This window comes from Zingiber officinale, chromosome 6B (genome assembly GCF_018446385.1).
Source record: "Zingiber officinale cultivar Zhangliang chromosome 6B, Zo_v1.1, whole genome shotgun sequence".
Lineage (NCBI taxonomy): Eukaryota > Viridiplantae > Streptophyta > Magnoliopsida > Zingiberales > Zingiberaceae > Zingiber > Zingiber officinale.
This window is the reverse complement of record NC_055996.1, coordinates 104,311,456-104,454,050: the sequence shown is the minus strand read 5'-3', so window position 1 is coordinate 104,454,050 and position 142,595 is coordinate 104,311,456. Positions and strand designations below refer to the sequence as shown.

At 38.8% G+C, this 142,595-nt stretch overlaps 13 protein-coding genes, 1 long non-coding RNA gene and 1 pseudogene across 17 annotated transcripts; 9 read left to right on the top strand and 6 right to left on the bottom strand.

The window, feature by feature from the left end:
* Positions 1–7,137: 7,137 nt before the first annotated feature.
* Positions 7,138–8,378, bottom strand: LOC121991325 (annotated as a pseudogene).
* A 26,043-nt stretch (positions 8,379–34,421) lies between these two features.
* LOC121991324 (ARM REPEAT PROTEIN INTERACTING WITH ABF2-like) lies at positions 34,422–38,566 on the bottom strand. Its single transcript, XM_042545337.1, has 7 exons — positions 38,482–38,566; positions 38,371–38,387; positions 37,353–37,630; positions 37,053–37,233; positions 35,874–36,203; positions 35,689–35,763; positions 34,422–34,541 (listed from the first exon to the last, which is right to left on the bottom strand). The coding sequence occupies exons 1-7, from the start codon at positions 38,564–38,566 to the stop codon at positions 34,422–34,424; spliced, it is 1,086 nt and encodes a 361-aa protein (XP_042401271.1).
* Positions 38,567–42,235: 3,669 nt separating this feature from the next.
* On the top strand, positions 42,236–42,952 carry LOC121991323. Its single transcript, XM_042545336.1, has one exon. The coding sequence runs from the start codon at positions 42,236–42,238 to the stop codon at positions 42,950–42,952; it is 717 nt and encodes a 238-aa protein (XP_042401270.1).
* A 9,017-nt stretch (positions 42,953–51,969) lies between these two features.
* On the top strand, positions 51,970–59,301 carry LOC121988635 (nucleolin 2-like). 2 transcript variants are annotated; one of them, XM_042542166.1, is made up of 20 exons: positions 51,970–52,091; positions 52,550–52,606; positions 52,680–52,725; positions 52,822–53,006; positions 53,290–53,376; positions 53,494–53,622; positions 54,563–54,616; positions 54,774–54,911; positions 55,155–55,292; positions 55,536–55,673; positions 55,913–56,050; positions 56,205–56,303; positions 57,377–57,454; positions 57,575–57,642; positions 57,738–57,855; positions 58,023–58,111; positions 58,286–58,370; positions 58,448–58,539; positions 58,653–58,960; positions 59,037–59,301. In XM_042542166.1, exons 2-20 carry the CDS (start codon positions 52,574–52,576, stop codon positions 59,063–59,065), a joined length of 2,052 nt encoding a protein of 683 aa, XP_042398100.1. In that variant the 5' UTR covers positions 51,970–52,091; positions 52,550–52,573; the 3' UTR covers positions 59,066–59,301. The 2 variants fall into 2 exon arrangements, with proteins under 2 accessions (XP_042398100.1, XP_042398101.1); XM_042542167.1 differs by lacking the exons at positions 55,155–55,292; positions 55,536–55,673.
* Positions 59,302–60,063: 762 nt separating this feature from the next.
* LOC121988634 lies at positions 60,064–69,061 on the bottom strand. 2 transcript variants are annotated; one of them, XM_042542163.1, is made up of 12 exons: positions 68,742–69,061; positions 67,939–68,119; positions 67,805–67,867; positions 67,601–67,706; positions 62,482–62,586; positions 62,324–62,400; positions 62,118–62,247; positions 61,446–61,518; positions 61,015–61,209; positions 60,772–60,892; positions 60,481–60,702; positions 60,064–60,381 (listed from the first exon to the last, which is right to left on the bottom strand). In XM_042542163.1, exons 1-12 carry the CDS (start codon positions 68,807–68,809, stop codon positions 60,328–60,330), a joined length of 1,395 nt encoding a protein of 464 aa, XP_042398097.1. In that variant the 5' UTR covers positions 68,810–69,061; the 3' UTR covers positions 60,064–60,327. The 2 variants fall into 2 exon arrangements, with proteins under 2 accessions (XP_042398097.1, XP_042398099.1); XM_042542165.1 differs by having other exon boundaries at positions 61,446–61,515.
* Positions 69,062–73,118: 4,057 nt separating this feature from the next.
* LOC121991322 (protein TIFY 5A-like) lies at positions 73,119–73,667 on the top strand. Its single transcript, XM_042545335.1, has 2 exons — positions 73,119–73,333; positions 73,413–73,667. Exons 1-2 carry the CDS (start codon positions 73,160–73,162, stop codon positions 73,665–73,667), a joined length of 429 nt encoding a protein of 142 aa, XP_042401269.1. The 5' UTR covers positions 73,119–73,159.
* On the bottom strand, positions 73,414–76,663 carry LOC121990497 (nucleolin 2-like). 2 transcript variants are annotated; one of them, XM_042544617.1, is made up of 9 exons: positions 76,581–76,663; positions 76,324–76,461; positions 75,943–76,081; positions 75,689–75,787; positions 74,597–74,674; positions 74,409–74,476; positions 74,196–74,313; positions 73,990–74,056; positions 73,414–73,913 (listed from the first exon to the last, which is right to left on the bottom strand). In XM_042544617.1, exons 2-9 carry the CDS (start codon positions 76,380–76,382, stop codon positions 73,885–73,887), a joined length of 657 nt encoding a protein of 218 aa, XP_042400551.1. In that variant the 5' UTR covers positions 76,383–76,461; positions 76,581–76,663; the 3' UTR covers positions 73,414–73,884. The 2 variants fall into 2 exon arrangements, with proteins under 2 accessions (XP_042400551.1, XP_042400550.1); XM_042544616.1 differs by lacking the exon at positions 76,581–76,663 and having other exon boundaries at positions 76,324–76,578.
* Positions 76,664–79,755: 3,092 nt separating this feature from the next.
* Positions 79,756–84,373, top strand: LOC121991321 (1-acyl-sn-glycerol-3-phosphate acyltransferase-like). The gene is made up of 7 exons (XM_042545334.1): positions 79,756–80,094; positions 80,196–80,272; positions 80,355–80,475; positions 83,500–83,649; positions 83,765–83,863; positions 83,945–84,037; positions 84,125–84,373. Exons 1-7 carry the CDS (start codon positions 79,756–79,758, stop codon positions 84,371–84,373), a joined length of 1,128 nt encoding a protein of 375 aa, XP_042401268.1.
* A 1,599-nt stretch (positions 84,374–85,972) lies between these two features.
* Positions 85,973–91,964, top strand: LOC121991320. The gene is made up of 11 exons (XM_042545333.1): positions 85,973–86,151; positions 86,220–86,296; positions 86,504–86,625; positions 86,699–86,844; positions 87,958–88,012; positions 88,120–88,150; positions 88,241–88,461; positions 89,679–89,933; positions 90,212–90,313; positions 90,471–90,521; positions 91,950–91,964. The coding sequence occupies exons 1-11, from the start codon at positions 85,973–85,975 to the stop codon at positions 91,962–91,964; spliced, it is 1,254 nt and encodes a 417-aa protein (XP_042401267.1).
* Positions 91,965–92,528: 564 nt separating this feature from the next.
* LOC121988633 lies at positions 92,529–94,978 on the bottom strand. The gene is made up of 4 exons (XM_042542162.1): positions 94,734–94,978; positions 93,847–93,973; positions 92,930–93,771; positions 92,529–92,855 (listed from the first exon to the last, which is right to left on the bottom strand). Exons 2-4 carry the CDS (start codon positions 93,921–93,923, stop codon positions 92,767–92,769), a joined length of 1,008 nt encoding a protein of 335 aa, XP_042398096.1. The 5' UTR covers positions 93,924–93,973; positions 94,734–94,978; the 3' UTR covers positions 92,529–92,766.
* Positions 94,979–102,796: 7,818 nt separating this feature from the next.
* On the top strand, positions 102,797–104,734 carry LOC121990496. The gene is made up of 3 exons (XR_006114612.1): positions 102,797–102,972; positions 103,034–103,301; positions 104,663–104,734. It is a non-coding gene; the product is annotated as an uncharacterized LOC121990496 (long non-coding RNA).
* Positions 104,735–110,912: 6,178 nt separating this feature from the next.
* On the top strand, positions 110,913–112,074 carry LOC121988632 (probable histone H2A.2). Its single transcript, XM_042542161.1, has 2 exons — positions 110,913–111,197; positions 111,626–112,074. The coding sequence occupies exons 1-2, from the start codon at positions 111,009–111,011 to the stop codon at positions 111,839–111,841; spliced, it is 405 nt and encodes a 134-aa protein (XP_042398095.1). The 5' UTR covers positions 110,913–111,008; the 3' UTR covers positions 111,842–112,074.
* Positions 112,075–112,154: 80 nt separating this feature from the next.
* LOC121988629 (NAD(P)H dehydrogenase (quinone) FQR1-like) lies at positions 112,155–115,900 on the bottom strand. The gene is made up of 4 exons (XM_042542160.1): positions 115,750–115,900; positions 113,486–113,579; positions 112,636–112,898; positions 112,155–112,548 (listed from the first exon to the last, which is right to left on the bottom strand). The coding sequence occupies exons 1-4, from the start codon at positions 115,881–115,883 to the stop codon at positions 112,317–112,319; spliced, it is 723 nt and encodes a 240-aa protein (XP_042398094.1). The 5' UTR covers positions 115,884–115,900; the 3' UTR covers positions 112,155–112,316.
* Positions 115,901–117,745: 1,845 nt separating this feature from the next.
* Positions 117,746–118,402, top strand: LOC121991319 (cation/H(+) antiporter 15-like). Its single transcript, XM_042545331.1, has 2 exons — positions 117,746–117,813; positions 117,928–118,402. Exons 1-2 carry the CDS (start codon positions 117,746–117,748, stop codon positions 118,400–118,402), a joined length of 543 nt encoding a protein of 180 aa, XP_042401265.1.
* Positions 118,403–122,610: 4,208 nt separating this feature from the next.
* LOC121991318 (UDP-glucose 6-dehydrogenase 3) lies at positions 122,611–123,111 on the top strand. The gene has a single exon (XM_042545330.1). The coding sequence runs from the start codon at positions 122,611–122,613 to the stop codon at positions 123,109–123,111; it is 501 nt and encodes a 166-aa protein (XP_042401264.1).
* The last annotated feature ends 19,484 nt before the right edge of the window (positions 123,112–142,595 follow it).

The following is a 142,595-nucleotide window of genomic DNA, read 5'->3' as shown; positions in this document are numbered from 1 at the left end:
AATAAGAAAAAAGAAGGAAAGTGTTGAAGGCGACTTTAAGCCGCTCTGGATTTGTTTGAGCTGTGAGAGCATGCTCGCTTATAATCTAACCGAACGGTTCGGGAGTCTGGAAATAATTCGGTCATTAAGCCGCTCTGGATTTATCTGATCCGCGAGAGCATACTCACTTATAACCCGACCAAACAGTTTAGGGAGTTTAGAATTCACCCGGTCTTTAAGCTGGGGCTATAATTTACAATTTATATGAATCTCCAGATAAATTGCCTGCATTCTCATTAAGTGTAAGAAATTTTGTATAATATACGAGTAAATTATAGGCATACTTATTAAGCCCGGTAGGGCTGTAAATGATTTGCACTCCAAGGCATATCCAGTCTTTTGCCTTCTGCATCTTCAAGATAATATGAGCTAGAAGCGAGCTTTTGTACCACTTTGAATGGTTCTCCCCATTGTGGCACTAGCTTGTTCACATCCCCGACTGGTTTGATCCGCTTCTAGACCAGATCGTCGACCTAAAAAAATCGATGGATAACTTTTCTATTGTAATTTTGTCTTATCCTTTGCTGGTACGTAGTTAACCGAGCCCTCACTTTGTCTCTGACTTCCTCTATTAGATCGAGCTCCATTAAGCACTGATCGTTATTGTCCTCATCATACAGTCACCTCTAATTGGATTCCACGCCAATCTCGACCGAGACAACAGCTTCACCACCATAAACTAGATAAAATGGAGTTATACCCGTCGCTTCCCAAGGACTTATATGATATGTCCATAGTATACTAGGGAGCTCATCGACCCAACTTCCTCTAACATGATCTAATTTGGTTTTAAGACCTCGGATGATCTCCCTATTGGTTACTTCTGCTTGGTCGTTACTTTGAGGGTATGCCATAGATGTAAAGACCTGTGTAATGTCATGGCCTGAACACTATTCTCTAATTTTTCTGCCCTAGAATTATCTTCCATTATCTGAGACTAATTTTTGTGAAATCCCAAACCAACAAATAATATACCAATAGTTCGGCCTCCACCCATTTAGAAAAATAATCTACAGCTACTAGCAAAAAAAAAAATTTGAGCAAGTGCTAAAGGAAAAGACCCTACTATATCCAAACCATATTGATCAAATGGGCAAGAGACAATAGAAGTTTTCAACAACTCCATGGGGTGATGAGGAATATTTTGATACTTCTAACAAGATAAACAAGTTCTTATTAGCTGGGCAGCGTCAGTCTGCAGGGTGGACCAAAAATACCCGGCCAGCAATACCTTCCGAGCGAGAGATCGACCATCCATATGATTTTGTAGGAACCTTGATGCATCTCTTGTAAAAATGTATTGTGTAAGTATCCCGTGGTAGTTTTGATGTGATCAACCAAGTCAAGTTAGATCCTGTTGTCTTTTGATGCCTTGTGTCTAAATGTGCAGGAACTTAGGAGCACAAGAAGTTGAGCGAAAGACACAACTGGTGAGAAAGACGGCATGAGAGAGAGAGTCGATGGGCTCGGTGTGTCCGAGGGACGAGGAGCTGCGGAAGAGTACGCTGGCGGATGAGAAGGAAGCGCATGGCGGTTCTGAAGGACAAGAAGCCGGAGCGGAAGGTTGCTCGAGAAGGTCGAAAAATGGGTTCGGATGATCTCTATTCTGAATGGCTGAAATCACCCAAGTGAGAAGAACCAAAGTGGAAGACCCGGACAAAAAGTAAACCAAGAGTTGCCTTTGGTTCTGGTGTCCGGATCACTCGGAGCAACCAGGGCGCCTCGGGTGCGAGTCTTGGTCGCGGGCTGGATCAGCTCAGTCTAGGCGCTCGGACTTGGTCTAGGCGCCCAGACCAAAAAGTTTATCGTTTTTCCAGTTGTCGTGATTTGTTGCGTTGTGGATAAAATTTTATCTATCTCTAGGCGTCTGGAACCCTTCCAAGCACTCTGATCAGGGCTATAAATACATCCCTGATCCAATAGTAAATACGACACTTGCAGACGATTCTTTTCTTATTTAGCTTTATAACAGAGTGCTTCAACTGCTGTAAGAGTCTTCTCCACCTGAAGGAGATTGAATAGTGAGCTTTCAACGTCTTGGATTATCAATCCCCTGATTGCAAACCAAATAATCCACGGTGCCTCTTTTTCTTTTTAATTAGTTTGTTAATTCCTTTTATGCAAGTGTGAGTTTTAATCAAGCTGTAAAGATCGAGAAAGGTGTTCATTTTTTGTGCAAGACAACCCCCTCTTACCATCCTCCGAGGGACCTACAAGTGGTATCAGAGCAAGGACACTTCATAAGGACTAACCGCTAATCGAAGCACAAGAGATGGCCAGATTAAGCATCTACCCGCCTAAGTTCGAGGGGGAGTTTGCAATTTGGAAAATAAAGATGGAGATATTTTTCAAAACGGACATTGAGTTATTACTAATATTGAAATATGATTTTGTAGCACCAAGGGGCAAAGAAGAATGTCAATGGACCAAGAAGGAGCAAGCAGACTTCGTAGCAAATGGACGAGCCAAATTCCATCTACTGAGTTGTTACCTCCGCAAGAAGTCAACAAAATCGGCTCCTATAAATCAACAAAGGAACTTTGGGAGAAGTTCCTGAAGCTACACGAATGTACGTCTGAAGCCAAACTCACGAAACGGGACATGCTCCGAAACCAGATCTGCAACCTCCGATTAGAAGAAGGAGAAACCGTCACACACCTCCACTCAAGAATCAAGGAGCTCATCACTGGACTCACGAATCTCATAGAAAAGGTAACCAACGGAGATTCACTAAGATATGTGCTTAACGCATTTCCTAGAACTTCATAATTGTCAACTGTAGTAGATGCGTATTTCATCTCTAGGGACATAGAGGTAAGTGATTTAGAAAAGTTATTTTCAACATTTGAGATTCATGAATCTAGAAATGCATGTCTAAGAACGAAGACAATGTAGAACATTACCCTTAAGGCAAAAATTGACTAACAAGAGTCTGAAACATCCCTTTACGATGACAAAACGGCATTCATGGTAAGGAAATTTAAAAAGTTATTTAAAATTAATAAGTTTAATCAAGTGCGGGGTAAAAGAAGAAAAAGAAGAGTAAGATGCTACTACTGTAATGAAGAATGGCACGTGAAAGACAACTGCCCAAAACTAAAGAACAAGGATAAGGACACAAGCAAAGACAAGAGACCAACCCAGAAAAGGCACAAGAACCTAAAGGAGACGTGGGACGAAATTTCATTAGAAACAGAGATCGAAGCCTACGACAGACTTGCGCTGATGGCAAGTCACTAAGAAGAAGAAGACGAAGTAAGCTCTTCCGCAATGAGCATTGAGAGTATCGATGAAGGGGGAACAACGTCAGAAGAGAGAAGCTCTACAGGAGGAGTCTCAGAGGATGAAATTGACAAGGTAAGTCAGGTACGATCTCTACCGCATAAGTTATTTAAATTTATAAAAATCCTATCTAAAACTTCTTGTAAATTAGAAATTGAGAATAAAAAATTATTAAAAGAAAATAATGATTTAAAAGGAACCCTAGCAATATCTTATCGATTGGAAGATTTCGACAAACTAAAATAGAAAATAATAATTTAAAAGAACAAATTCAAAACTTGAAAATTTTTGCATGTACAAATGTTACTCTTTCAGATTTTAGATTCAATTGGTACCTTAGATATCAGAAGGGTAAATTAGAAAATTATCATGTAAATATGTTCCCAAAAAATTTTTGATCAATCTAGTAGATAGGAACATATATTGGGTTCTAAAATCATACTTAAATTAAATACACGTCTTACTTTTAAATTGAATTAAAGTTTTTTATTGTCAAATATTGTCAAGTAAATGGCTTTGCATGTTTTCTGTTAGAAATTAATTAGAAGTTAATTTTTTGGAGAAAGAGAATTTCATTACTTATCTGTAAATTTTAAAATTTTCTGATCGTTAAATTATTTTTTAACAAAATTTATATTTTTCTATTTAAAAATAATTCTCAAAGTACTTTTGCAAACTTTATTTTTCTGCGAACTCTTATCATGTTTTCGATCAAAGAATTTTTTTTAAAAAAATTTTGACTGTTGTATTATTTTTCTATAATTTTTTTCTTCAAAAATCATATTTTAAAAATTAAAAAAAATCTATTTTTATTCAATTTTTAAAAAATAATTTTTAGTAAAAATACTTGCTCTATTACATCTTTAGAAATTTTTTCATGATTTCTTGAGGCTTGAAAGTATTTAAAAATATTTTTTAAAAAAAAAAATAACCTTTTTAAGAAAATAATTTATTACTGATTAAATCAGTTTCATAATTTTGTGAAAAAAATTTCACAGCTTTGGATATTTCTGCTTCACTGTTCTACAAATTTTCAAAATTTTAAATTAAACATAATTCTAATATTATTTTTTTACAAAAATTGTTTATAAAATACAAAAATCTAGATTTTCAAAATTTTAACTTGATTATTTTTTCTGGATGATAGTCACTATATTCTTATCCCTTAGACTTTATTTTAAATTTATTTCCAAGTCATTTTAAGCTTACTCCTATTTTTAATGTGATCAAAGGGGAGAATTAGATGTTAAGTCTAGGGAGAGGGCACAACTTGTTTTTTGCATATTTTTGTTCTGAAATACAAAATATATACTTGCTAGTTTTCTATTATTTATTTTTGGTTTACCCTAACTTAATTTGTATTGCTCACATCAAAAATGGGAAGATTGTAAGTATCCCGTGATAATTTTGATGTGATAAACAAAGTCAAGTTAGGTCATGTTATCTTTTGATACCTTATGTCTAAGTGTGTAGGAACATAGGAGCATAAGAAGTCAAGCAAAAAACACAGCTAGTGAGAAGGACGACATGGAAGAAAGCCGGTGGGTTTGGTGCATCCGAAGGACGAGGCGCTACGGAAGAGTACACTGACGGACGAGAAGGAAGTGTGACGGTTCCGAGGGATGAGAAGTAAGAGTGGAAGATTGCTCGAGAAGGCTGGAAAATGAGTTCGAGTGAGCCCTATTCCAGATGGTTGAAATCACCCAAGCAAGCGGAACCGGAGCAGAATACCCGGATAAAAAGTCAATCAGGAGTTGACTTTGGTCTGGGCGCCCGAATCACCCTGGGCAGGCCCAGGGTGCGAGTCTTGGTCGCGGGCTAGATCAGCTCGATCCGGGCCAGAAAGTTTATCGCTTTATCAGTTGTCGTGATCCGTTGTGTCGTGGATAAAATTTTATTCTCCTGCAGGTGCCTGGAACCCTTCCAGGCGGCCCGATCAGGGCTATAAATACATCCCTGATTCAGTAGCTAAATACAACACTTGTAAACGCTTCTTTTCTTATTTAGCTTTGTAACTGAGTGCTTCAATTATTGTAAGAGACTTCTCCGCCTGAAGGAAATTGAATAGTGAGCTTTCAACGTCTTGGATTAGTAATCCCCTGATTGTAAATCAAGTAATCCTCGATGTCTCTTTCTCTTTTTAATTAGTTTGCTAATTCCTTTTATGCAAGTATTAGTTTTAAACAAGCTGTAAAGATAAAAAAAAAAAAAAAAGGTGTTCATTTTCTGTGCAAGGTAATTCACCCCCTTTTGTCGGCCTCCAAGAGACCTACATATTATATGTCCTCCGACCCTATGCACTTGAGCAAATGACATGAAAAAGCCCGCTTATAAAGCTGATCACCAATCAAAGTGAACTGACATGCTTTTAGGTGGTAAACTGCCCTGTTGTAGAAATAATATAATTGGGGTTCTCTGATCACTCTGTAACTCTAAGTTGGTTTGTCTTTTAATGCAGGCTACTAACAGTGTCTGTTCTACTGGTATATTTATATTCCAGGGAATGATGGTGAAAGCTAGCTTGGCTAGGTCTTTATTAGGCTGATGTAATCTGTACTGAATATATCTCGGTCAGTCCTTAAACCGACATCTTTATTAGGTTGATGTAATATGCGCTGAATATGTCTTGGCTAGTCCTTAAGCTAGCCTCTTTTATTGATCCGTTCAGTGGCATTCTAAATATTCCACTGCCCCGTGTCAAATTAAATTGTTCAATCACATTTTGGAAACATTAATATACTCGATGGAGAATGGTAGAGTGTATCAGGATCCCGGAAAACCCCTTTTATAATAACATATGTTGTGTTGGAATTCTATTCAGGCGATTAGTAATAACATAAGTATAAGTATCATATGCCCGATCAATCTTTTGCCTTATCAGGCGCATGTGGACTTTAGTCGGATGTACTTGGAAAGATTTATGAAGCTAAGGGTATTAAGCTCGGACAGCTGGTTGCGTATATAAGGGTTGACAAGGATGAGTACCTTTAACCTGGTCAGTCTTTATCTGGCCAATCGCACATATGGGAATTTATGAGGCAAAGTGCCTTTAACCCGGCTGGTATTTATCTAGCTGGTCACACATATGAGAATTGATGAGGCTAAGTGCCTTTAACCAGCCGACTTTTATCTGGTCGATCATACATATAGGAATTGATGAGGCTAAGTGCCTTTAACTCGGCCGACCTTTATTTGACCCATCACATATATGAGAATTGATGAGGTTAAGTGCCTTTAACCCGGTCGAATATTCCTATGATTAGAGTATACATGCTCAGCCGATTTTAAGAACGAACAAATGCACATGCACGCTATTATTTATGATTGTCATATTATAGAATGAATCAATCATTCCAGCCGCAATGTAAGACCGACCAACCTTAAACTTGACCTCCCTAAGATCTAACTGCCCTTGAGACAGTATACTCCCTGGTTTGTCAGCTTAATGACTGACCACCTTCCTCTGACCAGATTAAAACCTGATCTGGTTAACCTAAGGATTTTAACATTGGGGAACTGATCCAGACCAGATGAAGGGATATTACTATTTTTGAATAAGACTACCACATCATCTTAATTTTGACCGTCTTGTCATCTTAGCTCCTACTACCATATCACTTTTCCGGATCTATTCGTCATAATCCGTATTAGACTCCATTTACAATACCTCACTACATGCATCCAATCGTTAAATGGGTATTTATGGTCATTCAACGATAGTCTTAGCTTATGCGACTCAATCTTCACCAATAATAAAGTCTTTCATTTTAGAGACAACAAGAATCTAAAGGAGAGAAGAAAAAAAAACATCACCGCCTTCAAAGAATAATTCCTTACTTCACTCTTACTCAAAGAATTTGCATCTACATTAAAGTTTATCTATCTATCTACATAGTTTCAACTTTGTGCTGATTGAACTTCTAAACTTACTGAATTTCTCGTGGTACAATGTCGTAGAGAATAAGAGGCATCAGCGCGTTTAAAAGGCTGCGGGAAACCAAGAGGCTAGTCGACAAGATGAAGATAGCTTTGAATGTGAAGAAAACAAAGGTGATTTTTTTTTCTTCTTCTTGAATGTGTTCGCAACATCGGTCATCCACATTTTTAGCTTCACCGTGTTGTTTGATGATGTGGTATGCATATGATGGATACCCAGTTTCTGCGGTGCGCGAATTTGTGAACTCCATTCAACAATCTAAAGAACATATCCTTAATTCCAAGTCTCTTCTTCTCGAAAGGAACAAAACCATCTTTCCACCCACATGGTATTGAATCATCCTCTAAAAGGAGGTCGGCCTCTGCAAGGTAAACCACCATAGGCTGATGTACTACATATCTGGTTGATGCTCAATCTTTGCTCTACTTTCTTGCAATGAATCATCCAATCTTGCAAGCTGTCTGAACTTTCTTTCTTCTGTGAAGCATTAGAATTCTGTCTCACCTCCCCACCTAGCTACATCTCTAATCTTCGATGTGATCTTAGCAATTTCCTTCTCTATCTCATCCACTACCACAAGATATTCAGATATCTTTGCATAATCAATAACTGGCCAATGGTCGAGCCAAAGGATCCAAATAACTTCAGTACCATCAACCAACTCTTTCCTGCATTGCGTCAACTGATCAAGATCCCTTTCCTTTGTCCACTTCCAACCACTACCATTAAAGACCTCAAACGGCTCCCACCCGGACAAATCCATCACATAGAACATTGAACTTTTCAAAATTGAATAGCTTATCAAATGGCATTGGTTCTAGCAAATCAAAGTCTTTGTAGAATAGAGATGAGCAAGGCTAGGCATCAGAAGAGTTATGCTCAAGAATGTAGTAGTCAAGCATGCCCTGGCCAGTGCGGTTTTCTGATTGTTCAAACCCCAAATAATCAGAGGAACCTCCAGGAATTTGTCTCTCCTGATGGAATTCTGCAAGTTAGAAGTAGCAGTGATGGCTATCCAATTTGAGATCCTCAATGTAAGCAAACTGGATCCAGGGAACGAAGAAATGACAGTTCCGACTACAAGAATAGATAATACCAAGATGAATGAAAACCAAATATTTCATGCTACAGCTGCTTGGCTTAAGCTACTCAATGTTTACAAATTCACTGTCGGCCTTGTTCATTCTGTTCATAGTATGGATTTTGTTGTATCACTATGACTGTCAAAATTTATCATCAGAAGCTTTGCCCTCTATTAGCATTGTAGCAGAAACAAATCACAGCGAAGACTAAGGTTGCAGAATAATCAACTGCTCATGATCAGATATCTGACTATTCATTCAGGATTCTCTCATAACCATATATCTGCCAAATGCATAATATTGATACAGTAGGCAACCATCAAAGTAGCTAAGATGTAATAAGTATCAACCATCTGATGTAGGTGAACTTCTGAAGGATTTTTTTTAAAAAAAAAAAATCCAGTAGTTCTGTAAGTTGAATATACAAAATGATGTTAAGTAAAAAGCATCTTTTACATTCTTATCTCATAATCAATTAAAAGTACTACCAGCACCGAAGTGAAAAAATGGAAATGTTAAATAATGTTTTTTTATAAGAATAAACATTCTAAGCCCGAATACTTTCTATTTAGTACCCAACCGACACTCAAGCTGCTTTGTTTAACCTCTTCAACCTCAAGTTCCAGTCAGTTGTTTAGCTTAATTTTAAAAGAACACTCAAGTTCCCTGTATGAAATGAATTACCTATGATTCTCCAAAAGGGAAAGACCTCATTTACAATACTATTTAGAATCTGAATGAGTAAAAAATAGATAGAATTCATAAAACACCATCACTGCCATCTCACAGTATACTCTATTCTAAAATCAAACAGCGCTATTTCTAAGTTCTAAACAAACCATAAAATTTCACAAGGTACCATAAAACCTGATCTAAAACCCATTACTATAAGTTTCGGAAAGGGTCGTCATCCCACTCGGAGGTCCTATGCTCCAAAACTTGCTGATGGAAGATTTAACCCATCTTAGCAGAAGAGACAATATAAGTGAGCTTGTGAATTACTCAACATAGTTACTCTCCTCGTATACAAAAAAATAATCAAAACGACAATGCTATTACCATGGTGCTCAATATACTTCATCTGTCAAGGAGGCATTTACGATTAACTATCTAAATCAAGCTCCTTTGATTAGATCATTTCCAATCAATTAGAACCAAGCCAGCGCCTAATAGATCATAAAGAAGAAGTTTCTGACTAAAGGATGAAGAACAAGATATCACCGCATAATTGCAGAAAGGCGTTTCATCCATAATGCTGATGCTTCCAGCTAAAAGAGAATTTCCTCACTTTGTTTCGCTTTCCTCCTTCTGACTATAAACTTGAAAGGAGGAAAAACACAAGAGGGGTCAAATTTTTCACAAAGATAGAAAAAGGAGACAAAGGAAAGGAGAAAAGGATCCTTTCATGCCAAAGAAAAAAACACTTTTTGAATCAATCACTACAACAACAAAAAAATTCTCAAAGATGGAAAGAGATAAAAGAAGGGGAAAAAAAAGATTCTTTCATGTCAGCAAAACAACTTTTGGATCAATCACTACAACAATCAAATATTCTTCATTACCCATCTGAATCCCCAACGAAAGAGAGATTTCTTCGTCAATTGAATAAACTTTTGGATCAACCAAACACACCCAGAGATCCAGAGAAATAATTCACAAAAGCTTCTTACCGTGACAAGAATCGCCACAGTACGTCATGAACTAGGGGATGAATGAACCAATCGAACATAAATTTGAGGAATTGCTAGAAGAACATATCCTGTCAGAAACATTGCTTCTTAATGCAGAAAGGAAGACCAACTCATCACGCAGAGAGGAGGCGGCGGCGGCACAAGGCAGGAACCCAGCAGCTTTAGATAGGATCACTCTGTTATAGGCATATTCGGGCGCCTGGACCACCTCCGGACACCTGGACTACCTCCGGGCGCCTAGATCGAGTTCTATCCGATTCTGCTTCGTCGCTAACTTATCCATGTTCGAGCTCCTGGACCTGGCCAGGGCACTTGGACCGCTGACATGTCCATGCCTTATTGAAACTCTATTTCTAAAACTTCATCCATCTCCGAGTGCTTGGATTGTGACGTATGCTAGCCAATCAGCTTGCGCCATCTCAACTCAACTAGTCGCCCATTCGGCCCCTTTCTGGGCGGCTGATCAACTCCGGATGCTTGGACCTCCAGACACCTGAACTGAGTCCGGACGCCTGGAGCTCCTTTTTCAACCATATGATTTCCTACATCACAGAGTTAACACAAAAAAAATATAATGTACAAAACAAAGTTAACAAAAAAAAATATAACGTACAAAACAAAGTTAATACAATATAGAGATAGCATTATTAATTAAATTCTGTCTTCCTAAGACCAGAATCTAGTTATGGTCTCAATTTAAGTTTCCAAAATTGATCTAAACTGGACCAGCACCTATAGCTCTACCGGGACTCGTTCTCACTGGATCACTCTCCTCCAGTGACTTACCTCACTTATCATTTGCAATCACATGACTTACCTTTTGACTCGCCAAGTCTTCTTGCCGGAATCGCACATCAAGACTCCAGCCAATTGTCTGGAATCGAACATCCTGGACTTCAACTAACTGTCAGGTCTCGTAGACCCAGCTGGACTTCCCGCCAGAAACGCACATCTAGACTTCAGCTTGGTATCAGGTCCTCTATACTCGTCAATTCATGTACACTCTGTAAAGAGATTAGATAATACAACATCTAACTTTAATTCATTTGTCATTCATAAAAACTTAAGTTTGATCATTGATGCTAATTATTCCAACAACTTACATGTCATCGGAGATGATGAAGTGCAAGAAAATTGAAGTAGAGAAATTGGCAACCGAAGGTGATGTTGGGGTTTCGAGGGGTTACTCGCGTATCAATCGTGGGGTTTAATGGGAGGAGGACCGTTTGATTAACCTAGAATGGTGTGTGATGATTGTGGATAGTCTAATTAGAATAAAGGTGTGATGATGGAAATGTTGGTGCGATTAGCACTGACGGTCTAACTCAGATTTTGATGAATGACAAAATAGGTTAAGTTAGTTTTGTTGTGATCTAACACTTTGACTAAGTGTGCAGGAGAAGTCCAGCTAGGTCGACGGGCCGACCGAATAGTTGGCACGAAGACCAGCTAGGTCGACGGACCGATTGGATAGCTGGCAGGAAGCCCAACTAGGTCGACGGGTTGACCTGATAGTTGGCACGAAATCTAGACTGGTCGATGAGCTGACCGGATGTTTGGCACGAAGTCCAGTTGACCAGTCAGCTGGCACGAAGTCCAGCTGACCAGTCAGCTGGCACGAAGTCTAGACGAGTTGACAGACAGACCAGACGTCTAGCAGGTAAGTTAAGGTAAGTCACTGGAGGGGAGTGATTTGGTGAGGATGCATTCCCAGTTAGAGAACTTAGGCGTCGATCCAACTTAGAACCATTTCGGAAATCTAAGTTGAGATCGTGACTAGATTCTGGTCTCAAGGAGACGGAATCTAATTACTACTCTGTTTGACTATAAATTGTGCTAACTTTTGTTTTGCAGAGTAGTTTAACTTTTATTTTGCCTCGGACTAACATTTTCTTGCAGGAAAAGGAATTTCAGGAAAATGGTGGTCTGGGCGCCCGGAAGGGATCCGAGCGCCCAAAGTTAGTTCGGGCACCTGGAAGGGATCTGGGCGCCCGGAAGGCAAAACTATCTCATCGCAGATATAGAGCGCGCTGATTGGTCGAACCTTCGTCACGGTCCAAGCGCCCGGAAGGGATCTGGGCGTCCAAAGCATGCCTATAAAAGAAGGCCTCCACGGAGCATCAAACACAACTTCTGCTACAACTGCTCTGTTGCGCTCTGCCCCTGTTACGCTGCGAAGATACTCCGACAACTTGCGGTTCAAGTTTTATTTATTATTGTTGTCAGTATTTCGTTTTAATAGTTCTTATACTTACTGTTGTAATCTTGTTTGTGACCTATTAGTGATTGCCCAATGAAAACACTCAACGAGTGCGGGCCTTGGAGTAGGAGTCGACGAAGGCTCCGAATCAAGTAAAACTGGTTCGTGTTAGCATTGTCTTTTGTGCTTTTTCCAGTGCATACTCGCTTCGAATTTTAGATCGCTATTCACCCCCCCCCCCCCCACTTTAGCGACTTCCACGATCCAACAAGTGGTATCAGAGCCAGGTTCTGCTCTGATTTAGTGCAACCACCGATCAGACAAAGGGGGTGAAATTCTTTTTCTTCTTTTCGATTTTAAGTTTTACGATATAATACAAACTGGTATCATTACTTTTTTGAAAATTATTTTTTTCGTAGCAATTAAGTTGAACTGGTGCAACACCAATTCAATTTTATTTTATTTTTTAATTTAATCCCGCACTACTAATCCAAGACCGGATACTTTTTTTTCTTTTCTCTCCTTGTGTGCAGGATCAATATCTCAAATCGAAGGTTTTAGCACAGTTCGTCCACCTCTGTTCAACGGTGACGACTTCACCTACTGGAAGAAGCGTATGGAAGTCTACTTAAAAACCGACTTTGACCAGTGGTTCAGGGTCACCCGTGGCTCAAGGCGTCTGTCGACAACTCCGAAAATCCATTGGACCCGGAACAATGGAATCCGGACATGAAGAAGAAAGTCTAAACGGATTTCAAAGCACTCAACACATTGCAATGTGGGTTGACGAAGGAAGAACTGAACCGAGTGGGACCACACCAGAACGCAAAAGAACTATGGGACAAACTCGTCGAACTTCACGAGAGAATCAGCGACGCCAAGATAACCAAACGAGACCTTCTTTTAAATAAATTTAATACTAAGATGCAGGAAGGAGAATCCGCGAGTCAACTCCACGCGAGGATCAAGGATATCCTCGATAGACTTCACACTATCGGTCACCAAATGGAGAACCACGATTTGATCAGGTACACTTTAAACGTGTTTCCTCGAAATGCATTGTGGGCATCCATCGTGGATGCCTATAAGATTTTGAGGAATCTTTCTAAATTAAAGTTAGATGAGTTGTTTTGTAAACTTGAGCTACACAAGCAAACTAACGCCCAAACCGAGAAAGGTATCGCTCTTTTTGCAGGTTCCTCCAAGGAAAAGACAATGACCAAGCCTGAACCTGAAGATGAGTCTGACTAAGATTCAGAAGACAAAGAGTACCTGATGAACTTGATAAGAAAAATATTCACCAGGAGAAAGAAGAACTTCAGCAGGAAGGACCTGCAAAAGATCAACTCCACAACTGAACCAAGACACGTGACTTGCTTCGGATGCAACAAGAAGGGTCACTACAAGAACGAGTGCCCAAAACTGAAGAACGACAAATCAAAGACAACCAAGAAGAAGGCACTTAAAGCAACATGGGACGATTCGTCTTCAGAAGAATCAGAAGCCGAAAAGAAGAAGTACCAAAGTCACCTCGCGTTGATGGCTCGTGAGTTAGGATCGGAAAACGAGTCCAAACTCGAATCAAGCCACGAGTTCGTACTCGTTTCCGAAGGTCCCCGTGAGGTAAATTTCTATTTAAATAAAAAGTTTTTTAAAATTATTGCATGTTTAGATAGAAAGTTAACTGCAATTGAAAATCAAAATAAAATGCTCCTTGAGGAAAACCAACAACTCAAGGAACAAATTGAAAAATCAAATCCAAATCAGGTTTTAAGACTTGAGGAGGAAAATTCAACACTAAAAAGTGAAATCATAAAACTAAAAGGGTTGTTAGAAAAATTTACAGTTAGATCTAAAAATTTAGATATTATCTTAAACAGTCAAAAGGCTGTTTACAATAAATCTGGACTTGGATACAAGTTAAATTCAAATAAATCATTAATATCACTAATAACGCAAAATAAAAAATAAACCAAAGCTTGGGTTCCAGAAGCATGTTTAACCACGCAAGTAGGAATTAATAAATCTTATATACCTAAAAATGAAATATATTATGTAAAATACAAAAACCCAATTCAGAATTCTAACTATAAAATTAAATCAACTAAACCAAAATCAAATAACTGTAGAACCAAAATAAAACTAAACTATCATCAAGTTGATTACAATTATAAAAGTAATCGACATAAACCAAAAACTAAAATTTAACCCAGATCCATAATTCAGGGGTGTTAGGACCAAAAGTAGCTAGAGGGGGGGTGAATAGCTCGTCGCGTGCTCGTTGCTCGGCGTTGCTTGTTTCTTCAAGAATGCGCAGCGGAAAATACAGAAACAATCACACAACGCTAACACGGTTGGTTTACTTGGTATCCACCTCACAAGAGGTGACTAATCCAAGGATCCACACCAACACACACACCCTCCACTAATAAAACTCTCCTTTATGGTAACTACCAAGGGCGGAGAAGCCCTACAAGACTCAATACAAGAAGAAAGGGAAAGGTAATGAAATACAAGCTTACAAGCTTACAATGAGTGCAAAAACCCTAACCCTAGTTTCTTCTTCTTGCTTTGATCCGCCTCTTGACTTGGAAGAGCCTCCAAGAACCTTCAAGAACTGGCGATCTCGAGCTTGAGAAAAGCTGTGGAGGAGCTGGTGAAGATCTGAGTTGAATCGGTGAAGAGATGCTGAAGGAAATGAGCGCCTGCGGCTTAAATCGACGCTAACGGTCGAATCCCGATCGATTGGAATGCTCCCAATCGATCGGGGAGGCTTTGGATCGATCCACGGATCGATCCAGAGCGCCTCTGTGCTTTCTGGAATAGCCTGGATCGATCGGTGGATCGATCCAGGGCTTATCGCGCATAAACAGCAGCTCCCAATCGATCCACTGATCGATTGGGACCTCTGGATCGATCCACGGATCGATCCAGAGGGGTTCTGTTCACGGGGACTCACCGAATCGATCGACGGATTGATCCAGATCTTCTGGATCGATCCACTGATCGATCCAGATCTGCTGGATCGATCCACGGATCGATCCAGACCTGCTGGATCGATCCACGGATCAATCCAAACCTGCTGGATCAATCGGCCGATCAATCCAGATCTTGGTTTTTGCCCAAAACCAAGTCCAAAGCCCCCTAAACCAACATCTAGTCAACCATGACTTGTTGGTACATAAGACCTAGCATCCGGTCACCCTTGACTAGCTAGGACTCTCTCACCAAGTGTCTGGTCAATCCCTTTGACCCACTTGGACTTTTCTCTTCTTGCCAAGTATCCGGTCAATCCCTCTGACCTACTTGGACTTTTCTTCCACGTGCCAAGTATCCGGTCAATCCCTTTGACCTACTTGGACTCTCACCAGATGTCTGGTCAACCTTGACCCATCTGGATTTCTCATGCCTGGCTTCACTCACCAGGACTTTCCCAATTGCCTAGCTTCACTCACTAGGTCTTTCACCTGGCTTCACTCACCAGGATTTTCCTCCTGCCTAGCTTCACTCACTAGGACTTCCTTCTGCCAGGCTTCACTCACCAGGACTTCCTTCTGCCTGGCTTCACTCACCAGGACTTTCAGTCAAGTATCCAGTCAATCTTGACCTACTTGACTTTCTTCAATCAACCTTGCATTGTCAAGCATCGAAACTCAAACCAAGACTCAAGCTTGGTCAACCAGGTCAACCTTGACCTGAGGGATGTTGCACCAACAATCTCCCCCTTTTTGATGTTTGACAATACCAACACTATCACTTACAATACCACATGTAAGTTAGGCTAATCCCATAGCCTAAACCTTCTTCATGCCACTATGTAATGAATACATAAGTTAAGCCCTTCATTCTCCCCCTAAGAGGGCAAACTCCCTCTAGGTAATAAAAGCCTAACTTACTCCCTTTCATTCTCCCCCTATTGGCACACATCAAACCATGCCCCATTTTTGGGCACACATCAACAAATTCACTTGTTGAAAACTCTCCCCCTGAAGAGTTGCTCATCGTTGTTCACAACTTCACTCGTTGTGATCAACACGATAAGGAAGGTCTCATACCCTTCATTTATCCTTAACCCTACATTCTTCCTCAATGTAGGCAAATGCCCATCCTTGAGCATTATTCACTTAACGGAAGGTTAACCACCTTCCAAGGTTTATGAAAAATAATTTTCATGCCTTTAAAGAGTCCCTCCCCCTAAAGACATGGTGGTAACTTCTGTCATTGCACCAACAATGACTTGGAATCCCTAAAACTTTAGGAAACCCTATTGTAGAAGTTTTGAGGTTCCAATATTCAAAATCTGAAACAAACCTCAACCTAAACTTCAACTTAGCCTTCCTTAACCGGTCCATCCTTGTTTTCACATGAAAACACCCCTTTTTATGTAAACATATGTATTTTGAGGGGTTAGGAATAATTACCTTGACTAAAATAGGTTCAAAATGCTGAAAATGGGCTTTCCCAGCCAAAATCAGCAAATTGGATCGATTGGAGTTGGGTTCCAATCGATTGAACCTTTCTGAATCGATCCACTGATCGATTCAGACTTCCTAGATCGATCGGCTGATCGATCCAGCGAGCTTCTGCTCGCGGGAGACTTGCCTTCTGAATCGATCCATGGATCGATTCAGGCACTCCAATCGATCCATGGATCGATCGGAGCTCTGATAGTTGCTGAATTTCAAAATCAGCTAACTTCAGAAATCCCTAGAAAATTCTACAAAAATCCAAAAATCATGAAATTTCGTGTAGGCATTATTTAGGGCATTTACTATCAAGGAAAAATAGTTTTCTATGAAAATACTTCATATTTTCAAAGATTGGCACAAACTTGAAAACTTGCAAAAACTTTAGTGTTTTCTTCAAGTTTGTGTCTAACTATTCAATGGTGATTACTATCAAAAGATAGCCTTCACCAAGGTTTTCCAAAATCATTTTGAAAACATTTTCAAACCAATATCCCACCATGTTCCTTGGGCTTAATGCACATGACTTGTACATTAGCTTTCCCAATGATGGGAAAACACATAACTATGTGTTTTGATGAACTTAAAACTCAAAGAAATGCACTAAATCAATATGTTGAGTTTTGTTCATCATCCTAACATCTCACTTGTATCTATTGTGGACAAAACACATACAAGTCATCTTATAGGTCTTTGTGAGATGTATATTTTGATTTTTCCCTAATCTAGGGTTCATGCAAATTTATCTAGGCATTTTGAGTGGTAAACATCCACCAAGGATGTTACTCGTTGATTCACTTGTTAAACAAATGCCACTTGTTGTAAACAAATGCCACTTGTTGAACTAATGCCATTTGTCCTTAAATTTAAGGAAACCAAATTAATGCATAATAATGTTATGGCATTCATCAAAATAAAATAGCTTTCAAAAGAAAGATTCCTATAGCTACATGATATATGTATGGCATGACATGGTATTTTTGTATTTTTCATAATAAAACATGAATGTAAAGATACAAGACTTAATATGATGTCATGACATATAATGGGCAATCAATCATGGCAAGATTTAACATAAATAAAATATACCTAGATTACCTACCTAAGTATCCTTAACCACTTAGCTAAAGTCTAAATATACTACTTGTTTTAATTAAAAAAATTTAACCTAGATTGCCCTAAATGCTTCAAAGAAATGCCAAAACCTATATTGATATTTCTATTTCTCTTGATTTGTTTATGCCACTTAACAATTAAGAATATCCTCAAATGTTGGCATATTCCATTTTTCCTCAAGAGTAACCAATTAATTCAAGGCCCGGATTGCCTTAAATTTCCAAGAGAATACCAAAATCCCAACTTGGTATTTCTCAAGGTTTCTCAATTTGTGCCATTTTAAGATAAAATCAATTTTTCCACCATTAGGCACATTTTACTCTTTCAAGGAGTAAATAATAATTCCATTTCATTTTCAAAGGTTAACAAAAACCTTAAAAATGCTCCTTGAGTGTCAATTTCCTCAAAGTTGGGTTAACTACCCTTTTAATCGGAGTTGACACTCTCTAACCCATCTATGGGGTAGAGAAGATGCTCCTAGGAACCCAACACCTATTGGTGCTCCTTGGATGCTCTAGGTATTCACTAGGGATAACTTCCCTAAATACCTTCCTAGTGACCTTGTTTGGCTTCTTATAAGCCTTGGTCACTTTTTCTAGGTCAACTCTAGGGATAGCCTCCCTTGTGACCTTGTTAGTGAATTTCTTAGACTTCTTAGAAGTCTTAGTCACTTTGGTTGCAAAAATACTCTTAGGGATGACTTCCCTAGTATTTTTGGCTTGACCACTAGACCTAGGGTTTGTTCCATAACTATATGGAACTCTATGGTAACAGGGCACATCCTTCTTAGCCTTTGGTTTGTATCCCAAACCTCTATGGCCGTTGGATGACCTTTGTGCTCCTAGACCTAGGCTATGCTCATTTTGCCCTAATAGGATATTTTCCATCCTTTTTAGGGTCTTTTCCATTTTATCAAGTCTTGACCTTAAGACTTGATTTTCTCTCACTAAGTCCTTAGTATTTGATTTTTCATTTGATCCATGAGCATTTTTGTTCTTAGGCATGTATCTATTATCCTTAGTGTTCCCGCCCAAGTGTCTATCTACCTTCCTAACCTTAGGTTGGGTAGTTTTGGCATGTAGGGCCACATACTTTTCCTTAAAGCCCTCATGCTTTCTATTCTTATGGTAAATTGCATTAAAATGATAAAAATTAGAACTATCATGCTTTTTACCATAATGTAAAGGGGTAGGCTCAATAAATGTTACCTTCTTCTTTACCTTGGAGGCTCCCCCTTGACTAGTGCCTCCTTGAGCCTTGACCATCTTCTTCCCCTTGGGGCATTGACTACGGTAATGCCCCTTTTGATTGCAAGAGAAGTATATAATATGCTCCTTGCTCTTCTTTGTGTTGGGGATGGTCTCCTTGGGCTTGGTCTCCTTGGGCTTCACCTTGCCCTTTTGTGTCACTTGGCACTTCTTCTTGGCCAATTTAGGGCACTTGCTCTTGTAGTGCCCATGTTCCCTACATTCAAAGCATATAATATGATTTTTATTATTAATTGAAATATTTATACCTTTGCTTGTAGGGGTGGCATCTTTTCCTTTGGATCCAGAGGTAGAAGCTTCCTCTTGATCGGACCTTGATTCTCCTCCATTTGATTTTTCTTGACTTGTGGAGGTAGAATCTTCTTCCTCCTCTTCGTCTCTTGACCCGGATGTAGAAGCTTCTCCTTCTTCTTGATCCGGCGTCACCAAGGATTGCTCCCCCTCAATCCTAGAGGTGGAGGCTTCATCATCTTGAATATGAAACAAGGAGTATGCTCTCTCCTTGTTCCCTTCGTTACATTCCCTTGAGGATGAAGCTTCTTGGATTTCCTCTTCTTCGGAGGTTGAGCATCTCTCAACCTCGGAGTCCTCCTCTTGGTCTTGCCCCAAAGAGTCACCCTCTCTCGATTCTTCATGATCTTGTACAGTGGAGGGGATCTCTTCATGAAGCTTGGCCAATTTGCTCCATAACTCCTTTGCATCTTCAAATTTTCCAATTTTGCAAAGGATGGTGCTTGGCAATAAATTGACCAAAAGCTTGGTCACTTTGTCATTTGCCTCCAACCTTTGAATTTGCTCCGAGCTCCATTTGCTTTTCTTGAGAAATTTGCCCTTGGAGTTTGTTGGAGCTTTGAAACCTTCCATTAGAGCAAACCATTGCTCTATCTCCATCATAAGAAAATTTTCAATTCTTGATTTCCAAGAATCGAAGCTTGTGGATGTGTACGGTGGAGCCACCCTTGTGTCAAATCCAAGTCCATCTTGGAATTGCATCTTGAAGTTGAGCTTCTTGAAATCTTTGACTTTTGATGAATTTGCTTCAACTTCTTCACCCTCTAGCTTTGCTTGTTTTGTTTTCCCCTTCCGGCGATGATTCCGGTGAAGAGCGACCTTGCTCTGATACCACTTGGTAGGACCAAAAGTAGCTAGAGGGGGGGTGAATAGCTCGTCGCGTGCTCGTTGCTCGGCGTTGCTTGTTTCTTCAAAAATGCGCAGCGGAAAATACAGAAACAATCACACAACGCTAACACGGTTGGTTTACTTGGTATCCACCTCACAATAGGTGACTAATCCAAGGATCCACACCAACACACACACCCTCCACTAATAAAACTCTCCTTTATGGTAACTACCAAGGGCGGAGAAGCCCTACAAGACTCAATACAAGAAGAAAGGGAAAGGTAATGAAATACAAGCTTACAAGCTTACAATGAGTGCAAAAACCCTAACCCTAGTTTCTTCTTCTTGCTTTGATCCGCCTCTTGACTTGGAAGAGCCTCCAAGAACCTTCAAGAACTGACGATCTCGAGCTTGAGAAAAGCTGTGGAGGAGCTGGTGAAGATCTGAGTTGAATCGGTGAAGAGATTCTGAAGGAAATGAACGCCTGCGGCTTAAATCGACGCTAATCCCATGATCGATTGGAATGCTCTAATCGATCGGGAGGCTGGATCGATCCACGGATCGATCCGGCGCTTCTACGGAATAGCACGGATCGATCGGTGGATCGATCCGGGGCTTATCGCGCATAAGCAGCTCCCAATCGATCCGATCGATTGGGACCTCTGAATCGATCCACGGATCGATCCGGAGGCGTTCACGAGGACTCACCGGATCGATCCGGATCTGCTGGATCGATCATCGATCGAAGCTCTGGATCGATCCGCGATCGATCCAAACCTGCTGGATCAATCCAAACCTGCTGGATCAATCGGCTGATCAATCCAGATCTTGGTTTTTGCCCAAAACCAAGTCCAAAGCCCCCTAAACCAACATCTAGTCAACCATGACTTGTTGGTACATAAGACCTAGCATCCGGTCACCCTTGACTAGCTAGGACTCTCTCACCAAGTGTCTGGTCAATCCCTTTGACCCACTTGGACTTTTCTCTTCTTGCCAAGTATCCGGTCAATCCCTCTGACCTACTTGGACTTTTCTTCCACGTGCCAAGTATCCGGTCAATCCCTTTGACCTACTTGGACTCTCACCAGATGTCTGGTCAACCTTGACCCATCTGGATTTCTCATGCCTGGCTTCACTCACCAGGACTTTCCCAATTGCCTAGCTTCACTCACTAGGTCTTTCACCTGGCTTCACTCACCAGGATTTTCCTCCTGCCTAGCTTCACTCACTAGGACTTCCTTCTGCCTGGCTTCACTCACCAGGACTTCCTTCTGCCTGGCTTCACTCACCAGGACTTTCAGTCAAGTATCCAGTCAATCTTGACCTACTTGACTTTCTTCAATCAACCTTGCATTGTCAAACATCGAAACCCAAACCAAGACTCAAGCTTGGTCAACCAGGTCAACCTTGACCTGAGGGATGTTGCACCAACAAGGGGGAGGCTCCAAACTAGTTGACACCTCCAAAAATAACCTACTCGGTAGGGTAATTAGGATTAGTTTAAAAAGGGACTAAGTTTAACTTGACCTACTGTACTGGTAAAGTTTTGGATGATAGTAGCTTAGGGAAGCTCAGTCTATGCATGTCTAGAAAGATATGGCTTCAACCTGGTGCATTTGACTGAGCGAAACTAACTGAAGCTATCCCTTATGGATCCTAACTAGTTAGACCAAGGTTTCGTACTAAGTTTAGTGAATAGGACTATTTAAAAAATCTCGAAGGCATGATTACTCTAATGATGTTCAGGTGACTCACCATAGCCCAGAAATTTATCCAAAATATGTCTGTTTGCTGAGCCCAAAGCTAAACCTAAATCTAACACAAAGTTAAGCCAAACCCTAAAAATTGAACTCAACTTCATCTCACAAAAATTATAGATTTCCCTGATTGAAAACGTAGATCGGGTGAGATGACTAAGGACTTCAAATCAAATCGAACTGAACTAAATTAAATCAAAATTTAAATTAAATTAAATTAATTTAAAATTAAAATTAATTCATTTAAAAAAAATCTTTTTAACTTTAAAAAACTATTTTAACTTTAAAAAACTATTTTCAAAAAAGTATTTTAATTTTAAAAATTTATTTTAACTTTAAAAAATTATTTTAACTTTAATTTAAAACTAAATTGAAAATTCAATTTCAAAATTATTTTAAAAATTAATTTAACTTTAAAATTATTTTACTTTAAAAATTATTTTATCTTAAAAATTATTTTAAAAATTATGTTTACTTTAAAAATTTGTTTTAACCAAAGAAAAATTAAAAAAACTTTAACTAAACAGTTAAACTTAAAATCATTTCAAGTAAAATTAAATTCAAACTTAAACTAATCTTAACTCCTACCTATGGTAGGAAATCAAGTGGATCTTGGATAATGGTTGCTCCAAACATATGACTGAGGATCACACCAAATTCACTGAACTAACCTACAAAAGCTTAGGAACAATTGCCTTTGGGAATAACGGTAAACTCAAGGTAATTGATATAGGTAATATTGAACTTAGAACTGACTTTATTATTACAAAAGTATTACTTGTTGAAAATTTCAAGTATAATATTCTTAGTATTAGTCAATTATGTGACACTAGATATAAGGTTAAGTTTTTATCTTCGGAATACTTAATCAAGCACTTAGATAACCCTACTATAAGTCTAAAAGGGTTAAGACAAGATAACATCTATGCAATTAACCTAACCACTTCTTCAAAGTGTTACTTAACACAAAAGGAAGAAACTTGGTTATAGCATAGAAGAATGTCACACACTAACTTCAGAAATATAAGCAAATTAAATGGATTAGTTAGATGATTACCAAAATTACCTAACTTAGACTCAACAATTTGTAATGCTTGTCAACAAGGAAAACAAACAAAATCTACTCACAAGTCAACTAATCAACTTCAAACAAACTCAATACTAGAACTTTTACACTTAGACTTATTTGACTCTCATGGGGTCAAATCAATAAATAGTAGCTTATATATTATCTAATAATAATAGACGACTATTCTAGATTTACCTGGGTAAAATTCTTAAAAAATAAAGATGAAACATTTGAAATCTTTACGAATTTTTGTAAACAAGTTGAAAATGAAAAAGATCTAAAAATTAAAAGAATTAAAAGTGACAACGGAAGTGAATTTAAAAATCATAACTTCAACTAATTTTATCTTGAAAACGGATATCATCACGAATTTTCGTGTCCCAAAACACCTCAACAAAATGAAATTGTAGAAAAAAAATAGAACTTTACTTGAAGCCTCTAGGACAATGTTAAATGAATACAACTTATCTAAATACTTTTGGGCAGAAGATGTTAGTACAGCATGTTATGTGCAAAATAGAACCACACTAAATAAAACTCATAATAAAACCTTCTTTGAAATATATTACAATAAACAACCCAATATCAAATATTTTAAAGTATTTGGGTGTCCAACCTACATACTAAACACAAGAGAACATTTAGGAAAGTTTACTTCTAAAATAGAAGATGAAACTTTTGTAGGATATTCACTTAACAGTAGAGGTTATACAATTTATAATAAAGTTCCACTAAGAATTAAAGAAACCTCAAATGTGAAATTTGAAGAGCCTAACCAAAACCTAGAACAAACTCAGATTCAGTCAATTGATTTTGTTCGAGATAACAATAATCAAGAGGAAACCAGTGAATCTTTAAATCACGAAGAAGAAGATCACCTTCAAGTGAATCAACCTTCTAAAACCATAAGAGTCAACCTAAATCACCCAATTGACCAAATAATTGATGGTCCAGACCTAAGGGTTCAGACTAGGTCATCCTTTAGAAACCTAAGTCAAATATCTCTAATTTCAAAAATTGAACCCAAAACTATAGTTGAATCCTTACTTGATCCAGACTGGATCATAGCTATGCAAGAGGAACTAGCTCAATTTGAGAGAAACCAAATCTGGGACTTAGTACCACCACCTAAAAATAAAAAGATAATAGAAACAAAATAGGTGTTCAGAAATAAACTAAGCAAAACTGGGGAAATCACTAGAAACAAAGTTAGGCTAGTTGCTAAAGGGTTTACTCAAGTAGAGGGACTTGACTACGATGAAACTTATACCCCAGTAGCTAAACTAGAGTCCATTAGAATGTTACTTAGCTATGCAGCCCATAAAGGGTTCAAACTCTATCAGATGGATGTTAAATCCGTCTTTCTAAATGAACTAATAAAAGAAGAAGTCTATGTAGGTCAGCCGGTTTGAAAGTTTCGACCATCTTGACTATATCTTTAAACTAAAAAAAGTCTTATACCGACTTAAGCAAGCACCTAAGGCATGATATGAAAGGTTGACTTCTTACCTAATATCCAAAGGATCTGGTGTCAAGTTGACCCAACCCTATTTGTCAAATCAATCCAAGAGGATATCTTTATAGCCCAAGTTTATGTAGATGACATAATCTTTGGATCAACTAACTCAGAATTTTTACAAGAATTTATAATTCTAATGGAACAAGAATTTGAAATGAGTTTGGTAGGTAAATTAATTTACTTTTTAGGATTACAAATCAAACAAACAAATGAAGGTAATTATATTTATCAACAAAAATATATTAAAGAATTGCTTAAAAAATTCAGAATGGAAAATACTAAAGATATAAAGACACCTATGACAGTTAACACAACCCTAGATGATGACCCTAATGGCAAACCAATTGATTTGAAATACTATAGGAGTGTCATAGGTAGCCTACTGTACTTAATTGCAAGTCGACCTGATATTTTATTTGCAGTTAGTATGTGTGCTAGATACCAAATCTATGCTAAAGAATCTCATTTGACTCAAGTCAAAAGAATCTTTAGATATCTTAAAGGAACATCAAATGTAGGAATTTGGTATCCTAGAATAAATAATTTTGAACTAATAGGCTATTCTGACTCAGATTACGCTGGCTGTAAATTAGACCGTAAGAGGACAAGTGGTGGGTGTCAACTACTGGGTCCATCGCTTATCAGCTGGTTTAGTATAAAGCAACACTATGTTGCCCTATCTACTACTGAGTCAATATATAGCTATAGGAGAATGTGTCGCACAATTATTATGGATGATGCACACCTTAAAAGATTTTAATTTAAAATTTACAAAAGTAATAGTATTAATTCATAATGTTAGCTCAATTAATTTAACAAAAAATCTTGTGCATCATTCATGAACCAAACACATTTAAATTAGGCATAACTTTATCAGGAATCATGTCACTAAAGGAGATATTGAACTCAAATACATTGAGTCCAAGTCTAATTTAGCTGACATATTCACTAAACCCCTCCTGAAAGTGAGTTTAGTAATTTACGTCGTAAATTAGGAATGTGCTTAATAGACTAGGATTTTTAAATTGCAAAATAATTTTCAAAAATTATCTTTAAAATTCTAGGATAAAACTTTTTATACATTTCTCAAAATTTTCTATTTTTAGAATTTTTAAAAATCAGTTTTATCATTAGAATAGATAAATCCCTTAAAAAGCAATGCTCCTATAGATCTAAGGCTTGAGCATCTCACCAACACACTAGGACTACCTTGTTTGTGAATTGCTAAATTTAGAAAGGGTTAACAAATTTAAACAACAGTATTTATATGTTATATAACACGCTTACCATTTAACCAAAAAAAAAAGCTAAATAAATATAAGTTCTTATGTAACTAATACAAGTTATATGGCCAAATATAAATTATTAAAAATAAGTGATATAATTAAATGCCATTTTAACTTTACCCCAAATACCCAAACCAACATAACCCTAGCTCATGTCCATAGAAGACTTCACACGCAAGTTCTCCCTACGCTCCTAATGCGAGCAATTCCCTTTCCTCTATACAAACTGCTCCCACCTTGAAAGGTACCAGCTATGCTTAAATGTCATCTGCAGTCTCCCTTTCACCCAACACTCCCTTTCATTTAATGGAGGCATTTAATAACTGCTCCGTTTCCTCCAACACGAATAACAGTGGTATTATCTTCACTTCTCACACACGACATTTCCAAACTTCATTTCCTCCCAGCATAGCACAAGTTGCACATAGGTTTTCTTCCATCTTTTTTTCCTCTTACTCTCACAAGTGTGTTCATCTGGTTTAACTAAAATTTCATATTTGCACCCATGTTGTGTTATGGCAACACAAGTTTAACAATGGGGTAAAAGGGCAGGTGCGAGTACCACAGATTATGAAAACCCAATTACATACTGAATACACATTGACTAAGTCATGCAACATGCAAACTGCAACTCATAAGAAGCACTAGTGCTCAAATTCAAATTTCATATTTGCATCCATGTTGTGTTGAAAGGTCAAGTGTAAGTACCACAGATTATGAGATCTCATTTACATATTGAATACACATTAGACCAAGAAGCACCAGTGGTTAACTCAAACAAGCTTTGCTGATTATAAAATTAGAGTTCAGCATAAACTGAGAACACCTTGAATAGATTGGTATCCATTTTAAACATGTAGATGGATCAGTTAGCTATCACACACATACAGACACATATAAAATATGAATCAAATTTTTGCTCTGATAAGTAATATGATATGATCTCCATGTCACATCATCAGCCCATGGTGCCACATAAGAAGAATATCATTTATACATATTCTAGAAGAACCAAGAAAGCATAACACTTGTATTGCAATGCATAAAATAAGGAAGTTGGTTGTAACTTCCATCGATAACTACCACCTATTTATATCTATATATAGTACTTAGGACTAATAAGGAGGTTATCTTTAAGAAATTGTTATTTGTTTCCGTATTAAGAGGATTGTCCACTCCATAAGGATAAATGTCTGAATTCTACGTGATAGAAGTGAGATACATATTTATTTTCCTTAAAATAAATTGTATCTAACATTTTGGTATCAGAGCCATCAAAATCCTTACCCACATCTGCTACCACAATGGTGAATACTCGATCAACTCCGATTCCTGACGATCCTGTACATTCTTCTCCTCCGCCAATACCGGAGGCCATCATACAACAACTTTCGTCTATCAATTCTAAACTTAATAGTTTGGATGTGTTAACTACTGATGTGGTTGTTCTCAAATCACAAGCCCACATTCCAATGATGGGTGGTACGAGCTGCAAGAATGATGATCAACAATATTCAATCCATATGACAATTACTAGGAGCATAATTTTTCATGTAAATATCACACCAGAATGGATTTCCCAAAGTTTAAGGGAGGTGGTCCTAGAGGTTGGATTCTCAAAGCAAAAAAATATTTTCATTATTACCAAACACCTGAGAACTTGACAGTAGATGTGGCTGTCATGTACTTAGAGGGTGATGCCTTAGATCTATTCGCCTAGATCAATATTGAGCGGTCGTTGGTATACTGGGAAGTTCAAGCCATACAACCGACAATGTTGTACATTCCTCTCCTTCGCTAATACCGGAGGCCATCATACAACAACTTTCGGCTATCAATTATAAACTTAATAGTTTAGATGCGTTAGCTACTGATGTGGTTGTTCTCAAATCACAAACCCACATTCCTACGATGAGTGGTACAAGCCGCAAGAATGATGATCAACAACATTCAATCCATATGACAATTCCTGGGAGCGTAATTTTTCATGTAATATCACACCAGAATGGATTTCCCAAAGTTTAAGGGAGGTGATCCTAGAGGTTGGATTCTAAAAGCAGAAAAATATTTTCATTATTACCAAACACCTAAGAACTTGAAAGTAGATGTGACTGTCATGTACTTATAGGGTGATGCATTAGATCTATTCGCCTAGATCAATATTGAGCGGTCATTGGTATACTGGGAAGTTCAAGCCATACAAGAGATTTATGGTCCGACCAAATTTCAAAATCCTGATGAACATATTTATAGTATTTTACAAACTCACAATGTTCAAGAATATCGCCAGGAATTTGTTAAAAGGGTTGCGCATGTACAACATTGGCCAAAACATTGCCTCATAGGCGTTTTCTTGAATGGATTACAAGAGGAAATAAAAACTGATGTTCGAATCCACAAACCTCGGAGTGTTTATAAAGCAATGAGTCTAGCCTTGGAATATGAAACAAAGTTAAAGATGAATAGAAATTTCAAGGGTGTTATAGTGGTTGTGCATGGTCGAAACAACATCAATTACATTCCCCGCCAGAATACCAACTTCAACATTAATCGGTCTTCCCCATCGACTCATCTTTCTAACACCACTACACCAATAAAATTCTGGGATGCAGAAAAACAAGCACAATGAGACAAGGGCCTCTATTTTCATTGTAATGAAAAATTCAGTCCAGACATCGCTACGAACCAACTTCATTTTCATTATTAGAAATTCCTAATAATGAAGATGGGGTTATCCGGTTAGAGGAACCAGATGAAACTAAAATAAAGGGAGGAGAGGACGACATGGCAGAAATATCTTTTCATGCTATTCTAGGTAGTTCTTACGGCACTACAATGAAAGTACAAGGAACTCTCTATGGTCGTCCAGTGTTGATCCTCATTGGCAGTGGTTCCACGCACAATTTCATATATGACAAGTTAGTCGACGACCTTTGATTGACGATACAATCAACGCCTACATTTGGTCTGCAGATTGGTAATGGAGAAATCATATGTTGCAACAAAATTTGTAAGACAGTTGAAGTGCAATTATCGGGCTTGAGTATTCTCCCGGATTACTATCCTTTCTCGATTGGAGGCGCAGATCTCGTATTGGGAATAAAATGGTTAGCATCTTTAAATACTGTACAAGCAAATTGGAATGAGATGTTTTTGATTTTCTATGTAGATGGCAAACAGTACAAACTTTAGGGGGTAACAGCACCATCTTATTCAGAGGCTACATTCCAATATTTAGCTAAGGAGCAACCTACAAAATTTGTCAAGCCACTGATTACAACAACTAAAGCACAACCTGCCAACACTCCTACCAAACCACGGGTTACCGCATGTCCAGTCGACTACTTATTAGACCGATTTGAGGCTGTGTTTCATGAACCTAAGGTGCTTCCGCCCTTTAGACACCACTCACATTCTATCCCATTAATACCATTGGTTACACCACCAAACCTCATACCATACCGCTATCCTCATTCTCAAAAACGGAAATTGAATCACTAGTGGCCAAATTATTGAAATTAGGATTTATACGGCCAAGTACTAGTCCGTTTGCAAGTCCCATACTTTTAGTGCAAAAAAAAGATCATTCTTGGCGCATGTGTATGGACTATAGGCATCTTAATCAAATTACTATCCCTGATAAATATCCAATCCCCAATATAGATGAATTATTGGATGAATTACATGGTGCTACCATTTTTTCCAAGATCGACTTGCGCTCTGGCTATCATCAGATCTGAATGCACTATATATTCAAAGCTGCATTCCAGACTCATTCGAGGCACTATGAGTTTATTGTCATGCCCTTTGGTCTTACGAATGCTCCGTCTACATTTCAAGTAGCAATGAATGAGCTATTTAGGCCTTATTTACGTAAGTTTATCTTGGTTTTTTTTTACATCTTAGTGTATAGTGTTGATACTGAACAACACCAACAACATATGTCCATCGCTTTCCAGCTCTTGCAGGACAATTCCTTTTATGCTAAAATGTCCAAATGCCTATTTCATCAATCCCAACTATTCTTCTTAGGTCATACTATCTCATGCAAGGGTGTATAGATGGATTCGAATAAATTGTAGGCTATCCATCATTGGCCTTTACCAAACTCTGTGAAGGAGCTACGCGGCTTTCTTGGCCTCACAGGTTATTACCGGGGATTCATCAAGAACTATGGTCTAATTGCCAAACCTTTAACTGATCTCACGAAGAAGAATAACTTCAACTGGCATTTAGCAGCTACTGCAACATTTCAAACACTGAAACATACCCTTACATCTACTTCAGTTCTTCATCTTCCTGATTTTAATGCTATTGAATGTGATGCATCATCAAAAGGTATAGGGGTCATTCTTTCCCAACATGAACATCCTATTTCTTATTTCAGCAAAAGTTTATCTTTTTCAAGCAGACCCAAATCTACTTACGACCGTGAGTTAGATATTGGCATTGGTATTGGCATTACAAAAATGGTGCATTACCTGTTGGGTCGGCATTTCTTTGCCGCTTCTGATCATTGTAGTCTCAAGGTTTTGCTCGAACGTCTTACGACAAACGAACAACAACAGTTTCTCTTGAAATTGTTGTCGTTTGATTTCTCCATCATTTACAAAAAAAAATTGCAGAAAATACAGGTGTCACGCCCCAGAGGAGTCCCTGTCCGAGAAAATTTCGGCAGCATCTCCCTTGTACGGTGGACAATCTGAAACTTTTCCACATCTCACAAATACCTCAGCCACAGGCGGCTGGAATAATAACAACAAAATAAAACATCACCACGCAGTTATATATAATCTATTCAGCCTCTGGCTGTCACAACCACGCAGTTAAGATAATTAAACAGTAAAATAATACTCTGACTCGAAATCCACCCTACACCACTACACTCGTAAAGCTCAAATCCGACGAACTCACCTCTTCTGCCGTCCATGTAGTAGAATAAAAACCAAATCCAAATCCATCGATATAATAAAATCTATACCATGTCCATAAGTAAATAAATCCAGAACATAACAAGTTCAAATAGTCTAGAACAGAAAAGGAAACCAAACAAAAACCCAATCACATCCTCGAGGTCTGCAGGGACCAGCAACTGGAACTCTCTCCTGACAGCATCAACCTGAAAATATCAACAATGGAGGCGGGGTGAGTCCAACACTCAGCAGGTACAATTGATATGCAAAGTAAAGAAATAACACCTAGCACTAATCATGCGTACAGTCTCCTGATAAAGATAAAGGTAAATGCAATCCGAAGAAGACAGGAGAGAATCTGTACTAACCAGGACCCGGTATAAGGACAAACAGTCCGAAAGGTATAGAAGACCTGTATGCATGTCAATCAAGGTATCCAAGCAATGTGCAGCATATAAGTGCAACAAACACAAACACAAACAATAAATGCATCATGCATATGATGCCAATGTCATGGTCACCCCTGACGCCAGTCAGCCGACTCACAACAACAGTGGGACCGAGTGGGTAGGGCTGTGACAACCGTGTACTCAGCAACACTACTCCTGATGAGTGATCGAGTGGACAGGATGCTGTCGGAGTACATACGTACTCCTACCCCAAATCATAAATGGGGGAGCGCAATGTTCTCATCTCCCGGTACGCTATGACGGGGAGGAATCTCTAACGTGCTACACGCTGCGTCACACTACCCCTGAGCGGATCAACGGAGCACCGGAAGAGTCAAACTGACGTGCTACCACGCTGTGTCCCGCTACCCATGAGCGTCACAACGGAGCACCGAACAGTGATGAAACTGGCAAAGTGCTCGACAATAAAGGAGCAATCAATCACTCAGCATGCAATCATGCGAATGGTGCATGTCACTAAACATGGTAATATACTAAACCAATCTCTGGACATATCATAATGTGCACCAAAGCGAATGAATCATATCAAGGTATCTGATCATATAAGGTATCAAACCTAGGTCCTGACATGGTAAAATATGGTTATATCACTACCCATGAGCATGTGGAATCAGGTACATATCCATACAAGATGTAAACAAACAATCAATCAACGGGTAGCATGTATTGGGCAGTGATTAACCGAAACAAGTATGAAACACAATTAATGCAACATATTATTTTCATTACTAAGCATATCAAAGACAAATAGTCAAAAGTACCCGTCTCCGAAAATAGAAAGGTCCAATCTAGCAAATCCAAGTCGAGATGCCCGTCTCGAATCAGAGTCCTGCGTCAAAACAGTATATATATATTTTATTTAACTAAATCCAAATGAAATAGCTAAATAAAATTCCCAAAACTGAATTAGGACAAAACCCTAATCACCACAATCCAACTTATCTAATTAAACCTTCAATCAAACCTGCACATGATCATCCATCTAAAATAATCAAATCCAATCATGATCTACATAAAGGATTAATTATCTAATTCAATTTAGACATAACCCTAATTCAATGCTACACATGATCATGTAATCAAAAACCTACATATGATCATGAATTCAAAATGATACTATGATCCACAACCAAGATCAAATACCTACACATAAGCCTAATTCAACTTAACCAATTGGTATCAAACTTACTACACATCAGGTATCAATCACCCTACACATACCTCAATCTCCAATCCTCTGTTCTTGATCCAAAGCCACTGATGATGCTGATTTGAAGGCTGCCGGTAATTAGAAACACCCCTCAAAGCACAAAAACCCCACCAAATCCGTGACCTAGAGTGGCAACAAGGAGAGGGTCGGCTGTAGGCAGTGGCTACTGATCACCGTGATAAGGCCGAGAGCAAGAGTGTCCGGCGGTGGCTTGTCGGACCAAAGGAGAAGAGATGGAATCTCGGTGGCTGGCAGCGCTGCAAATCTAGGGCACAGTGAACTTCTGCGTCGGCAGTGCTCGGGCCCGAGGGCAGAGGAAAGGAGAAGAGAAGAAGGTGGTCGGGCAGCGCCGGGTGGCTAGGGCACCGAGTGGTCCACGGTGGCGCCGGCACTGGGGCACAGACGCGCTGTGGTGGCGTCGGGTGGCTAGGGCAAGCAGAGGAGAGGAGTTTGGCTCGGGCAGGCGGTCGGGCGGCGGTGCTAGGGCTCCGACAATGAACCGGCCTCCGGCTTTCGGGAAGAAGAAACCGCCGGCCGGCGGTTAGGGCAAAGAGAAGCACGGCGGCGTCGGGGAGAAAAGGAAGAAGAGGTGCGGGAACGGCTCGGTTTCGGCGACAAATGCAAAGGAAATAAAGAAAAATAAAAGGAAAAAGATATATAAATATAAACTTTTCCTCGCTTAATTCGGGTAGCTTAAACAAGCTTTTCCGGACCCCGTTTTTATCCCCGTCAACTCGTCCGTACGAGCTCCGAAAAATTCCCAAAATCTCCAAAAATTCTGGAAAATTCCCTTATTAATATTCGCCTACTTCCAGTATTTTACAACAGGAGTTGATGCTTTATCATGCCTTCCTCAACATGCTGACTTCTTGTCAATGGTCATTCCTTTCCCTTTGGATTTTCTGGAGCTGCAGCAGGCATTATTACAAGATCCTTATACAGATTCCCTAATAACAGATATTTCCTCTAATACAAAGACACATCCAGATTTTTCTGACTACAAAAACAAGCTTGTCATCCCTGAGCAGTCTTCACTTCAACAAAAATTATTGGTTGAATCTCATGACACTTTCACTGTTGGTCATGGAGGTTATCTCAAGCCTCTGCATTGCTTATCACAAAGTTTTTACTGGCCACGCATGAAGCATGATGTTAAAGCCTGGATTCAAAGTTGTTTAGTTTGCCAACGGTCGAAATATCAAGCTTTAGCTCCCACGGGTTTGCTACAACCACTACTCATACCTAACCACATTTGGGAGGATATTTCTTTGGACTTCATTACTAATCTGCCGAAGTCAAGGGGTTATGATACTATTCTGGTTGTAGTTGATAGATTGAGCAAATATGCCCATTTTGTTTCACCATCTCGCCCCTTTACTACCAAATCTGTTGCTCACCTATTCAGCAAGGAAATTGTTCGTCTCCATGGGATTCCTAAGTCTATTGTGTCTAATAGAGATGTGATCTTCCTCAGTGTTTTTTGGCAACAACTATTCAAGCTCAATCACACAACTCCGTATAAGTTCTGCTTACCATCCGCAAACTGACGGACAAACTGAAGTTGTGAATCGCTGCCTTGAAACTTATCTACGTTGTTTAACCACTAAACAGCCTCATTCTTGGTCCAAGTTTTTATCTTGGGCAGAATATTCATATAATATTGGATTCCATAGTTCATCTGACACTTCTCCTTTTCGCATTGTTTACGGTCGAGATCCTCCACACTTGCAATCTTACATTCAGGGTGAAACTAATATTGCTGATCTTGAAGACCAATTAATGGCACGGGATGCTATGCTTCTCACATTGAAGGACCACCTTCTTAAAGCTTAGTCTCATGAGGTCACACGCAAATTCCAAATGACGTGATCTCCAATTTCAAGTTGGTGATTTGGTTTTCTTACGTCTCCAACCTTATAGACAACGTTCCTTAGCCAAGAGCAGGTATGAAAAGTTGTCACCACGATTCTTTGGGCCATATAGTATCACAATAAAAGTTAGACCAATTGTATATGAGCTTGCTCTTCCACCTTCCTCCAAAGTGCATCGAGTTTTCCATGTTTCTCTCCTACACCGCGCTTATGGACAACATAACACTTCGCACACACCGTCGCTTCCTATCAATTCCGAATGGGAGATGTTACTAACACCTGCCACTATACTGAATCATCACTGGATCAATGAAGGTGGGTGCCCCTCTTTGGAACTCTTAATCCAATGGCTTGATAGACCTCTTGAAGAAGCTAGTTGGGAGAATTATGATTTGCTAGCTGCACAATTTCCCTCATTCCGCCTTGAGGACAAGGTTTCTTTCGACGGAGGGGGTATTGATACGATCTCCATGCCACATCATCAGCCCATGGTACCACATAAGAAGAAAAGCATTTATACATATTCTAGAAGAACCAAGAAAGCATAACACTTGTATTGCAATGCATAAAATAAGGAAGTTGGTTGTAACTTCCATTGATAACTACCACCTATTTATATCTATATATAGTACTTAGGACTAATAAGGAGGTTATCTCTAAGAAATTGCTATTTGTTTCCATATTAGGAGGATTGTCCACTCTATAAGGACAAATGTATTGTCAAAATTCTACGTGATATTAGTGAGATACATATTTGTTTTCCTTAAAATAAATTGTATCTAACTAATAGAACACCAAAATCAAGCTCTCAGCAATTAAATTTTATTATGAAGAATATGATTATATGGAAGAATGAGGATCTAAGACTCCAACTCAAACAAAATTGAAATAAACTAAAAATGTCTTAGTAAAGATATAGTTCATACCCTAAAGAACTCGATCGAACTTGGATAAATATTTTATACTTTAAATTAGATAATTACCAGATCAGAAAACAAACTTATTTGTTTATTTTAAAAAATAAGCAAATCTACCCAAATAATTATTATAAATCTAAACTTCTAAAAAAAAAGAAAATTATAATTTGCATTATCCACATCCCTCTATAGACTACCATGAGCCAAGAGAGGGGGAAAACCTATAATTTGCTCCCTTGCAATTCCTACTCTTTGTTAACAAACACCATCTTCTACTCCGCTGCAGATTGACACAGTAGCCAAAAGAGGCAACATAAAAAAGCATCTACGTCCATCTAGACACATGTAAGATATTAGAATGGCCCATAAATGAACACTAATCAGTTTTTCCAAACATACACTCCATGAAATCAATTCAAATCTTTGTAAACATGTTTGAGCTATTAAGTCATATATGTTTCTCTGCATTAACTTACCGCTTCATAATGAACGGAAGGATCAACTGACTGAAGCATGAGAATCAATGTGGGAAGAGCTTTACATTCAACAATCTGCAACAACAATTTAGGCAAAACAGAGGTCTAAATAAATAGAGGAAATGTTTCAACTTCTACCTGATTTTTGTTACTTTCATTCTTAGATGCCAAAATACTCAAGGCACCTGCAGCAGCCCTCTGCACCTCCATGTCAATAGATTCCAACAGTTGCACAAGGGGAGGAATCCCACCTTCAATCCTGAAAGAGATGAAAGACAAATATAAGCAGAAAATTCTATAGGATAAACATCCAAAATGACAGCCAGTTTTGTGTGCAATAACCTGACATATGTTTTGATATTGCTATTTCCACGAGCAAGATTAGTAATTGCATCAGCTGCTCGCCTAATAACACCATTAACTGCCCAGTAATTGTAACCTTTCTTATGCCTTTTTAAGAGATTGACAAGCAAAGGCAAAGCACCAGCATCATTTATGAGTTGCTGATGTTCAGGCTGTTAAATAAGGAAAAGTACCTTAAGGAAGATCATGTAAAGTGAAAATGAAAAAAAAAAAAAAATCATGCATTTATAGTAAAAGGTTTAAAGCAGTAATAGACAAAGTGATTTAGTTTATTAATTAATACACATCATTATTCAAATAAAATAAAATAAAATACACATCATCACATTAATCATAACAAGGAATATATATCAAATTCTCCCTCTTATAGGAAGACTGAGAAACATCTACCAAACAGCATACCTGTAAGGATGTCTTCTGATGGACTAGGAAAGAGAAGTTGAACTAAAAGTTTGTTACTTCTTGCAACAAAGAAGAGGGCCCGCATCTATTGTTTCTTTAGTCTTAAAGTCCCTAATTTTATTTATCAATTGAGTGATTAAGCTAGGCTTGTTTATTTCTCTCTCTCTTTCCTTTCAAACTCATTCTCCTTTCTCAATTAAACGCTCTTTGCTTAATAAAATTGATGTTGAATTCCAAATCTCTTTCTTTTTTTTTTTGTTGGCAACTTTGTCTGCTATTCATAGAAATATATGGTTAAGCTTACTACTTCTCTAGTTCAGTACTTTCTCACTCTTATTTCTCTTGTAATGGAAATGGAGCAAATGTCAGAACATTATTCTATATCAGCAAACAACCTTAAGGTCCTTAATTCGCGAGCTCCAAGAAAATGCATAAAGTAAGGATACTATACGAAACCTACGTGTAAATCAGAAAATAGAATACTTAGATTCTAATATTCACAAACAGTATGGCATTAATCACTCGGTATCTGAGTAACTATGACAACTAAAACCACAAGCATTCTGGGCATCAGATAAAAAGCAGTTTCTATTTTATACCTTCATTGCAAGTAGACCGAGAGCAAACGCGCTCCCATTCTCAACCTCGTGCTCCAAAGGCCGATCTTCTCCGCTAGCACTGCCATCCCTTACCAGCAGAGGCGGAGGCTCTTGTAGATGCTTCACGAGCGCCGGCACGGCCCCTCCTTCAACGATCACGCTCACAGCCTCCTCTGTGCAGCTGAGCAGTACCCAGATCCATCAGAACTCACTCAAAAATAACTCATTCACAACCAATTTAAATTCATATAAGAAAACAAAAAAATCAAAGCTCTAAGGGAATAAAAGCTTCGAGCAAACCGCTCTTGGCGAGTTCGGCTAGGGCGTGAGCCTTGCGGCGGCTCGAACAGCGAGGCGCCAGGAGAAAGCTCGCTCCAGGACATCGACTTGGGCCCGGACCTCGCGGGCGAGCGCTTCCTGGGAGCGATGGCAGCACATTTCTTCGACTCCCATCTCCTCTTCCTCCACCGCAGAGGACGGAGACGCGTGGGAGCTGGTTGCGGCGGCGGTGCTGCTCTCCTCCTCCAACTTCCTCCGCTTCTGCCCGCTCCGCCGCTGCCGTTCCACCTCCATCGGACCTTTATTCACGTAAACGGATGTCTTAAATCCTGGTATGCGCCAAAAATTACTTTGACTCAGTCATCTATCCTGCCCAGTATTAATCGTGATTTATTTTCTCTGAAGTTTTATGAGACCAGAGTCAGGGACCGTTAGAATGACAGTTCCACCTACGTAAACGGATGTCCTAATTTTAAAACTAAAAAAATAATAATAATAACAAATAATATTATTTCTTTTTAACTCTCAGTTTTCTAATGCATCTCCTCTTTCTTATATTATGTCATTAGACCGGATATGATCTTATATCATATCCACATATTCATATTAGATTTTGATATTTTTTCATATCGGACTTAGATATTTTTTTATATCGGACTTACTTTCATATCAAATCTACTTTGAGTCTAATATGATCCAATATCATATCTAATGTTTCCATATCAAATTCATACTGAACCTAATATTTTTTTATATCATGCATATTAAAAAATATTAAATTCACGCTGAGTCTTATATGATACAATATTAGGATGAGCATAGGTTTGATATTTTCTTATATCAAACATATGCATTGAAAACATGGGTCTGAGATTTAAAAAGCTTGACCGGAGGGATAAAAAGAAAATAATATTATTTTTAATATTTTTTTATTTTAAAACTAAGATATTTGTTTTCATAAATAAGGAGGTCATTCTTGGTAAAAAAAAAACCAATTATTTTTCATTTGTAAAAATAATTGATACAGGTTCAAACATACGCAGAGGCACTGCCAATCTATGTAAACCAAAAGAAAAGTCAGTTCTGTGGTGCGACTTTTGCAACAAGCCACGTCACACCCGAGAAACCTGCTGGAAAATTCATGGCAAACCTGCCAACTTTAAAAGCAAATCAGGTGAGAAAAATGGACGTATCTTTCCCACTGCGAATGAGACAATGACTACTGCCAGCACCATCACAAAAGAGCATCTGGAGCAACTTCTAGCACTGTTAACTTCAAACCCATCATCCAGTACTCCTAATGTTTCTGTGACGCATACAGGTAACGAAATAATTATCTTTCCATATAGTTTCGAAATTTCTGCTCCATGGATAATTGATTCTGGAGCATTTGATCATATGACCAATTCCTTGAAATTGTTAAAATTATACTCACCCTGTCCTGAAAATAAAAAGGTTAAGATTGCAGATGGAAGTTTTTCACCTATTGCCGGAAAAGGTTCAGTCCAAATTTTTGAGAATATAGATCTTAAGTCTGTTCTCTATGTACCTAAACTTACATGCAATCTTCTTTCAGTCAGTAAATTATCCAAAGACTCTAACTATCGTGTAGTTTTTTGTGACTCTCATTGTACCTTTCAGGACCGGAGCTCGGGGAAGACGATTGGCAGTGCTAAAATGGTGAATGGTCAGGGGAAGACTTGGTCAATAACTCAAGTCTTGGCTCATAGCTCTCACAAAGAATAGAATACCGTCGAGAATATAGATTATTTAGGAAAGCTCTGAGGTGTAAATTATGCTAGCTAGCTGTCTTGATTATTCTTAGTAAGCTTTAATTAGCTTTAATTAGCATTAATTATTCTTAATTGCTGTAAATCATTGAGCTATAATTATGTTGTAAATTATTATAAATACAATCTCAAATATAAGAGATCATTACGCCCTCAAGTCATCTCTTTCAAGTTGGTATCAGAGCCATCATTCCCTGTCCAGAAATTTCTTAAGCCAAAGTCATGTCTGAACACTCCAGTGAATCCACCACCATTCCTCAGTCCTCCTCACATCCCGCCCAGATAACCACCTGTTGGTTGCTACTCGGAAAGCCTAGAGGTTCCACTGTACAAAAATTTTGTACAAAGGTCTGAACCTTTTCCTAGCTACCATGTGTTCTTTTAAATTAAATTTTGGATCGCCTGCGGAACTTAACACGTTTGATCCAAAACTTAATCTATTTGCTCTTTTAGGTTTTGACTTGGATCTCCTGCGGAACTTAACACGTTCGACCCAAATCACCTTAAGTTATTAATTCCATTAAATATTAATTTCCATAATTGGTTCCCAGTACTGACGTGGCGAGGCACATGGCCTTCTTGAATATGGGAGCAACCACCACCGACTAGACAAAACCTTTTATAGAAATCTAATATTTAATTTCCTAAAATAACTTTAGGTTAACCGAAAAGAACAATCAAATCACAAGGAAAAATAAAACAAAAGAACACAACTTCGAAAAACATATTCGAAATACTAGAATCGTAAGCCTCTTGTATTTGGTATTATTTCCAAAAATAACTAGTATGATGCGGAAAGAAAAAATACTAGTTATACCTTTTAGAAAGACCTCTTGATCTTCTACCGTATTCCTCTTCTAACCTCGGACGTTGTGTGGACAACGATCTTCCGAGATGAGAATCCACCAAAGCACCTTCTTCTCCTTTCTTCAAGTTTCGGCCAAGCACAAAGCTTCCAAAAGATGAAGATCTTTTTCCACCAACCAAGCTCCAAGGGATACAAGCTTTCTCTCCTTCTTCTTCTTCTTCTCCAAGTAGTATCCGGCCACCACAAGAGCTCCAAGCAAATAGAGAAGGTTCAGCCACCACCAAGAGGAAGAGAGGAAGAGAGGTTGGCCGGCCACAACACCAAGGAAAAGAGAGAAAGAAATAATAAAGGTTGTTCACCAAAAAGCCTTCTCTACCCCTCTTTTATAATCCTTGGTCTTGGCAAATAAGGAAATTTAATTAAAACTTCCTTAATTCTTTTGCCATGAAAAGGAAAAATTTATTTAATTAAAACAATTTTCCTTTTCTCAATTTACATGGTCGACCACAAAGCTACAAACAAGGAGAGTTTTAATTAATTAAAACTTCCTAATTTGTCTCCGAAATTTATAAAATTTCTCCAATAATTTAATCCTTCATGATTGGTTTATAAAAGGAAATTTAAAATCTTTCTTTTAAACATGTGGATAAAAGAAAGTTATCTCTAAAATTAAAATCTCTTTAATCTACAAATAAGGAAAGATATTAAATCTTTTCTCAATCTTTTAGAAACTAATAAAAGAGAATTATTAATTTTAAACTCTCTTTAAATCATGAACATGGTTAAAAAGAAAGTTTTCTTAAAATTTAAAATCCTCCTTTAATCAACAAATAAGGAAAGATTTCAAATTTTAAACTCTCTTTAAACATGTAGATGATTTACAAATAGGAAAGTTTTACCAAAAATTAAAACCATCCTTTTAATCTACAAATAAGGAAAGAGATTAATCTCTTCTCTTAATCTTTTGTAGAAAGCTATAAAAGGAAATTTTTAATTTTTAAACTCTCTTTTAAAATCATGATATCCACATAAGAAATAATTTTAATAAAAATCCGTTTTAATATTCTAGTGGCCGGCCACCTAAGCTTGGGACCCATGCTGGGTGGCCTTTACAGCTCATCCACTTGGACTTGGCGGCCCTAGCTTGGGTTCCAAGCTAGCTTGGCCGGCCCCATTGGATGGGTAAGAAGGTGGGTATGCAGTGGGTATAAATCTCAATATACTAGAGGCTACGATAGGGACCGAGAGGAGGAATTGGTTTTGGTCTCCCGATGAAATCAAGCATCCCGTGTTCGGCCGGAACGCACAACTTAATTTCATCAATAATAATTCATTCCACTAAAGAACTATTATTGAACTACGCACCAATCCCAAATTACATTTTGGGCTCCTTCTTATTATGAGTGTGTTAATCTCCCCTGTGTTTAAGATAACAATGTCCATTGATTAAGTAAGTTCCGACAACTCACTTAATTAATATCTAGCTCCAAGAGTAGTACCACTCAACTTCATCGTCATGTCGGACTAACCTGCAGGGTTTAACATGACAATCCTTATGAGCTCCTCTTGGGGACATTCTCAACCTAGATCACTAGGACACAGTTTCCTTCTATAATCAACAACACACACTATAAGTGATATCATTTCCCAACTTATCGGGCTTATTGATTCATCGAACTAAATCTCACCCATTGATAAATTAAAGAAATAAATATCAAATATATGTGCTTGTTATTATATTAGGATTAAGAGCACACACTTCCATAATAACTGAGGTCTTTGTTTCTTTATAAAGTCAGTATAAAAGAAACGACCTCTAATGGTCCTACTCAATACACTCTAAGTGTACTAGTGTAATTATATAGTTAAGATAAACTAATACCTAATTACACTACGACCTTCCAATGGTTTGTTCCTTTCCATTATGGTCGTGAGCTACTGTTTATAATTTATAAGGTACTGATAACATGATCCTTTGTGTGTGACACCACACACCATGTTATCTACAATATAAATTAATTGAACAACTACATTTATCATAAATGTAGATATTTGACCAATGTGATTCTTATTTCTAGATAAATGTTTATACCAAAAGCTAGGCTTTTAGTATACACTCTAACACCACCATCAAGCTGAACGGCGACAACTTCTTATGATGGTCGCAATTAGTGAAGATGTATATTCGGGGACGAGGAATGATGGGCTATTTAACGGGTGAAAAGAAAACTCCATCGGAAAAAGACCCAATGTATGCTACATGGGATGCCGAAAATTCCATGGTAATGACATGACTCGTAAATTCCATGGAAGAGGAGATTGACACAAATTATATGTGTTTCCCTACGGCATATGAATTATGGGAAAACATAAATCAGATGTACTCTGATTTGGAGAATCAGTCCCAAATCTTTGAGTTGACTCTCAAACTTGGTGAATTGCGGCAAGGAGAAGAACCAGTCACCAAGTATTTCAACTCCTTGAAGAGGATCTGGCAGGACCTTGATCTTTTTTATGCATATGAGTGGAAGAATGTTGAAGATGGACAATACCACAAGAAAACAATGGAAGACAGTCGTATCTTCAAATTTTTGGCTGGCCTCAATGTTGAGTTCGATGGGGTAAGAAGAAGAATCATTGGTAGGAGACCACTACCATCCCTCGGTGAAGTCTTCTCCAAAGTTAGAAGGGAGGAGAGCCGGAGGAATGTTATGCTTGGCAAAAAAGAACCTACGACTATCATTGAAGGTTCAACCCTTACCTCTACAGGCTCAAACATACGCAGAGACACTGCCAATCTACGTAAACCAGAAGAAAAGTCAGTTCTGTGGTGCGACTTTTGCAGCAAGCCACGTCACACCCGAGAAACCTGCTGTAAAATTCATGGCAAACCTGCCAACTTTAAAAGCAAATCAGGTGAGAAAAATGAACGTATCTTTCCCACTGCGAATGAGGCAATGACTACTGCCAGCGCAGCAACTTCTAGCACTGTTAACTTCAAACCCATCATCCAGTACTCTTAATGTTTTTGTGGCGCATATAGGTAACGAAATAATTGTTTTTCCATGTGGTTTCGGAATTTCTGCTCCATGGATAATTGAAATTGTTAAAATTATACTCACCATGTCCTGAAAATATGATCAGATGCTCCAGAATCAATTATCCATTGAGCAGAAATTCCGAAACCACATGGAAAGGCAATTATTTCGTTACCTGTATGCGCCACAGAAACATTAGGAGTATTGGATGATGAGTTTGAAGTTAACAGTGCTAGAAGTTGCTCCAGATGCTCTTTTGTGATGGCGCTGGTAGTAGTCATTGCCTCATTCGTAGTGGGAAAGATACGTTCATTTTTCTCACCTGATTTACTTTTAAAGTTGGCAGGTTTGCCATGAATTTTCCAGCAGGTTTCTCGGGTGTGACGTGGCTTGTTGCAAAAGTCGCACCACAGAACTGACTTTTCTTCTGGTTTACGTAGATTGGCAGTGCCTCTGCGTATGTTTGAGCCTGTAGAGGTAAGGGCTGAACCTTCAATGATAGTCGTAGGTTCTTTTTTGCCAAGCATAACATTCCTCCGGCTCTCCTCCCTTCTAACTTTGGAGAAGACTTCACTGAGGGATGGTAGTGGTCTCCTACCAATGATTTTTCCTCTTACCTCATCGAACTCAACATTGAGGCCAGTCAAAAATTTGAAGATACGACTGTCTTCCACTGTTTTCTTGTGGTACTGTCCATCTTCAACATTCTTCCACTCATATGCATAAAAAAGATCAAGGTCCTGTCAGATCCTCTTCAAGGAGTTGAAATACTTGGTGACTGGTTCTTCTCCTTGCCGCAATTCACCAAGTTTGAGAGTCAACTCAAAGATTTGGGACTGATTCCCCAAATCAGAGTACATCTGATTTATGTTTTCCCATAATTAATATGTCGTAGGGAAACACATATAATTTGCGTCAATCTCCTCTTCCATGGAATTTACAAGTCATGTCATTACCATGGAATTTTCGGCATCCCATGTAGCATACATTGGGTCTTTTTCCGATGGAGTTTTCTTTTCACCCGTTAAATAGTCCATCATTCCTCGCCCCCGAATATACATCTTCACTGATTGCGATCATCGTAAGAAGTTGTCGTCGTTCAGCTTGATGGTGGTTATCTGGGCGGGATGTGAGGAGGACTGAGGAATTGTGGTGGATTCGCTGGAGTGTTCAGACATGAATTTGGCTTAATAAATTTTTGGACAGGGAATGATGGTTCTGATACCAACTTGAAAGAGATGACTTGAGGGCACTTGAAAGAGATGACTTGAGGGCGTAATGATCTCTCCTATTGAGATTGTATTTATAATAATTTACAATATAATTACAGCTCAATGATTTACCGCAATTAAAAATAATTAAAGCTAATTAAAACTAATTAATGCTAATTAAAGCTAATTAAAGCTTGCTAAGAATAATTAAGATAGCTAGTTAGCATAATTTATGCCTTAGAGCTTTTCTAAATAATCTATATTCTCGAGAGAATATTTAAGAGGATTATAATAATTTTTCGGCAATTTCGGAGTTAAAAACAATGGACCGAATGTTTCATAATCAATCTCATGCATATTTTTCGGCCCACTATAATCATCCGACATTTACTTTTTTTCTATATTGATCCAGGGAGTATTGAAAAATCACCTTTCTACCTCATAATCAATCTCGAGCATAAAAAATAAAATAAAATATAAAAATATAAATCTCACATTAGGAGATTAAATAATTGTTAGTAAAATAAAACAGATCGTTGAATCGTGATGGATATGTTTATTTTATCATGAACAAAATAATTCTTGATTTTCTTTTTTAACCGTCCGCATTGCCTTCCCTGCCCTCAGTCGCAACGTCGACGGATCCACTTCGAGAAGTCTAACGGCATCATCACAGACAACTGCCTCATCTTCGAAGAAGAGGACTGCGTCTCCATCGGCGTCGGCACCGCCAACGTCGACATGACGACATCCACACTCTCACCTGGGGCCTCGGTATCTGCATTAGCACCACCACCATCTCTATTTCCGCAACCGCCAACATCATCAACATCTCCATCCGCCACTACCTCATCCGCAAGCTCCGACAGCGGTGTTGTATCAAGACGTGGCAGGGCGGCATCGCTGCTGTGGCAGCGGTCGCCTTCGTCGGCATCCTCAACCGAAGGAATGACGTCCGCATCCTATCATCATTGAACAATACTACTGCCTCGCCGTCGCCTGCGTGACGTACGCCGACATCTCCAAGGGGTGCGTCCCCATGATTACCAGCTGTCAACGTTGTCACGTGGACGTACCTCCTCAAGTGACCAAAACGAATACGTTCGCCCAACGTCCCCGACATATCTTCCGAAAGTGGAGTCCACCATGGACGTGCCTCCTCAAACTCCCACAGATGTGCACCAGCAGATAAATAAAATTATATTTCATTTTTATAAAAAATATTATTTAAGTAAAATTATGTAGGCTCGGGTCTACGTAGAAGTAATTAATTATGTGAACTGATCGGACCGGTTAGTTTGGCTGGACCCAAACCTAGTAAAAATAACTGAGCATTTTTATTAGTTTCTGCATTTCATATTTGTTTCTTATACAGATTGATAAATTATTGTTTAACATGTTTAAATGCAAATTAATGGACCGTCGTGATGAGCGCGGTTCAGCTATTTCCGGCTAAGTTATTCAGCTATAAACATTTCATTTCTCTAGGAGGTTGTCCTCTTATTCTTGTAAATTAATTTATCTAACATATTAAATTTATATTATATTAATTTTTTAATTAAAAACATGTAACTAAGCTTAGTTTAGGAATGTCCAGCCCTATTATTATCTGCCTATTTATTGTTCAATTCAAGAATATACAAGTAAATGAAGAAAATACTCGTGACATCTGAAGCAAATGAATTAGAAATTTATTATTATAAATTAATTCCTTAAAAATAAATTATTTTTAAATTGAAAACAAATAATTTTGACTCCCTTTAATTCGAAAATGGAATCATTTAATTTCTTGTCCAAAAAGAATCAATTCGTTTATGAAACAGGCGTCATTTATGCATTGTTTTGAGTCTTTTGACTATAATCATTGGACCTGCAATTGCATGCATAATGCAAAAAAATACATCAATTGACCTTTTTTTATGGCATCTCATTATTCTTCCTTTTGCCTGGTTACTGAACCGATTGGGTGTATAAATTTGCATTAAAGCAAGCGGAGTCCAACAGCAGAGAAGTAGCGCAGCGAGGGGTGAGTTGAGTCCATTGGAAGGAGCTCTCCAACCATAGACTAAGGCCGGCCCTAGATTTAAAGGACCGGTGCAAAAAATAAGAATCCTTTATATTTATAAAAAAAAATAATAAAAGCAATGCATAGGTTTAAATAGAGAAAAAGTGAAAGGAATATGATATACACTCATTTTAATCAAAGGATAGCTCTCCGTGTATGAATAAGTTTGAATTATATTGAATCTATTGTCAACCGTCTTATCTTACATTACAATAGATGCTTCAGCATCTCAAATCACATGTGATAGCAAAGTCACACGGTGATCAGAAACAAGAACAAAAATCATCCTCACAATTTTCTTACTTGATAGAGCTCCAATCTAGACTTGACGTCCTGCAGTAGCTCATCCACTCTCTCATCTTGAACCAAGTGTGATTGTTTGTATGCCCAAGAGAGCGTGTTGAAAACGTCAACCTTCGCCAGCTCCAAGCTGTCGAACACATGTTTAGCGATGTAACAAAAAAGAATCAGAGCTTCAAGATGCATCTGCTCGTCGTGGTAGACTAGCCGGACAAGGTGCCTCAACTACTTCGTTGGAATCAATTATGGCCTGGGAATGGCTGACATGCTGATAGACTGATAGTTCTCAGTGCACGCGAACTTGGTTAGTGCCACCACCACTTCTCTCAACACCACCACTGCCTTGTCGTCCAGCAGGCGAACCAACGGACCTATGATCCTCTTCTCCGTTGCTCAGAATGTCCGTGACAAGTAGCCCAGAGTTGTGACACTAGCAATGAGTAGGTCAACGAACTCCCCCTTGACCACAATTTGGAGGAACTGCTCGATGATGGCTGATGTTGGCGAATTCAACTTGAACGCGGACCGTCGGAGATCGTCATTGTGCTTGGTCGTGCAGACTATTTCCATTAGCACCATAGCGGAATTATATTGAACGTCTCTTGTGCCTTTCTTGAGGAGCACGACGAAGCAGATGACGAAGCAGAGGAGGGCTCGGGATTCAATGATGCTCTTGCAGATGTCGATGTTGCCCTTGGTTAGTTGCACAGGGCCTTGGTTGCCATGGTCTTCAGGTAAGCCTTGGGACTTGGATCCTCCATTTCCCTGGCTGATTGTCGAATGTTGACAAAGAATGTTGTTGTGGTTTCCAGGGGAACGATGTGTTGCTGCTGCTTTGGTTATGGGCATCTTTGTCGATCTTGGCTAAGGCGACGGTAGACGATTGTGTGGAATTGATTGGTCTTCGATTGGCCTCTTTGGGGATGCCAGAGGGGGGCCATCTCCGGGCCATCAACGAGGGTGGAAGGGGAGGTAGCAGCGAACTTGTTGATGAGCACGATGGAGTGGACAGATAGGGTCTTGGAAGGCACAAAGTACTTTCTGTGCTCTTCGACGGTCTTGAAGGCGAGATGGCTACGAGGAGGTGAACGATGTTGCCAAGGTGAAAACATCCTGGCACTTGGGATTGTTGGCAGCGACTTTGGCGACGACGGAGGTGGGGCCCTGTGCTAGGGTCGGCTCTGCCATAAACATTTATTCCACTTCGTTCCGCATGCAATTCAATAGCTATGTAAGTTTCACACGTACTCGAGATCAAAGGTAAAATCTTAATTGCACTCCACTGGATTGTGCATTCTGATTACTATTTCTTTCGATGAATTCAGCGACAAGAAGATGAAGAAGGACTCTGAGCTTTGCATAGGATGATATTTTAAGGGAGCCCGATAAGGTGCACGACGAGGGGAAATGACCCCTCATCAACAAGAACTCGGCCCTGTCTCGATTGGGGAAGAGTTTCCGGTTGCACTGGCTGAATCAGCTCAGGTCAGATTGAAGAAAAGCTCCATTACGATCGAAGAAGAAAAATTGCTCATCAATTTGCAAGAGGTGAAATTCATCACCAACCGACCGCTCCACACTATTGGGAGATAATAAATCAGAAAATCAAAATACGTCATCATATGGGAGGGTAATTCCTCAATTTTATTAAGATTCGACTCTTGTTCAATTCTACAAACATGTCATGTTATAATCAACTCGACTATGCCCTGGGGTGAAACATTGCTTATCAAGTAGTAAAAGGCATTCGTCCGCCCCAATATCCCTGTCAATCCGTCCTTAAGTCAACACGGAGGAGGTAAATTACGAGTGACTATTAGTCATTAGTGTAGGTGGTCAAAGCATGGGGGAAGGCATACTCAGACATATCGAGTTTTGACCCCAAAACCTCATTTGACAACATCTCATGTCTCAACCATCGCACTGCCCTAAGGGGGCAAAAAATTGATAAATTATTTTTCATGTTTTATGAGTCTAATAAGCTATTAATGGATGTCTTTTTTTGTAGCCGCACTGATGATGAGTTGAAGAAATTTTGGAACAAGTGAATAAGGAGATTCGTATGACATGGATTGCCCGTTTATCTAGTGAATGGTGGTTCTTCTCAAACTTCAGATCAAATATAAATTGATAAATTGCTACTGTTGGATGTCTCTATGCGCAAACTTAACTTCTATCACTGCGTAACAGTTTCCTTATACTTCATTTTCCATTGATGGTAAATTGGTAATGTCTGTTTTTTATTGACAAGTAATTTAACTTTCTTAATGGACAAGTAATTTAAGTTTCTTCACTGAAATAGTTTGGAGAAATACCAAGGAGAATGAGAGTAGACCTGACTACAGTTCAGAACCGACGGTTTGGAATCGTCGATTCAACGGTTCCAAGCAGGTCGACCCTTAACCTTAACCACCCAAGAAGGTTACGGTTCACGATTAGGAACCATTGGTTCACGGTTCGTCACGATTCAAGATTATTATGTTAAAAAATTATAAATTAAAAATTAAAAATTAAACATTAAAAATTACAAATTACAAATTACAAATTAAAATTTATTAGAAAAAGGGTTTGCACTTATTTAAGTTGTCTACGTATCCCCTTAGGGGAATCAAAGCCTATATAATTCGTTTACATTATCACTCACTTCCATTTCCCATTTCTGTCGTATTCGTTCTTTCAGTATCAAAATCTTCAATTTCATCATCTGAAAGTTGCATTCCTTGCATTCTTTTCTCCGCTCTGGTCCAATCGTTTAGTAATGCTTAGGCTTCCAATGAGTCGGGAGACAAAGTTGATCGTCGTTCATCTAATATGTTGTCGCCACCACTGAACGTCTGCTCCACAGCAACAGTTGACACTGGACAAGCTAAAATTTCTTTGGTGATCACGGAGAGGACGGGAAAGCTTTGAGCCTTCTGTGACCACCGCTTTGAGTTATCAAAATTTTCAGTATCTGCTTCATTAAAATCAAAATAAGTCATAAAATAATTCTTAAGTTTCTGCGTGGAACTTGAGGATCCTCGTGGACATTCTATCTGTTCTTTTAATAAAAGTTATACTTTTCTAAGTTTTAAATTACTACTGGTAGTTTGTTGTAATTTAGAAATATTAATTTGTATTCCATATTTTACATAATATTGATTATAAATATCATATAAATAAATTCTAATATTATATATAATATTAACTAGATCAGGAGAAGAAAAATCTGTAATTAGAATTAAAGCATCGTAATATAAGTTAACATTTCTTATAAAATTCTAATTTAAATCTAGGATCTAAGCAAATGTAATTAAATAAATTTTAGGAATAAAATAAAAATATTTTCCCCATTTAGTTTTCATAGATAAGATGCAAAGAGATAAAGATTCATTATTAATATGTTCATTTAAAGCTAATACTATATTAAAAAAATCTAAAACTAATTGAGCAGTGGAATAATATAATAAACACCGAAAAGTTATTCGGTTGCATCATTAAATACTTTAAAAATTTCACAAAAATTCTATTGTTATGAAAATAAATATATATTAGTATTAGTATTTTGTGTACAAAAAATGAACATAATGATTTTTCATATTGAAATGAATCTTGTAATAATTGGTATGTTAAATTCCAACGTGGTGATACATCACGTGGAAATTTTGTATGTCTCATTTTATTAGTTTTACAAAATCTACGTCATTGTTTCATTATAGATGGATGAGACTATAAATAAAAAATTGCAATTCTAATTGGTTTAATATAACTTTCTAAAATTTTTAAACCATCTTGAACACATAAATTTAAAACATGACATACATAACGAATATGAAAAAATAAACCTCTAATAATAGGTTGACAAACAAATTTTAGATCATCTATACAAGTGGTATTGGAACTAGCATTATCTAATGATATTGAAAATATTTTATGAGTTAAGTCATATTTTTCTAAAATTAAACATAATAATTGTGCAATGTTATGATCATTATGTAATTAATCAAAAACTCTATAAGCTAACAATATTTTTTGGAGCTTCCAAGAGTTATCGATTCAATGACAAGTCACACCCATATACGAATGTGTTTGCCAATGATCACTCTAAATATCGAAACATAAAGAAACTTTATTATCTAATTTACTAAATTCATCAATTAAATTCTTTTTTACTTGTTTTATTAATTTTTTAATTGTATGAGTAAGTGTAGTTATAGAAACACATTTAGCATGTGGATTAAGAAATTCTTTACAAAAATATTCAAATATGCATTTAGATCTAAAACTAAAAAAAATGTTATACGAAAACAAATTTAGCTAACGATTATCTTAATTTATTATTCGAATATAAAAATAAATCGAAATCGGTACTACCGCTAGTTGAAGAAAAATCTTGATAATTGTGTTTGAGAACAGTCGAGTTCAAATTCTGTCAGGTGCTTCGCCAGTTTGGAATTTGTAGGAATTATTGTAGTGTTTACATTTTGCACGTATTTCTCTCGACGGAAGAGTGACATTCTTAAAATGTTTAATGAAAATAGAAGACTTTAAAGGAGGAAGTTTCCGAACCTTAGAAGTAATTACATTAGTACTTTTTTGTGTTTCGAGTATTGGATTCGAAAGATGCTCGATCTCATCATCGATGGATTGAATGTTGGGGTCCTCCTCCCGCGAATTCATTATTTTCTTTCCTTTCCGAGGTCGAGATGACACACCTCCGCGCTCTTCTTCCATTGTAATTGAAAATTGAAAAGTCCTAGTACAACAAGATCGTAAATTGACATGTTTGATGACTACTTCTTGCTGTTTTGGCTTACAGTTTCTCTTTTTCTATGCTCCATGCTTACAATTCTCTTTTTCTATGCTCCATCTCTACCGTGGATGACCATTTTTTTCACTTTAAACTAACAATTATATCTTATACCGATCAACTCAGGGTAGAATTAATTAATTTTAACATCTCTATTAATTTGTTCCTAGGTAAATAGGTGAATACGGGGGAGATAAATCACAGATGACTATTAACCATTAATATAATAACCAATGCATAAAACATACTTGAATATACTAAATTTCAATCTCATAACTCAATATGATAATACCATATTAATTTTATTAAAAAATAAATTCATTATCTCAACGACCCTTTTAATATCGATCTTATGGATATAGAAAAAGATCTCACAACCCAAAATGATAATATCATATTAATTTTATTAAAAAAATAAATTAATTATCTTAATGATCCTTTTAATACCGATCTCGATATAAAAAGTTAAATATGAGTGGTATTTTACAACACTTTACTCATTTGAGTTCGAGTCCGTTATTTTGTTCTTCTATTTAGTTTTATAGACTCTTATTATTATTATTATTAAAACCTAAATCTAAATTTTTTTCATTAGCTCCTAATTATTTTATATATTATTATTACGTGTCTAGAAAATGTCTATGTGGAAGCAATTCGCACTCCGCCTCTATAAAACCCTTGTTGACGCTTCAAAACCCTAGCAATCGAGGGCTCGCTTGCGCCACCGGGTTCCTCTTACTCGTCTTCTTCCCTTACGAGGTGAGCGATCTGACTAGAATTTAGGGCTTGTGTTGTTCAAACTTCTCTGATTCACTTCGCTTTGGCCGATGCTGTGTTTGTGTAGTTTTAAATATTAACTCTTTTTTTTTTAAAAAAAAAATCTTTTCCTGTCCAGTTTTGGCTGGAGGTTTATTTTATGCGAAGAACGTTGTTATGATACACTAGATTGTGCCGGCGGTTTTAGTTGTTCTACCTGCAAATTTCTATCTTTGATAATGACGGCCATGGGTCTGCTAGCGATCAGATCGATTCCGTAGAAATTTAGTATGCATAGCTATGCTTTTCTGATATATGCATTCCCTTCTTTTGAAGTGGTTGATATTTTATCCCTTTTTTTAATTTTAAAGATACCCATTTGCCACTTCTAGCGAGTTCTAGTACAACAAGATCGTAAATTGACATGTCTGATGGCTGCTTCCTGCTGTTTTGGCTTACAGTTTCTCTTTTTCTAAGCATCTGAGATGGGCAAGTCAAGCAAGAAAACCAATGTTGAGGTAATGTGAAAGTTTGAACTCAGTTATTGAAGAAAATGTGTCAACATACTAATTGAGCACTGATGTACTCCAGGTTGCACCAGCCGTTCCAGCGGTATCTGCAAAGCCTGGTAAAAAAGGTTCGACCTTTATTTCAATTGTATGGGTATAAATTGCTCCCGCATTTTATTACATTATATTATTCAGAAATCTCGATTGATTGTTTCATTATCCAGGCAAGAGGGATGCTGAAGTGACCTTAGAGAAAGAAGGAAGTGCAAAGAAGCAGAAGAAAGAAATTGAGAATGCTGTTCCAAAGGGGGACATCAGGAACCTTAAGAAGGCTCTTAAGAATGCCCCATTGAAAAAGAAACCAGAAACAAGCAGTTCAGAAGATGATTCCTCATCTGACTCTGAAGAAGTGCGTAACCTTGCTTATTGTTTTTTTTTTCTCTCATAAAAAATCTAGCTGGTTTAACTTAATACAATGATAGCTTGCTGGTGATTATTTTCTTTATTTCTTATTGCTGCTTTAACTAATATTGATTAACATTACTGTAATGCCCAATGAGTTAACCAATATGAATGCTTTAACTACTCATTCTATTTTTTTCCCCTTGTAGTCTTTATTAAAATTCATTCCAACTCACTGGCAGAAACAATCAAGTACCTACCTTCTGAAAATAAGAAACTTGATGTTGCAGGTTAAAGTTCCTCCAAAGAAGCAGAGTAAATTGGCAAAATCTCTGAAAAAAAAGTCAAGTAGTAGTGAAGAATCTTCTTCGGATGATGTAAAGTTTGACAAACATAACACTGGCCGTTTCATAGCTTAATCTCTTCCTCACAATTGTTTCTCTCACTGTCATGCTGGCAATGAGAATGTAATTTTTTAAAAAAAATTTGTGTAGGAACCTGTGAAGACAGTTCCCGCTTCAGATAAAAAAGCTGCAGTTGCCACTAAGAATGGTTCGTTTGCTGCTGTAACCAAAAAAGGAAAAGAAAGCAGCAGCTCTGAAAGTGATTCTGATGAGGATGAAGTGAGTTTCTACTGTGACATAGTTCTTAAGTTGTTTGAATTCAACCATTGATGCATTTATGCTAGTAATCCTACACTTTAATTTAGCTTAGTCATGGTAGGTTCAAGAATTCTCGTCAATTGTCATCAAAGTGCAATTCAAATTTTTACAGATGGCTCTTGAGTTAATTTTGACAGCTATAATCTAGTGTGATTGTTGTCCTTTTTATTAGTTAGAATAAAAAAGATTTCAATATATTGGTTGAAAAGCTAATATAGTGATATTGAAGTTGGTTTATTTTCCTATATTAAAGTTTTATTTCCATCTGTCTTTGGTTGATTTTGTCATGACATTGTTATTTGAAGCAGATTGTCTTTTTTAAAGCTATAATTCAGTTTGATAGTCAAGTATGTTTTATTTACAAAAATTTATTGATGCCCTTCCATCATAAATTCAATTATTGTGTGTGTGTGTGTGTGTTAGACCTGAATAAGTAGACTTAGTTCAATTTTCTTGGTACACTAGTTTTTTTAATGGTAATCCAGGTATCCAGCTCTTTGTACGCTAGTTTATTATTGATACCTATAGATGTATCTTTTAACAGTTAAATTTAAAGGTTGATACAGACAATAAAAGATCCTCTACAGGGTATCTGTATGAGAGCATAGTAGAGTATGTATAAGAAGCATAGTAGATCCATAACTTGCAAGTAACTTGTCGTTCATGGTTTTGCAATTTTAAAGCATCTGACAAGGAAAAATTACCTATTTGTGATATTTCTTTGCAGTATTGTGTAATGCAAATATTTAACAAAAGATCATTTAGTCGTAATTTGATATTTTGTTGCTTCTTCTCATCTAGTGGTAAAAACATTTTATTGGCCTTTGATTTTAGAAACCTATATATATTATAGTCTCGGATAGTATTTGTCAGCCGTCTAATGCAATTTTTAATTTTGAAGGATGACTCTGATGAGAGTGATGTTGCGCCACAACTGAAGAAGTCGAAAATTATGGTAATTGTCATCTTTTGTTTGGCTGCTAGATCCTGTGTGCAACCTTGCTGAGTTGAATGTGAATGTCGTGCCTCTATTTTTTTTGGTTTTGTTTGATGTTTGAAGTTTGTGTATTTCATTTACATTCTTGTGGATCTTGATACCCTTTCTCATTTAGGATTCTGTCCCATCTGCAAAAACCAAACCTGTTGCTAAGATTGTCAAAAAAGAGAGCAGCAGTAGTGAGGAAGATGAGGATGATAGCTCTGAAGAAAGTTCAGATGATGAACCTTCAAAACAGCAACAAGCTAAGAAGGTAAATCTAGACTTCCTGTCTTTTTAGCCAAGTATGTTGTCAACAAGCTAAGAAAATCATGTATGCTCTCAAAAGTTATGGTAAGTGTTATCTTTTGTTTAACTGCTAGATTCTGTGTACAACTTTGCTGAGTTGAGTATGCACATTGTGTTCCTTTGCTTTTTTGTTTTGGTTTTGTATGATGATTGAAGTTTGCGTATTCCATTTACATTCTTGTGGATCTTGATACCTTTTCTCCTTTAGGATTCTGTCCCATCTTCAAAAACTAAACCTGTTACTAAGATTGTCAAAAAAGAGAGCAGCAGTAGTGAGGAAGATGAGGATGATAGCTCTGAAGAAAGTTCAGATGATGAACCTTCAAAACAGCAACAAGCTAAGAAGGTAACTCTAGATTTCCTATCTTTTCAGCCAAGTACGTTGTCAACAAGCTAAGAAAATTATGTATGCTGTCAAAAGTTATGGTAAGTGGTATCTTTTGTTTAACTGCTAGATTCTGTGTACAACTTTGCTGAGTTGAGTATGCACATTGTGTTCCTTTCCGTTTTTGTTTTGGTTTTGTTTGATGATTGAAGTTTGTGTATTTCATTTACATTCTTGTGGATCTTGATACCCTTTCTCATTTAGGATTCTGTCCCATCTGCAAAAACCAAACCTGTTGCTAAGATTGTCAAAAAAGAGAGCAGCAGTAGTGAGGAAGATGAGGATGATAGCTCTGAAGAAAGTTCAGATGATGAACCTTCAAAACAACAACAAGCTAAGAAGGTAAATCTAGACTTCCTGTCTTTTCAGCCAAGTATGTTGTCAACAAGCTAAGAAAATCATGTATGCTGTCAAAAGTTATGGTAAGTGTTATCTTTTGTTTAACTGCTAGATTCTGTGTACAACTTTGCTGAGTTGAGTATGCACATTGTGTTCCTTTGTTTTTTTTTTGGTTTTTTTATGATTGAAGGTTGTGTATATCATTTACATTCTTGTGGATCTTGATTCTTTTTCTCCTTTAGGACTCTGTCTCATCTTCAAAAACTAAGCCTGTCGCTAAGACTGTCAAAAAAGAGAGCAGCAGTAGTGAGGAAGATGAGGATGATAGCGCTGAAGAAAGTTCAGATGATGAACCTTCAAAACAGCAACAAATTAAGAAGGTAACTCCTATCTTTTCAGTCATGTGTTGTTAACAAGCTAAGAAAATAATTCTAGGTTTCCTATTTCTTTAATTATATATTTTCAGTTATCTAAGTTTTGACATCTTATCAAGTTGTGTATCATATGGTTAATACTTTCTTCTTTTGTTGCTAGGTGATTCAAGCATCTAAAAAGAGCAATAGCTCTGACTCATCTGAGGAATCTTCTGATGAGGAAAGTGAAGATGAGGAGCCACTTAAGACTCCGAAGAAGGTATTTTTAAGTAGTAGATACATGCATAAGCATATATGCACCCTTTGCTTAAATGGCAAATATGTGACTGTCTTCACTTATAGGATATTACAAGTTTACAACTACCTATTAAATGGTTCACATATGGCAATCTTAGAGCACATGTGCGAAAGATGGCCAGATGATCAATAGTGTGGAACTACTTTGCGCATCCCAATGGTGATTGGTGCTTAGATATGTTAGTAGTGCATTAGAATTGGGATTGCAGGCATGATCTAGTACTTATGAACTTAGTTTGTGTTTTTGAGAAATCATTTCATAAAGCAAAGTTTTCTTTGCCTCAAGGAAAATCAAACTAGGTAACCTCTCTTATAACATTTTTTTCCTGTGCCTTTTTCTTATATGTTAGTTCCCTTCCCTCACAGGAAGCACTGCCTAGATGACTCATCTTTTTTTTTATCGCATCATTTGTTTTTTTTTGCATAGCTGACCTCACCTAATGGGATAAGGTTTGATTGTTGTTTTATTTGAAATTTATTTTGCACCATATAAATATACTATTTTGGAGCAAATTCACAATCCGTCCTAGAGTTGGATTTTTCTCCTTCAATTCCGGTTCAATTCAGGCCATCTAGTTTGAATTGTTTGTGATCTATTTGATCTTTGCACAGTGATAAGTTACCTTGGTAAGTTCATATTGCTTTCCTTTATTTGAAATCAAGGAATTTCTGATATGTCCAAAGTTGTGGGTCCTGAAAATTTAACTAAAGGAGAATCAAGAAGGCAAGTGTTTTAACCCTGTTTACATTCAACTCTACTAATTTTATGAGCACTCATCTTGATTTGATACCCTAGGATGAATTTCAAGTTCTGCCATGATCCTAAAACACCCTGGATTCCAACTTTAGGGTTTGAAAATCTCTGATTGACTGGTATCATCAATATAAACGCTTAAATTTTGGTCATCCATATTGCTGTGATTAATAGCAAGGTTATGCTTGACACAACAGTTATCACTAACTGTGATCTGCATGTTTTGGTGTTTTGGGGATCTGCTTAGTTGTTTTTATGAGATGGTGTTGTTGCTAATGCAGGATAATGATGTTGAGATGAAGGATGCTAGTGTGGTTAGTGCTGAAAAACAAACTGCCACGAAGTCTGAAAAGAAAACGGTATCATCCTCTTTTTTGTTTTATGCATGCTTGTGGACAATTTTAGTTCGTTTTCTGTTCATATAGTCCGGGCAAACTGATTTTTCTTTTCTTTATTATCTTATAATTGTTACAACTCAGAATCAAGCACCTGGATCTCGAACACTATTCATTGGAAACTTGTCCTATGATGTTGGACAGGATGATGTGTACGTATAACTTAATATGAAATTTACTATGATGCTTGTATATTATATTATATATAAAGCTTTGTGATGTAATATTTTGATTTTCTTTCTTTCAGGGCTGAATTCTTCAAGACAGCAGGGGAAGTTGTTGATGTGCGTCTGGCTACAGCAGAAGATGGAAGCTTCAAGGGATTTGGCCATGTTGAATTTGCTACTGAGGAAGATGCTAAGAAGGTTTATCATCTTTTAATTGCTTAATCCAATTCAGTCATCAGCTTCTTTTTGGACCTTTTGTCTCTATTAGAATTTAACCATTGCAAGTGTTCCTTCAAATTGTGCAGCCACATAACAGTGATTCAATTGTTTTATAGGGTTCATTTGTCTTTTCTTTCCTTCTGTAGGCACTTGAATTGAATGGCAATGAATTATTTGGTCGTGGTGTTAGACTTGATGTGGCCCGTGAAAGAGGTTCCTATACCCCTCAGAGTGGGTAAGTTCTCAACTAAAGCTGGTTAAGGCTGCAAGGGGAAAGACATTCTAATTTGAATGTTTTTTTTTTCGGTGTCATCATATTTGCTCATAAAAAAAAACAATTTCAAATTGGTTTATCTAGAACTTTTTTTGTTTATAATATTTCAAAGGATGCACATCTATTCTTTTGCAGCAAGGATAACTACCAAAAGGGAAGCAAAGGTCAGAGTCAAACCATATTCGTGAAAGGCTTCGATAGATCACTTGAAGAGGATCAGGTATATTATTGTATTTCAATGCATCTTGTATTCTCCCCTCAACCGCTGTTAAACACTCACGCTCAGCATTTGTACAGGTTAGGAGCTCTCTCGAGGAGCATTTTGGTTCATGTGGAGATATTACTCGAATCTCTGTTCCCAAGGATTATGAAACTGGAGCTCCCAAAGGGTCTGTTCCTTTTAATCCATCTTGTTTCGATTTGCATAGCAATATGAAGCTTGAACATATATTTGAGTTATGAAACTCTTTTATTTTCTTGATACTTGCATGTTTTGTGTCAGGATTGCATACATAGACTTTAAGGATCAAGAAAGCTTCAACAAGGCGTATGAGCTCAATGGTTCTGATCTTGGAGGATACTCATTAACTGTGGATGAGGCGAAGCCAAGAACTGATAATCGTGATGGTGGCTGGAGCGGTGGCAGGGATGGTGGAGGTAGAAGTGGTGGGAGATTTGGTGGAAGAGATGGTGGCAGACGTGGTGGAAGGGGTGACCGTGGCAGGGGACGTGACTTTGGCGGCAGGGGCCGAGGCCGTGGCCGTGGCGGTGCACCATTCAGGCCGCAAAGTGCTGGGACAGCTAGTACAGGTTCGATTACAAGTATAATCACTTTGGATCATCTCATGCAGTTGTGTCCATTTTTGATAAATTCAACATTTTGCAGGGAAGAAGACCACTTTCGGGGATGATTAGTTCGATTTGAATCTTCTCTTAAGGTCTCCATTTTATCTTGTGTGCTGTGTTGGAGCAGCTCTTTTTCCTATCGTCGATCCATCTTAGATAAATTTTACGCCCGTATTAAAGCAACATTTGTGCGTTCCATATTTATTTTCTTTGTAGTGTATGAGAGGTATTGAAACTAGTTCCTGACTCAAGAGTTTATGACTGATAAATTTTATCATATGTTATTTATGATCTTATTTTTTTTATTTTTCTTTGGGTGTAATCGAGTCGACTCTTGAATGTTTGAGCTTGACTCGTTTATAATCAAGTCGAGCTCGAGTTTTATTTAATGAATATATTCATGGCTCATGAGCTTATCCTAATTTTTATTGAGCTTAAATGAGTTTAATAAATATAAATTATAAATTAAATATTTTTAAAAAATTAAATTATATTTAAAAAAATTTATAATATTTTTATTAAAATTTATAATTTTATTTTAATAAATAAATTTAATATATTTGTCTATATTTTTCATAAGTAGAGTGTATTGCGAAGCTTGAGCTTGGTTTGTTTATCTTAATGAGTTTTATTAAACGAGTTAAAATGAGTTTTTATCGAATCGAGCTTTGAATAATTCACGAGCGGTTTAGTTCATTTACATCCCTATGTCTGAGTTGTTCGTATAATAATATCTCGTCGTCCATTCTCTTTAAAAAACGATGTGTTTTTTACCAAAATTTTCATGCCATATTTTAATTTGAATACTTTTTCTTTGATATTTTGAAAAATTTCCCTCGCTCCCAAAATTTAGCAATGAGATTCATTCTAAAGTCTCTTGCTAACTAGTTGTGTAAAATTACTTACAACTTGCTTAAGAAAATTGATGGATCATCTGATCAAGCTCATAACAAAAGTAACAATCTGATGCATTGAGCTCTCATTAAAGTGGGATTATGGAGAAAGATTGAAATTGCAAGAATACTACTGTTGTACCAAAACTCCTGTTCCAACTATTAGTTCATATATCGTCCAAAATCATCCTCAATTGCCATTTGCTTTCATGGATAAAACCCCAAGGTTATCCATTAAACATCAAAATTTTCAACCAACTACTCTAACTGATCACAACCATGCTATTTGTTTGTCTTGCAAAATAAGAAGTGACATGATTTTGATATGAAATAAGGCAACAAAAATGGCCAAAACCAAAAAGCAAAAAAACAAACAAAACACATCTGTATAAAGATCATAGCTTTCGCCTTCATGTCCAACAAATTCTGCATACATGATCAGCAATTTCTTTGTGTGGTGCTTTGCAATATGTATGAGGCTTTACTTCGAACCTACACACAAACAAAAGCTTTTCATTGATCAATTCTTTGAACCCAAGTGATACATATCAAAACAGGCATTGTAAATAGAAGCCTGTCTTTCATATATACCTTTGATGCATATGATCTCCAATCTGTGCTTGTGATTTGGGTCGAGCAGTTTTGCAAATATTTGCACCACAGGTCGGTAAGTACAAGATCTTCACGCGGAGGATGACACAAGAGCGAATTCTCTACTAAAACCAAATAGATGTATATCTTGAGGAAATCACAGCCTTTTTCCTTCATATTGACAGACAAAAGGAACTCCAGAACTTCTCTATGGCTATTCACCTACATGGAAAGTAATTGGTTCAATATGAAACACAAATAGTGAGAGCTACTTGTCATTTGCGAACTTACCTTTTCGCCAAAGTGTAGTATAAGGAATTGAAGGGCGATTTGACTTCTGAGATGCTTGCTACGGTTGTTAGTAACAGATATGCATTCTAAGATCCTTAAAGAGTTTATATCATTTGGGATTCTGCAGTTGCAATAAATCACACTGATATCATTTGGAAAATATACTAACACATCTGCCAAATTCAATCAGGCCAATTGTAATGCTAAAAAAAGTTAGTTTAACTGAATGCATGCAACACTTGCCTGGAAACAACAGACCGAGCTACTTTTTCACAACTAGCATCCCACTCATCCTCTCGAAAATATCCAATCATGGATTGCATGCACTCATTTAAAGTCAGTAACAAGCCCTGAAGTTGGCGATCCAACACAAGGTGAATAATTATACTAAGGAGTTCCTCTGCTTCTGACTTAGAGAAGATAGATTGGTGATAACTCCTGTAACAGAAGAAAATGAAATACAATTACCATATATAAAGCACTTTTCATTTTGATTGATCTGTCAATGAAAATATAATAATAGAATTATATGAATGCATTTGTGTAAGACAACTCTCATGTTTATAAATGGAAGTGTGAAAGCATTTGGATGTGCTCTCTACACACGCATACTTTGCTAATATTAGTTGTTTCAGGAACAAAGTGAAATAAAATACCAGGTTGATCACATTTACCTTATCTGACAACACAAACACAAAAATTTAATCCAGGAACTAATATTTCGAGGTGGTCCTTCAAGACAATCTGCTACAGAAAATAAGAGAAGTTAAAACAAACCATTGCCTGGAGATTACAAGTCATGGCTTTTGATAAAATAAGCAAGTGTAATTGATATAACATTGGAAAATATTTGATCAGCAATGTCACATGGTAAACTGTTAGGAAAACTATTACAGTCACATAATAACAACCATAGTAACTTTATAACATTCCCAATTAAAGCCATAAAGTGAAAAATTAAAAATTATATTCGTTCATGAAATGGATTCTTGTATCAGTCCAAGAACGATGATTAGACTAGAAATTGCGTTCAAGACAACTAAATAACATAGTTGCAAATCTGAATTGCAGCATTTGAATATTCCTGCAATTGCTAATTGCAGACATTATTAATTGCAGGCAACCAAGCATCCATAAGAAAGAAGACAAAAAGTTAGATCAATGTGAAAAAATGACCATGTATACGTGGGCAAACACATGATAACTGCCAGTGTCAGTACACTTACTCGTGGGATGTTGGTGGCTTGCTTCAGTTTTATCCACAAGCATTCCCAAAATGCAGTCATAAAAACCTTTCATATTATTTTGTTTCATCAGTGAAGATAAGTTTAGGTACAAGTATTAACCTGGTTGGGCTTCTTTCGAAGATGTCAAATGACTATCAAACATATCGGCCATATATCCATAGCTTTCCAGAGCTTCCATTAGTTTGTGATAGTTAGGAAACCATCCCAGTGATACAAGTGGTTTATCAGCCTGCAAAGCTTAAGGAACTAGACATGGTATACAGAGATAATTAGGCTCTTAAGAAAAGAAAAAACAGAAGCTATACCTCATCTTTAGATAGAAGAATATCACACCAGAACTCACAAGCAGCATCTTCTATGTCCTCGTTTGGAGAATATAGCACTAAATATAGAAAATAATGATTAATATATTTAGAGTATTTAATAGTCTGCTAGCAACATGACTGAAAGACGCAAGACTTACATTTGTGGAACACCCAATTTGCCACAGAGTCTTCCACATGGCCAGATATGAAAGTCAATTTAGCTAGCCATCTATTCACCAACAATCCTTCGAGGAAGCATTCTTCTGTAAATAAGGAAAGCAGACACTTCAAAAGATGACAAAATCAACAGTTAGCAGTTCATGGTCGAGACAAACCAACAATAGCCTCTACTAAAATTTCAGAGATGGAATGACATTCAGCTCATATACTGACACATATAAATTAGAAAATAATACTCATGAACAAAATAAATGTATCCTGGAAACAACCTGTTGCAAAAAATAGGATAAGGCTGCGTACAATGGATCCTTCTCCGGACCCCGCATGACGGGAGCTTCACGCACCGGACTGTCCTTTTTTTTTTAACAAAATAATGTATCTAAGTGATGTCATTAAACACGATATTTAGTAGCAGATAATTTACAAGATAATCAATGGACATTTAAAATGAGTCCCTGTAATCTAATGTCTTTGCCGTCTTCCCTGTGCCAATGAAGCTTAGCAATATGGTATAGCAAGTAACTAAAATACTCAGGCATGAAGATTATATCCATAATCAGATGGAGAAAATTAAAGAAAAAATAGTTTGTATAACTTCATTAAAAGAAAGAAGAAATTATATATTTAATTTCCCACCTTTTTGGTTCACAGAAGTAGGATGATAAATCATAAATCATGGTTTAAAATTTCGATACGAGTTTCGGTTTATGACCGAAACAATATGGTTTGGGTATCTTATCATGTTGTGCCGATACGATTTCAGTAGTCTTTTTAAATATAACATATATATTAATTAAAAAATTATTATAATATTTGATTATTATAAATACTTACTATTAGACTAAACTAATATTTTAAAAATTATATTGAATAAAAGTCAATTTAGGATAAACTAAAGTCTAGACATAATTACGATTGTAAACGAACCGAGTCGAGCCGAGCTTTGGGGTAATCAAGCTTGTTTGATAAGGTAGCCGAGCTGAGCCGAACCGAACTTAAAATGAACAAAGCTTTTGAAATGATGGTTCAAGCTTGGCTTATTTTTTTTTATAAGCTTGAGCTTGTTTGAAGCTTGGCTTGAGCTTGGTTCGTTTAGATGTTATCGAGCTCTCAATTCAATCTTGGTTCGAGTTTGATTCGAGTTGAGCTTGGCTTGAGCTTGGTTCGTTTAGATGTTATCGAGCTCTCAATTCAAGTTTGGTTCGAGTTTGATTCGAGTTGAGCTTGGCTTGAGCTTGGTTTGAGTTTGGTTCGTTTAGATGTTATCCGTTATCGAACTCTCAATTCAAGCTTGTTTGATTGTTTGAAACTTTTAGTTGATTGATTGGTTATTTAGCTTGATAATTTAAATTTATTTGTTTATTTAATTTTATTATTTATTTAGTATATTGAAAAGAGTTTTATTAATGAATATGGTTCGTGAACATTGTTCACGAATATTGTTCACGAACGTTAACGAGCTGAACACATGTTCAAGCTTGTTTGTTTAGTTTAATGAGCTGTTCAAACTTGTTTGTTTAATTAATTTTGTGTATATTGAATAAACATAAACAAGCTCTTACCAAGCCGAACACCAAGCTTGTTCACGAACGCTTGGTTCATTTACAACCTTAGACATAATGATTAAAATGAAATGAAATTTATTTTAATAAAAAATTTCCTATGTATTTAAGGAGGAAAGAAATAAAAAATAAAAAGGAATTTTTTTATGTGTTTAAGAATGAAAGGAATAAAAAAGAAATTAAAATATGGAGCGGAAGGAGAGAGAATTAAGAGAGGAAAGAATTAACTATTAACAACAATATCAACCAAACCTTATCCCACTAGGTGGGGTCGACTATATGAATCCTTTTACGCCATCGAGTTCTATCTTCTACTATATCATCATCTATATTTAAATAAATTTTATCTTGCTTTATTGTTGCTAACCAAATCTTTTTTGGTCTTCCTCTTCCTCGTTTGATATGTGTGTTTGTCATAGTTTCACATTGTCTAACTGGAGCATTTAGTGGTTGTCTAAGTACATGTTCGTACCATCTTAAACCGTCTCTCGGAGTTTTCCCTTAATAGATGCAACTCCGACTTTCTCTCTAATACTCTCATTTCTTATTTTGTCCTTCCTAGTATGTCCACACATCCACCTTAACATCCTCATCTCTGCAACTCTTATCTTCTACTCATGTGCTCGAGTTATAGCCTAACATTCAGTTCCATATAACATAACATGTCTAACTGCGGTTTTATAGAACTTTCCTTTAAGTTTTAGAGGTACTTTACGGTCACATAAAATACTCGACGCTCCCCTCTATTTCAACCATTCTGCTTGTATTCTATGTAAGACATTTCTCTCAATCCCTCCATCGTTTTGGAAAAATTATCCTAAATATTTAAAACTCTCGGTTCTGGACAACTTGTCATCTCCTATCTTAACAATTGTCTCATTACTTCTAATATTGCTAAACTTAAATTTCATATATTTTATCTTTAATCTACTAAGATTAAAACCTTTCCCTTCTAGTGTTTTCCGCTAAGATTCTAGTTTAACATTTACTCCTTCATGTGTTTCACCTACCAAAATAATATCATCTACAAATAACATGCATCATGGTACTGTGTCTTGAATGTGCACAATAACTTCGTCCACAATTAGTGTAAAAAGATAGGGACTTAGAGCTGATCCTTGATGTAGCCCTATCTTTATTGGAAATATTTCAGTTACTCCGCCTAAAGTCTTTACTTTGGTTGTTACATCCTCGTACAAATCCTTAATTAGTTCAATATATGTTACGCTAACACATCTCTTTTCTAGAATTTTCCATATAATTTCTCTTGGGACTCTATAATAAGCTTTTTCTAAGTCAATGAATACCATGTGTAAATCTTGTTTTTGCTCCCGAAAATTTTCAATTAAGAAGATGTATAACTTTTATTGTCAACCTTCCAAGCATGAACCCAAATTGATTTTTGGTCATTGTGGTCTCCTTTTTTAATCTTTTTTCTATTACTTTTTCCCAAAGTTTCATGTATGACTCATTAGTTTAATACCCCTATAGCTTGCACAATTTTGTACGTCTCCCTTGTTCTTATATAAGGGAACTAGAGTACTTATCCTCTATTGATCAGACATTTATTTCGTTTTCAATATCATGTTAAATAATTTTATAAACCATTCAATACCTTGTTTCCCTAGGCACTTCCATACTTCTATCGGAATATTATTTGATCCAACGACTTTTCAATTGTGCACCCCATTTAAAGTTTGTTCTACTTCTGAAGTTTGAATTCTACGATAAAAATTGAAATTTCTATGCTCATTTGACCTACTTAAATGACCTAAGTTAAGTTGATCACCTAAACCTTCATTAAAAGTTGATGAAAACATCTCTTCCGCCACTTTTTTATTTCTCCATCGTTACTAATATCCTATTACATTCATCTTTAATACAATTTAATTGGATAAGATCTCTTGTTTTCCTTTCTCTCACTTTAGCTATTTTATAAATGTCTCTTTCCCCTTCTTTTGTATCCAATTTTGATATAATCGTTCAAAAGTTTCATTCTTTGCTTCACTCACTACTTCCTTAAGCTAGAATTAACTATTAAAAAGATAAAAAAAGTTAACATTAAAAAAAATCATTATAAAAATAAAGATTTTTTTTAATATTGAAAAAAAACTGAACGGCATAATAAATTAAAAAAAAATAAAATGAAAAAAAAACTCAATGGCTTCACCCTATCGCTATGGTCTCATGTGAGGTGTCTGTGAAGCCTTTGCGAGGCCACGGTGCCTTGTGAGGGGTTGTTCTGATGTTGATGTCGTGCCGGTTGACAAGCGAAATGATAAGTTTTGCCCATGCCGCCCGGTACAGCACGAGATTTTAAACCATGCGATCAACATCAAAAAATGATGTAGAAAGGGGCATAACATCGATCAGATATGATAAATAACTTGCCCGAAGACCAATCATCTAGACAAAATTGATTAGAAAGAAAAAAACCAAGAAATCAAAATGAATAAAGTTTTAGAGAGATGAAATTGTCAAATTGCGGCTCATATCATGAATCTTTTTTTTTTGGTGAATTTACAAACCAAGAATCATAAAAGATGATGTATTGGGCCCAAAGATGGTCAAGGTGCAAATTGGACTTGCCTATCTACATCAAATAGACAGAGTCTTGGTGTGGCCCATTGTTGACTCCTTTTTCTGTTAAATAAGGTTGAACCACAATGGGAAAAGAAAAACAGTACTATTACCATCGGATTGTGAATCAAATGATTAAATATATTTGTAAAAGTGATTTTTTTTTTAATTTTGCATTTCAGGGTAATAGGTATTGCACATTCAGAGGAATTAAATGAATCAACTAACAGTTCCATGCAAAAACTAAGTAGAAAAAGAACAGTAAGTTCGCTCTTTGACAACACAAGTTTCCAGTAGAGCAAAGTTGAAAGGACACCAAACCAAGAACTCTGAAAGATTCTGCAGAAAATTCAACCAGGGACCATTGCTGAGTGAAGCAAAGCTCATGAGAGAGACACTTGGCTTTAAAAAACACAAGGTATTATTCATCTGTTAAGCAGGCATGTAGTTCACATTGTTAAATTTTCATCAAAGGATTCTTTGACTATTTTGATAACCAGCATGACCATGATTCCTAAAACATCTGCCACCTTTTCTCAAATACTTATAGAAAAAATGCTCCACAAAACTTGATTAGGAAAAAAAAACATATTTTTGTTATCATGTTATCCTTGAACCAAGGTATAAACACACACACACACACAAAAATGACACAGTGAAAATCAGTATTTGTTATGGTTAACCCAAAATTTATAATAATTTAATTATTATGCAAGGACATATAGTAGTTACTCTCAACGCACAAGGCCACATGACAGTATTTGTTATATGCTAATGAAACCATAACACTGGCCGAAAGTCAAACAAAAAACATATACAGACCAATATATACAAAATTAGACTATGAAAGATGTCATATGACTAAGCACCTGAAAACGGAAGTAATATGTAGAGATGAGAGAAAAAAAGAATCAACTATAGGAATATATCAGGAATATGAAAGAAATTTTGATACCTTGCCCTGCATTACATTGAAAAACTGAATCAAGATCGCCTACTGATGGGAACTGCAGAAGTTGACAATTTGACAAACTCATGGATTCAAATAATGGTGGAGACTTCTGCATGAACAAATAGACTTGTTAAAATGGTAATGCATCAAGACATTATTGCAGGAACCTCATGTTGCGGCAATTAAATGTAACAGTAATTCAGTAACCTGTTGTCCAAAAAGTCTTTGATTCCATAATGGAATTTCATCTTCCGTATTCATCTCATTGACCTATACAAAAGCTTACATCAAACTGAACATTATAATGGAAAACAAAGTCAACAAACATAAGTTGTGCTTACCTGTTTCTCGCAGTTCTCCACAAACTTAGATAGCATTCTCTCTTTCTTTCTTTGAGTTTTTTCATCTTCATCTGAATTATATCCTTTACAGAAAGACTTATTCTTGGGCTTGCAATCTACAACTTTATTTATCGCTTCATAATAATCGGTAAGAAGATCATCCAAACCAATAACCTTTCTCCTGTTCAAGAAAACATTCCAACTCAATGCAATCTCTGTTACAATAATGACATGAAAGTTTTTTCCACACTCATAGATCATCACAACTCAGATCATCTTGGCCATGCAAGTTTGAAAGTTGAAAAAAAAGGATATCAAGAAGGAAAAAATTTGCCAAAAGTATTAGCAGCAGGATTTCATGAAACATAAATTAGAAGGGGGAAACACATACCATATGCTTTAAGATGACATTTTGGGCCAATAAATAATTAGTATAACCAAGCAAATAACTCATTTTATTCCGTTAGCAACATAGATGATAGATAGATATCTAGAGGCGAAACATGGTCAGATTTATAATCCATACCAAATGCTCCAGCGTATCATTTTGCTACCCCTCTCATGCCCATTAGCAACGTAGCTCATGGCTATTTTTAAAATATAGAAAACTTCTAATAGAAGATTCATCGAAAGCCAAAAAAAAATATATATATATCGCAGAAGATACTACGAAGAAACCATCAACAGATCACAAAACGTAAAAAAGCGACCAATTTTGATCGAAATACACCTGAAGGAGTTCGTTGTCGATTGATAATAGCGAAAAAGAAACAAAGTGGCGTTAGGGTTTAGTTTGCGACGACCTTTTACGAGGGGTAGCATTCAGAAGCTGGTCTTCCTTCTCAAAATCAAGAGGCTCCTTTGCTTCCATCCTTCTGTTGCGCTACTGTTACAACCAGTGCTTCACCCTCCCCCCTCTCTCCTCCAACCTGTCTTCGCTCTGTCACTGACACTGCTAGTGTGTGGCTTCTCTAGCTTGCCGCTGTTTCCTCTGGAGAGCGATCGGATTATCTCCGGCGAATCCTCCGCCGCCTACTGCCACTGCTAGTTTGTAGTTTCTCTGGTTTGCCGCTGTTTCCTCCGGAGATCAATCGAATGATCCTTGTTGAATCCTCTCGCAGAATCAAAGGAAGCACAAACTCGCATTTTAAATGTTTGTTGGGTAGACTTAAAGCCCAAATTGCCCAAATTAAAAGCCCATTATGGATGGCAATCAAAATTGGGTATAAATGATATTTAGTTTTTTAAAACTAGATAAAAATGTCTTTTGATCTATCTTTTTTTTTAATATTAAAAACAACTATTTCCATTAAAGAAAGGAAAAAAAGTAAATTATCTATTATTCCAAGTCATGTTAGAAAGTTTAAATGATATTTTCTTAAAAAAAAAAAAAAAATTTTTTTTAGGGGGCGTTTGGTTCATTCCTAGGAATAGGAATCGGAATGGGAATCATTGTATTGTGGAATGAGAATGGGTACGAGTATGGATATCACTCTTAAAAGCAATATTTGGTTAGTTGTATATTTTCTATCGGAATAAATCAAAATTTCCTTTTTTACCCTTAATGGAAAATAAGAGAAAAAATTATATATGAGAGAAAGATGAATGTGAGAAAAATACGATGAAAGAAAATGATGAGAGATAAAGTACGATGAGAGAGAAAGTGTGATGACAATGAATGAAGAGAGAGACAGTGTGATGAAAAAAAATGAGAAAAGAGAGTGTGATAGGAGAGAGCATGAAGAGAGAAGATGAGAGAGAAAATATGATGTGAGAGAAAGTATGATGGGTGAGGATGAAGATAGAGAAAATGTAATGAGAAAAAAATGAGGAGAGAGATATTGAGGAGAGAGAAAGTGCGGTGAGAGAGAAAGTGTGATGAGAAAAAAAGAGAACAGTGAGTGTGATGGGAGAGATTGAGGAGAGAGAAAGTATGATGAGAGAGAAAGTGTCTTGAGGAAAAAAAGGAGAGATATTGAGGAGAGAGAAAATGTGATGAGAGTGAAAGTGTGATAAGAAAAGAAGAGAAAAGAGAGTGTGATGGGAGATATTGAGGAGTGAGAAAGTATGATGAGAGAGAAAGTATGATGAGAAAAAAAAAAGAAAGAGAGTGTGAGAGAAAGTAGGATGAGAGAGAAAGTATGATTAGAGAGAAAGTGTAATGAGAAAAAAAGAGTGTGATAGGAGAGATTAAGGAGAGAGAAAGTGTGAGAAAATATGATGAGAGAGAAAATATGATGAGAAAGAACAAGGTGAGAGAAGTGATACGAAAGAAAAAATAAATAAATAAATTTTGATATTTGATATTAAAGGAGAAAATTTAAATTTTAGGTCAAGGGTATTTTTGGAATAAGGGAATATTTTGATTGATGAAAATGGGGTAATGGCTCATTGAAGGGGAGGTACATGAGAATGAGCTATTACCCAATTTCAACGATTCATTCCCTTATTTGTATTCCTATTCCCATAATCCAAACATTAACAATGACAATCAATGATTCTCATTCCCATTTCCCTAAACCAAACACCCCCTAAGAAAAAGTTTAAAGATAGACACATAAAGTGATAGGGTCCATAAAAAGTGAAATGATGGGTCATGATTTTATGTGTCTAACCTTGAGTTTTTCCTTGAATTTTTTCCTTGAGCATATCATTACTCTTTTCTTTATAAAAAAAATCATGTGATTAAATTCATGTTTCCCTACCAAATTAATATCATTTGAATGCTTATTTTTTTTTATTCTTTAGAAAAAACATATTTTCCCTATTTTTTAATATTTCCAACAAAAAATTTCTTACTACTCCTCTAATAATAAATAATTTAATTAAAGTCCAAAATAAATTTATTAAGAAATTGGCTTGGCCCAAAATTAGATCGGATTTATAGTTCGAACGTTAGGCTTTAATGGTTGCCAAAAGAACCCAGACAACCCTGAATTCTACCCACGTGAGATTTATGGCATCTCCAATGTCATATTTTTATTAGGTATGTAAAATAAAAAAAAAATTAACAAAAAAAATATTAATTATTGTGAAGGTGAGATTTGTAGTTTTTAGTTTAAGAGCCGTTGTGAAAAAAAAAATCAAATCTATCTTTTTTTATTCTTGGAGATAAAATAATGTTGCATATTTAACACTTTCAAAACAGTTTAAAAATAAATTATATTATCTGTGAATTATTTTAGCAATGAAGTTAATTTTATTTCATGAATTGTCACTAATAATTCTTTCTTTTATATAAATATAAATTTTCAATAAAATTGTTAGTAAATTATTATTCTAAAAATAAATACATTCAATAAGTTAAAAAAATACAAATAATTATAATTAAATTAAAATTCATAATTTAATTAAATATTAAATAAAAATTATGAATTAAATTAAATTAAAAATCATTAATTCATTAATATATTAATTAAAATTATAAATAAATTAAATTAAATATCATAATTAATTCAAATATTAAATGGAAATTATATAGAGATACTTAAAAAAATAATAAATAAATATATGTGATTTGTAACGTAGACCTCACAGAAAAAAATTGTATGGAGATTTTTTTATTATGGAGACAATAATAGATTTTTATATTATCGATGTGACATTGATATGACATATTGAAAATTACAAAAAATCTCATTTAGAGATTTAACCATAATCTTAGAGCTCTCTATTTTTTATGATTCCAATAGGCCACATCAATATTATAAAAACTTATTTAAACATCTCCAATGAATCAAGCTCTAAGCAATTTTTTTTTTGGTCCAATTCATAACATATATAGTTGTATGGCTTCATGCATATTATATTAATTTTGAGACAAAAGAGTAAATTTGAAGTTTTTAGTTTAGGAGCAATAAAATTTCAAACTTACATTTTTCTTTCAAAATTAGTTATGTAAGTGGGATCATTAGAAATAAAAATGTATGATTTGATAATGTAAGTCTCACAAAAAAATTATAAAGAGATTTTTTTTATAGTAAAAAGAATAATAGATTTTTATATTTTTACATGGCCATCAGAGAATAGAGTTTTTTTTTTCAGTATCTTTTTTTTTTCGTTTCAAAACCTCTTTAAAAACTTTATATTAAAGATGCCCTTATATTAAGGAGTTCTACTAATGCATTAGTAGCCGGGCTATTGTGAATATTTTTCTAATCTATATTCAAAACACATTACTCTTCGTAAAACAATTTAAGTATATATGTATGAACATATCCAATATGCAAATTTGATAAATAATTAATTATTATATTTTTGTGTTTATGAATTAATAGTCGTTTATAAATATATGGGAGACTAAGAGAGGAAGGAAAGAAAGTAAAGGATAGAGAGGAACTAAACGAAAGGAGAATTAGTGGAGGCATGTTTAAAGAGACAAGCTTCTTCTTCTAAGTGTCATCGTCAATGGTTGTCATATAAAGTCGATAAAGAGCTATAAAGGTAAGAAAAATAAGGACGAAAATAAAAGAGACGAGTCCATAAACATGTACATGGGGGGGGGGGGGGGTATACACGAACACATGAATCTCGTGCTCTATCTACTACACAAAGGATGCCTCCGTCAAGCATGTGAGCTCTTACGCTTTAAAATGGCACTAATTCAAAACTTTTATTTTTTCCATAAAAAATATCTATCGATAAAAGGTTTATGTATCAACCGAATTAATTGATAGTGATGAGATGTTGGATTTGTTTTGCATGGCATGTGAAGCACTCATGCATCCAGCAGTAGTAGTTAGTGGTGGCCATGAGACTTGTTGGTGATTTATTTCATCTTAATTTCAAGAAACAATTGTTATTTCGATCCATAAGGAGTCTAGATATTTAGATTATTAAAAAAAAATAAAGATGGATTATTGCATAGAGAGAATACTTCATTTTTCTCCATAAAAATATGATTGAAGAAATACGTTCCATCGAATCAAAATCAAAATGAAACGGAGAAAGAAAAAGAAAAACAGAGAGGACCCTACGAACGGTGAAGAAAACGACCTCCATCTAATTTACGATCTTATTCTTTAGAAAAGGAAAAAAAAAATCCCAAACTTGAATCTCGATAATCAAATCACGTGTTAATTTAAAGGAAGAACTCGTGTTGTCCGTGCCAAATCTTCGATTCCTCGATTATAAAAAGCAGCAGTAACATCACAAACCACCATGCATTGCATCAATCTGCTTCATCTATTTCTTCTTCATCTTCTACTACGAATCGAATTGAATGGAAGAAGAAGAGAACGGGGAGGTTTGTGACACAGAGTTGTGCCTCAGCCCCATCGGCCAGCGCCGGAGTTCGAGAAGAGGGAAAGCTCCAGAGTTGAAGCAAGAGGACGACGGCAACATCACTATATTTTACGATGGAAGGATTAGCATATGTGATGTTACAGAAATCCAAGTACAGCTTTTCTTTATGTTTATTTTTTTTTTTCAAATATTTTGGCGATCTAAATGTTCTATGATCAATTCGTTGGCAGGCAAGAGCTATTATAAGCATGGCAAAGGAGATGGAGGTGGAAATCAAAAACAACGATAACAAGAGCAGTGATACATTGGAACGTTTGCAAGTCCCTTGCGGATCAAACACAACAGCATCATCTATGGCAATGGTGACAGTGGTGCCGTCGCTGTTGCTGAACCAAAGGCCTTCGATGAAGCGATCACTGCAGCAGTTTCTGCAGAAGAGGAAGACGAGGAGGAGCCTCCAAGTCTCATCGCCTCCCTATCAGTAACATCATTCTTTGGCAGGAGATTGCAGGTCTTACTTCAGTTTACAACTAGAATGCAAAGGTTGTTGGGTTGCTGTCTACCAAAATGTGCTTCTATTAACCTTTTAAATTAAAATTATGATTATCATATTCCTTGGAAGATGTCGCTGGTATAAAAATCAAAATACATTTTGAAATACAAGTCACCACAAGTAGGCAAAATTGACCGTCAGCGAAGATTCTAATCGTCACCAAAAGTGGTCTTCTTCCCTGCAAAATGGTGAATTTATCAAAAATGGACAAAGTAGCATGAGATTATCAAAAGTGATTATACTTGTTCACGAACCTGTACTAGCTGTCCCAGAAGTCTTAACACCACGACCAGATAATTCATTGCCATTCAATTCAAGTGCCTACAGAAGGAAAAAAGAGACAAATGAACCCTATAAAACATTTGAAGGAACCGTTGCAATGGTTAAATTCTAATAGAGACAAAAGGTCCAAAAAGAAGCTGATGACTGAATTGGATTAAGCAATTAAAAGATGATAAACCTTCTTAGCATCTTCCTCAGTAGCAAATTCAACATGACCAAATCCCTTGAAGCTTCCATCTTCTGCTGTAGTCAGACGCACATCAACAACTTCCCCTTCTGTTTTGAAGAATTCAGCCCTGAAAGAAAGAAAATCCAAAAATTACATCACAAAGTTTTATATATAATATAATGTAGAAGCATCATAGTAAATTTCATATTAAGTTATACATACACACCATCCTGTCCAACATCATAGGACAAGTTTCCAATGAATACTGTTCGAGATCCAGGTGCTTGATTCTGTGTTGTAACAATTATAAGATAATAAAGAAGATAAAAATCAGTTTGCCCCGACTATGTGAACAGAAAACGAACTAAAATTGTCCACAATCATATATAAAACAAAACAGTGGATGATACCGTTTTCTTTTCAGACTTCGTAGCACTTTGTTTTTCAGCACTAACCACACTAGCATCCTTCATCTCAACATCGTTATCCTGCATTAGCAACAACACCATCTCATAAATACAACTAACCAGATATTATGTTTGATTTCTGTTGTGTCAAACATAACCTTGCTATTAATCACAGCAATATGGATGACCAAAATTTAAGCGTTTATATTGATGATACCAGTCAATCAGAGATTTTCAGACCCAAAAGTTGGAATCCAAGGTGTTTTAGGATCATGGTAGAACTTGAAATTCATCCGAATCAAGATGAGTGCTCATAAAATTAGAAGAGTTGAATGAAAGAGGTTAAAACACCTGCTTTCATGATTCTCCTTTAGTTAAATCTTCAGGACCAACAACTTTGGACATATCAGAAATTCCTTGATTTAAAAAAAAAAGGAAAGCAATATGAACTTACCAAAAAATTCACTGGTTACTTGAATAGTTAATTATTTTAACTCACCACTTGCAAAGATCAAATGGATCACAAACAATTCAAACTAGATGGGCTGAATTGAACCAGAACTGAAAGAGAAAAATCCAACTCTAGGACGGATTGTGAATTTGCTCCATAATAGTAAACATTTATAGTGTACATTTTTTTTTTTTTTTTTCAAATGAAGCGTTAAAAAAAACGATGAGCCCTCTAGGCTGTGCTTCCTATGATGGACGGGATCCATGAAAGAACAGGGCAAGGAAGAAAATTTTATAAGAGAGGTTCCCTAGTTTAATTTTCCTTGATGCAAAGAAAATTTTGCTTTAAAAAATGATTACTCAAAAACACAAACTAAGTTCAATAATACTAGATCATGCATGCAATCCAAATACGAATACATTGCTAACATATCTAAGCACCATTCACCATTGGGATGCGCAAAACAGTTCCACACTATTGATCATCAGGCCATCTTTCCCACAAATGCTCTAAGATTTCCCTATGTGAACCATTTAATAGGTAGTTCTAATACCCTATAAGTAAACACAAAGTCACATAATTGACATTTAAGCAAAGGGCGCAGTGCATATATGCTCATGCATGTATCTACTACTCAAAAATACCTTCTTCGGAGTCTTAAGTGGCTCCTCATCTTCACTTTCCTCATTAGAAGATTCCTCAGATGAGTCAGAGCTATTGCTCTTTTTAGATGCTTGAATCGCCTAGCAACATAAGAATAAAGTATTAACCATGTGAGACACAACTTGATAAGTTGTGAAAATTTAGATAACTGAAAATATATAATTAACAGAATAGGAAAGCTAGAATTATTTTCTTAGCTTTTTAACCACATACATGACTCAAAAGATAGAGTTACCTTATTAGCTTGTTGCTGTTTTGAAGGTTCATCATCTGAACTTTCTTCAGAGCTATCATCCTCATCTTCCTCACTACTGCTACTCTCTTTTTTTGACAATCTTAGCAACAGGTTTAGTTTTTGAAGATGGGACGGAATCCTAAAGGACAAAAGTTATCAAGATCCACAAGAATGTAAATGGAATACACAGACTTCAAGCATCAAACAAAACCAAAACAAAAAAGGAAAGGAATACAATGTGCATACTCAACTCAGCAAAGTTGTACACAGAATCTAGCAGTTAAACAAAAGATAACACTTACAATAACTTTCAACAGCATACATGATTTTCTTAGCTTGTTGACAACATACTTGGCTGAAAAGATAGGAAGTCTAAGTTACCTTCTTAGCTTGTTGCTGTTTTGAAGGTTCATCATCTGAACTTTCTTCAGAACTATCATCCCAATCTTCCCCACTACTGCTGCTCTCTTTTTTGACAGTCTCAGCAACACGTTTGGTTTTCAAAGATGAGACAGAATCCTAAGTAATAAAAAGGACAACAATCCCACTACATTATAGTTGTCAAAATTAACTCAAGAGCAATCTTTAAAAATTTGAATTGCACTTAGATGACAATTGACGAGAATTCCTGAACCCACCATGTCTATTCTAAATGAAAGTGTAGGACTACTAGCGTAAATGCATTAATGGTTGAATTCAAACGACTTAAGAACTATGCCACAGTAGAAACCCACTTCATCCTCGTCAGAATCACTTTCAAAGCTGCTGCTTTCTTTCCCTTTTTTGGTTACAGCAGCAAAAGAACCATTCTTAGTGGCAACTGCAGCTTTTTTTATCTTTTCAGGAACTGTCTTAGCAGATTCCTGCACAGATTTAACAAAAAAATCATTGAAGATCATGAACATGTATCAGAGACAGCATGCCTGTGAGAGAAAACTTGGGAGGAAGTGTTTCTTGTAATAACAAAAGTATTCATAAAAGGTTTCAGGACTTACAGGGATTCCTGAAGCTCGGGCAAGGGTAGTTCCTTCCCTGAGAATCTCATATAGATGTGCCGTTGGTCTTACTTTCGGCCTTCCGCTTTCTGCTACCAAATTAAGATCTATCCTTTTGTTTCTCAAGGTTGCATAATACCAACAAGCCCAAACAACAAGAATATATAAGGCTCTGATACCATAGAAACCCCTTCTGTTGGTTTTGCTAAACCCAGTGATTACCAAGGTATTACTCCTGCAATTGCCACCATTATCAAACAAAATAATACTCAAATCCAATTGCTTGTTCAAATATCTGAGCCCCTAAAGGAAATTCAGTCCTCTCTTCAAAAGCAAAATTCTCCTCCCTTACCACAAGACTTTATTTCCAAGCTTCAAAACCTATCTCTTGGTTCATCTAAACCTAAAGAAAAGGCTGGAAAGCTTCGAGTGTTCAAAGATCCGTATAAAATCTTAAAAGAAGAACAGGAGAAATTAAAAGGAGTATGGCCGCCACCAAAACGGAGCAGCAGCAAGTAGCCACTACCCCTTTATTTGAAGACCAAATAAGGAGCTATAGAAGAAGCCAACGAAGACTCTATAACGCCCAACAAGCAGTAAGGTGTATAGGGCAAACGCTTACCGGTGGTTCTTCTACAAGGCATACCTTGAAACAACAAATTGAACCAGAAGCTCAACTACAATTATCCATGCAAGAGCGAGCTTCAATAGTACCAGCTGAGGTACTTTATTACTCCCGAAGAGATGATGCGCACCACCGAGTATATATGCATAGATCCGAAGAAGCTATGCTTGTAACTGATAATCATCAAGTAGACAGAAGCTTTATCCAAGAAGAAAGCTTCAATCAACTAAGACGAAGCGGAATGCAGTACATTCACTTGGGAGTCCTCCAGGTACGTGAACAAATACTTCATCGACAGAGAGAAGGTACGATGACTCTTATTGTTTTCAGAGACAATATATGGCAAGGAGATCAAGCTATTCTCACGACTATGGAAGTTGACCTTACACACGGAAGTCAGATGATCTATGTTATTCCAGAAATTATGATGATTATTGGTGACTTCTACCGAAATATCCAAATCTCTGTCCTCACAAGAGGATACGAAGCCTGGCAGAATAGTGAAGCCAATCTATTAATTACCAGAGGACTGGTAGGTAGACTCTCTAACACTCCTAATGTTGGCTTTGCCTATGAGATACAAGTGTGGTGGATTATTTAACCTCTCATGGATTAAAAGCCCTACCAGGACGAAGTTTCTCAACAAGGAGTCTGTAAGGGCTCAATTGGGTAATTAAACCTACCCAAATTTCAATATCATTGCAACCAACTGAAGTGAATAGTCAAACAATGATGGACAGACGTATATCCTTAAGCTTCAGTAACTATGCAGCTGCACAGCCATCAGAAGAACCAAATTATAATAATAAAGATGAAGAAGTATATGAAACTTTGGCAGTTCTAATAGAAACCCAGCCAGGAGCCTTTACTTATTTTGACGGTACGGCTGAAGAATATTATGAAGCATATGGGGATTTGGACGATCATATAGTAAAAGGAAAACAAATTATTGATCAAGATGAAAGGTACTCCTCACAAACTGAACCCCATATTCTTGTGAATAAAATTTCTCAACATGCAGTACTGCCCAAAAGGCAGACTGAAGGATCGGCAGACCTTGATATAGCAACAAGTCATGCTGCAGTAATTGAACCATATGGGCAAGATTTGATTCATACTGGACTTCGAATTGAAATTCCCTATGGTTATTATGGTCGTTTAGCTTCACGATCAGGGCTATCATGGAAATATGGTGTTGAAGTAGGAGCTAGCGTAATTGACTCCGACTACCGAGGTGAGGTTCAAGTTCTTCTATTTAATAGAACTAACATCCCGGTTTTTATATCACCACAGCAAAAGATTGCGCAGTTAATCTTGGAAAAAATAGTTTTTCCTGAAGTATATGAGGTACCACACCTTAGTTATACTGAACGTGGGGAAAAGGGTTTTGGTTCCACTGATACTACAATCACCTTAAGTTAGAACAACCAAGCTTCATCCTCACAGCAACCACAATATTTCACAACTCAGGATATTTTCTCCCTTCTTATGCCACAAGAAAAGATAGCAGTCCTAGTTGAGGACGCATCTTTCCAAAATAGCCTAGAGCAAGACCATGCAATGACTACAAGCCCAGGGGCCTCTGTACCGCGGTCCATGGAACCTACTCTTGACTATGAGGAAAATGATGACTCCTACCTAGACTATATTCAATATTTGGCATCCCTTTCTTCTACCAATAAACCAATGTGGGACGATTATCCTGACTCAAATACTGAGTTGGGATACTGTGAAAGTGAACTAATTGCAGCTAACTCTGAAATGGAGTATCCTTGTTTACAGCGACTAACGGAGGAAGTGGCACCAACAGAACAAATTTATTCCACTAGTACAGTCATCTCTACATATAGACCACCTACAGATACTACAATAGGACCACCTGGTTATCCCCCGACAAGCGCCTCAATTGGGCCTCCAAATTTTCAGCCCATATATGAGCAGCAATCCCCTAAGGCCAAATTCAAAGGAGGTATGAATAATGAATTATGGACTCTACCTTCTGCACAACAGCAGAGTGGAGCCCTATTTGTTATATCAGAACAGCTAAATCTTTTTGATGATGCTTTTTCTCGTTGGGAATCAATCACAAAGAATTTTGTGGCATCCCAGGCATTCTCAGATTCAAAAGAAAAAATTGAGTTTATTGAAAACCTTTGAGGAGAAATTGAAAAAATTACTTGGGTACAATGGAGAATGACTTATTCCACTGAATATGATGCCCTTATTGCTATAAGTGAAGGGCGAGAAGGAACCCAAAATATTCTGTCTCAAATGAGACGAGTATTTTCGGTAGAAGACCCAACTCAGGGTTCTACCGAAATCCAAAATTCTGCATATAGGGACCTGGAAAAATTATCTTGTGATAATGTTAAAAATATTATTCAGTACATCAATGATTATATAAGATTAGCAGCAAAGACAGGAAGACTTTATGCAGGACCAGAGCTATCAGAGAAATTCTGGTTAAAGATACCCGGTGATCTGGGGAATAGAATTAAGGTGGCTTTTGAAGCAAAGCATCCAGGCCTAACCGTTGGTGTTTTCCCAAGAATTATCTTTGCTCACAAATTTCTGGAACAAGAGTGTAAGGATGCAGCCTTTAAAAGATCTTTGAAAGATTTATCTTTTTGCAGTCAGATTCTTATTCCAGGATATTATCAGAAACCTGGAGCAAAGAAAGTCGACGTAAGATAGTCAAAAACCTACAAAGGTAAACCACATGATACCCATGCAAGGATAGAAAAACGAAAACATTTGCTCCGAAATAAAAAATGCAAGTGTTACTTATGCAGACAAGAAGGTCATTTCGCCAAAGACTGTCCAAACGAAAGAAGAAATGTTAAAAGAGTTGCTATCTTTGAGCAACTTGAATTACCAGATGATTGCGATATCCTCTTTGTACAAGAGGGAGAGGTACAAAGTGATGCTATCTTCAGCATCTCCGATTGCGATATCCTACTTTCTTCTGATAGATTGGGGAAATCTTTTGAAATCTAATCGTAATATTTTGAGTTTTTCTATCAACAATGCCAATTTTTCCTTATCAATCTCTTTGATTCTCCAAAGTAGATTCGAATCATCAACAATATCATTCAATCATAGACTGATTATTTAGGCCCAATTTAGAAAACCAAGATCTCAAAGCCATGTTAGATTTATATTGAGAAAACAAAAGGGTTCCCTTGGTATACAATTAATAAACTAATGATTTTATTGTTCAATTTATGATGGGGAGCACTATAATATGATTTCTAAGCAATCCCATGAATTTGGAGAATTTTATCTGCAAGTAGTGAAATAGCTTTTAGGATTTGAAATCTCATGAAAATCATACCACATCAATTCCCATCTTATGGAATTGAAATCCCATGAACCAAACAATACCTTGTTCCATTATTCACTCATTTTGTGTTGACGACGAGGAAGCTCATGCACACCGCACTGGCCTGCTCAATGCGTATGTTCCAACCTAAATATCTATGTTCTTTATATTTTATCTAGGACATATTGGTTCAACCTAGTATTGAGCTACTATAGTTTCTTTAGTTATAAGATGTTGATATGTCCTGTGAATTTCTGGTGGATTGATAGTATTATAAAAAATGATATCATGGTTGCTGTAACAAACAAGATAGGCACAGATGGGATCCTCTTTTGAACTCAAGTTCAAGTAGAACCGTGATCCACACTTATGTTTTTAGAACTTAAGATTTGTTTGTAAACCTCATCCAATACACATTCTTTGAAGCCTACACTGGACCTCAAGTCAGTTTGCACATTGGACTAATGAGATACTTCACTGACACGTACAATTCACGATTGCAGCTAGATCATAAGAAAATCTAGCTAGTAAGGTACAATTGATCTCTGTGCATGTCTTCTTGTTAATGATCAACAAGAACCTCTTTTGAGCCCCCAGGGTATGGTGTCGTGGTAAATTGTAGGGTGCTTTTGCCAAGCAACTAGGGTTCGAAATCCATGCAGCGCCCATGTCAGGAGCCACCTCGCTTCCAGAATTTACTTGGTGGCAGAAATGTGAGGTTAGACTCTCCAGTTGGTGTAAGCTGGATACCTGATAAAAAAAACCCTCTCTTTTGAGCTAGATAAGTGCGTTGTTTAGAGGTGAAAAATGTTTGTCGTGAACAAAGATTATGTTTATTTTATTTTATAGTTTTTTAACGGTGAAAGAAGATACACAGTTGACTCTCTTCTGGTTGGCAAGGATATAAAATGGAGATAAGGGAATTTCTTTGCACCTTGTTGATAGTCAGAATTTGTTGTGATTTCTGAGAACACTTACTTTTGTCATTTGAGCTGGTTTCTGAAATTATGGTTCAATTAATGTGTATGTGTTAATGATTTGTTGGTTGTGATACCAAACCAACTAGACCCTCAACTATGCAAGTTTTGCAGAAAACCTATTGCACCATTTGTGAATACATAACAAAAGTAAAGCCTTGATCAATCAGTTAATGATGCATCAATGTTTCACCCCAGAAGGTACTTCATTCATCAAATTGAACTATAAAAACCTTGATCAACCATTATTTTATCAGCCAAAGATGAAAATAGGCAATAGTTCAGCAATAATAACTACGTGATGTAATCCAAAGCACCCATGACAAGTTCTCAGGAAATATGAGGGGTGTTTGGTTCTTTCCTAGGAATAGGAATCGGAATGAGAATCATTGTATTGTGGAATGAGAATGGGTATGAGCATGGATATCACTCTTAAAAGCAATGTTTGGTTAGTTGCATATTTTCTATCGGAATAAATCAAAATTTCCTTTTTTATCCTTAAAGGAAAATAAGAGAAAAAATTAGATGTGAGAGAAAGATGAATGTGAAAGAAAAATATGATAAAAAAGAATGATGAGAGAGAAAGTGTGATGAGAAAGAATGATGAGAGAGAAAGTGTGATGAGAAAGGATGATGAGAGAGAAAGTGTGATGAGAAAGAATGAAGAGAAAGAAAGTGTGATGAGAGAAAATGAGAAAAGAGAGTGTGATAGGAGAGAGCATGATGAGAGAAGATGAGAGAGAAAATATGATGTAAGAGAAAGTATGATGGGAGAGGATGAAGAGAGAGAAAATATAATGAGAAAAAATAAAGAGAGAGAGTGTGATGAGAGAGATTGAGGAGAGAGAAAGTATGGTGAGAGAGAAAGTATGATGAGAAAAAAAAAAGAGAACAGTGAGTGCGATGGGAGAGATTGAGGAGAGAGAAAATATGATGAGAGAGAAAGTGGGTTGAGGAAAAAAGGAGGGAGTGTGACAAAAGAGATTGAGGAGAGAGAAAGTGTGATGAGAGCGAAAGTGTGATGAGAAAAAAAGAGAAAAGAGAGAGTGATGGGAGAGATTGAGGAGAGAGAAAGTATGATAAGAAAAAAGAAAGAAGAGACTGCGATGGAAGAGATTGAGGAGAGAGAAAGTATGATGAGAGAGAAAGTGTAATGAGAAAAAAAGAAGAAAGAGAGTGTGATAGGAGAGATTAAGGAGAGAGAAAGTGTGTGATAAAATGATGAGAGAAAAAATATGATGAGAGAGGACAAGGAGAGAGAAGTGATATGAAAGAAAAAATAAATAAATATATTTTGATATTTGATATTAAGGGAGAAAATTTTAGTTTTATGTCAAGGGTATTTTTAGAATAAGGGAATATTTTGATTGATGAAAATAGGGTAATGACTCATTGAAGGGGAGGTACATGGGAATGAGTTATTATTCAATTTCAAGGATTCATTTCTTTATTTGTATTCCTATTCTTATAATTCAAACATTAACAATGACAATCAATGATTCTCATTCTCATTTCCCACTCCTATTCCTTTAAACCAAACGCCTCCTCATCCTTCTATGCACATGGCATAAAAATCTTGAAGCTACATTTTTCCTTTATTGTCGAATATCTTCCATTGCATTCTTTTGATTCTTGCAGTTGTGGATTCTAGGAGACCCCATAAAAATCGAAGGTTCTGAGTTCTCTGATACAAGGGCTATATTCATTTGTAACCATGCTTCACCAATAGATATCTTTCTTGTTTTGTGGTTGACCCCAATTGGCACTGTGGGCATAGCAAAAAAAGAGGTCAGCTGAAAAACTAATTTACCTACCAAACTTCTTATCCTTCTATACTAATCTTAAAACTTTTGTGCTTCCATTATACCTCGTCGATTGCTGACAAAACACTTCATTGTTGCAGATTATTTGGTATCCACTCCTTGGCCAGCTGTATGTGTTGGCAAACCATCTCCGTATTGATCGCTCCAACCCTACTGCCGCAATTGAATCACTGAAAGAGGTTGAACTCACTAATTAACAAGTTTCTTCAATAACCAACTTGTGTGGAGTTGCATAGTGAACCTCTATTTCTTGAACTTAGGCAGCTCGTGCAGTCATGGACAACAACCTTTCCCTTATCATCTTTCCAGAAGGTACTCGATCAAGATTCGGAAGGCTTCTTCCATTTAAGAAGGTATAAACATAAATATCCCTCAGTTTCCTTGGACATATAGAGATACTTATGCCCGTATCAATCCTTATATTAGTCAGTTTACTTCAGGGTTTCATCCGCATAGCACTGCAGACACGACTGCCAATAGTTCCGATGATTCTCATCGGCACACATTCAGCTTGGAGGAAGGGTAGTTTGAGGGTTCGACCGACACCTATCACCGTAAAGTATCTTCCTCCAATGGCGACAAGTGATTGGAGGAGTGAAAATATGAATGAATACGTCGAATTAATTCAAGCATTGTATGTCAAACACTTACCAGACTGTCAGAAGCCATTGACATCAGATGCCAGTTAGAAATTGAAGTTCCAGCAACTGCTGTGTAGGTTTCTTTTGTCTTTATTCCATTCATTGGTGCAGTAAAGATGTTGGATTGGAATTTTCTTGTAACAATTTGGAGAATTTATGAATGTTGGAGTGGTATTTCTAACATCCTTTTGAACTCCATGATTGAATGGTGTCTATAACTTGTAAAGCTTATAATTAGGGTTCAAAAACTCTTCCAGTTTGTACTATTTAGGGGTTTAAAGAGGACAAATTGGGAGGATACCTTAGAATGATATTGTTTTTATATATGTCATGGCAAATTTAAGGGGGTGCTCGGTTGGATGGAATGAGAGTGAGAAATGGAAAAGTGATTGAAATTGAGTCCAGATCTCCTAGTCCATAAAAAAGTAGATTAGGGGATAGACCACATGTAATTGCGGTCGGATCGTAATTGCGGTCGGATCGTGATTGCGATCCGATCGTAATTAGTTACGACCCCTCTCTAGGTTCATCGTCCTCCTCGATTATAGTTTGGGTTTGGATGGGTGGTCGGAGGCCACTTGGAGGTTGTCCCTCGCTCGACACTAGACTGCCTAGCCATTTACCCACTACCAGCGGCCTCTAACCATCCGTTACGACCCAAATTATAATCTGGGGGACAGTAAACCTAGGGAGGGATCGCAACCAATTGCAGCCACGATTCAGCCGCAATTGTCAGTGGTCCATCCCTGGTACACTTTTTTTTTAGACCAGGAGATCTACCCCTTTGGAAGTTAGTGTTTGGTTTGAGAGATTGGTGCTGGGTCCCACGGATTCAATCCCTAAATATGAGAATGAGTGATATGCCCCTTTGAAAGTTGGTGTTTGGTTACATGGAGGAATCACAATCAATTGCAGCCACGACCCGACCGCAAGTGTAAGTGGTCCATCCCTAATACACTTTTTTTTTTTGAGACCAGGAGATCTGTCCCCATGAAAGTTGGTGTTTGGTTTGAGAGATTGATGCTGAATCTCACGGATTCAATCCCTAAATATGAGAATGAATGATCTGCCCCCTTGAAAGTTGGTTTTTGGTATGAGAAATTGATGCTGGGTCCAGATTCAATCTTAAATATGAGAATGAGTTATTACTAAGTAAAATGGGAGGAATGGAAATAAATATTGTTCATATTAAAAAAAAACACCCCTTAATATTTATAATATTCACATTCCCATTTCTTTCCAGAAATGAAAAATTAACTACTTATTATACCATATTTTTAATTTTACAATTCTATAATTGTAAAATTAAAAATTAAAATAATAAATATAAAATTCAATTAAGGGTGTTATTATTAATTAAAAGATAAATAATCTCTTTAAATTCTTATTAATTGAAAATGCTAAATTATCGTGTATATATTGGAAGGAAGCAAATATGCTTAATTTTGTCGTTTTGTGGACCCAAGTTTTGTTCTAGAAGATCCTATAAATCCGACGGTTCATATCAAACATCAAATCGCACGGAATCTGATGCGAACTGCTAAGCGGGAGGCCTGTTCGTTGGCTACTGACAATTCCTTCCTTTCGAAGAAACGAAGAAGAGCGGCCGCGAGATAGCGAGGAGAGGAGAGCGAGAAGATTCCGGCTATGCCAATGCCTTCGAGGAAAGAAAGCGTAAACGAGGAGATTCCCACAGCCTCCTCTCTTGGCGACGCCTTGCTGTACGCCACGATGTGCATCGTCGGCCTCCCCGTCGAAGTCCAGGTCAAGGACGGATCCCTCTACCTGCGGCATCTTGCACACTGCCTGCTTCGAAAAGGACCACGGTAGGACCTCCCGCTTCCTGCTTTTCTCCACCTTGATCATCCTATGAACTCTATCTCAATTCAAATAGTGTTGGTCTGGACCGTCTGGTCAATCGCTACTTCCCTGCCCCCGATAGACGATCTTTTTGGTGGATGTTTACGGAAGGTCGAATCTTTGTCAGTTGATCGATGATTTCTGGCTAAAAAAAATTCTCCTTTGTTTTTAACACATACGGCTTACTTTTTTTAGTCCTTGAATCTGATTTTAATATTTTCAAATTTTCGTTGGCTTAATAATGGGGTAACGTGAGATATGTGCTTGTTGTGGATTTACGAACTTTTGAACCTAATCCTGTTTTTCTTATCCGCTTAGGTGTTGTGTTGAAGAAAGCGACGAAAGTAGGGAAAGGGAAATGTCTCACTAACTTAGCATTAGGAGATTGTGTGGATACTCTCATCGTGCTTTCGTCTGATCTTGTTCAAGTAGTCGTAAAGGTAAATCTTTTTCCTTACTCCCAGTGGGAACCTTCTCTTATGTAGTTCCGTAATCTGTTCACCTTTTTACCAGGGTTTTATACTTCCAGCTGAAGGCGTTGTTGACCGTGTCTCTGGCAAAAGTGCAGAGTCAGTGAATCATGTTGAGTCCCATTCATGTAGTAGGGAAATAGAAAGTGAAGAAAAGGGATCGACATTTCACAACTCTGACGCTTCAAGGTTTGTGGGGTGTATGAAAACTTAATTCTCTTGGTTAATGTTTGTTGTTATAATAGGCATTGTTCCTTGCCAATTGATTGAATTCTTATTTAATTATATTCATCCATATTTAACAACCGGTATGGAATCATGGTGAATTATGGGAAATCATATATCTTCTTTCTGTTAGGATATTATGCCCTTCTAATATTGCTTTACCTGCTAAATTGACTGTGCATGATCATAAAATCTCTTTTATTGGTGTCAATATTGTGGAACGGAACCTACTCGCTGAAATTATTTGCAATCAATGATCTTAGAGACTGCTATAGGTGGAAGTCTTATGAATTGACATACTGATATCCTCTTTTTTTCCTCACGAATTTTATGCGCATTTTTGCCAACTTATCATATTTACAACTCTAATACTTCAGAGATCCTTATAGTTGGAATCCTTATGGACTGACATACATTTGCCCTATTTTTTTTTTTAAATCTTTGTGCAGCACTGCCACCTTTACCCTATTTACAGATCAAACAATCTATCAACAAAATAACCAAGATATCTATCTAGTCTTAAGTCCTATTGTTGGTCATCTCTCAAACTCTTTTGGCAGCTGTGTTGGAAGGAACGTGATAACGGGACTTTCAGGTCCTTTTTTGGACCCTATTTGTCTTTTAAGTCATCATCAAATTCCATGTTCACTTGGTTTGTTGTCAAATTGTTATTGTTTATCTGAATTGACAGTCTTAGAAAGTGTGGTCGACAGTTACCATCGGAGTAGGAGAGTTCATTTTCTCAAGGCACTGACACTCTGATTTCAGATGAACAAAAACTCCAATACCCTAAGTGGAATTCTGCTTTTAGAATGGTGTTGAATTTCAATTGATAGAGCATATGCTATGGTGAGAAAGTAACAGTATACTATGATTTCTTAAAAGATAGAATGCCAGATATTTGTGAGGTTAATTAAACAAATAAAATGTTTTTTAGTAGCTATGGAATCCTTAACAAATAAATGGGCACCTATCCCAAAACCAAACATTTTTTCTCTAAATTAACATTGTTTGGTTTTTACACTGGTTCCTAATAACTAGGGCATTTACTACCTTGATCTCATTAGTTTGCTGCAGGCAGGACACAGGGTGCCAAGCTGATGGAGACAAAGAGGACAATCCAATTTTCGAGGTTTCTAGAACTATAACTTAAATTGAATATGACATACATTTCAATCTTCATATCATTGGATAATATACTTTTCTGGTCAGTTGAGCTTATGATAATCGTTCATGCAGGTGGCCCATGGAGCTCCTTCAAGTCCTATCTGTGAGTCATTTGTTTTCTTCTTGAGAAATTACTTCAAATAAAAATACTATGTTTTCTTCTTGAAATTTGTTGTTGCAAATTCTTATTCAGCAAACAGCAATGGAAGAAATAGCGACCTTTCTTCTCTACCTGTCCGGTTAGCTACTCAAGAAAGCGAAGCTTCCCAAGCATCGATCTCATCAGATACTAGAACTTCAGTTTGTTCTACTTCTTCCACTTTGGCATCAGATACTACAACCACCAATTCATGTGCTAATGGATTAGTACCACCAATCCCTAAGAAAATTAAAGCTGGAAGTATTATTACTAAGGTGAGTTGCAGGATTTCCTATCTCCCACTTTTGTCTGAAAAAAAATGTACTACCAATTCTTCGATTCCTTAAGCCACTTTAATAGTTGGGATGCGGAATGTTTTCTTCTAGCTGCAAAGTAGAGGGCATGGTTGGAATGTAATAGCTTTGCTTCTATCTGTAAAGTAGAGGGCACGGTTGGAATGTAACAGCTTTGCTTCTATCTGTAGAGGGCATGGTTGGAACGTTACAACTTTTCTTCAAGCTATAAAGTAGAGGGCTGCTTTCATTTATTTAGATTTGTAAAGATCTCAAAGCAGTAAATGTGCACAAGGGAACTTACTGTTGGATATTATTTTATGGTTGTTTGGTTCATGGGAATAATTATTCTATTCCTTACGAATTGTCGAGTGGCATAGACAAGATAGGTGGGTTAGATGGTTCAAGTGAGCTTGATAGAGCGGACTGTATGGGGTAATTGGGTGAGATGGATGTGCTGAACAAGCCATGCTAGATGAACTGATTGAGCAAGTCAGAGGGACTTTCCCAGCTGTAGAACCCTAGAGGACTAGATTGGATGGGCAAAATGTCTATTTAGAGATATTCTGATTTTGTGTATTCCTTTTCTCGCACTTAAAATATTCCTATAAATTTGACTAAGGAGTGAGAACAATCTATTACATTCCATGAACCAAATGTGGAACTCATAATTAGGTATTCCTAATTCAATCCTACTCTATTTCCTTTCCTAGGAAAATCTATTCCACTCCATGAACCATACATGGTGTTATTTTATCCTTCCAAATCAGTTGTGTTATCATGTCTTTGCACCAAAGAGGCTGCATGGGAATCCACTGCATGACCACCTACTCTGTTACTTGGATGACAACTGGAATGAGAAGCTACTGCTAGATTCCTCTCTTTTTTTTTGTTTGTTTCTTTAATATGTTTATGGTCTAATTATTTGATTACTTGATTACTACACATAAATTGATAGCCATAACATATAGAAGCACATAATTCTACTGATAGAGGGAAGTGAACTCTTCCCATCAAACTTTCTGTCAGTGGAAGTTTTTTCCATACTTGTTGTGGACTTAATTTATTTGTCAAATCTAATAGATCAATAGTATATCTACATACACTAGCCCGTCATTTGAATTGTTTGCATTAGTTTTATTCATTTATTTTTCAATATTTTGTTCTTGCATTTTGTGTACTTCTTTACAATTTTACAGGAATCAAAGCTCAATCCAGGTGCAAAGGATTTCACACCGTCAACAGCAAATTTTAGACAAGCACTAGCACCCGTGCCCAGACTAATAAGCCCGAGTCAAATGTCGAATAGCCTTTCTATGGTGCCTGCTGTAGGTGCACAATTAGGAAATGAGATGAACTCTCTAGCAAGCCGTTTCTCAGTACCAAGTAAAGTGGTTCCGTACAATAACCTAATTGTTGCACAACCTGGAAACGGAACTAATTACTCTCGCCCTGTACGTTCCTTAAATGCTTTCTTTTCATTGAATATGCATGATGCTTTCTTTATCAATTCCAGGTCATTTTAATCGAACTCTTATTTTTTAATAACTAAACTTTAAACTATTAGTTCTTTTCCTCTGTGGCTCCATCATTTGTAGGTTACAATTTCTATTCATTATAGTTTTTCCTGGTCCATACCTTATTGGTGCTACATGACAATTCTATAACAATGGTAACACTCAAAACTCCGGGAATTATATTTGTTTATTTTTTTATTTATATTTTCAAGCAGATTATGGGGAACAGTAGGATTCGCCAACTTCCAGTTCGTGTCAACAGTCAATATCACCCTCTTCAATCAGGACATGTATACTTGAATCCACATTCCCAAATGGTAAGTCTGGCTACTTTCCCCTTTTATATTAATGAACTCCTTATTTTCCGTTAGGAAGCCCCAAATAATTGGGTCTAACAGCCAGTTGTTTGAGATGGTTAAGGCATTTACTTTCCATGTTAATTAAATTTGATAATATTTACAATCTTGATCGTAGATACCTGCCGGGCCGCTAAATTTGCCTGTGTATAGGCATCCTTTTCCCCAGGTAATTATTCTTCTGCATGCATGATTGCCCACCATTCTTCATGGTGTTCACTACATGGTTGCTGATATTTTCTATCCAGTTAGTCTCTCCCACTATCAAGATGAGCTAGTGCCTGAATGGAATATCTTTTGTACATTTGCATTAAGATAATGTGAAAATATGAACTTGAGAAGCATTTCTATAAAATATCAACTCCAACAGAGTTGCCATAATCTCTGAAGCTTGTTGATTCATGAGAAATATGTGGTGGTAATGAGATGCTTCTTCAATGAGATTCAAATTAAGGCTTCCCTTGATGATTCTATTCGGAATGCCCATTTTGATATCATGATGGTTGAGGAAAGAGGATAACTTCTCTATACAAATAAGAAAGGAAGGATAATTAGGGTTTTATAAAGCGCATCTTCAGTTCAATCAATAGAATATCCAGTATATTTAGAGTTGAAATTAATGGATGTGAAGTAAGAAATGATACGTCTTCACTATAATAGTTAAGAAGGAAGCCATTAAAGAAAATTTCACTATGATAGTTAGAAGTGCTATTTGCCATAATGTAAAACATCAAATGCTGCTTAGAATAACGCACAAGAAATTTAAAAGTAAAATTATGGTTCAGGTCCAGAGTCAGCCATAAAGTATTCGAGAAGTTACAAGTTCATAACTAAAAAAATGGTGATTATGTTGTTTGGTTGAAATGGTTTGACTGCATTTGTTGTCGCTTGAAAAAAAAATTCCTATATGAGAAAATTATTCCAGAATTGTTTATTTATGCTAAAAGCGAACTTTAAATAAATCAGTAACTGGAATTGAGTTGATGTATATTGTATAGTTGATTCAAGTGTCAACAAAGGCCAGGAAAGACCATGAAAATGAAGGTCTCTTGATCGACTTCTTATGGTTCAACATTTCAAATAGCTTGAGTATTTTACTTCTACACACATGGAGTATGTTTCTCAACTGTTGTCAGAAATTTCTCGTTTTGATTCACCTTAGATTCTAGCTTTTCCTTTACCAGTGATTTATGATGTGTTATATCTTTGTGTGTTACTTTTTTTACTTTTGAGCTGATATTTTCCTGTTCCTTCATGGAGCCAATTCAAGGAACACAATTCATGCCACAAGGGCAGCCTCAGCTTCTCCTTCATCAAGCGAATATAATGAAGTTTCAAGGTACTCTTGCCTCATAAACTTCTCAAAATAATTCCATGTATATGCATTCAAATTAACCTGGGTTATGAGGGGGACCCCAAACGACATGAGTTGCCTGAACCATTAAAAAAGCTGATCCAACTTGAATTTGAAGATTTTTGTATTTCACACAGATACCTTTAGGGTTGGAATTTTTTTGGTAATCTACAAGCTACTCAATTTTTTGAGTGTTAGCTTTCCTAAGTATGCCGTTTATTCAACTTTTTGATAATCTTATAGGTGCGGGAGCATTGAGCTGTAGTTTAATGCCCTAAAATCATCATGGAAATTCGATGACTATTGAAATCATATCGTTCTTATTTTCATTTGCCTACTTTTCTCTAATTTTATTAGCAAATGCTTCATCATTTTAGGTACAACGGCACAGCATATGCAGCTGCCTATGGCACCCCCCTATCATAGCTGGTGAGAACCAAACAGTAGAAGCACCAACACATCTTCCCTTCTTGCAGCATTATCCCTTTCCCTGGTGTCGACGGCTATGCACCCCCCCTATCATAGCTGGTGAGAACCAAACAGTAGAAGCACCAACACATCTTCCCTTCTTGCAGCATTATCCCTTTCCCTGGTGTCGACGGCTATATTTTCCAATAACTTGCGTGATGACCCCCCGGTGCCAAAGTTTATAGTTTCCGATAGATCTCTTAGCTGGATCTTGGAGTGCTACCAATTTTGTCAGGTTAGTCTGTTTCCCTCAGCCATGGAAAATAATGATGCAGAGTAAAGTAAGTACTTTGTAATCAAAACAGAGTAGAGGAGAAATATACGCCCCTCTAACAAGAACATACAAGAACAACATTGCCAAAGATTCTTGGTGGTCTGATTATTTTATTTATTCATCGTAAAACCTAAACACAAAATAGGCAGCTGCTTTGTCAAGGACAGGCTTGTGAACAGAGAAATTCACCCACGCAGCCAGTAAAATTTACAGTTCATTTGGATAACAAAAAACTGCGGTCTGTTTCACGTTTCTTCCAACTACTGTACCTACTTCTAATTCTTCCTACTAGTTCTAAACCTAACAAGTCCCTCCATTTCAAGGGTTCCGTAACTCGTCCTGCAACTTTAGAGCTCTACAGCTTTGCCCCCTGTCAGATGCTTGCTCACAATGTTGTGGCACACTGCCTGCAAAACATAGCTCATCACTACCTGCCTTAGGATTTTAGCATACAGAATTGTAAGCTCTACTACCAATTTACCATGTAATAGATCTTCAAAGGGATGCTGTCTTTGATTTGGTCCTGAGATTTCCACCGTGTTTATGTTGGCAGATGATTCTGCTCCGTGAGGCTCGATAACGTTTTTGCTTCGATCATCTGAACGGACTGCAGAGGTCATCTGAGGATTTTCTTTGTTAGCAAGGAAAGTCTCTGCTTGGGATTCATCAACAGCTGCATTTTGAGGTGCAGACTCCGTAACTTTCGGTATTGCTTCATTTGTATTGAGCACAGAAGAGTTATTAGCCACAGATAGTGGAAGGTTAGGGGGCGTCAGCAATTGGTTTGCAGATTTTGAGTCTGAAGGGGGTATGTTCCTCTGGACGGGCAACACGGCATCGAATGATGAAGAGGCAGGACGGACTGGCACTGAAATGAGTGCCTGACTAGGTTTTTCAACTGCTAAATGTAAGTTTCCAATCGGCCTTGCCATGGGAATCAATGGCGCGATATCATTCTCTTCTGAAATAGGGGCACAGCGGAGAGGATCAAACACTATACCCTTCAAGACATGATCGGTGCTAGCTACTTTGACGGTTAGCAGATAACCAGCCTCAAAGGTTCCATCAAGCGTGCCACACACACTCTGCCCGAGTAGACCATTAGTCTTTTGGCTTGAAGCGGCAGCAGAATTAGGTTGAGTTGGGTTAACTTCAGAGTGGTGCGCGAAGCATACACTTCTCGAATGGACAGTTGGATCAAAATCGATCTTCGGAAGGGTGTGAAACGGAAGAGTTTGAGGACTCATGCCAGAAAAGGCAGCAAGATCAACTTGATTTGGAGTAACCTGAATGCCAAGACTTGAATTCGTAGCAGCTTGAACCCTGAGAGCACAAATACTTTAGTTGAATTAGTTCGACAAGCAAGTTGCCGGCCACTTAGACTTATCTAAATCATACTTTTGGGGACGCCCGCGTTTGCGCTTCAAAGGTAAGTTCACGGGAACAGGGACAGTCTCTTGATTCTGTTCAGCCATGCTAGTCCTAAGTTTTGAAAAGTCCTGTAAAAAACATCAACAATCCCTTTCTGCAAGAGAAAAACAAACTTTTATTTAGCCTGTCATCTCCTCTGTTGAAACAGATATGTGTTGAACAGATTCAACAAGTGGATTATAGAACTTTCAAGTTGCATGTTCCCAAAGAGATTATATCAAAACTTTGTCAAACACTACATCACAAGCCTTGCCATTTTCATAGATCTATAGAATAAACAAAGTGAGCATAGTAAATGTCTTAAGGACAAAAAAAGAAAAGAAAATCAAAGCAGAGAGAACAGAAGTATAATTAGCAGTTCAGCTGAAGACTATTTCAAAATTTTCTTAAGAACAAAGTGGATGATTCTTCAGTATAAAGGGATTCGAATTAAGACGAGTACATTAGTAGTAGTTTCAGAGATAACGGACACCAATTATGGAGTTTGTTCATTTCCAAACATAAAAATTCTAAGCAGGTCCAATTTCTCAAGATCAACAATGCAGGGATTTTTCAAGGTACACAGACTCAACGCAGCCCTAAATCGCGTAACTACAGTTCATATCAAATCGGAATCGTTCTTCCAGAATAATAAAATCAAATAAAATCGATACCTTTGGCCTCTGCCAAACACACGCCATCCATTGACGATCGCAATAAAAATAAAATAAAATTACCACGGGAAGAAACATTTCTTTAATAAAAAAAGGGGGCATGCGACATTACGCATAAGGGGAAAAAAATCAACTTATTTAATGCTAGAAAGAGTAGGAGGAGGAGGAAAAGAAGAAGAAGAAGGAAAGGCGTAATTTTACCTTTCGCCCTGGTGGTCCTTCAGCCGGAATTCCGCTAGATAATCGCGATCAACGACGACGACTGGATCCAAGAAGAGGAAGGAGGAAGAGGAACCCTGTCGGTCTCCATGAGTCGCCCTCTTTACTCGTCGCCTCCTGGTGATGCGTCTCCGCTCGCGCCGGGGATAGCTACATTTGGGGAAGCCGTCGCCATTAATCGACGCGAACCCTCGCTCTTCGCCTCGACTTCCTCGTCGTGTCCGCTTCGCCACATGGGCCCATGTGGGCTCCACTTCGGCTGACGAGGCAGATCGGTGAGATCCAGCGGCGAACTGAGACGGGCCGGGCCGGGCCGGGTATATATATAGAAGAAACTGATATATTTTTTGTAGAGTTTAAAATTTAAGGTTTAGATTTTAGTTTTTAAGGTTTAGGGATTGAGTAATAATATTAAAGTTATAAAAATAAAAAATTTTAAAAAATTATATAGAGTGCTTACAAAGTATATATATATATATATATATATATATATATATATATATATATATATATATATATATATATATATATGCTCAACGTAAGTCTGCAACATAAAATTGGTGTGTGTTTATTATCCACACCTTACGCTGCACACCTTTTGAGCATCTAGAAAAATTTATTTTGAATTTTTTTTATGCTTAATACTATGACTCAACCCCTAGACCCTATAGCAAAATTATAAATGGCTTAATCGTAAGCCAAAAAAAATAAATAAAAAAATGACTGTAAGGTGAGCGGCATATCAAAACTCTCTATATATATACTTACACATCTAATGGTGTACACCTTGTGAGCACCATGCGTAATTTTATTTTAGTTTTTAAATTTTTTTATAGTTCTAGTACTATAACCCAACGTCTAAATCCTAAAAACTAAATTCTAAATTTTAAATCCTAAGTTCTAAGAAAAATAAAGAAAAAATAAAATACACTGGTACTCACAAGGCGTGCATCATTGGGTGTATAGACTGATATTATTGTGTGTATATATATGTTTTGGACTGGGTCGTGCGGGCCTATGCTGCGGACTTGAGAGTTGGGGCATCCGGAAGTGATCCAGTTGCCCCGACTCCTACTCACTAGGGGTGTCCGGATCACTTTCGAGCACCTCGACTCACTCAGGTCCACAACGTAGGTGTAGAACTCCGGTCTGCTATATATATATATATATATATATATATATATATATATATATATATATATATATATTGTAGGACCGTTAGATTCGATAGAGGGGGGTGAATATCGATTCGAAAAACAAGAGTATAAATACGCAGCGGAAAAGTAAATGAACACAGTTGTTTTTACTTCGTTCGGAGCCTATGACGACTCCTACTCGAAGGCCCGTGGTCCTTGACCACTTTCGTTGGGCAATCACTAGCAATTCGAATATGATTACAAGATGAATACAGGAAAAGCTAATGAAACAAAGTAATACCGACAAAGAAATTAACTAAAAACCGAAGGAGCACTTTGTTGGAGCTTTGTTGGCGTCGCAGCAGAGCAGCAGGACCAGCAGTAGAAGAGTTCTCAGATTGATGATTCATTTGAAGCTCCTGCCTGGGGCTTCTTTTATATGTTGCTCCGGGCGCCTGGAATGTGACGTAGCTGCACAAACCATGATGCTCCACGTGGCGACGACTCGACTGGATATAATTTGCCTTCCGAGCGCCTGGATCCCCTCCGGGCGCCCGGACCACCTTGTTCCAGAAAACTTCCTTTTCCTGCAAAACAAAGTTAGTTCGAGGCAATATATAACCTGCAACATAGATTATTAGCACATTTTATAATAGTATGAATTAGCACAAGTTAGTATGACTTAGATTCCGTCTTTCCGAGACCGGAATCTAGTCACGATCTCGACTTAGATATCCGAAATGGATCTAAGTCGGATCGACGCCTAATGTTCCCTTCCCGGGAACGCGTCCTCGCAGTCACTCCCCTCCAGTGACTTACCTCACTTACCTGCCAGACGTCCGGTCAGCCCGTCGACCCGTCTGGACTTCTCGCTAGCTATCCGGTCAGCCCGTCGACCTAGCTGGACTTCTCGCCAAGCGTCCGGTCAGCCCGTCGACCCGCTTGGACTTCTCGCCAGCTATCCGGTATCAGCCCGTCGACCTAGCTGGACTTCGTGCCAGACATCCGGTCAGCCCGTCGACCTGTCTGGACTTCTCCTGCACACTCGATCAAAGTGTCAGACAACAACAAAACTAACTTAACCTATTTGTCATTCATCAAAACCTGGGTTAAACCGTTAGTGCTAACCGCACCAACATATATATATATATATAATGAAAAATATGCTCTTTTTTTTTTTTTTAATCAAAAGAGCGCTACTATCTTGTAAAATGACATATTCATTCTTCAATATACTATTTGACATTATTTTACTATTCTCATTATTATATCATCGATATTTGTCGCCTAAATCTTGAATCGATCGGACGTTATAAATCGTAATTGCTACAATATAAAAAAATAACCTTAATAAGGAGGACTAAAATTCTTCAAAATTTTCAAAAAAGCTTTAAACGATATTTTTGTCAACCTAAGGCTGAGTTGTAATAGTTACACTCGATAATAAATGTAGATCTTTGAACAAGCTTAAATTTGGTATATTTTATGTCTCGTGGTCCAATCTGAGTCAAAAATTTTGACCTCTCAAAACTTAATAAGCATTCACATTGTACAAATTACTATAAGTGCCCCGGGTTATTTTTGATTTGGTTAACTAAGTTAAGTTAGGTTTTGCGAATTTGATGTCTTGTCTCTAAGTGTATAAAGACTTAAAAGCACAAGAAGTCGAACGGAAGACACAACGATAAAAAAAGATGACACAAAAAGTGAGTCGACAGATTTGACGCATCCGAAGGATGAGGAGTTGCAGAAGAGTACACCGATGAAGCTAGAAGGACACTTGCAGCGCATCTGAGGGACGAGAAATCGGGGAGAAAGCATGCTCTAGGAGAAGGTCGGAATTGGGTTGGGTGAACTCAACTCTGGATGACCGAAACATCACCTAAGCGAGCGTGAAAGTGGAATGAGCAATGTTGAAATTGATCATTCGGTGAATAGTATTCAAGGGGCCTCAATTAACTAGAGGCACCTCGGATGAATAGTACCTAAGGCGCCTCGGGTCAACGGGAAGCACCTCCAATAAGCTGGAGTTGTTGGTGAAGAGATAAATTGTGGAGTCCAGCTCAGCCTATTTGAGGTGCCTTAGACTATCCAAGGTGCCTCGCAAGAACAGTAGCTGAGGCACCCTGGATTACTTGAGGCGCCTCCAATCTACTATATCAGAAAAGTGAATGTTAGCATAGATAAATCTTTATCCACTTGGAGACGCCTTCAACTGTTCAAGGCGCCTCGAGTTACCACCTTAGCAAACAGTCACTTTTAATCAATGTGCTATAAAAAAAAGGCTTGTCCTCAATCCATAACACACTTTGTACTTCATTTCTATATTCATCCTTTAATTTCTAAGCTTTTAAAGTCTGTAAGAGGTTACTCCATCTTCAACGAATGAGACTTTTCTAGTTGAGTTTCCTTGGATTAGCAACCTTTCCTATTGCAAACTAAGTAAATTCATTGTGTCTCTTACTTTGTTTATGTTTTATTATTTTAACAAATTAACTGTGTCCTTGCTAAGTTTGATAGCAAGAGAAGTGTTAACTTTTCATTGTAGGCTATTTAGTCCTTCTAGTTGGTCCACAATGGTTCAACAAGTGATATTAGAGCCCAACTACTTTAAAAGGACTAATCACAAACTAAAGTAACAAGATGATGGTCAGATCAAGCATTTACCCACCAAAGTTCGAGGGGGAGTTCACGCTTTGGAAGTGTTATATGTAGGTAATTTTCAAGACTGACTTTGACATTCTTCTTATAATCAAATATGGTTTTGCAACACCTAAAGATCAGCACGGAAAAGAAAAGAAGAACATCTCTAGAGCAAAAAGGAGCAGACTAACTTTGTGGCCAATAACAAAGCAAAGTACCATCTGCTGAGCGCACTACCATTCGAAGAAGTCAATTAGATCGGCACTTATGACTCAGCCAAAGAACTCTAGAAGAAGTTCCTGGAGCTTTACGGAAGAACATCAGATGCCAAGCTAGCAAGATGGAACATCCTCCAAAATCAGACAACGAACCTTTGAATGGAAAAAGGAGAAACGGTGGCTCAACTACATGCAAAGATCAAGGAGATAATCACCAGACTTACCAACCTCGGAGAAATGGTAACGAATTGGAACTCAATCCAATATGCACTCAACGCCTTTCCGAGAACCCAAGAGTGGACATCAATAGTAGATGCCTACTACATCTCAAAAGATCTAGAGGTAAGTAATTTATAAGAATTGTTTTCAACTTTGGAATTACACTAGTCAAGATGTGCCGGTTTAAGAAAAGAAAGAGAGTCAAATTAGAACCTAAAGCTAAAAGCCAATAAGAAGTATAGCAACAAAGACGAAGAAGCATTTATGGTATGACAACTAAATAAGTTTTTAAAAACTAATAGATTTAATAAGATACATGCCAAGAAGTTTCTTTTGGGGAAAAGAAAAACGAGTTGCTACAACTGTAATAAAGGAGGACATATCAAAAACAACTGCCCTAGTTTATAAGAAAAAGAGAATGGCGAAGGGTCAAGAAAGACCAAACAGAGGAACCTCAAAGCAATGTGGGACGAGTCGTTATCAAAAGAGTCCGAGCTTGAGAAGTATGTTGGACTAGCATTAATGACAAGTCACCAAGAAGAGAGCATCGATGAAGGAAGAGCTACTTCAGAAGAAAGCAGTGATATAGGAGGAGACTCAAACTACAAGTATGAAATGGTAAGTGAGGTACATCTTCTACCTCTTAATCAACTTTATCAAGGTATTAAACTGAGGTTTAGGTCTTTATGCAAATTAAGGTCCAAGAATGTAAAATTTTAAAAAAATAACATTGATCTCAAAATTAAGTTAGCAACAACATGTCCTTTAGAACAATTTAATAAACTTTAAATTGAAAATGAAAAATTAAAAATCAAATTGAATTGTTAAAAAAGAATTATGTAGGCTCAAATTCAAATTCTATAGGAATTCCTAATTTTAGAAATATTAGAGGACTTAATTAGTATTTAAAAAATTACAAGAGTCAAATTGTAACAATGTCAAAAATTAATATTTGAAGAAAATACTTAATAAATCTAGTATATAAAAATTTATTTTCGATACCTAAATCTATTTTGACTCATTAGAATTTTTTCCTAGAAATAAATTTTATATGCATGTTTGAAATTTATTTTTGAAAAAACTAACTTTAAATTATCTCTTCTATTTTCTATTAAATAATTTTTCTGTGATAGATAAAAATATTATCAGTTAGCATAAATATTTCAGAATTTTTCATTTGATATATAATTCTTTATAAATTCTTTACCTAAAAATAAATTTTTAATATTAAAATTTTTAGAATATTAATTTTTGAAAAACTTAATTTTTCTGTAAATAATCATTAAACTTTATATATTCAAAAAATTAGCAAGATTTTTATCAGCCCAAATATATTTTTAAGCATTTAAATTTACAAAATAATAACTTTTATTCAAAAATATTTATACTGGTTAAAAGAAAATTATTTATTTGTGACAAATTTTTTATTGATCTAAATGCTTCTGTCTGACTTTGACAAAAAAATTCATGATTTTTTAAAAATTAAGAATAATTTTTAAACTATTTTTACAAAACTGATGATTAATTATTAAAAATTATTTTCTTTACCAAATAATTTTGGTGAAAAGGCACACTCGTGTAATATGTTTACATCTTCTAGAAAAAATTTTAAATATTTTTTTGTTTATTTTCTCTTATTTTTTAATATGATAGGGGGAAAATTAGAGTTAAGTTAAGGGGAGTTTAAAATTTTTAATAGTCTTTAAATTGTAATTTTTTGTTAAAATATATTTAATTATGTTAAATTATTTATTGTTTATGTCTACCCTAACTTTAACTGAGATTGATGCACGTCAAAAATGGGGAGATTGCAAGTACCCCGAGTTAGTTTTGATATGGTCAACCGAGTTAAGTTAGATCCTGTGGATTTGGTGTCTTGTGTCTAAGTGTGTAGGGACTTAGGAATACAAGAAGTCGAGCAGAAGACGCAGTAAGCGAAAAGAATGACACGAAAAGTGAGTTGACGGGCTCACTGCATTCGAGGAATGAGGAGTTGAGGAAGAATACACCATGGAGTGAGAAGGACACCCACATCACATCCGAGGGATGAGAAGCCGATGAGGAAGTCTGCTCGAGGAGAAGGTCAGAGTTGGATTCAGGTGAGCTCAATTCCAGATGACTGGAGCATCACCCAAGAGAGTGGGAAAGTGGAATGATCAATGTTGAAATTGACCATTTGGTGAACAATATTCGAGGCGTCCCAATTGACTGGAGGCATCTTAGATGAACAATACCCAAGGTGCCTCAGGTCAATTAGAGGTGCCTCCAATAATCTGGATCCGTTGGTGAAGCGAAAAGTTGCAGAGTCTAGCTCAGCCTATTCAAGGCATCTCAGATGATCCAAGGCGCGTCGTATGAACAGTAGCCGAGGTGTTTGGGATTACTCAAGACTCCTCCAATCTGCCAAATCAGAAAAGTCGAACGTTGGTGTGGACAACTTTTTATCCACTTGGTGGTGCCTCCAACTGTTCGAGGTACCTCGAGTTGCCACGCCAGCAAACGATCACTTTTGACTAGTGGCTATAAAAATAAAGGGCATGTCTTCTTAGTCCATAACACAATCTGTACTTCATTTATACATTTGTTTTTGAATTTATGAGCTTTCGAAGTCTGTAAAAGGTTACTCCGCTTTCAAAAAAGGAGACCTTTCTAGTTGAGCTTCCACTGCTTTGGATTAGTAACCCCCCTGATTGCAAACAAAGTAAATTGCTATATCTCTGTTTTATTTTCCACTGCGTTCGTACTTTGATTTTAAAATAGAAAAGATGAGTGTTTGAAAACCACGTGATTCACCCCCCCCCCCTCTCATGTGTGATCGATCCAACAAGTGGTATTAGAGCAGGTTCTGCTCTGAATTGGTGTAACCACCAATCAAGCCGGGGGAATCATTTTTAGATTTCTTTGTTTTTCACATTCTATTTGAATTGGTAAAACTTTACCTGTTCAGATAATTTTTTCGTTCGGTTTTAATTTGAGATTGGTGCAACACCTCTCAAAATTTTCTACATTTTTAAATATATCTCAAACACTACTAATCCAAGACCAAGTCTTGGTATCCCGTTTTAGTTTTTTTTTCTACGGCTGTGAAATGACACAACATGAAGGGTACAACACCGTTCATCCTCCCCTATTCAACGCACTACTAGAAAACTAGGCTTTTGAGACAAAAATTTTAAGACAGTGACAAAATTCGTCTCAAATACTAAGTAATTAAGACAGTAATAATAGATGTCTCAAAATTTTATATGGAGACATTAAATTTAAGACAGTATTTAAGATTTTGTCTCAAATTCAACTAAATAAGACACCTAATAAAGACGATTAAAAATATAATTATATAAGACATTCAAATAAGACGGTAAAAAAATATTTGTCTCAAATTATCTTGAATATGGTTCGTCAGAATGGTCACGATAATTGTTACAGACTCTACCGTTCCAGTTCCAATATCTTTCACGGAACGGTCACGACATGGATCGAAATATATATATATATATATATTAACATAGAAAAATACATCTACAAATTTAACTTAATATTTATTTTTAATTTTTAATTTGTGTTTAGATTATTGATAATTTAAAAATTATGAAAAAAATATATTAAATATTTAATAATATACTATCTTTTGATAGGCTAGGGTATATACTGAAATAAATAATAAATTTATTATATATCTACATTAATATAATTAAAGGTTTTAAGGTTTTTATTTTAACATTAAATTTACATTTGTTATTATCTCTTTCGTTTATTTAAGGTTTTAAATTTGTTTCGTTTATTTAAGGTTTTAAGATATCTCTTTCGTTTAACATTAAATTTTAAGGTTTTGTTATAAGTTTATTTAAGGTTTCTTTTGTCTCTTTCGTGCGACAAAAGAGAACACGGCGATCTCCACGAAGAGGACGACGGAGGCAACGGCGACAGCGAAGAGGGCGACGGAGGCAACGGCGATCTCCACGAAGAGGGCGATAGAGGAACGGCGATCTCCACGGCAAATCTCAGGTACTTCTTTAGTTCTTCCGAAGAACCCCCCATTCCTGACCCTAACCCTAATCCCCTACAGCTCGCGCTCACCTTCGCCAAGATCAGCGTATCGGTCGAGGACCTCGCCTCCTTGCCACCCGTCGCTGACGCCGGCGCGGAGAAGAAGGCCGAGCGACTCGCTCTTAGGGTTGGCGAGAACCTCTTCAATTTCATGCAGTCCTTCTGCGGGATTGACGGAAGTCGGCTCGTCGTGCCCATGGATATCCTTGACCGGTGGTTCAAGAAGTTCCAGGAGCGAGCCCGGAAGGATCCCAGTTACCTCAAAGGTTTTGCCTTGTGACAGACAGGTGAATGCCCAATCCCAAAGGTGCTGCTTTTTGCAAGGATCTCTTTCCTTGATGGTATCGCGTTTCATATTATATTTTGGTTGCATCTGATTTGCTTGAATTGTGCTTAGTAAGTCATTTAGTAATGCATATAATTTTTCTATTAGAACTTAGAAGAACATTGTTGATTCTCTTCCAAAAGGGAATGGCCTGATATCCCATAACAATCAAAAGAGAATGAATCAAATTGTTAAACAGAATACTCGTGTGCTGTTGTATGTTTGGCATCCTCAAACATTTAATATAGGGATCGAGCAACTTGATACAGCGGTACTTTTGAAGTCTTAGCTGTCTATAAAAGAACCAAACCAAGTCTTCTGAGTTTTTATCGTGCTCAACTAGTGACAGAGCTATCCCTATAATTTAAACTATGAATTGTAAAAATAAAATTTGAATATGTATATATATATATATATATAATACTCTTTATGCATTGGTATTAAAAAAATAAATAAATAAACCCTGACATAAGTGAAATCTCCAAACACTTAAATCTGAGTTAACCTTCCTTTAAAGTAAAGGTTTTCTTTGATGACTATTCAACTAGCTCCATTCCCATTCCTGCCACATGAATATTTCATTAGTCATGATGTAGAAATGAAATCATTTACTTCCTAGAGCAGCAATCATTCCATTCTTCACATCATAATTAATTTTTTGAGATAATTTCATCATCAATTGTTATTTTGGTAATATGCTTCAATTTGCAATAGTTGCATTAATTATTGTTTTAGTAATATATTTTGTGTATTTCTATCTAATGGTATGCATGAAATAGTCTCCACAATGATTTCAAAAGATTTGTGTACATTTACTTGCTTGATTCTTAAAGACCTATTGACCATTAACAAAATTAGCAAATAGAATAGAAGTTAAAGCAGTTGAAAATTCTAGATACTCTTAAGTGCATGTGTTTCCTACTAGACACTAAGAACGGATCTAATAGCTATAATTTTGTGGTGAGTTTAAAAAGTAGCAATATTAGTTTGTCACCTTCTTTATTATTTTATTTTATTATTATTATGTGTTATATAAATCAACATGAATCCTCCTGATAATTGTAGTAGCATTAACCAAACAAGATAATACTCATTATCCAATAATAATTTTTCATCAACCAAGGTTGGATAATATTAATATAATGGGGTTTTCTAAATGGTCTGATGTTTCCTCTTTTACATAGTTCATATCACACTTCAGCTTATAGTAGTGCGGATAATATTAATATTATGTTTTCATAAGAATTTTTTTTAGTTTTATTAACAATTTTGGTGATGTAGTAGTGTACATATTTTTAAGCTGTAGATAAATTTATTTTACAGGTGCAACAACTTGAAAGACACAAAGATATTGACAAACACATAAACCATCATTTCTTATTACGAGATGAAGAGATTTGTTTAACTTGAGGTTGTTTATGTTGTATATATATATAGTTGCAAGAAAGAAGATTATGTGTTAGATGATGAGATTTCTTATTGAAATGTTTTGATTTTTTTTTAACAGTATATATTATAAATCATCTTTACCTCTAATAAGAGTTTTTTTTTTATGTTCAGGATTCTGGTGAAGAAGGATTATAGAAGTTATCTCTAGATCACTAGGAGTTGTTCTTTAGACTTTCTTTTGTGTAACTTTCATGGGAATAGTTATTTTTTTATTATCAATTAATGATAGATATGTAGATATTTCTGTTATTGGATGAATGTTGGATGCACTTCAATTAATGATTATAGAATTTTATATTGTGGATATTATTTTTAATTTATAAAAAGAGAATTTTTCCTTTTATTTTGAAATAACAATTTAATAAATTTAATCTAGATTAATTTGTATAATAAATGTTCTTTAAAGATTATTAATTTTTGTCATAATTATTGCATCTAACAAGTTGAAATATTAGGGACAGTAATTTACTGTCTTCACTTCTATTTGAGACAGCACATTACCATCTCGATTTAGTGTCTTTAGTTTTTTCACAGGATAAGACATAACATTTGAGACAAAACAATAACTGTCTTAAATACTTTTGAGACAATTGAATAACTGTCTCATTACCGTCTTAAATAGTATTTGAGACAGTTGTACTGTCTCAATATTTTTTTGAGACGCTTGTATTAGGGACAACTACATTACCGTCTCATCACCGTCTCAAAAACATTTTGAGACATTAAATTTATAATTTAAGACATATTTTGTTGTGTCTCAAAAGCCTAGTTTTCTAGTAGTGACGATGACGACTTCCCATATTGGAAGAAGCAGATGAAGGTGTACCTAAAATCAGACTATGACCAATGGTTCAGCATCGTCAAAGGTACAAGGCTCCAGTCGACCATAACACCGGAATTCCAATGGACCTGAAAAATTAGAATCTGGAAATGAAGAAAAAAACATAAATTGACTTCAAAGCCCTCAACACAATCCAGTGCGGGCCAACAAAAGAAGAGCTGAACCACGTCGGCCCACACAAAAATGTAAAGGAACTTTAGGACAAGCTCATAGAATTGAACGAGAGAACCAATGACGCAAAGGTAACAAAGAGAGATTTATTTTTAAATAAATTATTTAATGTAAAAATATAGGAAGGTGAGACTGTCAGTTAGCTGCACGCGAAGGATAAAGGACATCCTCAACAAACTCCACACAACCGGCCACCAATTAGAGAACCGGGATCTGATAAGGTTTGCCTTAAACGCATTTCCTCGAAATGCACTATGGGCATTCATCGTGGATGCCTATAAGATTTCGAGGAACTTGTCAAACTTAAAACTAGATGAATTATTATGTGAACTAGAATTGCACGAATAGACTAATACCAAATCCAAGAAAGGTCTTGCTCTTATTATAGGGTCATCAAAAGACAAGTCCAAATCCAAGGTGGAACCTGATTCACCAGCAAGGACTTGCAGAAGATTAACTCCACCTCCAACTCTAATAATAAAAATATGACCTGCTTTGGGTGCAATAAGAAGGGGCACTACAAGATCGACTGCCCCAAATCTAAAGAAAAAGAAGGCCCTCAAAGCAACATGAGACAAATTGTTCAGAGATGAATCAGACGGTGGAGAATTGAAGCACTCCAACTACCTCGTGCCGATGATTTACAAAATAGAATCAAAAGATAGGTCTGAACCCGAATCAAGCCACGAGTCCATACTCATTTCCGAAGGTTCCGATGAGGTATACTTTGGTTTAAGCAGAAAGTTCTTTAAAGTTATTACATGCTTGAATAAAAAATTTACTATATCTGAGAATAAAATAAACAAACTAACAAAAGAAAATGATAAACTTAATGAACAATTAAAATTGAGTGTAACTATTGAATCAATTCAAGCTGAAATCCCAACTCAAGTTGCAAAACTTGAGGAGAATAATTCCAGATTAAAAAATAAAATAATTAAACTAAAAAAGTTACTACAAAAATTCACAACTAGATCCAAGTACCTCGATATGATACTTGGATCACAAAGAACTGTGTACAACAAGTCCGGACTCGGATACAAGTCTAGCTCAACCAACAAATCCTTTATATCATTAGTTAACCAAAATAAGAATCAAGCTAAATCTTGGGTTCCAAAAGCGTATCTGACCACACAAGTAGAAATTGATCAATATTATATACCTAAAAATGAAATCCATTACCTAAAAATAAATCCAACTAAACTCTTAAATTCAAACCAAAATGAATTCTTAAAATCAAAGTCTAAAGTTTAATACAAAACAAAATCAAACCTAAATCTAAAAGATAAAATAAAATCAAACGTATGAAATAAATGCAAAACAAATAGATCAAATTACTATCAAGTAAGCTATAACTATAAAAGTAATCGACATAAACCTAAAACTTAAACTCAAAATGTTCAATAATTCAGAGGGGCTCCAAATTAGTTGGCACCTCCAAAATAATAACTTACCCAGCAGGTAATTAGGACTAGCTAAAATAGGGACAACAGTTTAACTTGACAAAAGTATTGGTGAAATTTTGGATGATAGTAGGTTAAGGAAACTATGTCTATGCATGTCTAGGAAGATATGATTTCAATTTGGTGCATTTGGCTTAGTGGAACTAACTGAAGCTACCCCTTACAGATCCTAACTAGTTAGACCAATGTTTTATACTAAGTTCAGTGGATAGAACTATTTGAAAAATCTCGAAGGCATGGTTACTCTAATGATGTCTAAGTGACTCACCATAGCCCAGAAGTTTATCCAAAGAATGTCTGTTTGTTGAACCCAAAGTTAAACCTGAATCTAACACAAAGTTAAACCAAACCCTGAAATTAAACTTAACCCAACTCACAAAATTATATGATTCCCTTATTGAAAATGTAGATCGGGTGAGATAACTAAGGACTTACCAAAAGGTTATTTGAATATACTAATTAACGTATAACTTAAAAAAATATTTTAAAAATTATTTCCAAAATTACTTAAAAAATTATTTCCAAAATTACTTAAAAATTATTTTAAAATTATTTTCAAAATTACTTAAAAAATTATTTTCAAAATTACTTAAAAATTATTTTCAAAATTACTTAATTTTTTTTTTAAATTACCTAAAAAACATTAAACTTAAATTAAAATCAATAAGTGGGAGCTTTTACTGCCTAGTAATAATAAATGATTACTCTAGATTTAACTGGGTAAAATTCTTAAAAAGTAAGGATGAAATATTTGAAGTATTTAGTAATTTTTGTAAATAGATTGAAAATGAAAAGGACAGAAAAATTAAAAGAATCAGAAGTGATAATGGAAGTAAATTTAAAAATCACAACTTTAATCAATTCTGCCTTGAAAATAGATATTATCATGATTTTTCTTGCCATAGGGCACCCCAACAAAATGGAATAGTAAAAAGAAAAAATAGAACTCTACTTGAAGCCTCTAGAACAATGCTAAATGAATATAATCTACAAAAATATTTTTGGGCAGAAGCTGTTAGCACATCTTGCTGTGTACAAAATAGAACCACAATAAATAAAACCTCATTTAAACTTTATTATAACAAACAACCTAATATAAAATACTTTAAAGTATTTGGATGTCCGACCTACATACTAAACACAAGAGAATACTTAGAAAAATTTACCTCAAAAATAGAAAATGGAATCTTTGTTGGTTACTCATTAAACAGTAGAGGATACAAAGTATATAACAAAGAAACACTAAGAATTGAAGAAACCTGTAATGAAGGAAATTATGTCTATCAACAAAAATATATTAAGGAATTACTTAAAAATTTTGGAATGGAGAACACTAAAGAAATAAAAACTCCAATGACAAATAACAGAACCTTAGATAATGACCCAAATGGAAAACCAGTTGACCTAAAATATGATATAAGTGCCATAGGTAGCCTTCTATACTTGACTGCAAGTCGACCTGATATTTTATTTGCAGTTAGTATGCGTGCTAGATACCAAACCTGTGCTGAAGAATCTCACTTAACTAACATAAAAAGAATTTTTAGATATCTAAAAGGAACCTCAAATGTAGGAATTTGATATTCTAGAACACCCAATTTTGAACTCATAGGTTACTCTGACTCATATTAGATAAAAATAGTATTATTCCTTTTTTATACACTATATGAGACTTCAACAAAATTAATCATCATTATTTTACATACTTATGTAACTACGGACTGATAACCAACTCATTTTAATTGGCTAAGATTCAATAATACATCTGCTACTACATCATCTTTATTCTTTTTAAAACATATCTTCACTTGTTGAACAAGTACATACACAAATATATCATCAAGGCTACAAACCAACACCACCTTTGTGTGTAGGGCTGTAAATGAACCAAGTGTGCGTGAACAAGTTTGGTGTTCGGCTTGGTAAGAGCTTGTTTATGTTCATTCAATATACATTAAATTAATTAAACAAACAAGCTTGAACAGCTCGTTAAGCTAAACAAACAAGCTTGAACACATATGTGTTCAGCTCGTTAACGTTCGTGAACAACGTTCGTGAACAATGTTCGTGTACAACGTTCGTGAACAATGTTCACAAACAATATTTATTAATAAAATTCTTTTCAATATGCTAAATAAACAATAAAATAAAATAAAATAAATAAATAAATTTAAATTATCAATCTTAATAACCAATCAAACAATTAAAAGTTTCAAACAATCAAACAAGTTTGAATTGAGAGCTTGATAACATCTAAACGAACCAATCTCAAACCAAGCTCAAGCCAAGCTCGAACCAACCTCAAGCCAAGCTTGAATTGAGAGCTTGATAACATCTAAACGAACCAAGCTCAAACCAAGCTCAAGCCAAGCTTGAATTGAGAGCTTGATAACATCTAAACAAACCAAGCTCAAGCCAAGCTTCAAACAAGCTCAAGCTCATAAAAAATAAACCAAGCCAAGCTTGAACACTCATTTCAAAAGCTTGGTTCATTTTAAGCTCGGCTCGGCTCGGTTATCTTATCAAACAAGCTTGAACACCCCAAAGCTCGGCTCGACTCGGCTTGTTTACAACCCTATTTGTGTGTGTGTCTATATATATTCCTTGATGCTTATTTCTACAAACCAACAACAAGGTGGTGTTGATTTGTAGCTTTAGTGTTGATTTCTACAAACTAGAACTAAACCTTAGTGATGGTTTGAAGAAACCAACATCAAGTTGTGCACCAAGGCTATAAACGAGAAATCAACACCACATTGGTGTTTGTTTATAGAAACTAGTACTAAGTGGCGCACCAAGGCTACAAAACCCGTATTGATGCTGATTTGTAGAAACCAACACTACATTGGTGTTGATTTTTGTAGTGCTAATTTGTAGAAACTAGCACTAAGTGGTGCACTAAGATTGCACCAAGTGGTGTACCACCAGCACTACCTTTGTGTTGGTTTGTAGAAACCAACACTAAATGGTGCACCAAGGCTACTAACCAGCACTAATGCTAGTTTGTAGAAATCAATATCATTTTGATTTTGATTTTATGATTTCTATAAACCAACACTAGTGCTGGTTTGTAACATTGATGTACTATTTGGTGTTAGTTTGTAGAAACTAGTACTAAAGCTATAAATCAATACCAAGGTGGTATTGGTTTGTAAAAATCATCACTACCTTATTCCTACAAACCAACGTATCTTATATATAGGAAAGAGAAGAGAGTTGCGCATACAGATGAGAGATAAAAAAATTTAAATTATATATACACATATTTATGTTTTGCTATGGACAAGTCCGTGTGGACTCGTCCGCACATAATGTGAATTTATTTATTTTTATTTTTTATATATTTTTTAAAATTTTAGTTATGTAAGTAAAATTTTATTTTAGGATTTAAAAGTTAAATAGAGTATTAAGTTAAAAAAAATTCAAATCAATTCTATTATTATTTTTTTGGGGGGCATAGTATATATATATATATATATATATCGATTAGAGAATGAAATAAAAAAGTTAAGCATCCCGTAGCGCAAGATTTACCGCCCGATCAATTTCTATCGAACGGATGCGAATACCGATCCGTGTGCCAACCATTTTAACCAATGGTCATCCATCATCATCTGCTTTAAATATGAAACGAAGCTCACCGCTTTAGCACACTTCCATCGCTGCTATAGACACAGCTGCTTCTCCGCTACTAAATCCCTAATTTTCTTCAACTATCATCTAGACCAATTCTCGTTGTTTCGACATGGCCGGGAGGGGGAAAGCGGTAGGATCCGCCGCAGCGAAGAAGGCCACGTCGAGGAGCAGCAAGGCCGGTCTCCAGTTCCCCGTCGGCAGGATCGCCCGGTTCCTCAAGGCCGGAAAGTACGCCGAGCGCGTAGGTGCTGGTGCCCCAGTCTACCTCGCCGCCGTGCTCGAGTACCTCGCCGCTGAGGTATGGATCTGAGCTCGCTTATTTTGATTTGGTGGTCGGCTTTTGGTTTGGGGCTAAATTCTGCGGGTTCTTCTATTTTTTTATTTTATTTTTTTTTTTTCAATTTAACGTCCTCTAGTGGGATTTGTGGTTTTTGGATGATTTCTCTATCCTGATCTAGGGCAAAGGTCTCTAAATTTTTCTCATGATGCCAACCTAACGTCGGCTATTGGGGAAATTTCGTTTTTTTTTGTGTGGATATTTTCTCCATTCTGTATATATAGAAATCATCGTTTTTGGACGATTTCTGTGTTGATTTGGGGCAAAAAGCTTCGATCTATTCTTAATTTATGTTGTTGGATGTTTCTCTATCCGAATTAGGTTTCTCGAGTCTATTCGTCGCCTCTCTCGCTGTATTTCGCCTCAATCTTTCTCGACTGTCGGAACAGGTTCTGGAGCTCGCCGGGAACGCAGCGAGGGACAACAAGAAGTCCAGGATCGTTCCGAGACACATCCAGCTCGCAGTGAGGAACGACGAGGAGCTGTCCAAGCTTTTGGGCGAGGTCACGATCGCCAGCGGCGGCGTCATGCCTAACATCCACAATCTACTGCTTCCCAAGAAGACCGGTGGCTCCTCGAAGGCTGCTCCCGGAGATGACGACTGAAATAAATAAAATCGAGTCTTTCGCAGAGTAAAGCCGTGTGCCACTGCAATCTTTGTTTTTTTCCTTCTCCTGTTAACGTAAGTTGCTCATGCAATTAAATTCTTTATCGGAATGAATGAAAAAAAATATGTAATTTTGTTGGCGATTATCCTTTATATCAGTTATTTTAAAGCCTTCTTGTATTTAAAAAAATGAAGGAATTGGAATTCAGGTGTTGTTTTCTCAACATGAAAGACTGATCGAGTTCGACTAGACTGAACGTGCCATTTCCATAAAATCAGTGTTGCGCACAAGATTTGGCCAAGGGGTAAAGTAACAGAAATAACCACCGGAATCCATATCAAATAACAAAGTAAAGCAATACACTGCATAAATGTTCTATCAGCAATAATAACAAAACCTAAGATGCTTTATTCGTGAAGCCAACACCATTTCATCAATGGGGAAATATTAAAAAAAAAAAAAGGGGGTTTGTTCAGGAGGAAGCTTTGAGCTTCTTGGCAATGGTGGCGAAGTACTTGCCTTGGTGGAAAGCCTGTTCCAGCTCAAGCTGGGACGGGTTCCTCGAGCCGTCTCCAGCATATGTGCCAGCGCCGTAAGGGCTGCCACCCTTCACGTCGGCCATCTCAAACATGCCAGCGCCGAAAGTGTACCCAATTGGGACGAAGATCATCCCATGATGAGCCAACTGAGTTATGGCCGTCAATCTGCAGAGAATGAAACACGGTGGAAAATCAATGTTACAAGATTCTCAAGATCTAACGATGAATGTACCGAAGGTATATTGAACTTACGGAGTAGTCTCTTGTCCACCGCCTTGTGATCCAGTGCTATAGAAAATTCCTGCTGGCTTGCCGGCTAGAGCCTGAGATCTCCAGAGTCCTCCTGTGGCGTCGATGAAAGCTTTGAACTGAGCAGCCATCATCCCGAACCTAGTCGGGAAGCCAAGCAGAATTCCGTCTGCCTCGGCAAGATCGTTTGGTTGGATAATCGGCACATCACTCTTAGGAGGTGCTCCCATCTTTCCGATAACTTCTTCAGAAAGAGTCTCAGGAACCTTTTTATTGGCAAATAGAAAGTGAAAATAAGTGTAATCAAGTGAACACGATTGATAACTTAATCAATATAGAATAGCAACATCATTCAAATTTCAAAGAAATTATGATATAATATTGCTTGGAGTTCCATAAGATCAATAACTGAAAACATAGACCAATGACGTGGATAATGACGCAAACATAGAATAACGACGCCATTCAAGAACTAATTGAATGGAATATAATTTGCAATGTGACATCGTATAGAGTTCAATAGACACATTTGATCCACATAGCCAACTTCAAATGGTTTGGAAAGCATGGCTCAGTAATGTTCATAATGACGTAAACAGTTCAAGGAACCACTGTTGATTTTCACTAAACTAAATTCAGATATCAGAACAAAAAGAACTATTAAAATTTGTGTATTCATATAATAGATTGGATAGCAAATCAAGTGTAGTTATTTTATCCAATCACAGTATTCTAAGAGAGCATGGTTGAAGGAAATCAAGTGCAGTCAGTCTCTTCTTATTTCCTCAGGTAACAGCCTTTCCAAAATCTATTAAATAAGAGTTGACACTCAAAAGTATGACAAACATATTACCTGCCAAAGCTTTACTTCGACTCCTTCGACAGAATTAACACCTTTTTGGATTTCTTCAGCTAGCTTTGCTACATGTCCGTACATAGAATAGTATCTGGATAAAAGTTATGATGTTTTCCCATAAGATTCACAAACTAAAGAGTAAAAGCTGGTTTTTCAAAGAGGAAAGCAATCAAATATCTTAATAATTAACATCTAGTGCATGATTGATAACACTTTTAATCAGTTGAAACGTATTGCAAAGTCTATAAATCAACCAAATATGTACATTGTATGCATATCAATTAATGAAGTTCTTTTTCCTTGACCATTGATTTACCAACGACCTAGAAGAGTAGATAGATTAACAAGTGATCTGATCACTTTCCAATACGGTGGGGATCAATATCACCAAAATAGAGATAGTTTTGGTTAACTATTCCCAAAGCGTGTATAAACATAGAATCAGTTGTCTTTACAACAAGAATGCAGTATGGATTGGACCACAGCGACAATAGTTTTATGTGGCAAATCTAAGGAAAAAGAAGGGTATTCTAATGAATAAGTATTTGTTTAACATAAATCACTCTCGTATCTTTGCAGTTTCCTAGTGCTATATTTACTAAGGCCTTCCATAGTCGTAAACCTCTTAAAGAGGTTTATGCTTTGCCACATCAAAAGTTAAAAACCTTATTTCATTTAAAAACCATTCTCTATTATCATTAAACCTCTTTCTTTTAAAAACCCCACTTCTTTTAAAATTCTCTCTTTATCCTCTCTCCATTATTGTTTTTTATAAACCTGATCCCAAGATTTTGATACAGGTTTATAAAAAAAACTATAAACCCCACTTATGTAGTGGGGGAAGGGTTTATATTGAGAGATTTATAACATAAATTGCATGCTATAAACCTCCCATTGCAGATGCCCTAACGCATATGAAATTTTTTAAGTGAAAAAAGAATATAAATGAATCGTATACCTTATATTCACTTTGCTCATGCGTTTTGGTTATTTGGATTGAATCATACGGAAAGAAATAATATTAATTACTTGTTTTTGTTCTTTAACTACTATTCATTGTCTGCATTTCCACAGAATTGGGGTGGAAGCAAAAAATAACAAGATGGGATTACTTCCATCTCTCTATTTCCTTCTAAGTGAACAAGAAAAATGAATGATTTCATTTCTTTTCTTTCCTACTTTGATCCAAGTAAAGTCACATGAAAAATACAAACACAAAAATAAATGATGTAATTTTCAAGAATCTAGTCAAACGTAGGCTACTTATTATATGTAGATCATCAATTAGTTAAATGTTAAAGATAATCACAAAATGGTATTAGAATGAATACCTACGAACAATAACATTTCAAAATCAGACATGCCTCTGAATTAATCTGGATTTTGTATATTAGTGATCCCTAGGTAAATATTAAGCACGGGAATCTCTATGATCTTTAAATTCCAAGATTAGAACCATAAAGCTATGTTATTTGACAAACTTTTAACACTTAAGAAAAGCAGGTGAGCAAACCTTGCACTGCATAATCTTTTCCTCCACAGCTTCTTTGGAATCAATTCTCAAAGGTAAAGGAATTCGTATTCCGCAAAATATTTTAGTCCTCAAATATTAAATGCCAATTCTATTTTGAAGAAAAGAAAATTGGTGATTGATTTCTCACAATTCTTACTCTCGCCATAATATATTTCTCTTCAATATGTACGGTACTCAATCATAACTTAACACAAGTAATACATCAAAGGAGATGGAAGGTCTCCGGAAATCATTTCTTTGGACGAGTCAGAAAATTTTAAAATTTACACCTTCAGAAATATGATCCATCAGTTTCTATCATTCCAAAATTTATTTTTCTCCCCCAAGAGACAAACATAAAAGCATCCCAAAAGTATATAAAAAAACTGAGGCGTATCGAGGCTGTATTTACTACAGTAAAAAACCCAAAAAGAAATTACAGTAGTAACAAATCCCAATAATCACACAACTTCCCTTGGAAAACAAGCATCGGTCCAGGTCAGACTTCCCATCGCTGATCGCCACTAACTACCACTAGATCGATTCAGCACGGCCGGCCCTGCCACAACCCCAATCGATCTAGAAACCTCACGAAACACAAAACCCTAACCCACCCTAACCCGATCCAACAAACTCACAGAATACCACAAAAAATCTTCAGTAAAAAATGAAGCAAAATCGAATCATCGAAGAAAGGAAGAAAGGAAGAAAGAAGGGAGAAGATCCTGCAAAGAAATTGAACACTTACACGATATAAATCTTCGTCGCCATTGGCTCACGGATCGGATCGTCGATAAAGATTAGGAGACAAAGAGAAGAAGAGCAGCACAAACTCCTGCGCCAGAAAGAACGTGAGGAAGCAGAGGGCTCGGGCCGCGACATTTATAGTCAAAGTCAACGGAGCCAGCTATTTCTTTCCTTATTTAATCAATAAAAAACGCCTTCAATTTGGCAATTAATCAACTTGCTCCGAAATCTGTGCAGAATGGAGATCGACTCCCAATGACCGTCAGATTTCGATCTCATACCTCATCTCTATTTCCTTTTTTTTTAATAATTTACAATTATTGCTTTATTTTAATTTTAAGAAATTACACAAAACTTGCGTAAGCATGATGAAATTATGGCTCCAGAAATTGCAAAAAGCCTCAAACAACTATCAAAATTCAAAATAAAGTTAATTTTAAAGATGATTTCGATATCTTTTTTTTTTTCTAATCAATCTCTTAACTCTTATAATCATGCTGACGTAATTATAATAATTAAGATTAGTTTCTAAAAGAGAGGTTATTAAGGGAACAAAAATGGTAAGTGGCAAGACTTGGCAAACCTATTATTTGTGCCCGCGGAAGATGTAATGGTAAGAGATACGACGCAATAACAATCCAATGAGCGTTTGATTTTTTCATAAGGTATATCACCCGTAAAGTCCGGACTATTCTTGATACTGACAGCAGGATAATGACTCATCTATACTTTTTTGAAATTTACCTAGTCTGTAGGATCGGACTGTCCACATTCAATTAACATCCTATAAAATTTATTAAATCATTGGCTGCGTCATGACCTATCATGCAGTTAAAATTGACCAGCCGATTCTTCAAAAATGTCCCTCTTATTATTTTGTTTAATCAGTCAACTACCCAAAGAATTTATCCATAGTTATATGGATAGTTAGTTTAATTAGCCTTAAGATTAATTCTCAGATGGAAAATGTTTTATTTTGGGTCTAATTTCTATAATACAAAGAGTCCTATGCTAGGACAAGTGTTCTCAATGATTAATTTCCTTCTAGAATGTATGAAGTTATAAGGTACTGACTACACCTTTTACTCAAAAGATATCTTACTTGGGATATTTAGACAGTCTCAAATATTCCTTCGGAAGGAGATATTAGGGTAGAGATTTAAAATTTTATATATATATATATATATATATATATAAATTTGATATCCTATGCGCCTGTACAGTGCATAACTGTACGCGCATAGAGGATATCATTGGTTTTAGCTTTTTTTTTCTTTAAAATTTTGAATTAAAAATAATTAAAATATTTTTTAAAAATTTTATTTTTAGGGTTTAGGCTTTGGGTTATAATATCAAAGTTATTTTTTTTAGATTTTATCTCTAGGGTTCAGCTTTTGGGTTATAATATCAAAGTTATTTAGGGTTCAGACTTTGGGTTATAGTATCAAAGTTATTCTTTTTTTAGATTTTACCTCTAGGGTTCAGGCTTTGGGTTATAGTATCAAAGCTATTTTTTTTTTTTAGATTTTACCTCTAGGGTTCAGGCTTCCCAATTAGGTTATAGTGTTTGATTTTTAAAAAAAAATAAAATAAAGTTAATTTAAGTATTTATTGAGTAATAGGTTGAGGGGATATATTAATGTATTAGAAATTTATATAAGGAAATGTTTATTTTTTTAAATTTAAAATATTAAAAAAAATCAAAAAAATAATTAAAAAAAACCAATTGATATCCTGCGCGCACACAGTCGTGCAATGTGCAGGCGCGCAGGATATCAATCCTCTATATATATAGAGAGAGAATTGTTATCCTACGGACTTATTGCTGCAGAATGCTACGGACTTGTTGACATGGCAAAATCGTGTCATGGCAAAATTGTGTCATTTTTTTTCTAAAAATATCTACGTGATTTTTTCCCCTTTCTCCTCCCTCCTCCGATGTCGCCATCCTCTACCGCTACCTCCCACCTGACTCCGCCCGCGGCACCTACGCCACCATGCACCAGGACATCTGCGGCCTCGCCTTGGAAAAGGGCGTCCCCTTCATCGTCGTCCAGTTTCCCAGGTGCGATTCCGGAGCCAACCCGGAGATCGAAAAGGCCGCTCGGAACATCGTCCCCTAGGTCATTTCGCAGGCTCCCTGCTCGGTGGGAATCCTGATCCACCACGGGCTGACCAGCTCCAGGCCGCTTCTCTGCGAGCTGTTCCTCTACTCCGTCAAGGTCTTCTTCTGGGGCGGCAACGACGGCCGGGAGGCCCTCACCTACGCCGTGCGGATGGTGCGGCACCCCGGCGTGCGCATGCTGGTGACGCGGTTCCTGATGCATGGGGAGGAGGTGGCGGAGAGAAAGGACTTGTCGTGGGACGACGTGATCTTTAAGGAGTTCGTCAGGGAGACGGCGGGGTACGAGAGGGTCACGGTGGAGCAGGTGGCGGCGCAGGACATCAACGATACGGTGGAGGTGATCAAGTCGATCGGGAGCGAGTGCGACTTGGTGATGGTGGGTCGGGTGCAGTGCGCGGAGTCGATGCTGGAGGAGACGCTGGGGAAGTGGGTGGAGACGCTGGAACTCGGGGTTGTCGGCGATATGCTCGCCTCCAGCGATTTTGCCAACTTCTCTTTCTCTGTTCCTGTTGTTCATCAGCATACCTGAGAAACATATGTATCCATCTACGATCATATCAAATTCGACAGATCGATCGATCGATTTCTCTTCTGCCAATGTAAATTCTTAATTCCTCGCAGATCGCACGCATGCTACAGAGCATAGAGCAGAGCCTGAGAAAATTTATTAATTTTAATATATATATGGCACGATTTAGAAAAAAATGACGTGATATTGCATGTCAACAAGTCCGTAGCATTCCGCAGCAATAAGTCCGTAGGATATATATATATATATATATATATATATATATATATATATATATATATATATATATATGATGATTTTTCTCTATTTATTTTTTTAATAAAAAAATTTAAAATATATATTTAAGGGTGAAATTTGAAATATTTAATAAGAGGACTCTCATAGTTATTTGAATGGTAAAATATTTAATTATGATACTTAAAATATTAAAGGAGTAAATATTTGATTGATGAGGTAGAGGTCAGACTAAGGATGGTAACGGGATGGATTGAAATCCATATTCGTAATAAATCCGTCCTGGTAGGATGAGTTTAAATTCGCCTAAACAGATCTCAGGTGAGTTCGGGATAGGACCTGTGTTTAATTGGACCCGCCCCGGACCCATCCCGTATAATATTATTTTATTAATTATTAATTAAATAAAAATTAATAATTAATTTTTAATTGAATAATTGATAGATTTTAATTTGTGATAATATTTTTTTACAAAATATTATTAATATAAATATTAAAAATAAATTTAATGTCTAATTAATTTTTAAATTTTTTTATTTTATATTTAAAAAAAAAAAAAATGATAGGTCCAACAAGTTTAACCTGGATCCATTCCGTCAGATTTACATGATGAAACAGGACGAGTCCTAAGGAAGATGGAACAGATTCTGAGTTTAACTAAATCCGTCCTAACTCGAATCCATTGTCTCTTGGATCATTTTTTTTTATCCAGAAGATGTGCCATTTGTATTTACAGGTGGATCATGGCCGTGATACGGCTGTAAATTATTACGATCCCTTCTTAGATTCATCGTCCCCACTAGGTTATAGTTTTTATTCAGAGCGAGCGGCCGGAAGCCACCCGGAAGCCTCCGGTGGTGGATAAAGGGCCAGGTTATTGGGCGCCGAGCGATGGTGTCCTTCGAGCGGCCTCCAATCGTCCACTTCAACAAAAACTATAATATGGTGGGGATAGTAAACCTAAGAAGAGATCACAATTATTTACGATCGGATCATGATCACGATCCGATTATAAATACAAATAACACATACTTTGGATCATAAAAAATGATCTAAAAAAAAAAGTAGATCCGCTACCTTAGCGGCCCCCTAGTGCCGGCCCCACGGATATGGAGGGAGGTTCATGTAGGTACACAGGCCATAGGCGCATGACGAAATAAATTTCAGATCGTCAATTCCTGAGAATCGACCCCTGTGCTACACCCTGGGAACATAAAAAATGATCTAAAAGATTCTACCTGAGATCGGACAGTACTAATTAATTTTACGGAGGAGTTACAGATGATACTGCATTTGACGTTTTCAACGCGTAAGCCAAGTTGGCATCTCGCAAAACTCGAAAAACACAAGGAACTTCCAGTTTCCTTTTAGCGAATTAAATGTCACGTTTTTTTTATTCACATAAATCAAACTGTTATAAATATTTTCTTTATAAATCCAAATTATAATAAGGCAAAAAAAAAATTTTGAAGGACAAAAAGTTAAAGATAAATTTTAAATTTATTAAATTCAAAATCATGTAATTTTTTTGAATTAATATAATTTTCTTTTGAGTTCTCACAATTGTATGTCATTCAACCGTCCATCTTTTTGTTAGATTTTAAGTCTTTTGATTGCATCAAATTCAACCGTTTACTTCATGTGTCATCCTTTACTTGATCTCTGGAAAAGAAAGTTAGTTAGGGATACGATTCCTTAGTTGATTGATCATGTAAAGACGTCGTTCTAATCTATAATACAAGAAATATCAATACTAATACCAGATCAAGAAAGACGTCTTCGGTATTGGTCCTCCGATGTTCAAATTAGTTATTAGAATTAGGATTGCAAACGAATCGACCCGGCTCACGAGCTTTTCGAACTAGTTGGAAAAATATTCGATTCGTATTCGAATTTATCGAATTCGAGCTGAACTAGAACATGTTTAAACTTTTTTTCAAGCCGAACTCGAGCCCAAATTATATTGTTCGATAGTTCGCGAGCCGCTCACGAGCCTTAATATTTTATTAATATAAGTTAAATATATATTAAATAAATAAATTTCGAGCCTTTCGAGTACCTATTTTCGAGCAATAATTCGAATAGTTCGTGAACATATTCAAATCTTTCGAGCCGAACTCGAACTCGAACTCGAGCCCTAATTCTAACTGAACTCGAACACAAAATTTTAAATTTTTCGAGCTTCGAATCGAGCTCGAACTCGAATATACCTGTTTCGAGCCGAATTCGAGCCTTAAATTTTCAGCATATTCGACTTGATTCGGTTCGTTTACACCCCTAATCAGAATAGTAGAAAGATGGCGGAGCAATATAGCAATAGTGAGAGCACAAGCACAAATAACAGATGTCACATATCTTCGTTGGTGCATGGACCCCCCTTTATATAGTATTCCAGTATGCGACGTTTACGCTCCTCAAGGCATGGGCACGTTTTCCCAATCGTTCTATGAAAAGACACGTTAGAAAAGTGTCTCTAACACCATACCTTAACCGGGCATGTAAATCTCTGATATGACAGTAAAAATTTTTGTCGTACGATTTACCTATTGACCATACCCTGTTGTTAGTGACATTACCTCCCAGAAGGATATTAACAGATATGGGAGGAGTCCCACTATTTTGGCCGAGCGAGGTAGCCGCTCAACCGGGACTCCCCCGCCCGGTCGATCACAACTTCTTTTCTTCATAGTACCTTGGTTCAGCAGGTTGTTTCTTGCCCGACCGGACATGAACTCTGGTCGGTCTGGCACTCATTTGGTTCGTTGTGAGCCTATGATGTTCTTTCTATACTGACCCCGGTCGGCTGAGCGATCTACTCAGATGAGCTTCCTTACCGATCGGATCCTTTAGACCCGATCGATAGTTGAAGTCGACCTTCTGCTCGTCCCACTTTTGGTGAGCCCGTTGATTCCCTAGCGTTGACTGCTATCTCCGCCCTTGACCCACGCTTGGTGGACCCCCTTTATCGTCGCATCACAAGCCTTCCCCTTAAGTCTAGTCGAAGGAGACTATAAATTTGACTGACTGGATAAGCAGTGTCTTCGGTGACCTTCATGGTTGATCGGAAATTCTGTGCTTTAGAGTCATTGCTCAACTACCACTGCTACCATGGGTTTAAAGCTGCCACTCGGCTATCAGTTACCTACCTGGGTTTAGAGCGACTATCAATTATTGACCTGGGTTTAGAGTAGCCGCTCGGCTATCAGTTACCGACCTAGGTTTAGAGCCATCGTTCGCCTATCAGTTACCGACCTAGGTTTAGAGCCATCGTTCGCCTATCAGTTATTGACCTGGGTTTAGAGTCGCTACTCAACTATACTGCATGTTAACAATATCTCCGCTCGACTGCTTCTCAGTTAGGGATGTTTGTCGATCAGGATGGTTGACGACGACACTTAGCGAGTTTTCCACTTCTTGCCACTTTCTCGAACAAGTGCCTTTTAATAGTTGTTAACGACATCACTATTTCTAGAAGACTATGCAAATCTCTGGTCATTATTGTCGAACACGTCATACATGCCTTTTAATTAAACCACATTAATGCACCCCCGTTGCCAGGCGCCACATGTTCCATTCTCTACTGCCGCATGCTTGATGTGACATGCGAATATCTGAGGTTGATGTGACAAGCACCGTTTCAAATTCAACGGTCAAATCTTGGCTCCGTTTTCCATAGCCCTCGATCGAACGGCTCACAGCGATCGTCCTCAGGATTTATAAGCCCTTACTTACTCATCGTTGTTTTCCTACTTGATTGCGCCTTCTCTCTTGAGCACGCTCTCTAACACCTCGCCTCCTCCTTGTCATTGCCGACGATATTTCTCAGTAAGCCCTTTCTTTCTTTCTCTCGTCGAGTCATCGATCGTCTTCCTTCTCTATTTTCTATGGCTTCGTCTCCTCAACCACTTGAGTCCACCTCCAGGCTTTGGTACACTTCTGCCGGATCCAAGTTCAACGGGGATAAGATCGATTAGATGAAATTCACCTACTGTTTCCCCTTCGATTATCAAATCGTCATCCCCTCTACGACCGACCCCATTTACCTCCCGATGATTTTTTTACCCTTTTTCAAAGACCAATTTTACGCCAACCTCCACTTTCATGTTCATCCGTGCATCTACGATCCACAGGTGACCGAGGACCAGATCCAGCACGATCTTGCAATGAACAAATTCGATTGGGATCACCCGATCCACCTCCAGCCAATGAGCCCAACAGCAGTGAAGGAGGTGACAGTGACCTGGGATGCTTACGAGGCCACCAAGGGGGCCCATGGAGTATGCATCCTGACTGAGTGGGATGAGTTTAAGACACTGGACTATGCTAAAATCTACGCGAACGTGCAGAAGCCTGCCTTCATCTTCGACGGTCGCAATGTGGTAGACCCTGAGAAGCACAGGCAGATTGGCTTCATTGTTTATTCTATTGGAAAGCCACTGGACCCGTGGCTTGCAGATATGCCTGCTGTGGCCTAATTAGGTGATCCAGTAGAGAACGAAATCTGATGGATTCTTTAGGGAACTTATTCCTTTCTCTTATGGTTCAGAGTTAATAATTATTTTCATACGAATGATGTCTTTATTTTATTTTTTTTCATAACTAGTTTCTACACGGAGGATGATTATTGCACTGCTGCGTTTGTACGACTCTTTTTCTTTGCCTTCAATGAAAGAATTTCTTTTCCTGGACTACTTATTTGCAATGAGAAAACAAGTTGGTAATTACTCTCTTTCTTTCTTTTTGGAATGAACTACTGATTTGCTCCTCCATTAATGTTCAGTTGAGGTTAATAATAATAAGTGTTAATAAATAATCTTATAGATTTTTTTTAAAAATAATAGATTTTAAATGATTTTTTTTATAATTTATGGGGATAAAAAGATAAGAAAAAGTCTATTTTTGTGAACCTAAATGTTTATATTTCCAAAGAGTTTATTTTCTTTTTCACGGATCAACAGTTTCATAAAAGGAATGCTACCGTGCCATGACCAAAATACCCCTCCCCCTTCTCTTAATCCCTTATCTGCCCTTAAGCCCTTTCCACATCACAAACCTCCCCTTCAACTCTAGTCGAAGGAGGCACGAGTCCGACTGACTAAACCCAGCCTAATGTAAAATGGAATCGCTCCTGAATGCAGAATCAGATCGTTGAACCTATCATATGAAGTCGAATGAGTATTTGTGGCGATGCCGAGCGAGCGACCAAAATAGTATCAAGCAAGTGACAATAAAACGCGATCAGGCGACTGAAAGATGTTGACCGGGTGATCAAGAATGTCGAGCGAGTAGAAAGACGGTAGGCGAGAGGTGTTGAGCGCGCGATTGAGAAAATGTCGACCAGGCAACAAAGATAATGCCGATCGGGTGGAATAAAAATAGGCGAGCGATGTCGAGGGCGTGATCGAGCGATAATAAATCCCGATCGGGCGACCAAAAAGTGTTAACCGAGTGATCGAGAATACCGAGCGGTCGAGAGACGATGGGCGAGCGAAAGCAGATCCCGTGAGCGGAGCGAGCGTAAAACCTATGAAATCGAAGGGGAAGGGAGCAGAGCCCTTGAGATGAGCAGACGCAGAGCTCGTGAATCAAGCAGGAGCGGATCCCGAGAGATCGAAAGGCACAACATCGATAGCCCAAGTGGGCACAAAGCCCATCGAAGGCGAATGCAAGAGGAGGCACAGCCGAGGATCCGAGTGGGCGCAACCAAGAACAATGCTGACCGAGGGATAGTAAATCGCGATCGGGCAATAGAGAGAATGATGGACGAGCAAAGCCATGAGCGCGACCGAGAAAAATGTCGACCGAGCGACAGTAATTCACGACCGAGCAATAGAGAGAATGATGGACGAACAAAGTCGTGAACACGATCGGGAGCAGAGCCCTTGATCCGAGCAGTGAGTGAGGCGCGAGTGTCAAGCAATGTGAGTGAAATGAGTGCCGGGCAGAGCAGCAAGTGAGCGGTGAGTGTCGACCGAGCAATAGCGATGAGCGAAACGCAAACGGTGAGTGCTAGGCGGAGCGGCGAGTGAAGCGAGTCTGATGAGTGCCAGGCAGAGCAGCGAGTGAGCGGTGAGAGCCAACCGAGCAACACCGATGAGCGAAACGTGAATGGTGAGTGCCGGGCAGAACGACAAGTGAAGCGAGTATGATGAGTGTCGAACAGAGCAGCGAGTGAGCGGTGAGTGCCGACCGAGCAACATTGATGAGCGAAATGCGAACGGTGAGTGTCGGGCGGAGCGACGAGTGCAGCGAGTGTGCTGAGTGCCAGACAGAGCAGCGAGTGAGCGGTGAGTGCCGACCGAGCAACAGCGATGAGTGAAACTCGAATAGTGAGTGCCGACCGAGCAACAGTAATGAGTGAAACGCGAATGGTGAGTGTCGGGCAGAGCGGCGAGTGAAACGAGTGTACTGAGTGCCGGGCAGAGCAGCGAGTGAGTGCCGACCGAGTAACAGCGATGAGCGAAATGCGAATGGTGAGTGTCGGGGCAGAGCGGCGAGTGAAGTGATCCCCTGACTAGAGAGTAACCCAACCGACTAGTAGTTGATCGTGAGAGCTTGACCGAGAGGTCGTTGGTCGTGAGAGCATTCTCATTTATAACTCGCGCTGGGGCGAGAGTCTGGAGTCCGACCGAGAGGTCGTTGGTCGTGAGAGCATGCTCACTTATAACTCGCGCTGGGGCAAGAGTCTGGAATCGTGAGAGCATGCTCACTTATAACTCACACTGGGGGAAAGTCTGGAGGCGTGAGAGCATGCTCACTTATAACTCGTGCTGGGGGGGAGGGTCTGGAGTCGTGAGTGCATGTTCACTTATAACTCGCACTAGGGCGAGAGTTTGGAGGCGTGAGAGCATGCTCACTTATAACTCGCGCTGGGGCGAGATTCTGGATCCCGACCGAGAGGTTATTGGTGGTGAGAGCATGCTCACTTATAACTCGCACTGGGACGAGAGTCTGGAGGCGTGACAGCATGTTCACTTATAACTCGCGTTGGGGTGAGAGTCGGAGGCGTGAGAGCATGCTCACTTATAACTCGGGCTAGGACGAGAGTCTGGAGGCGTGACCGAGAAGTGATCTGGAGGCCTGACCAGGAAGCAATCTGGAGGCCTGACCAGGATTTGACCTAGAGACCTAACCAGGAATGGATTTGGAGGTCTGACCAGGACTTGATCTGGAGACCTGACCAGGACTTGATCTGGAGACCTGACCAGGAATTGATCTGGAGATCTGACCAGGACTTGATCTGGAGGTCTGACTAGGACTTGATCTGGAGACCTGACCAGGAATTGGTCGGAAGCTTGACCGAGAATTGGTCTGGAAGTTTGAATGAGAATTAGTCTGGAAGCCCAACCGGGAAGTAGTCTGGAAGCCCGACCGAGAGATCGTTAGCGATACTCCGATCCGAGACTGGTGGTGATACTCTGGTCAGAGACCAGTGGCGATAGCTCGACTCCGAATGGGAGAGGTGAAACCCTGAAGTCCATAGAAGCGGAGCCAGTAACAATATAAGGGAGGAGAGTCTTTATCATACTTAATCAGAGTGGTGTCGACCGACTGAGGATCTGTCTCGGTCCCTCATCTCTCGAATACCCATGGAGCGAGGGGAGAAGATAATAATCTGAGCCCTGATCGTCAAAGGAAGTGAAATCCATGGTAATATAAGGGAGCAAAGTCCATAGCAATAGAAGGAAGCAGAGCACTGTGGGTGAAGGGAGCAAAACCTGTAGATGTAAGAGGATGCAAAACAGGTGGAGGATGCAGAGCATATAGTAATAAGAGGATGCATAGCCCCATGGTGAAGGATGCAGAGCTTGTAGTAGTAAAAGGATGTAGAGTCCCATGGTGAAGGGTATAGAGCCTGTAACAGTAAAAGGATGCAGAGCCCCATGGTGAAGGGTGCAAAACCTGTAGCAGTAAAAAGATGCAAAGCCCCATGTTAAAGGGTGCAGAGCCTATAACACACCTGACCTGGGAGCTAGGCCCCTAGTCCATGATCGGAGAGTAAGACCCCTAGCCTGTAATCAAAGAGCAAGACCCCTAAATCCTGATCGGGAAGCTGTACTGCGAGTCATTGATCGGGAGGTGTGTCCCTAGTGTCTGATTGGAGAGTTGTGCCCCTAATGTCTTATCGGGGAGTTGTGCCCCTAGTGTCCGATCAAAGATCTAGGGCCCTAGTTTTTTATCAAGGGACTAGAATCTTACTCTTTTAGCAGGGAAACTATAGCAGATCCTATAACTATAAAAAGGGAGCAAACCCCGTAACGTACTTGATAGAGGAGTCGTGCCAACCGACTTAGGATTTTTCTCGGTCCCTTGACTCCCGAATACCCGTGGAGTCAGGGAAAAAATATAATAAAAAAATTAACCTGTTGGTCAGCTGAGGCTCCAACTCAATCCCTCGACTCCCGAATACCCGTGGAGGGAGGGTAGAAGATAATATGTTCGTCAGAATCCTCTGGGACTATGATAATAGAAAAGAATCTTCCGACGTCGTTCATCTTCACGTTCCAGAACAGGTGAAGAAGTTTCCCACAGACATCGCCAAATTGATCATGTCCGGAATCTAAGTCAGACGGGCCGCCGGGTGAGGTGGATGGAATGTTGACCGAATCGCGATATCTCGGAGGGGGGGGGTGTGCTGAGATGACTTCTATGTTGACCAAGTCGTCAGAAATCCTCTGGTCAACGCTACCTGCAGCTAGCGACCGGGTCGCCCCGGTCCCTGGTACCCCGATCCTCGAGGCAAATCCAACGAGTATATAAGTAACAGACTAAGACATAAAATAATGAAATGCATATAGAATATGAACAAAGAACGTACCCTGGCATAGGGGGCGCCTTCGGATGGGACGCTGCTCAAGTTGTCGTGACCCGAAAGAGCATATGACTATAAGCCGGCTGGAGAGCTGGATTTGACAATGCGGAGTCGGACGTGGTGGCACGAAACTGGATGTGACCTCGGCACGCAGGCCGGGATATGACTTCGGCACGCAGGCCGGGATATGACTTCGGCACACGGGCCGAGATAGGACATTGGCACACAGATTAGGATAGGGCATTGGCGTGCAGGCTGGAATAGGATCTCGGCACGCAGGCCGGGAATTAACAACAACAAGAAGGCTAGACATAAAGAGCAGATGGAATAGGATTTCGGGTCACGACAACGCTGCTCGAGTTGTTGTGACCCAAAAGAGCAGATGACTATAAGCCAGTTGGACAGCTGGATTTGACAATGCGGAGCCAGACGTGGTGGCACGAAACTAGATGTGACCTCGGCACGTAGGTCGGGATATGACTTCGGCACACGGGCCGAGATAGGACATTGGCACACAGATCATGATAGGGAATTGGCGCACAGGCTGGAATAGGATCTCAGCACGCAGTTCGGGAATTAACAACAACAAGAAGGCTAGATATAAAACACACAGTCCGAAATACAACCGCGGCTCGAAGGTCGAAACACCACGCGCAAGTCAGATCAATGCAAGGGTCGGAACACAGCGAAAACGGAACGTGGTCAGATCGGCGATAATAGGGCCTACGACAATAGTAATAGGATCCGTGCTGGGGCAGTTGCGAAGGTGTAGGTCCGGCCATGGGGACAGCCGACGAGGCTGTTGGTGAGAGGGGAGGAGGTGATGCTTCCTTGGCTGACGTCAACGTTGTACGAAAGAGGGGAAGATCGTCGGCGTCGGTGCTCTCTGCGGCGTCGACGTGGAGAGGAGGTGGCGACGAGAGGAAGTCAGAGGCGTGCATGTGCAGGGAGAAGAAGAGGCGTCGGCGTTGGCGAGGGGATGCGACGGAAAACCTCCAAGGCAACGTTCGCGCTTGGGGCAGTGGTGGCCTTCGCAACGACGTGAAGAGGGAGAGAGACGACCTTGGCAGTAGGCGCGGAGAGGAAGAGGCTGAGGGAGCAAGGTCGCTTGGGCACGAGATGCGACAACGTCCGGCTTAGGGTGAAGGTGGAGAGAGGGGTTGTTGACCTCCTCGTCGTGAGAAAGAGAGCACAGGAGAAGGGGCGGCGGATGGCCGACGGGCGTGAGGAGAGGGAGAGGCTACCCCCTTGGTGGCAGAGAAGAACCACGAACTCCCTTGTTCGTGTCGGTGGAGCGAGGAGGAGAAGAAGAGGAGTGGCGACTGGCGTGGGCGAGGAGCGTAGCGTGAGAGGAAGAAGCTGACCCCCTCTCTTGGCGACGGAAGCAAAAAAACGAAGAAACCCCTTTTCCACAGATGAACAGTACCCTAAATGCCCCTCCCCCTTCCCTCCTAGGGATGATAATAAGTCGGGTTCGGATCAGATTCTATATCCTCCGTACCCATACCCATCGGGTATAGGATATCCGATGGATATATCCATACTCATTAAAGGATCGGATATCTTCTATACGTATAATTTTTCTTCTTTCTATCGAATTATTATCATTCAACAAAAACATATTAAAATTAACATTCTCTCTTTCTCTCTCTCTCTCTCTTTATATATATATATATATATATATATACACGATCCTGATATCCTGCGTGCCCGCACAGTGCGCGACTGTGCGCGCGCGTAGGATATCAGGTTTTAGTTTAGTTTTTTTTAAAAAAAATTTGAATTAAAACAAATAATTAAAATATTTTTTAAAATTTTATTTTTAGGATTCAGACTGGGTTATAGTATCAAAGCTATTTTTTTTAGATTTTACCTCTAAGGTTTAGACTTTCGGTTATAGTATCAAAGCTATTTAGGGTTCAGGCTTTGGGTTATAGTATCAAAATTATTTTTTTTTTTTAGATTTTACCTCTAGGGTTCAGACTTTGGGTTATAGTATCAAAGCTATTTTGTTTTAGATTTTACCTCTAGGGTTCAGGCTTTGAGTTATAGTATCAAAGCTATTTTTTTTATATTTTACCTCTAGGGTTCATGCTTTGGGTTATAGTATCAAAATTATTTTTTTTAAAGATTTTACCTCTGGGGTTCATGCTTCCCAATTAGGTTATAGTGTTTGGTATTTTTAAAAAAATTAAAATAAAATTAATTTAAGTATTTATTGAGTATTGTAATATGTTGAGGGGATATATTAATGTTGATCCTGTCCGAACCAGAAGTCAACAGACGCTGGGCACGTAGCGCTCTTCGGCTCGCTGATGTAGATCTCCCACTGGTGGCGCGACGCTCCGGCTAGCCTGCACAGAAGTCGAGCCGGGAAGGGGTTCCCGGCGGCGACCCTCCGACGCTCAAGTCAGGTAAGCTACGATGAACAAAGTGGCTTCCAAAGTCTCCGAATACGTACCTCCCCGGCGAAACCTGAGGTTCTTTATATAGAGCTTGTGAAGGGTTTGGGCACGCGTACCTAGGTGCATACGTGTCCTCTGTCCTTTCCCAGGTATGCGGCTGTTAGAAAGCTTACCTGACCCATATCGCTATAGTCAGAGCATGCCCTCGATGGGACAGCAGAATCCCCTGTCACAAGATTTGGAGCATGGCACACACGTGAAACCTACCGGTTGTCAGAGAAGAAATCCTCGGGTCTTTTCCCTTGTTCCAAACTTGTCGTCCGAGTGGACATCTCCCTCAACATCCGACCGGACATCCGCAGTGGTTTACTTGTGCTTTGTGGAGACTAATAAACAGGGGTGCTTTATGACTGTGGTCGGTCAAAAGGTCAGCTCGGTCCATGACCTTTTTAACTGAGCGTCGGAACCCCGATTTGACAGGGTGCCTTCCAACCATAAGTGCGAGCCGGCCAGACCCATCCGTGCATCCGATTCCATCGGCCCGGCCGGCAATCCGGTCGGACCGGCCGTCTATGGTCGTCCGTCCGGTCGGACCACACTCCTCCCGGATGGGTGGCTACTCCGGTGACTTCCACTTGGCGTTGACATTGCAAGAGGGGGGGGCCCGCTCTTACCACCGGATCACTTACCTCCCCTTCAAGTCTAGTCGAAGGAGGCGAATAGTCCGACTGACTGGACTGTGAGTCTAGCCAAACGGCTCCTCCATGCTAATACTCGCCGCTCGGTCAGCCAAGGAAATATCCTTGAATGAATCAACGATGGCCTTCACCGGATCTCCTCGTGTTCTGCGCCAATCTTCGACATCAAAGTCGATCATACCTTCATTAAATGCTCCGAATGATTGACTGCCACGTGGAGCAATGCCACCAGAGTACGGAGGCGGTTGCATGATATTTTGATGTGATCGAAGCAATTCGAAATAAACGGCTAGATGTATGCTTTGATTCCCGTGACCTGGATCCGACGGTGGAGGCCGCCCGGCCCTCACCCTAAAAACTCTTCGTTTCCTTCTCACCTTCACACGCCCCCATTACCTCTACTGCTGCTCTCTGCGCTTTGGAGCTCCGGCGATCTTGTTGCTGCCCCCTGACGCTCTCCGGTGCCTTTCCCCGATCCATCTCGAAGGTTTTAGGTCTTTCCTCCTTCCTTTCCTGATCTAATTCGCCTTTCTTCCCTAGCTCCGCCTTTGAAATTCCCTTCTTCGCCTTTGAACTTCCTTTTTGATTTCTCCTATCCGGATCATGGCCGCCTCTCATCCCGAAGAACAATCCTTAGGCCCATGGTATACTACTATGCGATCCTGCTTCAACAACGGATTTTGATATTCGTCGACAATTTCAAATCCCCGAGGATATCGGTTCGCCTAGCCGGTCCCCGGCCACACACGCCGAGCGGTGGTTTCGTGTCTTCGTGACCATTCACCGCCCTGCGGTTCCCGCATCCCTTTATAGCAGACGCCCAGAATTATTTTGCGTGCCGCCGGAAGTTTAGTACCAAATACCTTCCGCCTCCTCTGCGTTGTCGCTTTGTTTAAGATTCACAACATTCCTCTCCGACCGGAGATCTTCTTTATTTCTATTACCCTAAGCAAGCCGAGCCGCACCTTTATGTTCCAAGCTCGGCCCGGTCCGGTCTTCTTCAATAACTACCCACTTCCAATAAATATTGGAAGGACTATTATTTCTACATTCGCATGCCCGGTCAACCCAACTTTCCGACCCAGTGGCAGGCCTACCTCACCCGAGTTGAAGAAATTCAAGACCCGACCGGATTATCTTCACGCCGAAAATGTACTAGTCTGCTGCTTGACATCAACAAACTTCTTCACGAGGGAGTGATGTACATTTTTGGGCTGAGTCCTATCGACCGGCTTCGGTAAGAATTTTGCTTGGGCGCTTGCTTTAATTGCTAACTGATTTCTTCTTCTTTTCATGCAGCTGACATCGTCATGGACTCGGTGATGGCCGGCGTTTTGAAGAGAAAGGCAGCGGCGCTGGAGGCCGCCGCGGCAAAGGAAATGGAGGCGCTGGGTATTCAGCCGGTCGGTTCTCACGAAGGAGAGAGCGGCACCCAGGCTGAATCGGTCGCTCCGGCCTCTCAACAGCAGGTAGCCAGCGGAGCTACCCCCACCAGGGAACTAATGGCCCCAGAAGAAGGGTTCGTTCGGGAGGAGGAACAGCCACTGCAAAAGAGGCGCCGGGTGGAGACTCCGCTGCGCTCGGCTACCTCCGCGGTCCAACCCTCCGACCGGGCCGCCGTGGCTGCTAAAGGCAAGGCGCCTGTGCCCGAGACCATCTCGTCCGACCGGACTCCTTCTGACTGGGACGAACTCACTACTCCGGTCGAGGTCACTCCGGTCGACGCTCTCCCCCCTGCTCGCCGTTCAGTCCAATGCTCGACCATCCATTCGCGATTTTCTGCGCCAGCTTCTGATCCCGGTCGGGCTATCCCTGGTCACGGCCGCACGATACGAGTTACTCTTCATCTTCCAACTGAAGAGTTGCTACCAGAAGCCGACCGGCCCACCGCGCCCGAGCACACCATTACTTTGAAAGGGCCCCTCGCCGAGATGTGGGCCGACGCTCGAGCGCGAGTAGCACTGATCCCTCTCCAGAACCTAGCCAACAGCCACATGCAAGCGGCTACGGGGGTAAGTTTGTTGTTTTTTGAAGTTTTGCCTGAATATTTCCGCTCGGCTTTTAACAACTGCGCCTTGCTTCAGAGATGGGTGGAAGAGATAGCAGTTGTCAGCCGCCTGGCTATGGCGGACGAGGAAATAAGGCAACTGCGGGCGGCGGGCGGTCCGAGCGGCTCCCAAGGCCCTTCCTACTCCGAGCTGCAAAAAGAACTAAAGAAAGCTCAAACTCTGCTGGCTGCTGAGCAGAAGAAAACAGCTGACCAGGCCCACGCCCTAGCCGAGTCCGAGCGACAAGTCAAGTCGCTTGACACAAAGATAACTCTAGCCACCACTCGGAAGAACACAGCCATCTCCGATCTGGAGAAGAAAAACGTGGAGGCCCGGGGCTTGGAGTTGAAGATAAAGGAGCTGACGGAGCAGCTTGACCGGGAGAAGGCAGGCCGCTCGGCCGATGCGGAGAAGATTGAACGTCTGAATGAGGCCCTCACAAGCTCCCAGGCGACCTTCAAAGAATACCAGGATGCCGAGCCGGGCCGAGTCGCCGCTCTCCGACAAAGCCACATCCGATCGCCCGAGTTCTCGGAGAAAATTTGCGAGCGGATGTACTCGGCTTTCGACTTGGCCATTAAGGCCACTATGACCTACCTGAAGTCGAAGGGCCTTCTTCCGGATTCCACCAATATTCCGGCCGGCGATCAGGTGGAGCTCCTTAACAACATTCCGAGGGACCTCTACGACTACATCGAGTAATTCTTGTAATATCGCCGTTCGGACGAACATGAACCTTTTTGTACTTAGGCCACTCGGCCTAAGGTTTTAATTTTAATGAAATGCTTTCCTTTCGTGTACTCTATCTTTTTGCACTGTCCCCTTGCTAATACTTGTGCTGTCCGCTCGTCTGCTATCACACCTTTGGCATCCGAGGTGCATTCTTGCAAGTGTTTTCCCCAGCCCTTCCATTCGGCCGCATATCATTCTGTGTTGTTAGTAAGAATCGCTCGTCATAAGCCGATCAGAACCTATATACCTCGAGCCTGAGCGGAACTTAGCGTCGGTCTCTCGATATTAAACGTCGGAGCTCGACGGCATGGATATTTATAGCCGGACGGACGGCGCGGCTCTCGATCTTTAACGACGGAGCTCGTCGGCGCGGATATTTATAGCCGGACGGCGCGGCTCTCGATCTTTAACGACGGAGCTCGTCGGTTCGTCCGCTCGGATTATTTATAGACGTCGGCTCGTCTCTCGATCTTTAACGACGGAGCTCGTCGGCGCGGATATTTATAGCCGGACGGCGCGGCTCTCGATCTTTAACGACGGAGCTCGTCGGTTCGTCCGCTCGGATTATTTATAGACGCCGGCTCGTCTCTCGATCTTTAACGACGGAGCTCGTCGGTTCGTCCGCTCGGATTATTTATAGACGCCGGCTCGTCTCTCGATCTTTAACGACGGAGCTCGTCGGCGCGGATATTTATAGCCCGTCGTCTCGATCTTTAACGACGGAACTCGTCGGTTCGTCCGCCCGGATTATTTATAGGCGCGGCTCTCGATCTTTAACGACGGAGCTCGTCGGTTCGCCCGCTCGGATTATTTATAGACGCCGGCTCGTCTCTCGATCTTTAACGACGGGGCCCGTCGGCACGGATGTTTATAGCCAGACGGCGCGGCTCTCGATCTTTAACGACGGAGCTCGTCGGTTCGCCCGCTCGGATTATTTATAGACGCCGGCTCGTCTCTCGATCTTTAACGACGGAGCTCGTCGGCGCGGATATTTATAGCCGGACGGCGCGGCTCTCGATCTTTAACGACGGAGCTCGTCGGTTCGTCCGCTCGGATTATTTATAGACGCCGGCTCGTCTCTCGATCTTTAACGACGGAGCTCGTCGGTTCGTCCGCTCGGATTATTTATAGACGCCGGCTCGTCTCTCGATCTTTAACGACGGAGCTCGTCGGCGCGGATATTTATAGCCGGACGGCACGGCTCTAGATCTTTAACGACGGAGCTCGTCGGTTCGTCCGCTCTGATTATTTATAGACGCCGGCTCGTCTCTCGATCTTTAACGACTGAGCTCGTCGGCGCGGATATTTATAGCCGGACAACGCGGCTCTCGATCTTTAACGACGGAGCTCGTCGGCGTGGCTCTCGATCTTTAATGACGGAGCTCGTCGGTTCGTCCGCTCGGATTATTTATAGACGCCGGCTCGTCTCTCGATCTTTAACGACGGAGCTCGTCGGCGCGGATATTTAAAGCCGGACGGCCCGGCTCTCGATCTTTAATGACGGAGCTCGTCGGTTCGTCCGCTCAGATTATTTATAGACGCCGACTCGTCTCTCGATCTTTAACGACGGAGCTCGTCGGCGCGGATATTTATAGTCGGACGGCGCGGCTCTCGATCTTTAACGACGGAGCTCGTCGGTTCGTCCACTCGGATTATTTATAGGGATTATTTATAGACGCCGGCTCGTCTCTCGATCTTTAACGACGGAGCTCGTCGGCGCGGATATTTATAGCCGGACGGCGCGGCTCTCGATCTTTAACGACGGAGCTCGTCCGGCTTTTCCGCCTTATTTAGACAGCGCGTGCCTCGATCTTTAACGACGGAGCTCGTCGGTTCGTCCGCCGGATTATTTATAGACGCCGCCTCGATCTTTAACGACGGAGCTCGTCGGCGAGGATATTTAAAGCCGGACGGCGCGGCTCTCGATCTTTAACGACGGAGCTCGTCGTCCTTTTATAGACGCCGGCTCGTCTCTAGATCTTTAACGACGGAGCTCGCCGCGCGTCCGCCCGGATTATTTATAGACGCCGACTGCCTCGATCTTTAACGACGGAGCTCGTCGGTTCGTCCGCTCGGATTATTTATCGGCGCGTGCCTCGATCTTTAACGACGGAGCTCGTCGACGCGGATATTTATATCCGGACGGCGCGACTCTCGATCTTTAACGACGGAGCTCGTCGGCGCGGATATTTATAGCCGGACGGCGCGGCTCTCGATCTTTAACGACGGAGCTCGTCGGTTCGTCCGCTCGGATTATTTATAGACGTCGGCTCGTCTCTCGATCTTTAACGACGGAGCTCGTCGGCGCGGATATTTATAGTCGGACGGCTCGGCTCTAAGGTTTAACGTCTGGGCTAGACGGGCTTGAAGGCTAACTCCTTACCAGGTCGAGCGACCTTGGCTTTCCTTTCCGCAGAGAATACTCAAAGTGCTTTCATCTTTCTACTTCCTGCATCGCAAGTACATAGGCGACCAAAAAGTATATAAACTTATATTTAGCGCACCTTTCACCCGACTTGGAGAACGTACGCTTAGCCGAACGGCTCAGGATCTGCTTCATCGAGTACTTTGGCTCGGATAATTTCCTTCCGTCCGGACGGTACGGGGCCTTCGATACTCGCGCGCTTGGTTCGACCCTTTTACTCCGGCCGAACGGCGAGGGGCCTTCGTTACTTGATGACGATGCCTTATATTTGTTTCTTTGACTTTTCATTTCTGCATTTCAAGTATTCAGTCGAAAAATGTACACAGGATGATTTACATAGGCACACCTTTCACCCTGCCCGGTAAGGCTGGAGGTGGTTCGCGCTCCACGGCCTATCTAGCTGCCGACCGTCCTCATCCTCCAGATAATACGCGCCCGAGCGGAGCTTTTCGATGATTTTGAAGGGACCTGCCCATGGAGCTTCAAGCTTGCCGACGTCGCCGACCGGCTTGACTTTCTTCCAGACAAGGTCGCCGACCTGGAATGATGGGGGAATGACGCACCAGTTATAGTTTTGCTTCATTCGTTGACGGTACGCCATCAGCCGAACGGATGCTTTGGCACGCTCTTCGTCAACCAAATCCAGCTCCATATTCCTCCGCTCGGCGTTGCCTTCATCGTAACATTGGACCCGGACGGACTCGACGCCGACTTCAACCGGAATGACCGCTTCACCGTCGTACACCAGATGAAAAGGTGTAACGCCCGTTCCTTCCTTAGGAGTCGTCCGGATGGCCCATAAAACGCCCGACACTTCATCCGGCCAACTTCCTCCCACGTGGTCGAGCCGAGCGCGCAGAATACGGAGAATTTCCCGGTTGGCTACTTCGGCTTGACCGTTGCTTTGGGGGTAAGCCACGGACGTGAAGTGTTGCTCGATGCCGTAGCTTTTGCACCAATCTTCCAGCACCTTCCTTGTGAATTGCCGCCCATTGTCGGAAACCAATCGGCGAGGGATACCGAACCTACAGATGATGTGTTGCCATATGAATTTTTTGACCATCTGTTCGGTGATCCTGGCTAGTGGCTCGGCTTCTACCCATTTGGAGAAATAATCGACCGCCACCAGCAAAAATTTCCTCTGCCCGGTCGCCATTGGAAAAGGACCCACAATATCCATTCCCCATTGATCGAACGGACATGAAACGGTTGATGCTTTCATCACCTCTGCCGGTCGGTGAGAGAAGTTGTGATACTTCTGGCATGAAAGGCACGTAGAGACGGTCCGAGCGGCGTCCATTTGTAAGGTCGGCCAAAAGTATCCAGCTAGCAAAATCTTCTTGGCTAGTGATCGTCCGCCCGGATGTCCTCCGCACGATCCTTGATGTACCTCCTGGAGGATGTAAGCCGAATCTTCCGAGCTCACACACTTCAACAACGGGCGAGAGAAAGCCTTCTTGTAGAGCTGATCGCCGATAAGTGTGAACCGACCGGCCCTCCTCCTGAGCAGCTGGGCTTCATCCCGATCGGCCGGTGTGGCTTCCGAGCGGAGGAACTCTATGATGGGTGTCCTCCAGTCGCTTGGAAACGTGAGGCTTTCCATCCGGTCGACGTGCGCTACCAGCAGTACTTTTTCAATAGGTTGCTGAATGGTGACCGACACTATAGAACTTGCTAGCTTGGCCAAGTCATCTGCTGCCTGGTTCTCCGTTCGGGGAATTTTTTGAATAAGGACCTCTCGGAAAGTGGCTTTGAGTTTTTCAAAGGCTTCAGCGTAGAGCTTAAGCCGAGCGCTGTTAATTTCAAAGGTACCAGAAAGTTGCTGAGCGGCCAACTGTGAATCCGAATAGAGAGTCACCCGACTGGCACCCACATGCCGGGCTGCCTGCAATCCGGCTATGAGGGCCTCATACTCTGCTTCATTGTTGGTGGCCTTGTAATCTAGTCGGACGGATAGGTGCATCTTTTCTTCTTGAGGTGAGAGTAGCAATATTCCGATCCCACTTCCGAGCCGAGTGGAAGACCCATCCACATATATTCTCCACAGAGCTTCCGGCTCTGGCCTCTGCACTTCGGTCACAAAATCAGCCAAGGATTGCGCTTTGATCGCCGAGCGGGGCTGATATTGGATGTCAAATTCACTTAGTTCTGTCGTCCACTTGATGAGCCGTCCGGCCGCTTCCGGATTCAACAGCACTCTTCCTAGTGGACTGTTCGTCCGGACGATGATGGTGTGAGCCAAGAAATATGGTCGAAGGCGCCGAGCGGCTAGAACCAAAGCAAAGGCCAACTTCTCGAGCCCGGTGTAACGAGATTCAGCATCTTTCAAAATGTGGCTTAGAAAATACACCGGCTGCTCTTCGCCGCTCGCCCTCACAAGTGCCGAGCCTACAGCATGCTCAGTTGACGACAGATAAATATAAAGTGACTCACCCCCGATCGGCTTGGCTAACACTGGCAGAGAATTAAGATATGTCTTCAATTCTCCGAACGCTTGGTCACATTCTTCATCCCACTGGAACTTAGTAGCCTTGCGCAGGATCTTGAAGAATGGAAGGCTCCGGTCGGCGGTTTTGGAGATGAATCTGGACAAAGCGGTTATCCGACCGGTCAACCGTTGTACTTCCCTTGTATTTCTGGGAGGCGGCATGTCTTGCAGAGCTTTCACCTTGCTGGGATTGGCTTCAATTCCCCGCTCGGTCACTATATATCCCAAGAAACGCCCCCCTTTTGCTCCGAACAAGCATTTCTGAGGATTTAGCTTGACTCCATATTTGCGTAGCGTTCGGAAGGTTTCTTCCATGTCCCTGAAGAGATCGGCCGCTCGGACGGATTTGATAAGAATGTCGTCCACATAGACTTCCAGATTACGCCCGATCTACTCCTTGAACACCTTGTTCATCAAGCGTTGATAGGTGGCCCCGACATTCTTCAATCCGAACGGCATCACATTATAGCAATATGTGCCGTCGGCCATCACAAAACTAACTTTTTCTTGATCTTCACGGGCGAGCGGCACCTGATGATAGCCTTGGTATGCGTCGATCATGCAAATCAATTCGCAGCCGGCCGTAGAGTCCACCAGCTGATCTATCCGTGGCAGAGGATAGAAGTCCTTGGGGCATGCTTTGTTTAAGTCCCGGAAGTCGATGCAAACTCTCCACTTGCCGCCCGGCTTGGAGACTAATACTACGTTAGCCAGCCAGCTCGGGAACTGCACTTCGCGTATGTGGCCGGCCTCCAGAAGTTTTTCTACTTCCGCCCGGATGATGGCATTCTGCTCCTTTTTCTCTGCTTTACTGGCCGAGCGTCCGGTCGGACATGCAACTCATGCTGCGCTAGGCTCGGCGAAATTCCGGGCAACTCATGTGTCGACCAGACGAAAACATCATGATTTCGTTGGAGGCATTGGATCAGCTCCTCCTTCTGCCCCTCCTCCAGATCAGAAGCGATGAAAGTCGTGGCCTCCGATCGGGTCGGATGGATCTGAACCTCCTCCTTTTCATCATAAATTAAAGCAGGAGGTTTCTCGGTTATGGCATGTACCTCGATTCGGGGCGCCTTCCAAGCGGAACAAGCTTCTGCTCGGACCATCTCTATATAGCACCGCCGAGCTGCTAGCTGATCTCCACGTACTTCTCCTACTTTGTCCTCCACGGGGAACTTTATCTTCTGGTGGAAGGTTGAGACAATCGCTCGGAATTCACCGAGCGCCGGTCGTCCCAAAATGACGTTGTAGGACGAAGGAGAGTCTACCACCACGAAGTTTATTGCCCTGGTCCTCCTGAGCGGCTCCTCTCCCAATGAAGTAGCCAGCCGAATTTGTCCGACTGGCTGAACTTCGTTGCCCGTAAACCCGTAGAGCGGGGTCGTCATGGGAAGCAGCTCGGCTTGATCAATTTGCAGCTGATCGAACGCCTTCTTGAATATGATGTTGACTGAGCTCCCTGTGTCAACAAATATGTGGTGAATAGTATAATTTGCTATTACCGCTTTAATGAGCAGAGCGTCGTCGTGGGGCACTTCTACTCCTTCTAAGTCTCCGGGCCCGAAAGTGATTTCCGTTCCACTTGCCCGCTCTTGACTACAGCCGACTGCGTGGATCTGCGGTTGGACGCCCGCCTACGCTCGGTTGAGTCTCCTCCGCCCGCCAAGAATAACGCTGATCTCGCCTGGAAGTATTGCTCTGCTTTTCCTCTTCCCGAGTGGACGGTCGTGACCGTTCTCGACGCCCGGCGATTCTCCTGCCTCGGAGATCTATGCCGATCGGGTGTCTGTTGATGTCGCCTTTGCGGGGCCGGTCGGCTTCATGGGTCCTTTGTCTCCGTCGATGGGAGGAGACCGTCGTCCGGCTTTCCGAACGGGATTGACCACGAAGGGAAGACTTGACAATCCCTCGTGTTGTGCGATCCGTCTGTGGAAGGAGCAGAACATAGGGGTCCACCTCTTCTTTGGCTTGGCGGCAACCACTTCTTGTACGTGCGATCCGCGTGGGGATCGAATTGCTCGGTCCTTTGGGCGGCGGCGGCGTCGCTTCCGCCTAAGATGAATAAGTGCCCGCTCGGTAGGAGTTTCCTTTTTCCGGGCGGCTTGCGCTTCTTCCACGTTTATGTATTCGTTGGCCCGATGTAACATATGATCATAATCTCGGGGCGGCTTTCAGATCAGCGACCGGAAGAAGACCCCATCCACAAGGCCCTGAGTGAAGGCATTCATCATTGTCTCCGATGTAGCCGTTGGGATATCCATCGCCACTTGGTTGAATCGCTGGATGTAAGCTCGAAGCGATTCTCTCGACTCTTGCTTGATGGCAAATAAGCTGACACTTGTCTTCTGATAACGCCGACTGCTAGCGAAGTGGTGGAGGAAGGCCGTTCGGAAGTCCTTGAAGCAAGTGATGGATCCGTCCGGCAACCTCCGAAACCACCGTTGAGCCGATCCCGAGAGAGTGGTAAGAAATGTTAGGACCAAAAGTAGCTAGAGGGGGGGGGTGAATAGCTCGTCGCGTGCTCGTTGCTCGGCGTTGCTCGTTTCTTCTAAGATGTGCAGCGGAAAATACAGAAACAAATCACACAACGCTAACAAGGTTGGTTTACTTGGTATCCACCTCACAAGAGGTGACTAGTCCAAGGATCCACACCACGCACGCACCCTCCACTATGAAAACACTCCTTTTCGGTAACTACCGAGGGCGGAGAAGCCCTACAAGACTCTCAGTACAAGAAGAAAGGAAAGGGAAACAAAATACAAGCGCAAAGCTTACAATGAGTACAGAAAACCCTAACCCTAGCTTCTCTTCTTGCCTTTGATCCGCCTCTTGACTTGGAAAGCTTCCAAGATCCTTCAAGAACTGGCGATCTGATCTTTGAGAGCGCTGTGGAGAAGTTGGCGAAAGATCTGGAGTGAATCGGAGAAGAGATCCCGAAGGAATCGTGCGCCTGCGGCCTTTATCGACGCCAACGGTCGGATCCCGATCGATTCGAATGTTCCCAATCGATCGGGGAGGCTTTGGATCGATTCACGGATCGATCCAGAGCGCCTATCAGAGCTCGGATCGATCCATGGATCGATCCGCGCTCTGAACGCCAGGCCCCAATCGATCCACCGATCGATTGGGACATCTGATCGATCCACGGATCGATCCGGCACTCGATCATTGGAAAAGCCCGGATCGATCCACCGATCGATCAGCCTCGATCGATCCTGATCGATCCAGACTTGGTTTTGCCCAAAACCAAGTTCCAAGACTCCCAAACCAACATCCGGTCATTCTTGACTGTTGGTACATCATGCCTAGCATCCGTCACCCTTTGACTGCTAGGACTTCCCACCAAGTGTCCGGTCAATCCTTTGACCCACTTGGACTTTTCTAGTCGTGCAAGTATCCGGTCACCCTCGACCTACTTGGACTTCCACCGATGTCCGGTCAATCTCGACCCATCTGGATTTCCTCATGCCAAGTATCCATCAATCCTTTGACCTACTTGGACTTCCCACCAAGTGTCCGTCAATCTCTTGACCCACTTGGACTTTTCTAGTCGTGCAAGCATCCGGTCAACCCCTTGACCTACTTGGACTTCCACCGGATGTCCGTCAACCTTGACCCATCCGGATTTCCTCATGCCAAGTATCCAACAATCCTTTGACCTACTTGGACTTCCCAACACCAGATGTCCGATCATCCTTGATCCATCTGAATTTTCCCTTGCCTGGCTTCACTCACCAGGACTTTCACCTAGTTTCACTCACTAGGATTTTCCATCTGCCTAGCTTCACTCACTAGGACTTTCCATCTGCCTAGCTTCACTCACTAGGACTTTCCATCTGCCTAGCTTCACTCACTAGGACTTCCACCTAGTTTCACTCACTAGGGTTTTCCATCTGCCTAGCTTCACTCACTAGGACTTTCCATCTGCCTAGCTTCACTCACTAGGACTTCCCAGTCAAGTATCCGGTCACTCCCTTGACCTACTTGACTCTTCTTCAATCAATATCTTATTGTCAAACATCTAAACTCAAACCAAGACTCAGCTTGGTCAACCAGGTCAACCTTGACCTGAGGGATGTTGCACCAACAATCTCCCCCTTTTTGATGTTTGACAATACCACAATAACACTTACAATACCACATGTAAGTTAAGCTAATCCCATAGCCTTATTCTTCATGCCACTAGGTAATGAACACATAAGTTAAGCTCTTCATTCTCCCCCTAAGAGGGCACACTCCCTCTAGGTAATGAAAGCCTAACTTACACCCATTCACAGGTCCTTTCATTCTCCCCCTATTGGCACACATCAACCCATCTTTGGGCACACATCAACCCATGCCCCAATTTTGG

Coding starts and splice junctions, on each gene's coding strand:
- LOC121991324 (XM_042545337.1), bottom strand. CDS start 38,566: ATGGTGCTGGCAGTAGTCATTGTCTCATTCGCAGTGGGAAAGATACGT. Junction 37,234..37,352: donor AGCCGAACTCGCCAAGAGCG/GTTTGCTCGAAG, acceptor GGTACTGCTCAG/CTGCACAGAGGAGGCTGTGA. Junction 35,764..35,873: donor GGTGCAGAGGGCTGCTGCAG/GTGCCTTGAGTA, acceptor TTGTTGTTGCAG/ATTGTTGAATGTAAAGCTCT.
- LOC121991323 (XM_042545336.1), top strand. CDS start 42,236: ATGGAAGAGGAGATTGACACAAATTATATGTGTTTCCCTACGGCATAT.
- LOC121988635 (XM_042542166.1), top strand. CDS start 52,574: ATGGGCAAGTCAAGCAAGAAAACCAATGTTGAG. Junction 53,377..53,493: donor AAGAATCTTCTTCGGATGAT/GTAAAGTTTGAC, acceptor AAATTTGTGTAG/GAACCTGTGAAGACAGTTCC. Junction 53,623..54,562: donor GTGATTCTGATGAGGATGAA/GTGAGTTTCTAC, acceptor TTAATTTTGAAG/GATGACTCTGATGAGAGTGA.
- LOC121988634 (XM_042542163.1), bottom strand. CDS start 68,809: ATGGAAGCAAAGGAGCCTCTTGATTTTGAGAAGGAAGACCAGCTTCTG. Junction 68,120..68,741: donor AATGCTACCCCTCGTAAAAG/GTCGTCGCAAAC, acceptor TTTCTTGAACAG/GAGAAAGGTTATTGGTTTGG. Junction 60,382..60,480: donor GGAGATCATATGCATCAAAG/GTATATATGAAA, acceptor GTTTGTGTGTAG/GTTCGAAGTAAAGCCTCATA.
- LOC121991322 (XM_042545335.1), top strand. CDS start 73,160: ATGGAAGAAGAAGAGAACGGGGAGGTTTGTGACACAGAGTTGTGCCTC. Junction 73,334..73,412: donor GTGATGTTACAGAAATCCAA/GTACAGCTTTTC, acceptor ATTCGTTGGCAG/GCAAGAGCTATTATAAGCAT.
- LOC121990497 (XM_042544617.1), bottom strand. CDS start 76,382: ATGATAGTTCTGAAGAAAGTTCAGATGATGAACCTTCAAAACAGCAAC. Junction 76,082..76,323: donor AACAGCAACAAGCTAAGAAG/GTAACTTAGACT, acceptor TTTGTCCTTTAG/GATTCCGTCCCATCTTCAAA. Junction 74,057..74,195: donor CTGAGGAAGATGCTAAGAAG/GTTTATCATCTT, acceptor TTCCTTCTGTAG/GCACTTGAATTGAATGGCAA.
- LOC121991321 (XM_042545334.1), top strand. CDS start 79,756: ATGACTTATTCCACTGAATATGATGCCCTTATTGCTATAAGTGAAGGG. Junction 80,095..80,195: donor CAAAGCATCCAGGCCTAACC/GTTGGTGTTTTC, acceptor ATCTTTTTGCAG/TCAGATTCTTATTCCAGGAT. Junction 80,273..80,354: donor ATAGTCAAAAACCTACAAAG/GTAAACCACATG, acceptor TTACTTATGCAG/ACAAGAAGGTCATTTCGCCA.
- LOC121991320 (XM_042545333.1), top strand. CDS start 85,973: ATGCCAATGCCTTCGAGGAAAGAAAGCGTAAACGAGGAGATTCCCACA. Junction 88,151..88,240: donor AGCTCCTTCAAGTCCTATCT/GTGAGTCATTTG, acceptor ATTCTTATTCAG/CAAACAGCAATGGAAGAAAT. Junction 88,462..89,678: donor CTGGAAGTATTATTACTAAG/GTGAGTTGCAGG, acceptor ACAATTTTACAG/GAATCAAAGCTCAATCCAGG.
- LOC121988633 (XM_042542162.1), bottom strand. CDS start 93,923: ATGGCTGAACAGAATCAAGAGACTGTCCCTGTTCCCGTGAACTTACCT. Junction 93,772..93,846: donor AAACGCGGGCGTCCCCAAAA/GTATGATTTAGA, acceptor TTGTGCTCTCAG/GGTTCAAGCTGCTACGAATT. Junction 92,856..92,929: donor CTTTGAAGATCTATTACATG/GTAAATTGGTAG, acceptor TATGTTTTGCAG/GCAGTGTGCCACAACATTGT.
- LOC121988632 (XM_042542161.1), top strand. CDS start 111,009: ATGGCCGGGAGGGGGAAAGCGGTAGGATCCGCCGCAGCGAAGAAGGCC. Junction 111,198..111,625: donor TCGAGTACCTCGCCGCTGAG/GTATGGATCTGA, acceptor CTGTCGGAACAG/GTTCTGGAGCTCGCCGGGAA.
- LOC121988629 (XM_042542160.1), bottom strand. CDS start 115,883: ATGTCGCGGCCCGAGCCCTCTGCTTCCTCACGTTCTTTCTGGCGCAGG. Junction 113,580..115,749: donor GCGACGAAGATTTATATCGT/GTAAGTGTTCAA, acceptor ACTTTTATCCAG/ATACTATTCTATGTACGGAC. Junction 112,899..113,485: donor TCGAAGTAAAGCTTTGGCAG/GTAATATGTTTG, acceptor GCCAATAAAAAG/GTTCCTGAGACTCTTTCTGA.
- LOC121991319 (XM_042545331.1), top strand. CDS start 117,746: ATGCACCAGGACATCTGCGGCCTCGCCTTGGAAAAGGGCGTCCCCTTC. Junction 117,814..117,927: donor ATCGTCGTCCAGTTTCCCAG/GTGCGATTCCGG, acceptor CGGGCTGACCAG/CTCCAGGCCGCTTCTCTGCG.
- LOC121991318 (XM_042545330.1), top strand. CDS start 122,611: ATGAAATTCACCTACTGTTTCCCCTTCGATTATCAAATCGTCATCCCC.